General features: G+C 43.2%; 1 protein-coding gene across 3 annotated transcripts; it reads left to right on the forward strand.

Annotated features, from left to right (window-relative positions):
- Window positions 1–46,297: 46,297 nt before the first annotated feature.
- Window positions 46,298–102,576, forward strand: LOC129696739 (suppressor of cytokine signaling 6). 3 transcript variants are annotated; one of them, XM_055634876.1, is made up of 2 exons: window positions 46,298–46,438; window positions 99,098–102,576. In XM_055634876.1, exon 2 carries the CDS (start codon window positions 99,218–99,220, stop codon window positions 100,826–100,828), a length of 1,611 nt encoding a protein of 536 aa, XP_055490851.1. In that variant the 5' UTR covers window positions 46,298–46,438; window positions 99,098–99,217; the 3' UTR covers window positions 100,829–102,576. The 3 variants fall into 3 exon arrangements, with proteins under 3 accessions (XP_055490851.1, XP_055490849.1, XP_055490848.1); XM_055634874.1 differs by having other exon boundaries at window positions 46,304–46,446; XM_055634873.1 differs by lacking the exon at window positions 46,298–46,438 and adding an exon at window positions 46,803–46,932.
- The last annotated feature ends 37,579 nt before the right edge of the window (window positions 102,577–140,155 follow it).

Consider the following 140,155-nt stretch of genomic DNA (forward strand, 5'->3'; position numbering starts at 1 on the left):
TGACAGCACACCTGGCAAAAGTCAGTAAAGTTTCAAACCTTTAAACCTCCGTCCCACAGTACGAGTTCATTCCAAGAGTTCGCCCGAGTTTGCCCTGATTCGAACTCGGAGATTTACGGTAATGGCCACTCGTCGGTACTTGGAGCTCTCGTGGACATTTTTCATCACGTTGCCAAATCTTCACGAGTCTTCCCGTGCTTACCTGCCATTAGCGAGTCTTCCCGAGTACCTGCCGTTAGCGCTAAGAGACATCCCCGAGCTCCGACGTACCCGCTATGTTTATTCTATGTGCTTACCACGAGTTTGATTTTTTTAAACTCGGGAGAGATCTTGGAATGAACTCGCACAGTGGGACAGGGCTATTAGCAGGAAATTAAGAGAAGATACATTTTTTTTCAAAATCACAAAGCACAGCTTGAAGCTTCCAGTATCATTTGGACCACTCGAGAGAACATACATTAGTACCATTATCTATTTTTTCACCCCATTGCACATAGTTTAACTGTAGAAATTGATAATTTAAAAAAAAAACAGGAAATCTATTGTAATTCTCAGACATTTTGTTTTTCTCCATGAAAAGCATTAATGATTTTTAGTTAGTTAAAAAATCTGCATCATCTATTATCCCACTTGACTAGTTAGTAAATCTGGTTAGTGTTCTTTCAACAAAAAATTAACAGAGTTGATGAAATGCTTGAGTTTGGAAATTAGCATGACTTAATTTTAAATTGTAGGATATTTATTAAAATACGCAGCATAGATGTGTGATGTGTCAGTCAATATGCCTGGTTATGCTCCAATTTAAATATTCTCTGCTAATACAAATATTGGAAGTGTCCACTTACATTTCTATAAGGTTCAGGATGCCAGCGTTCAACAGAAAATATATGGCACCTTAATATTAAAAGATACTCGTATGCCCCTGTCCCACTTAGGAAACCTGAACGGAATCCTCTGGACACTTTGAGCCCCACCCAAGGTTTCCGTGCGGTTCCCGGAGGTTGCAAGTGGTTGCCAGAGATTGCAGGTAGTGAAAGCAGGTAGGGAGACTGACAAAAACCTCCGGGAACCTCTGGGAACCGCACGAAAATCTTGGGTGGGGCACAAAGTCTCCAGAGGTTTCCGTTCAGGTTTCCTAAGTGGGACAGGGGCATAAGGCATTGCAGTTGGATAATTAGTCAAAAATTAACTTGAAGCTGATATTCGGATAAGTGACTTAAAACTATGCTAAAGTTATGTTTTAGGCAGTCTTCTAAGGAAGAGAAAAGCAATACTTGGTTTATACTCTCTGGAATTTAGGAGATTGAGAGGGGATCTTATAGAAACTTACAAAATTCTTAAGGGGTTGGACAGGCTAGATAGAAGAGGGAGTTAGAAGTGGCCCTTGTGGCCAAGGGGATCGGAGGGTATGGAGATAAGGCAGGTATGGGATACTGAGGGATGATCAGCCATGATCATATTGAATGGCGGTGCAGGCTCGAGGGGCCGAATGGCCTACTCCTGAACCTAATTTCTATGTTTCTATGTTTCTAATACAGAGATTTGGAATGCAAATTCAGAAACTATTGGTCAGCTGGCTAAAGACAGGCGGTATCAATATTCTGGAGGATACCAGAAAAGAGCAGACTTTATTTACTGAATAGCTGTTGGTGATTTGAGAGATGGGGAGAAGTGTGCACTGCAGGTTCGAGTGGAGGAACGTTTGAAGCTTTGAATGGATCTGGAAAAGAATGGACTTTTAGAAGAACTGAGTCTGGATGTGGCATGTGTCAGGGGGTGAGCAAGACTCAGTACAGGGTTGCAGATTTACAGCAGAATTCTAGGTGAGGTCAACATCATGGAGGATGGGAGATGGGATGCTGACATGGGAAGTATGGAACAGTCCATTACATGTAGTTTTAAGTAGATTGAGTGGTAAATGACATCAACAAGGGTCACTAGAGGGCGAACGAGGTGGAAACGATATAGGAGACAGTGCCTATCAATCAAATCAAAGTCTGCAGATTGATCAGGATGATAAATTAATGTACATTGTCACACGGCGGGTGTCAATTGTCACGTTGGTTATGGTCACCTTAACCTACTGAGGAAACCTAGCTGAAGAGTTCAGACATGGAGACTGGGAACTAAATACACAAAATCTACATGGAGAAGCATTCAGTAAAAGTCTAATGCAACTGTACATTTAGATGGATGGCACGCAAAGCAAGTAGGGGAGAAGGATTTATGAAGTCAGCAGAACAAGGATGTTGTACTCCGAGATACTTCAAAAAACTGAGCAGATTAGATAGCAGAAAGCAGGGTGATATGTTTTACTTGGTCAGTACCAGCTTGATCTGACAAATGGTCAGACAGCTGTATTATTAGATGTTGATGTTACATTTGACAAATGTCTGTGGACATGGTAAAACCTGGCTCACAGCAGGCCCACAGTTCATTGTCTACTATGACTTATGCACTTATGAAATAATTGCTCATGGAATTATTTGAAATGTATTAATACCATAAATCTGATGTCATATGATCTACCGTATTGACTTAATGGTTTTCCCTCCCGAGCTGTGTGTTCCTGCAGATAACTAGTGATATGTAACATGAGCCTCAGTAAAGTATATGTTTCTGTGGGTCCACACCCAAAGACACTGGTATTATAGCAGAATCATAATACCCACAAGACTATGCTTGTTCTTGGAATGTCTGACATGAGGTTTAAAATCTCTCCATGCACGAAGTATAGACTCTGCAGGAGCAATGGAGTGAACGGTTACTAAGCGCAGTATAGGAATGCAGAATTGAGGTTAAAACCAGATCACCATATTTTGTGAAGCAGTTAAGGGCCTGTCCCACTGATGCTTTTCAGTGACTGTCACTCGCCTGAAAAACCTCCAGCTGGATCGACTGTCAACGATGAAACCGTGACCTGGATCGACCGTCTGCTCACACACATACTCACACAAACACGTCGCAAAGGCGAGGGCCAGGGAAAGCGGGGAAGCGCTGTCTGAAATTCACACAGATTAGTATGCAAAATTAGGAGGGGGAGAGAATAGACAATAGGTGCAGGAGTAGGCCATTCGGCCCTTTGAGCCAGCACCGCCATTCAATATGATCATGGCTGATCATGAATGAATGAATGAATGAATGAAAACTTTATTGTCATTCAGATATACACATAGACACAGTGCACCTTGAACGAAATTTTGTTGCATTTTACTCTCCAAAATCAGTTAAAAGTTAAAAGTTCCAGGTGCGTCCATAAAAATGCGTCATGCGCATGGTTCTGTAAAATAAATATATATATTAAAAAGTTTTTGAAAGTGACGATATTTAAAAAGTTCTAGCCTCGGTTTTTTTGATTGTTCAGTAATCTTATGGCCTGGGGGATGAAGCTGTTGCAGAACCTGGTTGTCCCGCTCTTCATGCTGCGGTACCTCCTCCCAGAGTTAAGCAGTATGAACAGTCCATCATCCCTAATCAGTACCCCATTCCTGCCTTCTCCCCATATCCCCCGACTCCGCTATTCTTAAGAGCCCTATCTACCTCTCTCTTGAAAGTATCCAGAGAACCTGCCTCCACCCCCCTCTGAGGCAGAGAATTCCACAGACTCGCCACTGTCTGTGAGAAAAAGTGTTTCCTCGTCTCTGTTCTAAATGGCTTACCCCTTATTCTTAAACTGTGGCCCCTGATTCTGGACTCTCCCGACATCAGGAACATGTTTCCTGCCTCTAACGTGTCCAAGCCCTTAACAATCTTATATGTTTCAATGAGATATCCTCTCATCCTTCTGAACTCCAGAGTGTACAAGCCTAGCTGCTCCATTCTCTCAGCATATGATAGTCCCGCCATCCCGGGAATTAACCTTGTAAACCTACGCTGCACTCCCTCAATAGCAAGAATGTCCTTCCTCAAATTAGGGGGCCAAAACTGCACACAATACTCCAGGTGTGGTCTCACTAGGGCTCTGTACAACTGCAGAAGGACCTCTTTGCTCCTAGATTCGATTCCTCTTTTTATAAAGGCCAACATGCCATTTGCTTTCTTCACTGCCTGCTGTACCTGCATGCTTACTTTCATAGGCTGATGTACAAGGACCCCCAAATCCCGTTGAACTTTCCCTTTTCCCAACTTGACGCCATTTAGATAGTAATCTGCCTTCCTGTTTTTGATAACCTCACATTTATCCGCATTAAACTTAATCTGCCATGCATCTGCCCACTCCCCCAACCTGTCCAAGTCACCCTGCATTCACATAGTATCCTCCTCACAGTTCACACTGCCACCCAGCTTTGTGTCATCCGCAAATTTGCTAATGTTACTTTGAATCCCTTCATCCAAATCATTGATGTATATTGTAAATAGCTGTGGTCCCAGCACCGCGCCTTGTGGTACCCCACTAATCACTGCCTGCCATTCTGAAAGGGACCCGTTAATCCCTACTTTATGTTTCCTGTCTGCCAACCACTTCTCTATCCATGTCAGCACTCTACCCCCAATACCATGTGCCCTAATTTTGCCCACTAATCTCCTATGTGGGACCTTATCAAATGCTTTCTGAAAGTCCAGGTACACTACATCCACTGGCTCTCCCTTGTCCATTTTCCTATTTACATCTTCAAAAAAAATCCAGAAGATTAGTCAAGCATGATTTCCCCTTCGTAAATCCATGCTGACTCGGAAGGGGGGAGAAGGGAAGAGAAAGAGGGGAGACACTTTCAAGAAGCCAGACAATGTTTAATAAAGTTTAGCCATAACCCAGAAGTGCTGACAGTAACACAAATACTACAACCTTAAATGAAAACATTACATAAAATCTATTCTCAATTTAGCATTCCATCTAATTTGTAATACGAAAGTAGTATAGGTTGGATGAATAATGAATCAGCTTTTGCCCATTCCAATATAATACAATACCATTTATTTGTCATTTGAACCTCACATGAAGTTCAAACGAAATTTGGTTTCTGCAGTCATACAAGAAAAGATCCAAGACCCACACCAACACAATTTACACAAACATCCATCACAGTGAATCTCCTCCTCACTGTGATGGAAGGCAAAGTCTTGTCTCTCCCCTGCTCTCCATTCCTCTCCCGAACTCCCATTATGTTTATGGCTAACATTAATTAATGTCGCTACTCTTAATGAATCTTATTCAACTAACATGGCAATAATAAGGAACTGTAGAGAAACTAAAAAGGTGCCTATAAAGGTTGTCATTTAATGTATTTGATTGGAATCCCGATGAGTGCTTAAAGGAAATCATTGATTTTGGTGAAGCAAAGCTCTTTGATTGTTCATTGATGTCTGTAACTGCAGGGAGTCTTATTCAACCTTGTGATAAAAGCATTAGAGAAATCTTTGCAAACTTGGAACAACTTACCACCTTTGTACATCCAATTTCGTTTTTTTGCTTCCACCTGTCAGCATCTCTGGATAAAAAGAATAAGTGATTTTTGGGTCCTGAAACATCACCCATTCCTTCTATCCAGAAATTATGCCTGTCCGGCTGAGTTACTGCAGCATTTAGAAACATAGAAACATAGAAATTAGGTGCAGGAGTAGGCCATTCGGCCCTTCGAGCCTGCACCGCCATTCAATACGATCATGGCTGATCATCCAACTCAGTATCCCGTACCTGCCTTCTCTCCATACCCCCTGATCCCATTAGCCAGAAGGGCCACATCTAACTCCGTCTTAAATATAGCCAATGAACTGGCCTCAACTACCCTCTGTGGCAGAGAGTTCCAGAGATTCACCACTCACTGTGTGAAAAAAGTTCTTCTCATCTCGGTTTTAAAGGATTTCCCCCTTATCCTTAAGCTGTGACCCCTTGTCCTGGACTTCCCCAACATCGGGAACAATCTTCCTGCATCTAGCCTGTCCAACCCCTTAAGAATTTTGTAAGTTTCTATAAGATCCCCTCTCAATCTCCTAAATTCTAGAGAGTATAAATCAAGTCTATCCAGTCTTTCTTCATAAGACAGTCCTGACATCCCAGGAATCAGTCTGGTGAACCTTCTCTGCACTCCCTCTATGGCAATAATATCCTTCCTCAGATTTGGAGACCAAAACTGTACGCAATACTCCAGGTGTGGTCTCACCAAGACCCTGTACAACTCCAGTAGAACTTCCCTGCTCCTATACTCAAATCCTTTTGCAATGAAAGCTAACATACCATTCGCTTTCTTTACTGCCTGCTGCACCTGCATGCCTACCTTCAATGACTGGTGTACCATGACACCCAGGTCTCGCTGCATCTCCCCCTTTCCCATTCTGCCACCATTTAGATAATAGTCTGCTTTCCCGTTTTTGCCACCAAAATGGATAACCTCACATTTATCCACATTATACTGCATCTGCCAAACATTTGCCCACTCACCCCAGCCTATCCAAGTCACCTTGCAGTCTCCTAGCATCATCCTCACAGCTAACACTGCCCCCCAGCTTAGTGTCATCCGCAAACTTGGAGATATTGCCTTCAATTCCCTCATCCAGATCATTAATATATATTGTAAATAGCTGGGGTCCCAGCACTGAGCCTTGTGGTACCCCACTAGTCACTGCCTGCCATTGTGAAAAGGATCCGTTTACTCCTACTCTTTGCTTCCTGTTTGCCAGCCAGTTCTCTATCCACATCAATACTGAACCCCCAATGCCATGTGCTTTAAGTTTGTATACTAATCTCTTATGTGGGACCTTGTCAAAAGCCTTCTGGAAGTCCAGATACACCACATCCACTGGTTCTCCCCTATCCACGCTACTAGTTACATCCTCGAAAAATTCTATAAGATTCGTCAGACATGATTTACCTTTCGTAAATCCATGCTGACTTTGTCCAATTTTATGTCTATCTTTGGTTTAAACCAGCATCTGCAGTCCCTTCCCACAACAATAAGAGTTAACAGTGTTGTGTGCTTTGGAGCTACATAGAGACCAGATTGTTTCGGAATGGCTGATTGCTTTTCATGATGGACATAAGTGAGTTTTGATGAATTCACCGCACACTGAGGATTGATCTTTCATCCTTACTATTCTGCACAAATTGGTTCCACACTGCAAAGGGAATTTACCACTGAATATTTAATGCCTGTAATCAATCTATATGTGAAGATGTAACGGATAATTATAAAGAGTCAAGAAGAAGTGCTTGCACAAAATTGCTGAAAATAACAAGCAAAATTATTTCTGGTATAATTTCTTATGAAATGTATTAACATTATTATCTTGCACAAAAAATTAGTATACACGGATTGTGTCTACTTTATTATAACATTAACAAGTGTGGTGCATAGTTATCTTTATAATATGCTATTGGAAGCATTTACAGAACAGTTCCAAGTTATTATTGACAAGGAGTGACTTTTGTGGTTGTTTTCTGATTATGTAGAGAAGGACCTGGGCTTCATTATTATTTCTCTGCTTCCTTCCTCAATTAAAGCAATCCTAAAACAACAAATGGTTGAGGAACAATACAATATCTACAAAAGTCACAAGGAGAAATATTATTTCAAGAAAATGGTTCTCAGAGGTGGCTATTACCATGTTGCACTAATCACGAGAGGAGTTGAAGTCAGTGACCTGCACCAATCCTCTCCTCTCAAATTTCATAAATAATTAAATTATCTTTTGTATCCCCGCAGTGCGTGCAGTTGTAGAAAGGCTCAGTGCAATAATTGAGTTGGCCGTGCCCATTTTTTGTATGTGTAACAATGCCCTTTAAATCTTGAGACAGGATCAATACAATGCACACACGGTACACACAATACAACACATTGTGCCCGGAAGTGCAGCTGTGATTTAATGACACCTTTGTAAACCTTGGAGCTCTGGAAACTGGTAGTGTTCAACCATATTCATCATGAGGAAGGACCTCCAGAAAGGTTATTTACAAAATCTTTAACCGCCTTGCTGGATTACTTATCCTGGCTTTTCATTCATCAGCTATAAGGATAGGAGCTGTGCAGAAGGATAATGAGGATGAATAGCAGGTGTGGAGATAGTCTAGATAGTCCTTTCCACATAGGCTACTGCCAAGGAAGTCTGGATGTGGCACTGTAAACCTGCCTTCAATCCCTGACCACCATATTTTCTTCTATTTGCCATTGACTGGACACTGTCAAATAGGAAAACTAAAACCCGCCACAAATGTAATATTCTTGCGGTATGTCATAGTGATACAGTGTGGAAATAGGCGTTTCAGCCCAACTTGCCCACACCAGCCAACATGCCCCATGTACACTAGTCCCACCTGCCAGCGTTTGGTCCATATCCCTCCAAACCTGTCCTATCCATATACCTGTTCAACTACTTCTTAAATGTTGGGACGCATTGGTGAACATTGAAAAATGATCACCAATGCGTCCACTATTTCTAGAGCCACATCCCTGCAGACCCTGGGATGCAGACCATCAGGCCCCAGGGATTTATCATCCTTCAGTCCCATTAGCCATTTCAATGTCCTTTTCAAGATGACATTTCAAGTCGGGACCCTTCTTCAGACGAGTTATAATTGCATTTCTAACACCCGTAGTGGCAGTGTGATGGTCAATGGCAAAGAGAACGAAACGCTGTGGTTAGGGATTGGATACTGAAGACACGGTGTCACATTCAGTCCTTCTTTATATTCAACTTGACCAAAGCATTGCCTGTTAATTTCCCTCCGCATATGCTGCCTGATCTGCTGAATGCCTCCAGCACTTTGTTTTTTCCTCATGATTCCAGCATCTTCAGTCTCTTGTGCCTGCTTGCAGATGCTGAAATTTGGAACAAAAACAAACATGCAAAAAGAACTTAGCCCGCCAAGCAACATCTGTGGAAAAAATAAATCAGTTTGTAATTGTTGATCCTTCCTCAGAACTGGGAGGAGAATAGATTATGGTTTTTAAAGCAGAGTTGGGCAAAAGGCCAAATGGAATTAGGTTATAACAGAGCAGGTGATAAGGAATATCACAAATTATTTTATAGAAATGGGGTGTCAAAAGGAGAAACATGGCAACAGTAAATTAAGAGAGAACAGTTTATTCAATGTTGTAAAATTCAGTTTTCATTCCAGAAGATCGTAAACTCTCTTAGTTGCAGATAAGATATTGTTCATTTAAGTTATATTCAGCCAAATAATGGCAGCGAAGGGGGCCACAGACAGATGGGTCAGAAGAGGAGTGAGATTGAGAACTGTGAAGTGCATGCAATTGGAAACTCTGGATTATCTGGGTGGCGGAGTGGCGGCGTGGCTCTGGCTGCAGCGGCTTACTGGCGGTCCCGTTGTCTTTGTGTTTTTTATGTTGTTTATTTGTTTGGTTAGTTTAGTTTTTTGGTTTTAGCTTGTGTTTTGGGGGGGTGGGGGGGGTTTGAAACGGGGTTTGCAGTCTCTCCCTGCGGGGGAATACGACCTTTTTGTCGTATTCCCCTTCTCTGCCTCCGTCTGCGCTGAGGCCTAAATGGAGCTGACGACCTCGAGGCTCCGGAGGCAGAGCACCGTCAGGACTCGCTCTGAGCTCGCTCCCGTGAGGGTGGTCCGACTCAGGGCTGGAAGAGGCTGGGACGCTCCCGTGAGGAAGGCCAGCCCGAGGGTGGAACGAGGCTCCCGTCGGAGCGGCTGAGCTCGGGAAGGTGCGGCGCTGGCAGCCCGAGGGAGGTTCGGCGCCCATGTCGGGGCGGCCCGGTCCGGGGGAGGTTCGGTGCCCAAGTCGGGGCGGCCCGGTCCGGGGGGAGAAGCGACGCCCAAGTCGGGGCGGCCCGGTCCGGGGGAGGTTTGGCGCCCAAGTCGGGGGCGGCCCAGCCCGAGGCTGAAGACGGCACAGTACTCACGTGAGGGTGGCTGGGACGGTGTTCTGGCAGTGGTGGCCCGAGTCCGGGGTTCGGCCGCGGGCCAGCAGCTGTTTCTGCAGGACTGGTGGGCGGCAGCTTCAACCACCCCGGGCCGCGGTGTTTGAGCCGCGGGACTGTTCTTAACATCGCCCCTGCGCAGAGGGAGAAGAGGAGGGAAGAGACTGCGACCTAAGACTTTTGCCTCCATCACAGTGAGGAGATGCTGGGTGGACTCAGTGGTGGATGTTAATGTGTGTTTATTGTTGTTTTATTGTATTGTATTATATGTATGACTGCTGCAATTTCGTTCAGACTAAGTCTGAATGACAATAAAAGGCTATCTATCTATCTCTGTGGACTGAATGCAGGTAGTCTGCAAAATGATCACCGATTTGGGGTTTGCTGCTCTGTTGTAGAGAAGGACACGTTATGAACACTGAATGCAGTAGAATAGCTTGAAGGGAGGGCAAGCGAATGCTGCTTCACCAGGTTTGGCTCTCTGGATGGTAGCAAGGGAAGAGATGGATGGGTAGATATTGCACCTCCTCTGGTTGCATGGAAGGGTACTTTTGTTCAGGGGCGGTGGGGGATCACAAAGTGAGCCAATCATTATGAAATGGGGAGAGAATAGGGGAAGCTGTGACTGGTGGTGGGATCTTGTTGGAGCTGGTGGGAATTGTGTTGCATAATATGTTGATTGTAAATGCTGGTGATGGTGTGGAAGATGAGTGCTAGGAACACTACCTTCGTCCTGTCACAAAGGAGAGGGGAGTGAGAGTGAGTGCAGGACATATTGTTGAGAGCTCCATTCATTACGGTTATAGGGAAAATTGCATTTCAGGAAAAAGGACATTTCATAGGCACCTCATGATTAGAACAAATAAAACAGAGAGAGTGTGTGGTGCAGTTTTGGTGATAAGACTACCATGGTTGATACTGTGCAAGTTGTATCTGAGATGGTGAAGTGGTGAAGAGTGGAGACATGAGGACCTGCAGCTGCTGGAATATTGAGCAACTTGCGTAACTCAGTGGGTCAGGCAGAATCGGTGCAGGGGATGGATAGGTGACGTTCCGGGTCTGGACTATTCTTCAGGCTAAACCAAGAGTCGGACTCAAAGTAGTGAAGAATGTTGGGTACAAACTCAACTGATTCAGATTTGGGGGAATGGGGAAGGGATGGCAAATGGAACAATATGTGCTGTTCATGGTACAGTTGCTGGTATCACTGAGATTGACTGAGGGAGGTCGCTGAATTCCTTAAGGCATTTAATGTGTGGCCTAGACCTCCAGGTGACCTGTACTCAGTACAGCTGAACCTCCTGTGGATATAGAACTAATCTTATATACATTTAACATGGTCATAAGTGCAGGTTCTAAATATTTAGAGACCATTCTCTCCAGTTTTGTACAGGGTTTTGATGATTATTCATGTCCCACCAGCAGCTACTCAGCCACATTCTAAAGGTGCAGGTTCAATCTGAGTAGCACCTGCACCTTTAATTGATTTCTGTTTCACACAATATTGCCCCCCAACCATCTACAAATGAAATAACCAGTCAAGAGGGTGTGATTACTTAGAATGGATGCTGGAATAATTTAAATGAGCGAGCAGCAAAATGCAGTTATAGCAGTTCAGAGGTGGGGGTTCATGACTCCACACCCACACTCATGTTCAAGACTTACTGGATGTCGTTTAGTGTTCCCTAGACAATCTCTGTAAAATACAAGCAGTCATCCCATTTGCAATCTAATGTGCTTTTTTTTATTTTGCCTTCCTTCAATCTTCTGCCACTTTCCCTTCAAAACATTGCCTTTCAAGTAGCACATTTATTTTGGTTCACTCAACATTAATGGCAATAAAGTAAGAAATACGTTTTATCTGAATTGCAAAACGTATGATAAAAGAGGCTGCTTCTAAAGGAATGGACAAGATTCACACCCAAAAGTCTCATCATTGCTCATTAACGAGCACATTTGTTGATTTTTGAAGCATTAACGGTAAATCTTCCTCTGAGGCCCTTCCTGTTCAGTTTGAAAGTAAATGGAGATGGAGATTTTCCAAAAGTCTTTGCCCCCCCACCCCCCCCCCCCCCCCCTTTTAAATTGGATAATGTCCTCTTGCATTTGGAGAATGTTTTTTAAATTTTATTTTTATTAGAAGTACGGTAAATTACAATACTACACAACACATATTTCTTAATACATTTTTTGTACCGCTTCATTTTTTTTGAGCTTTAAAAAAAGGGTAGAAGTAAGGAAAGTAAAGAAAGTGCGCGAGAGTCGTGAAGTGCAAGAGTGTTGGGAAAAGAAAGCCGCTTAGAAAAGAAGTTAGAGAAGGAAGTAAAGTGAGGAAATAGATCCTAGAAAAGAAAGAAAAAGAAAATAGGAACAATCGCTCTATTATAACATTAAACTCCGCAGAAAGGGGACTACCAACCAAGTCTGTTTTTGTTGTTTTACCTCCCGTTACCAGATCCTGATACCACTTATTTATTTATTTGGAGAATGTTGAAGCAAGTCTGCTCCCAATTTCTAGGTGGCTAATGTTGTGCAATGTTATTGCCTGAACATAATCAAAACAACCTAGTTCCCCTTTCAATTTTCACTGATTTCAAGTAAATTATCTTTTTTTCAGACACTAATTGCAATAATTACAAATATTAAGCTATTGATTAACAATAATTTCCAAGCAACTAACGTATAGACTAAAAGTTTACTTCAAGAATAAGCAGGGCACAAGGTATTTTTCACCAGGTTTACTCCCCATACAAACATCCTTTGTGTCCAGCATTATATTTCATATCCCCAGAGGAGATCCCACATGTCTGGATGATGAATAACATTGTATGCTGAAACTCCTTCAGTTTTTTTTTATTATAGAATTCTCATGGAACTGTCACAATTTGGAGTCATGGTTCAATTCACTCTGTAATAGAAAATACTCCATAACTATAACAGGGGAGATTTTCTCAGCTCCCTGCTTCCTATAGCAATCACACAATGGGTGCAGCACAGAAGAAAAAATGCTGCTAATCCTTAATTTCAAAGGCAGCCCCAAATAATAATGCCCACAAATTCCCTTAGTGATTTTTTGTTAGTAGCACCATCTGAAGAGCTCGCAGCATACACCTAAATTAATTCCAAAAGGTTTTGGGCTCAGATTTATTTCCAATGCCGGAAACTACAGTTTCACCTTCAGTTCCAAAGTTGGGTTTTTTGGTACCTGTGACACTGCAGTGGCAGGCTACTGAACTGCACAGGGCCCTTACATACCAACAAATGCTTTTCAAGTCAAGTCAAGTCAAGTTTTATTCGTCACTTGCACATAAAGTGCAGTGAAATTAATTTACCAGCAGCGGTACAATAAAAAAAGAACACACAATACTCAATAAAAAACTGTAACACAAACATCCACCACAGCATTCATCACTGTGATGGAAGGCACAAAGTTTAGTCAGTCCTCCTCCATTTTCCCCCGTGGTCGGGACCTCAACCCTCCGCAGTCGCCGCTGCGGGCGGCCAGATGTGCAGACAAGGTAAGTCCAAGTAAGTCCTGAATCGGTGCCTCCCCACCGGAGACCGCGACTTCAAGATGGTGTAGGCCGCAAGCCGTCGGTCGAAGATCTAAAGTCCCCGCCGCACCGCAGCCAGAAGCACCGCAGACTGTAGGGCCGACAGTCGGAGCTCCTCTCCAGGGATCCCCGGCGAGGGACCCCACTCCATATGGTAAGTCCCCGCTGCGCCCGCGGTAGATGTAGGCCGCGGGCCGGCGGTTGGAGCTCTTCTCCTCCCGGATCCACAAAGAGGGATTATGCAGGGGTCTTGGTGAGACCACGCCTGGAGTATTGCGTACAGTTTTGGTCTCCTAATCTGAGGAAAGACATTCTTGCCATAGAGGGAGTACAGAGAAGGTTCACCAGACTGATTCCTGGTATGTCAAGACTTTCATATGAAGAAAGACTGGATAGACTCGGCTTGTACTATTGTACTATTTTTAAATTATACCAATGAACCTGCCTCCACCAGTGGAAGTGGTGGAGGCAGGTTCATTGGTATCATTTAAAAATAAATTGGATAGGCATATGGATGAGAAGGGAATGGAGGGTTATGGTATGTGTGCAGGCAGGTGGGACTAAGGGGAAAAAAAGTTGTTCGGCACGGACTTGTAGGGCCGAGATGGCCTGTTTCCGTGCTGTAATTGTTATATGTTTATATGGTTACTCGCTAGAATTTAGAAGATTGAGGGGGGGGATCTTATAGAAACTTACAAAATTCTTAAGGGGTTGGACAGGCTAGATGCAGGAAGATTGTTCCCGATGTTGGGGAAGTCCAGAACAATAGGTCACAGTTTAAGGATAAGGGGGAAGTCTTTTAGGACCGAGATGAGAAAAACATTTTTTTTTCACACACAGAGAGTGGTGAATCTCTGGAATTCTCTGCCACAGAAGGTAATTGAGTCCAGTTCATTGGCTATATTTAAGAGGGAGTTAGATGTGGACCTTGTGGCTAGAGGGATCAGGGGGTATGGAGAGAAGACAGGTACAGGATACGGAGTTGGATGATCAGCCATGATCATATTGAATGGCGGTGTAGGCTCGAAGGGCCGAATGGCCTACTCCTGCACCTAATTTCTATGTTTCTATGATCCCATGCCCCAGGCGCCGTGCCAGCTGGAGCTCCGCAGACTGTGGCCTCAGGCTGCCGCGGGCCAGCGAAGGGAGCGCTCCCCTCCGGCGACCAACGTTTCCAATGTATCTTTCTGCATTTAAAAACTATGAGAATAACTGTGAGAATAAGAAACAGTTGGGGAAAGAATGTGTAAATTATGTTGAAAGATCAAGTTACTTGGTATTTACCTGGATGTGTCTAGGCATAAATTGAAGAATATTTAAAACGCTGACAAAGAAGAAATTATGCAGCAGCAGACAGAACTGTAAGACAATGTGAAGATTTCCTCCTTCAGAAATATTCCTCTTTTAAATCACACTTCTTTCTTTTTCTTATCCTCTCTTGGTTTCATTCTCTTTATTTTGCATTCTCTACCTGATTTATATCTAGGTTTTCTTGGTACCTGGTTTACATTCTACATGTGTGTCGAATGGAACTGCAGATGCTAGTCTATACCGAAGATAGACACAAAGTGCTGGAGAAAATATGACCAGGTCAGGCAGCATCTCTGGAGATGCTGAAGAAGGGTCACAAGCTGAAATGCCACCTATCTTTGTTTTACTCCAAAGATGCTGCCTGGCCCACTGAGTTGCTGCCTGGTCCAGCACTTTGTCAATCGTAGGTTCTGTACAGTTGTAATGAGGCTTCATCTTTCCAACTGAGCAACATATCGTAGAAACGTGTTGCAGGTTTCTTTCCAAATTTCCTTTTAAGTTTAGAGATAGCGCTTGGAAACGGGCCCTTCGGCCCACTGAGTCCATCCCAACCATTGATCACCCATTCACACCAGTTCTATGTTATCCCACTTTCTCATCCACTCCCTATACACTAGGGCCAATTTTGCAGAGGCCAATTGGCCCACAGACCCGCACGTCTTTGGAATGTGAAGCCCACTCAATCATGGGAAGATTGTGCAAACTCCACACAGATAGCGCCCAGGGTCAGGATTGAACCAGGGTCTCTGGCACCGAGGCAATAGCTTTACGAGGTGTGCACTCTGCAAGTCCCCACTCTCAAATATCTGGGATAAAAGTGAAGGTTTTGCAATCATTTTGACTTTCTTTCTTCACACGAGTGTGGGGGCAGCACAGTGGTACAGCTGGTGGAACTGCTGCATCCCACATCCCAAAGACATGCAGATTTGTAGCTTAATTGTAGGCAGCATTGTGGCGCAGTGGTAGAATTGCTGCCTTACAGCCACAGAGATCCGGGTTTGATCCTGATTACGGGTGCTGTCTGTATGGAGTTTGTACATTCTCCCTGTGACCTGCTTGGGTTTTCTCCGGGTGCTCCGGTTTCCTCCCAAGGTCCAAAGACAGACAAGTTTGTAGGCTAATTGGCTTGGTAAAATTGTAAATTGTCCTTAGTGTGTGTAGGATAGTGTGGGGATCGCTGGTCGGTGCAGACTCGGTGGGATATAGGGCTTGTTTCCTCGCTATATCTATAAACTAAACTAGTTGGGTTCTGTAAATTGCCCCAAGTCCATAGGAAGTTCAAGTTCAAGTGAGTTTATTGTCATGTGTCCCTGTATAAGACAATGAAATTCTTGCTTTGCTTAAGCACACAGAAAATAGTAGGCATTTACTACAAAACAGATAAATGTGTCCATATACCATGATATAAATATATACACACATGAATAAATAAACTGGTAAAGTGCAAATAACAGAAAGTGGTTATTAATAATCAGAGTTTTGGCCGAGCCAGGTTTAATAGCCTGCTGGCTGTGGGGAAGTAGCTATTCCTGAACCTGGTTGTTGCAGTCTTCAGGCTCCTGTACCTTCTACCTGAAGGTAGCGGGGAGGGGGATGAGTGTGTGGCCAGGATGGTGTGGGTCTTTGATGATACTGCCAGCCTTTTTGAGGCAGCGACTGCGATAAATCCCCTCGATGGAAGGAAGGTCAGAGCCGATGATGGACTGGGCAGTGTTAACTACTTTTTGTAGTCTTTCCCTCTCCAGGGCGCTCAAATTGCCGAACCAAGCCACGATGCAACCGGTCAGCATGCTCTCGACTGTGCACCTGTAGAAGTTAGAGAGAGTCTTCCTTGACAATCCGACTCTCCGTAATCTTCTCAGGAAGTAGAGGCGCTGATGAGCTTTTTTGATAATTGCGTTAGTGTTCTCGGAAGTGGATGAAAAAGTGGGATAACATAGAACTAGTTTGAATGGCTAATCGATGGTCATCATGGATTCAGTGGGAGAATGTATCTTTCAGGCATGTTACCATACTGTATCTCTCAACAACTTTATTCAGAGAATAGTTAATCTATGGAACTTATTGCCACAGTGGGCTGTGGAGGCCAAGTCGGTGGATATTTTTAAAGCAGACATGAGCCTGTCCCACTTACGCGACTTTTTAGGCGAGTGCAGGAGACACTGCGTCCACCACATGGTCGCCACATGTTCGCTGGTGGTCTCTGGTGAGTCTCCTTCATGGTTGCGAGGAGTTCATGCATTCTGGGAACTATTGGCGGCCTCAGCATGGTTGCCGCAAATTTTTCAAAATGTTGAAAGTTTTTCTGCGACCAAAAATTGGTCACCATGGAGAAAATCGATAACCCTGTAGTCGTAGGTGCAGTTGTAGTGGGGTCGCCATGTAGTTATAGGTAGTCAATGTAATTGTAGGTAGTTTTAGTTAATCGTCTTTGCTGACTGGGCATTTTCATTGGCTCATTGGGGAAAAAAATCGTAAGCACGAGTTTTCAGAAGCAAGGATAACCGACCGGTAATGTTAAATGTCCGCTGAACTTCACAGCTGTATATCTCTAGCTTATTAAAAAGTTGTCTGGCTTCTTAAAAGGTGTTCCAATCCTTCTCCCCCTCTTTTAAAGGACTTACCGTACACTGAACTAGCCGTCCTAATTACAGCGCCCACCTTCCTGTACATCACGGTGTGTTTCTGTATCACCTTGGCTTTGCACCGTGTGAATTTCAGACAGCGCTACCCCCGCTTGCCCTGGCCCCCGCCTTTGGTGTGTGTGTGTGTGTGTGTGGGTGTGTGTGTGTGTGGGTGAGGTGGTGGGTGTGTGTATGTGTGTGGGGTGGGGGGCGGGTGTATGTGTGTGTGTGTGTGTGTGTGTGTGTGACACTCTGAGTCACCGTTCCAGTTGCCGGTTTTTCAGGCGAATGCCGGCAACTTGACAATCGCCGGCAATCGCCGTCCGCTGAAAAATCGCCTAAGTGGGAGAGGCCCAATAGACAAATTCTTGTTTAGAACGGGTCAAGGGTTATGGGGAGAAGGCAGAGTGGCGGAGTGGACTCGATGGGCCGAATGACCTAATTTTACTCGTATAACTTGTGAACTGCAAAGTCCATCTGCGTAAATCATTAAAAGCCAGTGTATGGTCACAAAAAACAACCATAATATCCAAACAAATGTAGGCATTTAACTTCTGAAGAAGTGTTCCAAAATATTATCTGGGAGTCTGAGGAAAGGTCCCAACCCGAAACGTTGTCTGTCCATTCCCGCCACAGATGCTGCCGAACCCATCGAGTTCCTCCACTGCGGTTCTTTTCTCAAGATTCCAGCATCTGCAGTTTCTTGTGTCTCCTTTGTCCCTTATCTTCAGGGGTTGGAATACAAACAGGAGGAAGATGAATTATAGCTTTGGTTGAATTCCATCTGGAGTATTGTGTTAGTTTCACACAAATAATTTGTTGTCCTTGAGTTTGTGCAGGGATTATCTGCAGAATGATAAGGGGCTTTAGGGGCTATATTATGAAGGCAGATTGCATTGACTGAATTTTACTGAATACAGAAGTATGCTCAATAAACTTTATCTGTGACAAAATTCTCTGTGACTTTAAGAATAAGGAGTAAGCCATTTAGAAGGATGAGAGGCTCAAAAAATAAAATTTCATTAAACGCTGATGATATCCTTTTATATATTACTAATACACAAACGAGTATACCCACCTTATTAACACTAATTGAGGAATTCGGCTCTTTGTCAGGATATAGAATAAATTGGAATAAAAGCGAAATTATGTCTTTAAAACCACAGGATTCGAGACACTTACTAAAATTCCCCTTCAAAATTGCAACAGAAAAATTCAAGTATCTGGGTATTCAAATTCGATTTATAGGTCCTTAATTTGTTTCCTCCATCCGTTTTAAATAATGGAAGTTTCCAAGCATTGGAAGATTCTTCAATCCAAGTGGACAATTCCTGCATGGAACTTTGGAAGATTTAATGGGCGGCATGGTGGCACAGCACCAGAGCTGCTGCCTTACAGTGCCAGAGACCCGGGTTCGATCCCGACTACGGGTGCTGTCTGTACTGAGTTTGTACGTTCTCCCCGTGACCGCATGGGTTTTCTCTGAGATCTTCAATTTCCTCTCACACTCCAAAGATGTACAGGTACTGTAGGTTAATTGGTTTGGTATTAATGTAAATTGTTCCTGGTGTGTGTAGGTTGGTGTTAATGTGTGGGATTGCTGGTCGGCGCGGACTCGGTGGGTTGAAGGGCTTATTTTCATGCTGTATCTCTAAACTAAACTATCATGACTAGCACAACAGTTCCAAAACTGGTTCTCCAAACTTCTCCAGAGATGCTGCTTGATCTGCTGAGTTACTCCAGCACTTGGTGTCCACAGGTGTAAACCAGCATCTGAAATTCCTTGTTTCTACTCTAATTCCTTACGTAGTATCCGTGTGGGGAAAAAATTGATCATGGATATCCCATAAATCTTACTTGATTTTATTAATTTTTCTTTTACCTTTGGTTTTGGTTTACTTGCATTATATCTAATTATTTCACCATGATTTGTGTTTAGTTCACCTTCTACCTCCAATGCTTTATCCTCAGGCTCTGATCTGAAGTTAATATAAAAAGGTTGTTCCCCAAGCTTGTAATTTCCTGCTTTCCAATTATGATATCTAGGTCTATTATTGAAGACATTAACCAGCAATTTTAACTTTATCCACTTCTAAACACTCTTGACAGACATTGCAAGCTTTTTCTTATACCATTTTTATGTCTCTTGGACAAAGGACAAAGGACATTTATTGTCACGTACACCAATTGGTGTAGTGAAATTTGTCTTGCCATGCAGCACACTGATAAAGATAAGACACAACATTAAAGAATTGAACAATAAACATAAAAACATCCCCCCACAATGGTTCCCATTATGAGAGAAAGCACAAAGTCCAGTCCACATCCCCGTGTTAATCCATAGTCGGGCCTCTTGAGGCCTCCACAGTCGCCGCTGCGACGGCCCGATGTTCCAGGCCGTTCTCGCCGGGTGATGGTGCTCCGGCATCGGGAGAACCTTCTCAGCGGCTTGGGATACCTGGAGCGGCCGCTTCCTAACTGGAGACCGTGGCTTCCGAAGCTGAAAGGCCAAGATTTACTATCTTGTAAATCACTCTCATTAGAACATAGAATTGTACAGCACAGGAACAGGCCCTTCGGTCCATAATGTCCTTACCGAACATGATGCCAAATTAAATTAATCTCATCTGTCTACACATCATCCATATCCTTCCATTCCCTGTATATCCATTGCCTATTCAAAAAACCTCTTAAATGCCACTCTCAAGCCCGCCTCCACCACCACCACTGGCAGCACGTTCTTTGCATTTTATAAGCACTTTCTTTTGGTTTTATTCAACCTCTTGTTGATCTAGGTTGGCTGAAAACCTATGTCTACATCTTTAGGGGAATGCACAGTTTTTTGCCTCTCTGACTGTGATTTATTTCGGAATCATCTTTCTAAAGTCAGTTTTGCCTAAATATAGAAACTACCAGTGTGGGCAAATCTTAGAGTCAGCAGAAAAGTATTTCAGTATCTGCCAGATATTCCCTGTAGATGTTGGAAATGACTTCTAAAAAATTTATAGAAAGCACTAGATATAGAATCGCAGCAATAACCAGGAGAAATAAGCCAGCTAACCTGAAGTAACACGTGATCTTTGTAACTATCTCTGGCAGGAGGTCCTACTCTTGTTTAATCTACTAATCAGCTGTTATTAGCTATAAGAGATCAACAATTAATAAATCCAAAGGAGGTATGTAATCCTGAAATAAATCCTAAAATTAAGCACAGAACAGCAGCAATTCAGGTCTAGTTTTTAGATTGTGTAAAAAAAGTTTGCATACGCACATCACTAGGTTGCACCCTGTTCCCAATCATTCCTCAGATATACCCCTTTCTCATGTTCACAATGGATTTATTTCTATAACAAATGGCAAGGGCAATATATATTAATACGGGAATCAGTTAGGTTGCACCACATTCATCCTGACCAATTTTAACAAGACTTTTCACTTAATTTAGGAAAAATGGAAGCAGCTGACTCTTTAACGTCGACAATCTCCTGTTCATTCACCCATGCATTACAGAAAGCAGTATGCTGAACAATTATCCCTTTCTAAAAGCACAATGCTGTCAATGAACAATGCCACCCCCATGCCTTTCCCACAAATATTTGGAAAGCAAATATGCCATGACAACTAGGTCTTGAATTTTAACAACAACAAACTATTGATATCCAGGAATTACAATTACTACTTGAGAAAGCACTTTGCAGATAAGAGGCAATTGTAAAGCAGGGAAATATTCTGGGGAAAAGATTAAAATGACATAATCCTTGTATTTGCCGAAAGGTTTCTCCTCTTTTCTTTGCTGGAAAAATTGTGTAATAAAATTCTTCAGAGATGTTTACCTCCAAACTTTCTGCTAATCTCAGTCCTCATCTGTTTTCATTATCAGGTCACAGTATTTCATTGCCATTATTCCTTCCTGTTAACACAAAACTAGATGGCAAATGATTTGCAAATGTCTGTTTATATTTCTGCCCACAAAATTTTCACTGACAAACCGTAGAAAATTAACACATTGAAATAAATGGGGGTGATTTCTTTGCTTGGAAATAATCGTATTGCTCATCTAACATTATCCACACATTTCAGTATTGTGTATTAATGATACAGATGCCTCTCCGTACTAACTGGCAAACATCAAACAATAAAAACTCAGTTGGTTGAATACATCCTGTGAAAATTGCATATAACAACGCATGCAAATACATTCAAGAGCAGAATTCTAATTCCCAATTCAAAATTCTAATAAAATGCCAAATCAAGCATGAAGTTGGCTCTCTTATCACAGTGGATTTTGCCCTGTCTGACAGCCTTGGTGCAAATGATAGATTATTGATAATTGGCAACTTATTTCATTTTGAACAATCTCCCACATGTAAATGGTGCTCATAACGATGTGACATCATTCTGTCCCAAAACGACTTACTTTGATAACATAGCAGCCCTTCCATAAAATATTAATGTACCAATGTAGCTTATTTGCGCAGGTTCAGGAATGGATTTGAACTTAAATGCATTCATAAGCTTAGAGAACTGTGTCAAAATGCCTCATTAATATTGCCTATTGACGCGTAGAGTCATACAGTTTCATATAGAGTCATACAGGGTCTTCGGCCCAAATTGCCCCATTGACCAATATGTCCCATCTACACTGGTCCTCAAGTTGACTTTGCGATAATTCAGATTTAGATTCAATTTTATTGTCATTCCATTCTTTTCAGCGCAACAAAATGGTTTAGCCTGCAGTCTTGGAAACATAGAAAATAGGTGCAGGAGTAGGCCATTCGGCCCTTCGAGCTTGCACCACCATTCGATATGATCATGGCTGATCATCCAACTCAGTATCCTGTACCTGCCTTCTCTCCATACCCCCGATCCCTTTAGCCACAAGGGCCACATCTAACTCCCTCTTAAATATAGCCAATTAACTGGCCTCAACTACCTTCTGTGGCAGAGAATTCCACAGATTCACCACTCTCTGTGTAAAAAATGATTTTCTCATCTCGGCCCTAAAAGACTTCCCTCTTATCCTTAAACTGTGACCCCTTGTTCTGGACTTCCCCAACATCGGGAATAATCTTCCTGCATCTAGCCTGTCCAACCCCTTAAGGATTTTGTAAGTTTCTATAAGATCCCCCCTCAATCTTCTAAATTCACATAGAATAAATAACAAAACACACACTCAACACAGTTTAACATCCACCACAGTGCGTCCACCAGGACCCAATATTAACGACAATAAAAAAAATAGTCATTAAGTTTAATTTACTATCATCATTTAATATGTTTTATTTCTACTGACACTTCCTGGTTTCTCCCCATTAATATCTTACCCCCTTAATCATTGCTTTCTCTTCTGGAAGAACCTCCACATCCAATTTGATGCAATTGGATCAATAGCTCTCATACAGGTATTCAAGATAGAATACCACTTGGAATGAGTGAATATGTATTGATGGTACAGATGCCTCTTCCTATTCTCTGGCAAATAACAAACAATAATAAACACACATTCAGTCATTCAGTTGGTTGAAGCCATCCTGTGAAACTGTTGATTCAACGGACATACAGCAGTAACTTGAAGATGAAATTAATTGTAAATAAGAGGTGAGATATAAGCGATGATGAAGGGATGATCATGAATTTAATAGATTAATTAGGGAATAAGATGGTAGTTACAGCGCAAAATACGAAGACTCAGTGATCGAGAATGCTCAATTCAAGAAAAGCAGAATGATATTAGTTTATGTAAGAAAGAACTTCAGATGCTGGTTGAAATTGAAGGTTGATACAAAATGCTGAAGTAACTTGAATATCAGTGCCTTGGACCATCTGGTGTAGTCTGAGATGTAGCCGAAACAGCTGGCCAAAGGAATTAAATTTACTAAGCCCTCTTTTTTTTAATTTTTTTTTTAATAAAGTCAATGAAAGTCATAATTTACCAAAGATTGGATCTGCTAGGTGATCTATAGGCAATGAAGGTATTGAATTATTTTTGTGTGACACAGTAGTGCAGCTGGTGGACCCGTTGCCTCACAGCAGCAGAAACACATGTTCATTCCTGATGTCTGTCTGTATTTAATGTCTGTATTGAGGTTGCACATTCTCCCTATGACCACATGGGTTTCTTGCTGTTGCTCCAGGTTCCTCCCACATCCTAATGCCCCTGTCCCACTTAGGAAACTTGAACGGAAACCTCTGGAGACTTTGCGCCCCACCCAAGGTTTCCGTGTGGTTCCCGGAGGTTTTTGTCAGTCTCCCTAATGGTCAAAAGTGGTTTCCGCTTCTTCTAGGTTCTGGTGATTATTTCAAAAATTTCAAAACCGACCGTGACTAAAAATAGGTTGCCGTTTTAAAAATCGGTAATTTTTTAGTTGAAGCCGGTTGCGATGCTAGTTGAAGGTGGTTGCCGGAGGTTGCAGGTAGTGGAAGGTAAGACCTCCCACTACCTCCGGCAACCTCCGGCAACCAACTTCAACAAGCATCGCAACCAGCTTCGGTCTAAAAAATCACCGATTTTTAAAATGGCAACCTATGTTCCTAAGTGGGACAGGGGTATAAAGACGTGCACGTTTGTAGTTTAATTGATCTCTGTAAATTGACACCCTAGTGTGAAAGGAGTGATTGAGAAAGTGGGATAACATAAAAATAGTCTTCTTCCTGGTGTCCAGCCGTCTTCTATATCACGTCTTTCCGGTCGGTCAGTGACGGTTGACGGTCGGTGGTTGCAGAATTGGCTACTTCAGTCAGTCACTGTGGTACAGTTTTTGTCGTCAGCATTGCCCAGGATGCACCACGTGGGGGCTTCTGCTTGCACCCCATAAAAATAATGTGAACGGGTGATTGATGGTCAGCATGGACCTGGTGGGCTGTATTTTTTTTTCATGCTGTATCTCTAAACTAAACCAAACATTAATACATATATCAAAGTTGAATTTCTGTCCATATGAAGACTTAGTAAATTACATTTTGCCCCGTGTTTTCACTTCAGTGCTAAATTACACTAATTAAGGCTGATAAATGTGCGTGACTTTAACTGGTAAAAAATCCTCGTGACTGATATCTACAAAAGAGCAAATAAATAATACCCAAATGTACACTGTACTTGCTGGAAACTTTTGCATAACGTCTAATAGGCATTATATAGATTATTTTATATACCAAATAAGCTATTTTATGCAACGTACAGAGATTTCAATGGTTTGTGCTCGGTGAACATGGTTTTCCCTCCTGCTCTTGTGGATGGATAGAAACATAGAAATTAGGTGCAGGAGTAGGCCATTCGGCCCTTCGAGCCTGCAACGCCATTCAATATGATCATGGCTGATCATCCAACTCAGTATCCTGTACCTGCCTTCTCTCCATACCCTCTGATCCCCTTAGCCACAAGGGCCACATCTAACTCCCTCTTAAATATAGCCAATGAACTGGCCTCAACTACCCTCTGTGGCAGAGAGTTCCAGAGATTCACCACTCTGTGTGAAAAAAGTTCTTCTCATCTCGGTTTTAAAGGATTTCCCCCTTATCCTTAAGCTGTGACCCCTTGTCCTGGACTTCCCCAACATCGGGATCCATGAGTCTTGTTGCCTCGCTGTCCTGGAGTTTGTGCTCCTGCTCCCCAATCCCCAGAGCCGGCCTTAGGAGGTGCGGGGCCCAATTGGGAAAATTTTTCAAAGACATATATAAATAAATAATTATGATTGAGTCACGTGTCGTGAGTAACATGACAATTCGGGGGAGAGTTCCTTTCACAGCGTGTGGGGAGTCTAGCCAGGGGTAAAGTTGCGAGGAGGGAAGGAGCGTTGAGAAGGAGAGGGTCGGGGTTTATGCCAGTAACACTCACTCACTGCTGCCGCGGCGCTCCGGGCACCACCGCATTGTGGCCGGGGAGAGAAGCAGCTCGCGTGTCTACGAGCGGCCTCCATCACCGGACAGCGGAACCGACTGCCATCTCAGCACCTTCTGCCGGCCCGCTCACCTCTGGCAGCGACTCTGCAGAAAAGACCCTCCTTTAGACTGAACTGAACTCTCGTCGGTGAGAGTATTTGTGATTGTCTGAAGAAGGGTCTCGACCAGAACCACAACCCTCTCCCCAGAGCCCCTGCCCGTCCCGCTGAGCCACCACAGACAGGGAGTTAAAGGTAGACACAGGCGGATCCACCTTCAACTTCAGACAAAAAACTGAGTGCTGGAGAAACTCAGCGGGCAAGGCAGCATCCGCGGAGGGAACACATCACTTATCAGGAGCGCCACGGGCCAGGACTCTCCCCCCAAACAGAAAGGAACCGCAGATGCAGCCATCACCGCAAAACGTCTAAGAATTAACTGTAGATGCTGGAAAATCGAAGGTAGACAAAACTGCTGGAGGAACTGAGCGGGTGTGAGGCAGCGTCTATGGAGCGAAGAAAATAGCCAATGTTTCGGGCTGGGTCTGAAGAAGGGTTTCGACCTGAAACGTTGCATATTTCCTTTGGTCCATGGGGGGGGGGGGGATGCAGGAAGTCAGATAGACTGCGCAATGACAGGGGGGGGGGGGGGATCCCAGCGTGAGAGTGAGTCACCACCTGCGTACAGCGTTCCCACATCCCTCTTCTCTCCCCTCCTCCCTCTCACCCCTTCCTTCCCTCATCCTCCCCCACCTCTCTAAAGAAGGAGGCAAGGGGAGGGGGAGGGAGGTAGTGAGAGGTAGATCTAAAGGGTAACTGGTTTTGGTCTCCAATCACCTCACAAAAGGCAGCCAACAGTGGTGGTGAAATTGAAGCATCTGTTGACAGTGGCCTGATAGCTATTAAGAATCAATAAATATTTTTTAAAGTGTTTTTCTCCATTTATACGGAATTAATCATTAATACGGAATCCCATTGCTCTTAAATCCCACTTTTCCGAGTCATTCACGAACTCTCCCGAGTTTTCCCCTCGATTCAAACTCGGAGAATTACGGTAATAGCCGTTCGTAGGTACTCGGGGCTATTTTTGTAACTCGTGGACATTTTTTAACATGTTAAAAAAACGTCCCGACTTAACTGATGCCCCGAGTTCCTACGGCTGGCATTAAGAGCCGCTACGACACATCTACGGACTCTATCGGGCTACTACGAACTGGCTATCGACCTTACCCGACGTTCCCCGAGTTCGAATCAAGGGGAAAAAACGGGAGAGTTCGTGAGTAACTCGGGAAAGTGGGACAGGGCCTTTAGGTTTCTATGTGCACCGACGAGTGCTCAAGGTAAGGGAACATTGGAAAAATAGGGAGTTTGTAAATTTGGTCAAAAATTCAAAAAATGCATATGTTAAGTTTAGGAAGATGCAATCAGACAGGACCATTGAGGAATATAAAACAAGCAGCAATTGGACATGTACATTAAAAGCAAAAGGTTAACACGGGAGAAGATAGTACCAATCTAGGAAAAAGGACGGAACATGCTTGGAATCAGTTATTATGTAAGGTACTAAAATAATACATTGCATCCATATTTACCAAGGATAAGGGCATGTGGGGGATAGTGAGAACATTGTGGGGCACTAAGAGATCAAGAAGCTGGTGGGTTGGGGTTCTTGAAGAGCACGAAGCTGGAAAAACCTCCAAGGGGTCCAGAACTATCCCAAATTATTTAAAGAGAGGCTTTGACGAGTATCTTTGTATCTTCTGTAGCCACAGATGAGATACGGTAGGTCTGGAGAGTAGTCACTGCTGTTCTTTTATTTAAGGAAATGTAGAGATAACTCAGGAAATTGTAGGCCAGTGAGCCTCATGTCAGTGGGAGGGAAGCTATTAAACCCCATTCTTAGGAATCGGATTTACTTGCATTGAGAAGAGAATGAGATAATTAGGGACAGTCAGCGTGACTTTGACCGTAGCAGGTGATGTCTTATGGGAAAGTGACAAGGGTGATTAATAGGGGTATGGCAGTTTTAATTTTAGTAAGGTATTTGATTATGTCTTCTGATAGGATCATCCAAAAGATTAAGATTCTTGGTTTATTCTTAGAATAAAATGGTTTATTCTTAGAATAAAATGGTTTATTCTTAGAATAAAGGGGAGGTCATTTAAGACTGAGGTGAGAATAAACTTTTTCACCCAGAGAGTTGTAAATTTATGGAATTCCCTGCCACAAAGGGCAGTGGAGGCCAAGTCACTGGGTGGATTTAAGAGAGAGTTAGATAGAGCTCTAGGGGCTAGGGGAGTCAAGGGATATGGGGAGAAGGCAGGCACGGGTTATTGATAGGGGATGATCAGCCATGATCACAATGAATGGCGGTGCTGGCTCGAAGGGGCGAATGGCCTCCTCCTGCACCTATTTTCTATGTTTCAATGTAAGATGAATGAGATCCACATTTATTAGGTTTTTTGGATTTACCCATTGGAGACCGAGTGTTGTGGTGGAAGGGTGGTATTCTGTCTGAAGGTCTGTGGCCAGTGGAGGTCCACAGTGATCTGTGTTGAACCTCAATTGTTTGTGATATATTTAAATGCCTTGGACATAAATGGAGATGGGTTGTTAGTAAATTGGCAGATGGTGCCACAATCGCTGAAAGTGTGAACAGTGAGAAAGGCTGTTAAAAGATACAGTGGAATATAGATCAACTACAGATACGAGTGGAGAAATGGCAGATAGAGTTTAATCTATGTAGGTATGTAATGTTGCACTCTGGGAGGTTGAATGTCTGGGGAAATTACATAGCTCATGGCAAGAACCTGGGCATTGATTTACAGAATGGTTTCAGGGTCCAAGTTCATATTATTAAACACGACAACAAATAAGCTCTGAACCACAACAGATTATTATTATTATTGCACTATATTTGTTTATTGATTGAGTATGTGTGCATGTGTATATATACACACTGAACTTTTTACTCCCATTATGTACAATGTTTACCTATTCTGTTGTGCTTCAGCAAGCAATAATTCCATTGTCCTATCTGGGAAATATAACAATAAAACACTCTTGTCTCTTGAAGTGGCAACATAACTAGATAGGGTGGTAAAAAGGCATATCATTGGTCTTCATCGGTCGTGGCATTGTATAAGAATCAAGTGGTCAAGTGCAGCTTTTGGAGTATCGTTTGCAAGTCCAGTTCTCTCTATTGCAGGAAGGATGTGGCGGCTCTGGACAGTGTGTGCATACAATGTTTACCATAATGGTGTCTATATCAGAGGGTATTAGTTATAAGGCGAAGTTGGACAGCCTTGATTGTTTTCTCTGGAAGTTAAGGGCAGACCTGAGAAAATGTTATTAAATTATGAAAGTCATGATGGGACAGATAATCAGAACCTTTCTCTCAAGTTGGAAATATCAAAGACTCGAGGGCATAGCTTTAAGGTCAGAGGGGAAAGGTTTAAAGGAGGTGTGCAGGGCAGGGTTTTTACACAGAGGGTAATAGATGCCTGGAACTAGTAGTGGGTGATGGTGGAAGCAAATATCATAGTAGCATTTAAGAGGCTTTTAGATAGGCACATAGTTATGCAGGGAATGGAAGAATATGGATCACACACAGACAGAAGAGATTAGTTTAATTTGGCTTGATGTTCAGTACATACATTATGGCCCAAACTACCTGTTTATGTGCTGTACTGTACTATATATTCTATATAGGATAATAAAAAAAGCAACAACTCAACTGCAGACTGAGCAAGAAGTAAATTACATACAAATCATCTTGGAACCATAGAAAGATAAAAAAATATATCTTGTTTTAAGATGTGCAGAATTAGGAGAATACTTTAATCCTAAATTTGGGTCAGGGAGCAAATGACAATTAATAAGTAGATTGTTTCATGAAGGAATATATCTTTGATTTGAAATTTCGATCATGCCTTAAAGTTGTGGAAAGTTTATGTCATGTTTATGTTAAACTCTATCGTGTATTATGTTTTTTTATTATTCGTCTGGCTGTACGGTAACTCAAATCGCACTGTACTAGTTGGCGCATGTGACAATAAATGTAACTTGAACTTGCGTGGTCCAGTGGAAGGATGAATTTAGTCAAAGTTGTTGATTGAAAGGGCAGAAAGCGTTAGAGAATTGCATCCACCATCAGCAACTACAAGGCAGCTCACACTACTGTTAATGTGCTGTTGCAAAGTCTAGGGCTGAGAAGCCAAGCTCAGAATGCACTGGTGAAACAATTTCAGTTTGGTGCTATCGTCGCAATGTCCATCATTCGCCAAATTATTGGTGTGAAAGATCCGATTGTTTCAGTTGCCAAAAGAAAGGCCACGTTTTGACGATCAGCAAATCCAAGACTGAGATAAGCAACAGAATCAAAATCAGTAGCAATGTGAAACAGTAAAAACAAAAGGATTTTCATAGTTTGGCAACTCGTTAACATAATGAGCAACTGGGACTTTGCAATAGCTGTACTGAAAGCAGCAACAGGGTACATTGCACAAACTTGCAAACTTCAACAGCTTTTGAGTAAAAGTGTTGATTAACAATTAGTGCCTTGACGGGTAACTTGAAACTGCCACAAACTATCTGGTAATGTGTCCCAACATTTTAGCAAGTTCTGTTTTATACTATCAATGGAAAACAACATCAAACTGATGAGGTTTTAAAGAAATTAGGGCAAATGGGGTGCAATAAGCAATGAATAAAGTCACCCATTATTGTAGAAAACTGCAATAATCGGTGCAATTTTGATAGAAAAAGACCAGCAGAGCCAACTCAAGCCCCAAGATAGGAAGCATTCTATTAGCTGATCTCTGTTTGCAGAGATGTGCAGTCTTGAAAAAAGTAAAGGGCCTGTCACACCTGGGCGCCATTATCGCGTCATTTACGTAACATAATCTATGGGTCATGATGCAAGATGCGCGAGTCGTGACGCGCATGTGATGCGCGCATGGTGACATAGGCAGTGACACGCGGTCGCACGCGGCGCCCCAGGATTTTGAGATTCACACAATCTTCGCGCACCACCTGTGTGACGTGGAAATGACGCCCAAGTGGGACAGGCCCTTAAATGCGCTTCCTAAAGAATGAACTTTGCGGCAAAAGACACGTCCTAAAAGCATGGTGAGACTTACTGACTAGGAGAGCAGCCATTAACTGGACATTTAATTTTACATAAGTTATATACATTATTATTACATGGCTACAGTAATACAAACATGACAAAGAATCCAAAGGGAAAGGTGAAATTATGATGTTTCTTTCTCGACAGGTGATTAATTTTAACTGGAGGAGATTGGAATTCACCCAGGACTGTAGGCTGAACATATATACTGAGAACATAAAGGCAAGAAACAGATGAAATGCAATGTCCTGTCATAGAGTCATTGAGTGATACTGTGTGGAAACAGGCATTTTAGCCCAACTTGCCCACACCGGCCAACATGTCCCAGCTACACTAGTCTGCCTGCATTTGGCCCATATCCCTCCAAACCTGTCTGATCCATGCACCTGTCCAACTGTTTCTTAAACATTGGGATACTTCCTGCCTCAACTACCTCCTCTGGTAACTTGTTCCATACACTCATCACCCTTTGGGTGAAAAAGTTACCCCTCAGATTTCTATTAAATCTTTTCCCCTTCACCTTAAACCTATGTCCTCTGGCCCTCGTTCACCTACTCTGGACAAGAGACTCTGAAGATCCTGTCTTCACATATCTCCATAAGAACAGAGGTGAGTTGAGATACAGAAGGATGCCCAGGATATTGCAAGAGTTATTGAGCCTGGGTAGGAACTTTTTGTTGGAAATGCTTTGCTACAACTAAAGGCGCATAATAACATTCAAAGAAAAACAATAGCTTTTAATAATTAATAATAGAAGGTGCTAGAAACTCTCAGCAGGTCAGGCAGGTAGTAGAAAGTGAAACCGTCAATGCTTCATGTTCCTTTTAGTTTATTTTCTCTCCTTATCTGATCAATGTATTTCTTTCTCTGTACCTTGTAAGATATGGAATAAATCCACCCGAATGCAAAGAACCAGACCCAGCTAAAGCCCCAGGATAACGACATGATTGTGGCAAGGCATGTATGGTATCACAGGGTAGCAAGTGAAGTTGGGCAGCATCTCCAGCTCACTCATCACTGGAACATCTGGGTAACAAGGAAAATTACATCATAATCCCATTCAATGACTGTAGCTGTGCTTTTAACATTATAACTAGACTAAGTGGGACCCGTTGGGACCCAGCATCACACGGGAGGGCTGGTCACCAATGTAATATTCCACCTCTCCACCATTTCCAATACAGATCGCCAGTCCGGGGGGGGCCTGTCAATTGCGCTAGTATGGGTGTTGCGGGCCAAAGGTACTGGTTTCCAGAGGGCTAGTATAGACATTGGGGGCCGTATGGATGCTTGGGCAGGCATCCAACTGTTGCAACGATTTTAAAAGCCAAGCCAAGGCAAACAATTGGGCTGCAGCCACCCGACAACCAAAATTCATTTTGTGAACACAAACTTTTTAAAAAGGGCTGCAGCCACTTTACAGCCACATCGAGGGGACTCACCGTGGAGTAGACGTTATTCGCAGTTCAGAGAGCCGTGACCCTCTCGCTTCCTGGGTCTGGCAGAGACTGAGTGAGGCACGACACTTCCTGGTTTTATAGTCCCTCCCCCTGCCGCCAGCGGGGGCAGCAGAGAGAATGGGGAATTTTGTAAAAACATTAATATATCTCTCATTTTTCATCGATGGAAAAATCCTCCGCACTCATATGGCAGAGGGGGGCTCTGAACGAGGTAGCCAAAAATGACGGCCGTAGGTGGCGGCATTCTCTCGGAAATCGCAGCACAGTCGGCCAAAAGCGGTCAAGATCAGAGATTTAGTAATATAGATTTCAACCAAACTCGTGCAAACTGCTGGAACTAGGAGTCAGCACCCCCCTCTGCAAATGGATCTTTGACTCCCTGACCCATGGACTACACCCTATACACTCATGACTGTGCTGCCATATTCTTTTTTTATTTTCTTATTAAATCGTTGAAAATATTGGCGACGCAGTGGTGCTGGTTTCCGACGGGCACAGTGACAGACGCACAACACATCTGTCTTCCATGCAGCTGACTCCACAGTCAAAAAGGCACAACAGAGGATGTACTCCCTACGGCAGCTGAGGAAGCACAATCTGCCACAGGCAATAATGGTCCAATTCTATACGGCCATCATAGAGTCGGTCCTCACCTTCTCCATCATGGTCTGCTTTTGGCTCAGCCATCAAGCACGACACCTGGAGGCTGCAGCGAATCGTCCGATCAGCAGAGAAGGTTATTGGCTGCAACCTTCCCTCCATTGATGAACTGCACACTGCAAGGGCCAGGAAGCGAGCGGGCAAGATCATCTCTGACCCCTCTCACCAGGGCCACAAACTCTTTGAATCACTTCCCTCTGGAAGGTGACTCCGGATTGTCAAAGCTGCCACAGCCAGACACAGTTTTTATCCACGAGTAGTTGCTCTACTCAACAGCCAAAAATCTGTAGCGTCCCTTTGATCTAGAATTTTGTTGGTTCACTTGCTTGATCAATGGTGTTTTATCATTAATGTTTTATTATTATTAATATTTAGTGTTTTCTGAGTCATAGAAACATAGACAATAGGTGCAGGAGGAGGCCATTCGGTCCTTCGAGCAAGCACCGCCATTCATTGTGATCATTGCTGATCGTCTCCTATCAATAACCCGTGCCTGCCTTCTCCCCATATCCCTCAACTCCACTAGCCCCTAGAGCTTTATCTAACTCTCTCTTAAATCCCAATCAATCGCAACTGTCACTGTATATGGTAAATGGTAGGGAATTGAAGAATACAGTTGGACAGAGGGATCTGGGAATAACCGTGCATAGTTCCTTGAAGGTGGAATCTCATATAGATAGGGTGGTAAAGAAAGCTTTTGGTATGTTAGCCTTTATAAATCAGAACATTGAGTATAGAAGCTGGGATGTAATGTTAAAATTGTACAAGGCATTGGTGAGACCAAATCTGGAGTATGGTGTACAATTTTGGTCGCCCAATTATAGGAAGGATGTCAACAAAATAGAGAGAGTACAGAGGAGATTTACTAGAATGTTGCCTGGGTTTCAACAACTAAGTTACAGAGAAAGGTTGAATAAGTTAGGTCTTTATTCTCTGCAGCGCAGAAGGTTAAGGGGGGACTTGATAGAGGTCTTTAAAACGACGAGAGGGATAGACAGAGTTGATGTGGATCAGCTTTTCCCTTTGAGAATAGGGAAGATTCAAACAAGAGGACATGACTTCAGAATTAAGGGACAGAAGTTTAGGGGTAACATGAGGGGGAACTTCTTTACTCAGAGAGTGGTAGCGGTGTGGAATGAGCTTCCAGTGGAAGTGGTGGAGGCAGGTTCGTTGGTATAATTTAAAAATAAATTGGATAGGCATATGGATGAGAAGGGAATGGAGGGTTATGGTATGAGTGCAGGCAGGTGGGACTAAGGGAAAAAATTTGTTCGGCACGGATTTGTAGGGCCGAGATGGCCTGTTTCCGTGCTGTAATTGTTATATGGTTATATGGTTATAAGATCCTGATCAAGGAAAGGTGAAGCCCACAATGGTCCATTGTTGACTGTGGGGAAGGTAACAATGAGTGATACGAACAGAGAAACTCAGCAGGACTCAGTGAAACTGGTAGGGTGACTAGGGTGGGGGAGGGATGAAGAGAGGGGAGATGCAAGGGCTATTTGAAGTTAGAGAAATCCTAAGTACTTCCTTTTTAGTCTATGTAATGTTCATTTCATGCACTTTAATTTGGTCTAACAATTTTAGCTCCTACCTTTAGTCACTGGCAAAGACAAATATTTGAAACTTAAAACCTCTTGGATAAGTCAATAGACAATAGACAATAGGTGCAGGAGTAGGCCATTTGGCCCTTCGAGCCAGCACCACCATTCAATGTGATCATGGCTGATCATCCCCAATCAGTACACCGTTCCTGCCTTCTCCCCATATCCCCTGACTCCGCTATTTTTAAGAGCCCTATCCAGCTCTCTCTGGAAAGCATCCAGAGAACCTGCCTCCATCGCCCTCTGAGGCAGAGAATTCCACAGACTCACCACTCTCTGTAAGAAAACGCGTTTCCTCTAATTGGCTTACTCCTTATTCTTAAACTGTGGCCCCTTGTTCTGGACTCCCCCAACATCGGGAACATGTTTCCTGCCTCTAGCGTGTCCAAGCCCTTAACAATCATATATGTTTCAATAAGATGCCCTCTCATCCTTCTAAACTCCAGTGTGTACAAGCCTAGCTGCTCCATTCTCTCAGCATACGACAGTTCCGCCATCCCGGGAATTAACCTTGTAAACCTACGCTGCACTCCCTCAATAGCAAGTATGTCCTTCCCTCAAATTAGGGGACCAAACCTGCACACAATACTCCAGGTGTGGTCTCACTAGGGCTCTGTACAACTGCAGAAGGACCTCTTTGCTCCTATATTCGATTCCTCTTGTTATAAAGGCCAACATGCCATTCGCTTTCTTCACTGCCTGCTGTACGTGCATGCTTACTTACATAGACTGATGTCAAGGACCCTCAGATCCCGTTGTACTTCCCCTTTTCCCAACTTGACGCCATTTAGATAGTGATCTGCCTTCCTGTTTTTGCTACCAAAATGGATAACCTCACATTTATCCGCATTAAACTTCATCTGCCATGCATCTGCCCACTCCCCCAACCTGTCCAAGTCACCCTGCAATGGATAACCTCACAGTTCACACAGCCACCCAGCTTTGTGTGATCTGCAGATTTGCTAATGTTACTTTGAATCCCTTCATCTAAATCATTGATGTATATTGTAAATAGCTGCGGTCACAGAACCGAGCTCCAAGTTTACTTAATAATTGATACAATCAGATAACGTGCCTTGACAAATGCTAGCCCACTATATTGAATCACCAATAGTGGCAGCGTGTGCTTTTCCAGAGCATTCTCGCAATATAAAATTCTGGACAAGTCTAGTTTATTGTTCCCAGAGCTCATAATACAACCCAATAATAGAGTCAGTTTAATATCTGGTGTTCAACCAGAAGATGTTAGCAAACTGTAAACAAACAAAGCTGTTTGATTTAACAAGATAATTGTACCATAGTCATAAGATATAAGAATGGGATTGGGAGGGATTAATTGCATGACAGCAATAGTAATGGTAAAAGTTAAAAGTTTTGAGTAGCTGATCCCTCAAAGCCACATATGAGATTATATTTATGAAACATAAGAATCGTAGGGTAAGGTTTTGCATAATGCATGTACCTATTAAAGTAAGCTACGAGGAAATTTGAAAAACTAAGGCACCTCCAATGGATGGACACAAAATGCTGGAGCAACTCAGTGGGTCAGACATCATCGCTGAAAAAAATGGACAGGTGATGTTTTGGGTTGGGACCCTTCTTCAGCCACCTCCACTGGAACTTGTTTGAAAAAAGTACATGAGAAAATAAGGTAAATAAAGTTAGTAGGATATCGCAAGAAGCTGAAAATGGTTTATATCTTATGGTGTTGGGAAGGAATGGAGAAATAAATCAAAAGAGAAGGCAGTGCACTGAAACTATTGCCTAGATAGAAATATTACAGCAAGCTGAGATGGGTTGTGATGATACCAAGAAATGATAGAAAGTTATAAGATGATAAACCTATTATACCATCTGAAGGGTTGGTATTATAGAGAATGATAATATAACAGGTACTCAAAGGGAAGGAATATTGTCTGAAAATGAGACAGCAAAAGCAATTTGGCTCAAAATTATTAATGATTCAGTGAAATAATACAATCATTAGACCCAGTTAACTGCCAGCACAAGATGAACAGATCAAACAGTAAGCTGTCCAGGCATGTATGGGACTACAACAGAACATAATTTGATAGTCATGTAGGATTTCAATCTGCCACAGGCAATGTGCAGAGATCTGGTAGGGAAAGAAAGGATTGCAAATATTTTTTTGAAAGAAGTGAATAATATAACACATAAATGAGAAAGTCAAGCCACATGTTAGGTTTAATATATAATGGCCAACTCAGAATCACCAGTGAGTAAATAGTGGCCTTGAGAAGAAACAGGCTGAAGTTATGAAGGTGACATTACAAATTAAAATGACTGGGGAGAAACTTGATTATGGAATTAGTCTCACTAAAACACCAGGGCCAAAAACCTATTGGCAGCCTCCCACCCTCAATTCAAGGATGTGCAGTGAATGATTGCAATCCAGCCAGAAAAAGTGTCAAATGTTACTAGTGGGGTGATCAAAGAACTGTGGATTTTCAGTATTGTTGCATTATTTGGAAAATGAAAGAAAAGATATGCACTACAAAGGCCAAACTACAAAGTCAAAAAGCAATGATTTTGAAAAAATAAATCATAAGCTAAATAGCGAGGGAGAGGGGATGACAAATTGGAAGTATAAGGATGGAGTTAAACGGGTAGAGAGTACAGGAAAAGTAACGAAAGACCTGAATTAATGGGACGGAAAGTACAAGAAGGGATAAGAGAGTAAAGTTATGTGAAATAGGAACCGGTGTGAGATGGGGAGTGAATACCGAACTAAAAGTGTTATATATGAATGCGCAAAAGATAAGAAATAAAGTGGATGAGCTTGAGGCTCAGTTAGAAATTGGTAAGTACAATATTGTGGGAATTACAGAGACATGGCTGCAAGAGGATCAGAGCTGGGGACTGAATATTCAGGGATATACGTCTATCGAAAAGACGGACAGGTGGACAGAGTGGGTGAGGTGGCTCTGTTGGTAAGGAATGAAATTCAGTTCCTTGCGAGGGGTGACATAAAATCAGAAGATGTAGAGTCATTGTGGATAGAACTGAGAAATTGTAAGGGTAAAAAGACCCTACGGGGAGTTATCTACAGGCCCACAATCAGTAGCCTGGAGATAGGGTGCAAGTTGTATCGGGTGTAAAAATTAGCATGTAACAAAGGTGATGCTACGGTAGTTAAGGGAGATTTCAACATGCGGGTAGACTGAGAAAACCAAGTTAGAGCCCAAGAAAGGGAGTTTGTGGAGTGCCTCCGAGATGGATTCTTAGAGCAGCTTGTATTGGAGTCAACCAGGGAGTAGGCAATTCTGGATTTAGTGTTGTGTAATGAACCAGATTTGACAAGGGAACTCAAGGTAAAGGAACCATTAGGAGGTTGTGTCCATATAATAAGTTTTAATCTGCAATTTGAGAGGGAGAAGGTAAAATCAGAAGTGTCAGTATTGCAGTTCAACAAAGGGGACTATGGAGGCATGAAGGAGGAACTGGCCAAAATTGACTGGAAAGGGACCCTAGCGAGGATGATGGTGGAACAGCATTGGCAGGTATTTCTGAGGATATTCCAGAAGATGCTGGTCATAGAAACATAGAAAATAGGTGCAGGAGGAGGCCATTCGGCCCTTCAAGCTAGCACCGCCATTCATTGTGATCACGGCTGATCGTCCGCAATCAATAACCCATGCCTGCCTTCTCCCCTTATCCCTCGATTCCACTAGCCCCTAGAGCTCTATCTAACTCTCTCTTAAATCCATCCAGTGATTTGGCCTCCACTGCACTCTGTGGCCCCTGGTTCTGGACTCGCCCAACATTGGGAACATTTTTCCTGCATCTAGCTTGTCCAGTCCTTTTATAATTTTATGTCGCTACTAGACTAAGTGGGACCCGTTGGGTCCCAGCATCACACAGGAGGGCTGGTCATCCAACGCAATATTCCACTTCTCCACCAATATTATTTTCATTGATGGGAAGAATTATCTGCACCTGCACAGCAGAGGGGGACTGAGTAAGATGGCCAAAAATCACAGCCGTAAGTGGTAGCTTTTATCTAAAATCAATATACAGTGCAAACAGGAAGTAAGTGCATTTACAGTAGTGCCTTTCAACTTCAAACCAAAGCACCCAAGCCACCATTTGCAGTAAGTAGTGCATTTCAACTTCATGCCACCATTTGCAGTAAGTGGTGTCTTTCAACTTCAAACCAAAGCACCCAAGCCACAATTTGCAGTAAGTAGTGCCTTTCAACTTCAAGCCAATGCACCCACGCCCCCATTTGCAGTAAGTAATGCCTTTTAACTTCAAACCACACCCAAGTCACACCCAAGCCACCATTAGCAGTAAGTAGTGCCTTTTCTACTTCAAGCCAAAGCTCCCAAGCTACAATTTGCAGTAAGTAGTACCTGTCAACCTCATGCCACCATTTGCAGTAAGTAGTGCCTTTCAACTTTATGCCACCATTTGCAGTAAGCGGTGCCTTTCAACTCCAAGCCACACCCAAGCCATCATTTGCAGTAAGTTGTGTCTTTCAACTTCTTGCCATAACACGCAAGCCACCATTTGCAGTAAGTAATGCCTTTCAACTGCAAGCCAAAGCACTCAAGTCACCATTTGCAGTAAGTAGTGCCTTTCAACTTCAAGCCAAAGCTCCCAAGCCACCATTTGCAGTATGTAGTGCCTTTCAACGTCAGAACCAATAGGCATTGTTTTGCAAGCTTTAGAACCAATAGACATATTTTGCAAGCTTTAGAACCAATAGAGACACTTTTTTTTGCAAGCTTTAGAACCAATAGACGTTTTTTTGCAAGCTTTAGAACCAATAGACACTTTTTTGCAAGCTTTAGAACCAATAGACGTTTTTTGCAAGCTTTAGAACCAATAGACGTTTTTGCAAGCTTTAGAACCAATAGACGTTTTTTGCAAGCTTTAGAACCAATAGACACATTTTTTTAGCAAGCTTTAGAACCAATAGACATTTTTTGCAAGCTTTAGAACCAATAGACATTTTTTTGCAAGCTTTAGAACCAATAGAGCATTTTTTTGCAAGCTTTAGAACCAATAGACACATTTTTTGCAAGCTTTAGAACCAATAGACGTTTTTTTGCAAGCTTTAGAACCAATAGACATTTTTTTGCAAGCTTTAGAACCAATAGACATTTTTTTTAGCAAGCTTTAGAACCAATAGACGTTTTTTGCAAGCTTTAGAACCAATAGACATTTTTTTGCAAGCTTTAGAACCAATAGACACACTTTTTGCAAGCTTTAGAACCAATAGAGACACTTTTTGCAAGCTTTAGAACCAATAGACATTTTTTGCAAGCTTTAGAACCAATAGACATTTTTTTGCAAGCTTTAGAACCAATAGACATTTTTTTGCAAGCTTTAGAACCAATAGAGACACTTTTTGCAAGCTTTAGAACCAATAGACATTTTTTGCAAGCTTTAGAACCAATAGACATTTTTTGCAAGCTTTAGAACCAATAGACATTTTTTTGCAAGCTTTAGAACCAATAGACATTTTTTTTGCAAGCTTTAGAACCAATAGACATTTTTTGCAAGCTTTAGAACCAATAGACACACTTTTTGCAAGCTTTAGAACCAATAGACATTTTTTGCAAGCTTTAGAACCAATAGACATTTTTTTGCAAGCTTTGGAACCAATAGACATTTTTTTGCAAGCTTTAGAACCAATAGACATTTTTTTGCAAGCTTTAGAACCAATAGACATTTTTTTGCAAGCTTTAGAACCAATAGACATTTTTTTGCAAGCTTTAGAACCAATAGACATTTTTTGCAAGCTTTAGAACCAATAGACATTTTTTGCAAGCTTTAGAACCAATAGACATATTTTTGCAAGCTTTAGAACCAATAGACATTTTTTTGCAAGCTTTAGAACCAATAGACATTTTTTGCAAGCTTTAGAACCAAAATAGACATTGTTTTGCAAGCTTTAGAACCAATAGACATTTTTTTGCAAGCTTTAGAACCAATAGACATTTTTTTGCAAGCTTTAGAACCAATATACATTTTTTGCAAGCTTTAGAACCAATAGACATTTTTTGCAAGCTTTAGAACCAATAGACACTTTTTGCAAGCTTTAGAACCAATAGAGACACATTTTGCAAGCTTTAGAACCAATAAACATTTTTTCAAGCTTTAGAACCAATAGACATTCTTTTATAGAAAACATAGAAACATATAAAATAGGTACAGGAGTAGGCCATTCGGCCCTTCGAGCCTGCACCGCCATTCAATTTGATCATGGCTGATCATCCAACTCAGTATCCTGTTCCTGCCTTTCCCCCACACCGCCCGATCCCTTTAGCCACAAGGGCCATATCTAACTCCCTCTTAAATATAGCCAATGAACTGGCCTCAACTACCTTCTGCAGCAGAAAATTCCAGTGATTCGCCACTCTCTGTGTGAAAAAAGTTTTCCTCATCTCGGTCCTAAAAGATTTCCCCTTTATCCTTGAACTGTGACCCCTTGTTCTGGACTTCCCCAACACCGGGAACAATCTTCCTGCATCTAGCCTGTCCAACCCCTTAAGAATGTTGTACGTTTCTATAAGATCCCCCCTCAACCTTCTAAATTCTAGTGAGTACAAACTGAGTCTATCCAGTCTTTCTTCATATGAAAGTCCTGACATCCCAGGAATCAGTCTGGTGAACCTTCTCTGTACTCTCTCTATGGCAAGAATGTCTTTCCTCAGATTAGGAGACCAAAACTGTATGCAATACTCCAGGTGTGGTCTCACCAAGACCCTGTACAACTGCAGTAGAACCTCCCTGCTCCTATACACAAATCCTTTTGCTATGAATGCTCCTATACTCAACTCCTTTTGCAAGCTTTAGAACCAATAGAGACACTTTTTGCAAGCTTTAGAACCAATAGACATTTTTTTGCAAGCTTTAGAACCAATAGACGCATTCTGCAAGCATTTTAGAACCACTAAGGGCACTTACATTTGAGTAGACATGTGTTCAGTGTTATTCACAGCTCAGAGAAACGTGACCCTCTGCCTTCCTCCAGCTTGCAGACACTGATTGAGGCACACCACTTCCTGGTTTTATAGTCCCTACCCCTGCCGCCAGCGGGGGCAGCAAAGAGAATGGGGAATTTTGTAAAAACATTAATATCTCTGTCCTTTTTAATCAACGGGAAAAATCCTCGGCACACATCCCGGGAATTAACCTTGCAAACCTACGCTGCACTCCCTCAATAGCAAGAATGTCCTTCCTCAAATTAGGGGGCCAAAAGTGCACACAATACTCCAGTGTGGTCTCACTAGGGCTCTGTACAACTGCAGAAGGATCTCTTTGCTCCTATACTCGACTCCTCTTGTTATAAAGGCCAACATGCCATTTGCTTTCTTCACTGCCTGCTGTACCTGCGTGCTTACTTTCATAGACTGGTGAACAAGGACCCCCAGATCCCAATGTACTTCCCCTTTTCCCAACTTGACGCCATTTAGATAGTAATCTGCCTTCCTGTTTTTGCTACCAAAGTGGATAACCTCACATTTATCCCCATTAAACTTCATCTGCCATGCATCTGCCCACTCCCCCAACCCACGTTTGTCATGGGAGTCAAATGCAGAACTTCATATTTTGGGATATTTCAACAATACCATCGATATAGGTTTGGAAACCCCATTGATTTGATATAATTTACTTTTCTTAAGTTTAATGTTTTTATCAATTTTAAATTATAAGCATCTTTAACTGTTTTTCTATTGACATTATTACTAAGCAAACAAATGTGCCAGTTTTACTAAATGTCTTTGAATATCAGGGAGATTTAAAAACTGTTAAATTACAGTTCTATAGCTTTAACAAGAGGGAAAGCTTTGTTTCTTTTTGTTTTCAGTCAAAGCCTGTCAGAGGTGTCAACAAACTGCACTGCACTAAAATAAATGTCTTTCATTATCCAACACTTTTTGTCTCCTTATCATCGCTAGCTTATGTCACTTACTTCATCCATCCGCCAATCAAGCTCTCCTCACCTGTAAGCCATCTATCACTTTTCAGGATTTCCAACCAGACCCAACCCGATCCACCCAAAGACATCCAACCTGAAATGCCACCTATCAATTTCCTTCACAGATGCTGCCTGTTCTGCTGAGTTACTTCAGCAATTTGTGCTTTACTCCTTGCATCTCCAAATGACTCTAACTGATTCATTCCCAAAATGGAGTTTCCATACACATTTCTTGCAGGAATCGGTATTACATTATGTGTAATATTGGTTACAAACAATAAATGTGTTATTCTTGTTTCCATGTGTCTGAGTTAATACATTGAACAATAGGTTCCTTGGAAATTAAGAACGCAACGAGGACACGTATCTCTTGTTGAAAAAAATGATTCCAGAAGTATCTGTTAACAATGCACCAATACCTGCTTAAGAAAGAACTGCAGATGCTGTTTTAAATCGAAGACACAAAATGCTGGAGTAACTCAGCGGGATAGGCAGCATCTCTGGAGAGAAGGAATGGGTGACGTTTCGGGTCGAGACTGAAGAAGTCTGAAGAAGGGTCTTGACCCGAAATGTCACCCATCCCTTCACTCCAGAGATGCTGCCTATCCCACTGAGTTACTCCAGCATTTTGTGTCTACCAGTACTTGCTGCTTTAAAAAGCCTTCACTTTTCATAAGAGTAAACAAAAGCAGACCGAGTTAGGGCCGGGGGTACTTTTGTTTTAATATAATGAAAGCAACGTGAGATATCAAGTTTTAAACTAGAATTCTTTATTCGATGAAAAGTAGCCACTCCAGCTGCCCTTCATTCTAGCTGACAGAGAATGAGTGAGAGCAAAAAAATCAGAAAAGGGATAGAAAAAAAAACCTAGTAAGAATTAGTCAGTGGGTTAGAGAAAATATATATGTAAAACTGAGTATAGGGCCTGTCCCACTTTCACGACCTAATTCACGACCTCTGCCGAGTTTGCCCTTGACTCATACTCGCAGCATGGTCGTCACGAGGTCGTAGGTAGGTTATAGGAAATCGTAGGTAGGTCATAGCAGGTCGTGATGCTAGTCGTAAGCACTCGTGGCATCAAGTAGGTTGTTTCAATATGATGAAAAATGTCCATGAGTAAGAAAGGTCGTGAATTAGGTCGTGAAAGTGGGACAGGCCCTTTAGCAAGAGAGGTAGCTCAAATATATTTTGGGTATATCGTGTTAATAATATGCCCGTTATCATGCAATATTGCTATAGAAGCAAGCAAGGATTCCGTTCTTTAATAGGTCTTGAATTCCAGTGGCTGACCTAATTTCCCAAGAGATACAACAGCACTAAATTCTTATTAATAAAAAGGATCCAGCTATGTAGATATCGGGACTGTACTCTATGGGGTTCCAGAATCTATGTGTTTTCACAGAGCAGGAAATGGTTAGCGGCTACATAAGTGTCATTTCTCATATGGAGATCTTGGTCACAAAGTTCCTATAATAATCAGGATTGGATCAAGATAAAGAGATTGTGAGGCTCTTTGAAATTAACTTTTCCATATATCTCTGCAACAATCATATTCATACTGGGTTCCCATTCACAGGAGCTGTTTCATGTGGATTGTGCTGCAGTAAACAAACAGCATTTTATAGCTGAATTTGAAATGGCTGAAAGTCCTTCCCACACAACTGACTACTGCTGAGTAGGCTGTCGATCTCCCATCTCTTTTAATCTTACTGTTTACTAAAAGAGCTGTCAAACAAGTTAGCAGCACATGAAATAAAACTCTTCCTCAAATAAAGTAGGGTCTACCATATTTTGTCCTTAGCATATCAAGGTACAAATATCACTACAGCTGTACGAACTTTCAAGAATGCTTAGATGATTCTCAGTCCGTTCTTTCTTCCCAAAGATTTTCTTAAGTTCTTACGTGCACAAGGAAAAGCATATCCGCCGAGTTGTTTTTAAAACATGAACTTCTCACTTTCTTGGCCTTGATTGAACCTGATTTGTGTTCTTCTATTTCCAAAATCAACTATATGCTTATGACAAGGTGACTTAACCTGTCCTTACGTTCTGCTCTGAGGTGAGGGTGGTTACAGACACCTGGCTGGAGGGCCTGTTTTCCCTGTTGTATGACTTGGACTCCGACTCAAAGCACATGTGGATTTCTGGAGTCATCAAGCATAGTATATTTGACTGCACAGTACATTGGAAACTAGACAATGACAAATTATTTATGTGGACCACCTTTTACCTTCACAAACTCCAACAGAGCTGGGAATTGATCTTCCAGATCAAGGCAGAGACCCGGAAGATCTGTTTCACGTGGTAATGATGTCCTGGACTCATCGACAACAACAACTCCCTCACACAGATACTCCATAGGGCAATGGTAAGCACAAAAGAGACTGGAGTTTTAAATTGGATGGATATGATTATGTTTTGTTCTTGAGCAGAATAACCCTACAAATCTTTTTTCTGGGGTTAAAATTCAGTATAGTGGTAACTGTCACTTTAAATGTTAATGAGCAAACATAAGATAAATCCTCTTGTTTCGGATAGTTAAATTTAAGGGGAAAGAGTGTTGTCTCCTTGCAGTTATGCTGTACGTGAATATAGTGCTGGCTGACAACCAGTTAGCCAGCAGGGGAAGCCAGGAGGAGAAAAATATTGTCACATGCAGATGCACAATACGTGCCTTCCTCTGTATGATTATAAAGTTATTATAAGAACAGAGCAATAAGAGTGAGAAAGAAAGAGAGGGAGAGAAATAAATTTAGGGCCGATAGGTGAGATAGTGAGCAGTAAATATTTAGATAGGGTGGGTGAAGACACAAAAACAGGAAAAATAAAGAAACAGAGTTGGTAAAAAGATAGATTGAGAAAATCAGAAATGGAGAAAGAGAAATAATCAGCCGCGAAGAGAGAGAAATAAACAATAGCAGGGAGGGAGACATTAGGGAGAGTCAGTAACAAAGAGAAACAGGTAACATGTTGAAATTGGTAACAGAGAGGACAGAGGAAATCAGTAACAGAGAGACAAACAGGGGGAATGGTAATAGTGAGGACAGGGAGTGCTACCAAGAAGAGGGGCACAGGGATTGGTAAAAGGGAGAGAGACAGAGGGGTTTGCAAGGTGGGGGACAGAGGAATTTGTAATTGAGAGAGCAACATGGGTTTGTAACAGGACAAATAATAGATGGCATCAGTAATGGAATGGATGGAGAGAACCGGTAACAGGGAGGGACAAAGAATCAGCAACTGGGAGAGGGAAGGAGGGAAGGAGGGAATCGGTAACAGTGTGACAAATAAAAGGAATTAGTACAAGAAAGAGGGATAGAAGGAATTGTAACTGGGAGAGGGACAACAATCAGAACAGGGTCAAGGATAGAGGAGTTTGCAAGAGGGAGAGAGGCAGAGGGGTTAACCTGAGAGAGAGGGGTAGAGAGTCATATGAGGGATGGAGGGAATCTATTAAAGGGAGAGGGACAGAAGGAATTGGTTTAAAAAAAAAAGAGGGTCAGAGGGAGTCACAAGAGGCAGATGGACAGTGGGGTTGGTAAGTAGGAAAAACACAGTGTTTGTAACGCGGAGATGTACAGCCATTCATAAGAGGGAGAGGGGCAGAGGAGGTCATAAGAGGCCAGGAAATGGACAGAATTTGTAACTGGGAGCAGAATTGAGGGAAGGATAGGAACTGATGGAATCTGTAACTGGGAGCGGGATAGAGGGAAAGTAACAGGAAGAAGGACAGAGGGAATAGGTAACGGAGAGGTGTGGAGGGAATCTGCAACAGGGAGAGATACCGACAGAATTGATAACAGGGAGAGGGACGAAGGGGAGTTGGTAACAGGGGAAAGGAATGGAGGGAGGGAATTGGTAATGGGGAAGGAACGGGGGAATTACTAATGGGGATTGGAGGGAATTCGTAACGGAGAGAAAAGAACAAGTAATAAGGGTAGAGAAAGTGATAAATACGAACAGAGGGAGCGAGGCAGAGTTGCAGGGAAGGAATAAATAAATCAGCAACAACCAGGTGGTGAGGGGGATTAGCATTTATGGGAGAGTAAAACAGAATTACGAACATGGAGAGGGGACAAAATAAAGGGAGAAAGAATCAGTAAAAACAGGGAAGAGGATAGAGAGAACATCAGCCAGAGGGATATCAAGAGGGAATCAGTAACTGGCGTTGAGAAAGTGATAGTCGGAGAGAGGAGAGGGGGGGGGAGAGAAGAGAGAGAGAGAGAGAGGAAGAGAGAGAGGAAGAGAGAGAGGAGAGGGAGAGAGAGAGGGAGGGAGGGAGAGTGGGAGTGTCAGTAACAGGGGGTGGGGAAGAGAGTGAGTCGATCAGTAACAGCCGTAGAGAGAGAGCGTGGGGAGAAAGCTAATCATATTGTGTTGGAAAAAGGCAGTGAATCACGAACAGGGAGCGAAAATCAGTTGGAGAGCGAGCAGAAGAAAATCAGTAAGGAGGTTAGAGAAAGTGATGGTCATGTTCGAGGGGGTGGGGGAGTCAGTAAGTAAGTAACAGGGGTGTGGGGGAAGAGTGTGAGTGGATCAGTTACAGCCGTGGAGAGAGCGAGGGAGAGAATCACTTTCTGGGAGAGTAGTAAGGCGAAGAATTAGTTACAAGGAGAGGGAGCGACAGACAAGGGAGGTTGTGAACATAATCTTTGGGTGTGAATGCCCGTCCGGCGGCTCTGACTGAGCGCCCCGGCGGCTGGGCTGGGTTGAACTGGGCCGGGCTGTGTTGAGCTGGGTTTAGCTGGGCTGGGTTGGGTTGAGCTGGGCCGGGTTTAGCTGAGTTGGGCTGTGTTGAGCCGGGTTAAGCTGGGCTGGGTTTAGCTGGGCTGTGCTGGGCCGAGCCGGGCCGGGTGTGCCCAGTGTCCCGGGCCTGTCTCCGCGGCCCCCCGGACCGAACAGATGGCGCAGCCGAGCTGGGGTTGCGGATACTGCGAGGTAAGAGGGGAGGCGGAGGCGGACGTGGGTGTGGGTGGGGGAGGGAGGGGGAGAGCAGGAGAGGCCGAGGCCTCCACTGGGCCTGCGCTCAAAGCCGCCTGGCGCTGAGTTAGTTGCTGGTTTGTCCGGCGGCCTTGGGCTGAGCGGGTCCGGCTCGGGCTCAGGCTCACGGGGCCTGGCCGGGGTTTGTAAAGGCAGCGAGAGAGGGAGGGGGGGCAGGGGGGGGGGGGGGGGGGGGGGGGGGGGTAGTGGGGGCAGGGGGGGGGGAATGAGGGGGGGAATCTGGGGGAGGGAGTGGGAAAGTGGGAGCAAGTGGAGGGAGGGAGAGCAAGGGGGGAGGGGGAGGAAGGGAATGGGTGAGGGGAAGGGGAGAGAGAGGGAGACTGGCTTTAGGAGGACTGGCCTGGGGCTGAGCCTGGGGAAGCCAGCATTGGATGAGGATAACCTGTGGCCAGATATTAGATCTGTTCCCCCCTCTCCCCTCCCCCTGGCCACGGTATCGGTTCACCACTTGGCCAGCAGTTCTGCGGGTGAGTAGGACCAGTCTGGCTCCTGCTTATTATTTAGATTCAGATTCAGATTCAATTTTAATTGTCATTGCAGTGTACAGTACAGAGACAACGAAATGCATTTACTGGGATTTTGTGAAACGACTGCACTTTCAACTTAATTCCCATCACTGGGGAAAAGGCCACTCACTCCTGTGCTGTGTGTGGAGTGTGGAATCCCTTAAAATATATCCATCGTGTTGCTGTTGTGGGCCTGTGTATTTTATTCAACAATCTACCCTTGCTTTGGGCACAATTTTAATATTTGACCTCTTCATTGTGAGAGTTTGTATGTTTGCTATTATTGGTGTTTTTTTTTATTTTTCTGTGAAGTTTATTCTGGATCCAAATGACAAACATTTACATGTGTGTGTGTGTCTGTGAGGCCTCCAAAGGAATGTTTGACCTGAGGGGGAAAATACTGTGCACTGAATAACATTTCTTGTCATAGTCTTTGTCAAAGGAACTTGCCGAGTCTTGAGGAAAATAAACTTTGATCTCATGGACTGTGATAGCAGGCTGAGTCTCAGTATGTCTTTGTAGTTGACTGCCTGTTCTTAAACTAAGTTTTGAAGTACTTTGCAGAGTACTGTTCACAGAAAATTAAATACTTTTCATATTAATTTCAAAACCTCTTTATCATCTTCCCTCCACCCTGTTTCCAGCCCTGGTTAAATGACTCAGATCATAAAATTGTGCTTCTGCCAAACTGAGTCAGATAAAGCTGCAGGAATACAGTCAGACCTCTTGTTGTTGCTGGCCTGGGCAAAGAGCAAAAGATTTGGTTTTATTATGTTTAATGTTCCTTTGCACGTTTGTGTATCTTGCTTAAAAAAATGTTGCAGCAATTTTCTGTGTCATATTTATTTAGAATTGGAACGGAGCATGTTGGCTTTGATTTGTTCTGTACGTTTAATATCTCTTAATTTCCCTCTCCCCTGAATCTCAGGATGAAGAAGGGTCTTGACCCAAAATGCCACCTATTCCTTTTTACCAGCCTGTCCCGCTAAGTTATTCCTCATTTTGTATGTATCTTTGGTGTAAACCAGCACCTGCAGTTCCTTCTTACAGATTTTGGACCATTTCTGGTTACAAGTTGGTAACCCAGTTGTCGGTTGAGTCTTGCATAAGGTTGGAGCAAAAGAAAATCTTGAATTGACTGGCTGGTACTTGGGTTGTCGGCCTAATTACGGCAGAAAACAATTTGCTTGTCTGATTCAAAAACAAAGTGCTGGAGTAACTCAGAGGATCAGGCAGCATCTATGAAAAGAACGGAGAAGTGGCATTTCATGCCATGATCTTTCTTCAGTCAGAAGAAAAATCCCTAGCTGAAATGTTGCCTATTCATTCCCTCTACAGATGTCACCTGACCTACTGAGTTCCTCTAGGACTTTGTTTTGTTCAAGATTTCAGCTACTTATGTTTTGGTTGGTTGGTTGGCAGTCACGTTTTCTTAGCTTAAGATTAGATGTCCAGTAACTTAAAATTCTTCCAGGTAAAGCAATTGGAAAGATCATGTGGAGTCCAGAATGCACCAAATTTCTTTCAATCTATGTATTTTTGCTAGTGGATAACTAAGTGTGTGATCAAACTGTATTCCTAATGACCTGAACAGATTCAGTCTTAAGTTGAAAGTGCATGGTATTCGACCAGTGCAGGCGGAATATAATGCTGGAAACACTTGGCAGGTCAGGCAGAATCTGCAGAAGGAAAACCCGAGTTAACAATTCATGTCGAAGGCCTTTCGCCAGAACCATTTCAGATCTCCGACGTCTGTAGTTTTATTGTTTTATTTTCACTGTAGGAGGAATTCTGATTATGTTTTCTTTTGATGGATAATAGTAGAAGACTCTCATAATGTCAGAAAATATATTGTACAGATGTTAAAATGAAAACTTCAAAATCTTTTTCTCTCTCTGAACATCAATGACGTTGTTTTGTTAAAAGGAGCCTGTTATAATGATATAAATGTCACACGGTAGTTTACGGATGGTTTGAAAATCTGGCATAAAACAGCAGAGGTAAATGAATGCAATTTCTCTCATATATTGGGCACAGTATTAATTGGCGTTTGTTGGATTTTCAGCAAGAAATCTAATGTTGGAAATTGGCATTTTGTTGATCTTTCCATGATTCCAAGTGCCGCAGAAGGATGGAATGAAGGAAGATTGTTGTTTACTTGAGTGCATGATCGACTCCAATCATTGTGCATCGTGTGTTCTGTCAGTCAGCATCTCTCACATACTTTCCTCGCATTGACAAAAGAAAGTATTGGCGTGTGACCAAATATTTATCTAATCTCCTGCTTGCGCCAAGTTTCATGTCTTGGTGGTAGTGCTTTAACCTTTGGAATGGAGTATGGTAAGGTTGCGCTTGCAACTCTCCATAAACTTTGTCCGAAGTTTAACAGTATAGGGCCCATCCCACTTTCCCGAGTTATTCACAAATTCTCGTAACGAGTCCGTAGGAGGCCATTGGGGTCCGTGGATATACCGTAGGGGCTCGTTATGCCAGCTGTAGTTACTCGGGGCATCAGTTAAGTCGGGACGTTTTTTCAGCATGATGAAAAATGTCCACGAGTAAAAAAAAATAGCCCCGAGTACCTACGGCTGGCATAATGAGCCGCTACGATATATCCACGGACTCCTACAGCCTCATACAGACTTGTTACGAACATTCTGCCAAGTTGAAAACTCGGGAACATTTTGTGAATAACTCGGGAGAATTTAACTGTCCCTTAACTGTGCCACAATGTGTATGTTGACTTTACCTTGACATTGAATAAATTGTTTTTGGAGGTTATAATGGAGTGGGATATACATCAGCTAGGATTATGGCTCAAAATGATTCTGCTGGGAGTTGAGGTTGTAATATATAACTGCTGAGCTCCATTGTAGAGGATTGTTGATACTATAATTTATACACTGGCATTGTGGCAAACAGTATCGTCCCTGAAGGTTCTGGATGAACTGTCGCAATGGGACGAGTTTCTGTTGAATTTGGGGCAAAATTGCCTTTTTCTTGAAGGGAATGTTGTATCTATAGATTTTTTTGTTAACAAACTGTTGGAAGTGCTTTGGATGTCTTTGCCTATGCTGTGTGTATTGAAGTCTCCAAGAAACGGCAGGTTTAATGTATTTTGTCTTCCAGTGGAGGTAATGGGAGAAAATCATCACCAGTCCATCTCTGAAGTACATAATTACATTTCAGTCCTCGATGGTACGTTTTACAGTGCCCTCCATAATGTTTGGAACAAAGACCCGCCATTTATTGATTTATTTGCCGATGTACTCCACAATTTGAGATTTGTAATGGAATAAAAAATAATAGCTTATGCTTGTTTTAAGGGCTAGTCCCCTTCAGTTTTCTCTTCAACATATAAAAGGCATGCTCAATTGGGTTCAGATCGGGTAATTGACTTGACCACTCAAGAATTTACCATTTTTTAGCTTTGAAAAACTCCTTTGTTGCTTTAGCAGTATGTTTGCAGCCATGATCTTATTGAATGGCGGTGCCGGCTCGAAGGGCCGAATAGCCTACTCCTGCACCTATTTTCTTTGTTTCTATGTTTGGGATCATTGTCTTACTGTAGAATGAACAGCCGACCAATTAGTTTTGAGGCATTTGGTTGAACGTGAGCAGATAGGATGTCTACACACTTAAGAATTCATTATGCTACTACCATTAGCAGTTGTATCATCAATGAAGATAAGCGAGCCAGTTCCTTCAGCAGCTATACATGCCCAGGCCATAACACCCCCACCACTGTGTTTCACAGATGAGGTGGTATGCTTTGGATCTTGGGCAGTTCCTTCTCTTCTCCATACTTTGTTCTTGCCATCACTCTGATATGTTAATCTTTGTCTCATCTGTCCACAAGCCCAACTTTGGTTGCTCTTTTAAGTACTTCTTGGCAAACTGTAACCTGGCCATCCCATTTTTGCGGCTATCCCGTGGTTTGCATCTTGCAGTGTAGTCTCTATTTCTGTTCATGAAGTCTTCTGCAGACCGTGGTCATTGATAAATCCACACCTCAAGTTCAAGTGAGTTTATTGTCATGTGTCCCTGTATAGAACAATGAAATCCTTGCTTTGCTTCAGCACACAGAACATAGTAGGCATTTACTACAAAACAGATAAGTGTGTCCATATACCATGATATAAATATATACACATGAATAAATAAACTGATAAAGTGCAACTAACAGAAAATGGGTTATTAATAATCAGAGTTTTGTCTGAGCCAGGTTTAATAGCCTGATGGCTGTGGGGAAGTAGCTATTCCTGAACCTGATTGTTGCAGTCTTCAGGCTCCTGTACCTTCTACCTGAAGGCAGCAGGGAGATGAGTGTGTGGCCAGGATGGTGTGGGTCTTTGATGATACTACCAGCCTTTTTGAGGCAGCGACTGCGATAGATCCCCTCGATGGAAGGAAGGTCAGAGCCGATGATGGACTGGGCAGTGTTTACTACTTTTTGTAGTCTTTTCCGCTCCAGGGCGCTCAAATTGCCGAACCAAGCCACGATGCAACCGGTCAGCATGCTCTCGACTGTGCACCTGTAGAAGTTAAAGAGAGTCTTCCTTGACAAACCCACTCTCCGTAATCTTCTCGGGAAGTAGAGGCGCTGATGAACCTTGTTGATAATTGCATTAGTGTTCTCGGACCAGGAAAGATCTTCAGAGATGTGCACGCCCAGGAATTTGAAGCTCTTGACCCTTTCAACCATCGACCCATTGATATAAATGGGGCTGTGGGTCCCCCTCCTACTCCTTCCAAAGTCTACAATCAGTTCCTTGGTTTTGCTGGTGTTGAGGGCCAGGTTATTGCATTGGCTCCATATGGACAGTTGCTCGATCTCTCTTCTGTACTCTGACTCATCCCCATCAGTGATACGGCCCACAACAGTGGTGTCGTCAGCGAACTTGATGATGGAGTTCGCACTGTGATTGGCTACGCAGTCATGGGTATAGAGCGAGTACAGCAGGGGGCTAAGAAAGAGAGAATTCTTCTGTCATCAGCTGTCGAGGTCTTCCTTGGCCTGCCAGTCCCTTTGCGATTAGTAAGCTCACCAGTGCTCTTTCGTCTTAATGATGTTCCAAACAGTTGATTTTGGTAAGCATAAGGTTTGGCTGATGTCTCTCTAACAGTTTTATTCTTGTTTCCAGTCTAATTATGGCTTCTTTGACTCATTGGCACAGCTTTGGTCCTCGTGTTGATAAAGAGCAATAAAAGTTTCCAAATGTGATGAAGGAAAAACTAGGTGCTGAGAACTCTCTTATACCTGCATTAAGGAGGCAATTCAACCCATCTGAGCAATCAGTCGGAAGAAGGGTTTCGGCCCGAAACGTTGCCTATTTCCTTTGCTCCATAGATGCTGCCGCACCTGCTGAGTTTCTCCAGTACTTTTGTCCACCTGAGCAATTACAAATAGCTGTGAAGCCATATGTCCCAAACATTATCTTGCTCTGAAATGGGGGACTATGTATGAACACAGCTGTAATTTCTACATGGTGAGCAAAATGTATAAAAATGGCCTTTATTAAAATCTGACAATGTGCATTTTAACCACATGATTTTTTTTTTCTCTATTATAAATCTCAAATTGTGGAGTACAGACGTAAATAAATAAATGATGGGTCTTTGTCCCAAACATTAAGGAGGGCACTGTGTTCCTCCACGCCGATCCAGAATTGATCCAGTGGAGCCTGTTTCGTTTCCAAGAGAGCTTATGTGCCCCATATAACTCAAGAATACTTGGTCAGGTTTTGCTTTTGGGATAATTACACAAGAAACTCTGCCATCTGACTGAAAAGTTTCTTCCAGATATTCAGCATCTAGTTTTTAATAAATAGTGAGCAGTTTTTTAAAAAAAAGTGAAAAACAAAAAACAAAGAAGCAGTGAAAAATAAACCTCGACCAAAGAGATAGCAGTTCGAAGCTAAGACACTTAATGAGAAGAGACTCTTGAAGTTGACTGCTCTCTTCAGTTGCATATTTGCTGCCACACCCAAACAGACAATAATAGATGCTTTTGAGGTGAACGCATTTGGAAGATGCGCTTTTAAAAAAAAGAGTACAGTGTATGTTTATATAGTTGGCCAAATAGTGCTACTTGTTATTGAGGAAGTGCCACACTTAAAAAGTGCTGTCTCTCATGAGTCAAATGTGTTTATTTGTTATTTACATCGGATATGAATCGGAGCAGTGAGATTTTATCTTGCTGCGATGTTATCGGCAATTAGATGCAACACAACAATATACAATGACATCAGTTATAATAAGTAAACTAGACCATGATAGTGAAAAAACAGGAAGTGATGCAACTATTGTAATGTTTAAGAAGGAACTGCAGATGCTGGAAAATCGTAAGTGGACAGAAATGCTGGAGAAACTCAACGGGCGAGGCAGCATCTATGGAGCGAAGGAAATAGGTAACGTTTCGGGTTGAGACCCTTCTTCAGACCGATGTGGGGGTAGGGGGTGCCTCGCCCGCTGAGTTTCTCCAGCATTTTTGTCTACCAACTATTGTAATGGATGGTTTGTAGTGGTTTTGTACTTCTAGTCCAGTCAAAGTACAGGTGCACAACCTTTTATCCGAAATTCCAAATAACGAAAAGCTCCGAATAGCGGACTTTTTTTCGGTCCTTGAAGAAAAGTCCTTGAAGACGTTCACCGAGGGCGGCCCGCGGAGGTGACAGCGGAACCTCCGGTTGGTCCTCGAAGAAAGGGGAACTAAATCCCCATTCATAAAACAGAAGGTGAGGGTATATTGCGCGGGAGGGTTAATAATTGACAATCTGCTGCTGCCTGCCCGCTGAGTTAAAAAGTTCCAATGGTAGACTCACGATACACAGTGTATCATGACTCTTGCGTGTGAACTTTTTAACTCAGCGGGCAGGCAGCAGCAGATTGTCGCTCCCTTCAGTTTCACCCCACCTACACCCCTCTGCTTCCCGGCCATGTGTGTGACCCCTTCCCTCTCCAGCTCCCCGCCCATTGCACCGGCGCGGGGGCTTTGCACTGTCTTCATGTCGGCGATGCCAGCTGGTCAGTACCAGTCACTGGAGACGTCAGGACCAACTGGACACCGACCCCCAGGCCCACTGCAAGCACGGAGATCCCAGAGACCCACAGCCAGCAGCAGCCCAGCTCCGTTCCAACTCCAGAGGAACACGCCGCTTGTCGCTGTAGCGGCCCATCAGGGAGCGGGTTCCTGTTGGTCCTGACGTCTCCGGCCACCCCCCTGTACAGGAGCTGAGACTGGGAACTGTACCGCCCTTGCCCCCTCCCTCTGCAACTGCAAACAACCCCACTCTCCTGCTCACCTGCAAGGGCGGTACAGTGTAGTCTCAGCTCCTGTACAGGGGGGTGGCCGGAGACGTCAGGACCACCAGAAGCCGCTCCCCGATGGGCCGCTACGGCGACAAGTAGCAGTTCGCCCACAGCCCGAGCTGCGCCCCCTCATCGGGACACCGACCCCCAGGCCCACTGCAAGCACGGAGATCCCAGATCAGCAACTCCAGCCCCGCTCCAACTCCAACTCCAGAGGAGGGGCAGAAGCTGATGGTGTGCAAGGTGCGTCTTGTTCTTGGGGTGGCGTAGCTCGGGCTGTGGGCGAACTGCCACTTGTCGCAGTAGCGGCCCATCGGGGAGCGGATTCCTCTGGAGGGGAGAGAGGGGTATTGTGCTGTTTGATCGCCCCCTGCTATCCCAGGGACAGGGAGACAGCGGCTTTTGAGAATGGTGGGCAATCACTTCCAAAGTTCTGCCCACACAGTCCGTACACCTCTCCTACACTTGTCTCCCGCACTAAGATCATCTCGCAGAGAATGATCCCAGCCTAACCCTCCCTATTCTCTCCTATTCTGCAAGAAAAAAACTACATTGAAGACTCAAACTCGCAATCGAGTAACTGCCGGGATCGAGGCGCAAACTCGTGACCTTGCGGATATGAGCCAAGCACTCTACCACTGAGCCAGCCATTAAAATCTACGCTAAAAATCTTCCATTCCGAATTACAAAAAGTGTCTGGTCCCAAGGCTTTCGGATAAAAGGCTGTGCACCTGTAGTACCTTTACCCACCACTAATTGCAAAATAATTTATTTTACTGCGATGAATTACAGTATGGTCCACTAAACACCATACTAAAGGTCATACTAAAAAATCCTAGCATGGGAAAGTGGTCTAATTTGCATAATATTTATATTAGCTTTCGCCATCAGTGAAAATTTGTAATATCACTATAACTTTGGATCTAAGTTCCTGATTGAAACAAATGAAGTATCCAAAACCATGTTTTTATGATCTGTGAAAATGATGAACATATTCACAGGTTAATATTATGAGTTTAACTTGCATGGTTTAACTTTTTCAATCGTGGAAAATAAAAAAAAAATCTGATATCTTTGCATCCATGCATTTGATACAGAAAAATGGCATCTAAACATAAAATCGTAAGAAAGCAAGCATGAAAACTTGGATAAAGCAGCAAGAAATAATACCTGAATATTTAAGGCGGTGTCACCCAATCAAGATGAGAATAGCCATATTTTACATTTGTTTTCACAACTATAACTTGGCTAGTGTTCTTCGTGAAATTGCAGGCAACATCACTCAGCAGCACCACTGTCATCTATCTCCACCCAAAATGAATTTCCACAACTTAGACCTTTACACACTCCACACATCCATGTGCAGTCAATGGGAATACTCTTGCAGGTGCATCTTGTGGTGCTGCACCCGGTTACACCTGAATATCTTGGTCAACTTCTCTGGTGCAGTGAGGAGATATGTCTGTACTGGCATTAATTGACCATCGGTGATCTGCCATCCCCATTCTTCTGGTTTCAATTGTCCAATTGTCTCATTCCAAGTCTGAATCTGAAAATATGCTCGCAGACGATGATAGCAGCAGATGTTGGCGGCAATGTCTGAGGCTCCACGAATGTGTTGCTTTTTGCCAACTTCTCACAGAAACACTTATACCGCAGAGCATCTATACATTACCCTTCTTGCCAATAAAGATGTAGACCAGAGCTTTCTCTCTTGCATCGATGATATCTTTCTTTGCAGCACCCTCTTTTGTAAACAGGTCGGCAACTTGCTGGAAATCAACATTGTTCTGGACTGGCCTCGGGGCTTCTGCTTTGCCTACACCAAAAACTCTTGACGTATCACATCCAAGCAATGCATGTAAGAATAGTCTGGAACAGATTTTCTTTCCCTTGATCCTCATTGTCTTCTTTATGTTCCATGCCCTGTGGTTTTTGGTGTTGCCTTTAGTTTCAGGTTTCATGAATAGCTCCTTCTCGATTGCATCTCCATGGTAGCACAAGAGGATTAGCAGATCTGTATCATGATCACCAATAAGAATGGTGTCAACAACCTTTGCTGACTCTACTTCTGTCTTGACAATCAGGATGGCTGCATCTCCTTTGGCATGAATCGTTATGCAGCCCCCCCCTCGAGGAAGGAACCCAGCAGATGAAGAAACCTTTGTTTGTTTACTTTGTTGACGTGAAATTCATTTTTCTTTAGCTTCAGCGAAGTCTCTCCTGTGAATATCACATTTGGTCCCTTGGAGCTGCCAGTGCGTCTGCAGTGTGTAGCATCCTTGATGGCAGGCCCATCTTCATAACCATTGAAGACAATGGTTGCCTTTCCATACCGATTTGTCACATATGCAACATATATATGATAAATGCTCTCGAAGGTTTGACCTCTTGACCCTGGTAGACGTTGCATGAGCGCACCACCATCAAGCACGTAATGTAGATCATCACCAGTAGCGTCTGTCTGATTGTGTTTCACCATCTCCCAAAGGGCAACACCAAGTGCCGCTTTGTTTAGCTCTCTTGGTAGCCCAACATTGTCAAATAACGTGATGTGACAAAGATTTACAAATTACAAAGATGTAATTATAGCCAGAAATGTGTGGTTATAAAGTGCCCTGGGATAATTAGAGTCTGAAAATCCTATTTTTTACATTTCAACAAGGGCCTCAATGATCTTGGTATATTGGTGAATGCTGTCAACATTTTCTGACACGTAAATTTTAAAAATTGAGAAAGAAATGGAAGAAAGCTGCACAAGGACATAAGTTAGTTTTCAAATTGATATCAAGAGAGGAAAAATAGATTTGAGGGAAGATGAAAAGGACACAATGGAATTATTTTTTTTAATTCCCAGGAAGAATTTATCATAGTAGTAATGAATTTATGGTATCTTTCGGGACCAGTTGAATTGATTGACACGAGAGTGATAGTTTTGCAGCATAAAAATTGACCAATCCACCACACCCACAGCAACCTTTTTGCCCATCCACTCTCCCACATTGAAACCATATCCTGCTTATTAAGTGTTTGTCTAAATGCTTCGTAAATGTAGTAATTGTATGTGATTTCACCACCTCCTTTAGCAGCACTATCAAGATGCCAACTACTCTCAGTATATTAAAAAAAAAGTGATTATCTGCTTCTACCACCCAATTTATCACTGTTCTTGATTCAGATCATTGTAAGTACTCAACTTCCTTTATTTTTCATTATTATTCTTCCTTTATATTCATTGGCTTCACTTCCTTTACCGGCAGCTCTCAACCCGTCACAATTCCTTCCAACCAGATATGTGTAATATCGAATCTTGGACCTCTTAATCATCACTTTCCGCATTTAGTGGTTCTAGGACACTATAAAATCCCACGTATGAGTTAGTGTATGAAAGATACAGTACCTTTTGCAGTTCTTGTTACATCCCTCGGTCTGGCACCTGCTTTTTATGGGGATATTTAAAATTAGCCGATGGGGAACTTGCATCAATCAATTTTGCTTGGCTAACACGGTACATCTACTTGAATATTAATAGTCGGTTGCCTGGTCAAAGGGTAACTTAACGTGGCATTCGAGGGCGCCTCTTTAGAATTACAAATGAGGGGTGAATGTTGCAAACTTTCTCTGGAAAGCAAATGGCAGTGAAATATGTAATAACCAGTAATTCTTGACTTTTGCAACCCATATCTCATCTTTTAATTATCTGAACTTGCCGAGCAAGTTGCCTTTAAGAAATAGTTGTGCAGTTAATTCAGTTATTCAGTTTGGCCACAAACCGTAAATGGTGGATCAAATGAACTGTCCTGTGAGAATATAAATGTTGTTCAGGGCAAACATTGACCTGATTGTTGATGGTCAAGTACAATTTCCTTTCCATGAAATGAATAATCATAACAAAATTCACTTTGATTGTGGAGATTTGCTGTCGTGCTTGTACAATCACAATTGCTATTGTGTCACTGAATAGGCATACTTGGCCATGCTCCCATAGGGAGGTGACAAATAAGGAATGGCAAGGATATCAGAGGGGCCAGGCATTCATTGCTTGAATGCGTAACCAGCCAGCTCAGAATGACATTGATGATAAACTCGGTTGGAAAAAGTAGAACAACCAGTGGGAAATAAAGGGAAGCATTTATAGAGCTACCACGAATAAAAATGCAGCTAAGCTTTTGCCGCTCAACTATTTTATAATTAGCCTGGTCCCTGATTATATGTAAGTCAGGGTGCCATCCTCCATTATAGTCATTATACAGTGCCCTCTATAATGTTTGGGACAAAGACCCATCATTTATTTATTTGCCACTACTCTACAATTTGAGATTTGAAATACAAAAATCATATGTGGTTAAAGTACGCATTGTCAGATTGTAATAACGGTCATTTTAATACATTTTGGTTTCACCATGTAGAAATGACAGCAGTGTTTATATATAGTCACCCCCCCATTTCAAGGCACCATAATGTTTGGAACCTAGCAATGTCATGTAATTGAAAGTAGTCATGTTTAGTATTTTGTTGCATATCCGTTGCATGCAACGACTGCTTGAAGTCTGTGATTCATGGACATCACCAGTTGCTGGGTGTCTTCTCTGGTGATGCTCTGCCAGGCCAGTATTACAGCCATCTTTTGCTTATGCTTGTCTTGGGGGCTAGTCCCCTTCAGTTTTCTCTTCAGCATTTAAAAGGCATGCTCATTTGGGTTCAGATCAGGTGATTAACTTGGCTACTCAAGAATTGACCAATTTTTTTGGCTTTGAATAACTCCTTTGTTGTTTTAGCAGTATGTTTTGGATCATTGAGGCATTTGTTTGAACTTTAGCAGATAGGATGTGTCTATACACTTCAGAATTAATCATATTAATCTTCTTCAGTGTTCAATCACCATTTAATCTGCAATATTCAAGAGAATGGAACCTTAACATCGAAACATAGAAAATAGGTGCAGGAGTAGGCCATTCGGCCCTTCGAGCCTGCACCGCCATTCAATATGATCATGGCTGATCATCCAACTCGGTATCCTGTACCTGCCTTCTTTCCATATCCCCTGATCCATCTAGCCACAAGGGCCACATCTAATTCCCTCTTAAATATAGCCAATGAACTGGCCTCAACTACTTTCTGTGGCAGAGAATTCCACAGATTCACTACTCCCGGTCCTAAAAGATTTCCCCTTTAACCTTAAACTGTGACACCTTGTTCTGGACTTCCCCAACATCGGGAACAATCTTCCTGCATCTAGCCTGTCCAACCCCTTAAGAATTTTGTAAGTTTCTATAAGATCCCCCCTCAATCTCCTAAATTCTATCAAGTACAAGACGAGTCTATCCAGTCTTTCTTCATATGAAAGTCCTGCCATCCCAGGAATCAGTCTGGTGAACCTTCTATGGCAAGAACGTCTTTCCTCAGATTAGGAGACCAAAATTAGGAGACTAATCTATATAACCTGCTTTAACATTTTAACAATTTTACCTTAAACTATCAGACGTGGTAGCACTCTTGCTTTTTAGATGATTTATAATAATCTAGACAATAATCTGATGGTGTGTTGCACCATTGCAGGTGCAGCCTTTCCTAAAATTCAGAATAGTGGATCTGTATGCTCATTTTGGTACATCTATAAGATTTCATGACACCGTTATCAAGCAGGAGAGATATCCCTGAAATCCTGGCCATGATTCATTGCGCAATTAATAATACTAAAACAGCAGGCCATTTTTTGTTGCTGTTGGTGAAAGTTTGTTTTGTGCAAATTAGCTGCTTCATTTCCTAAATTATAGCAATAATACCATCTAAAGATATTGGCTGAAAAGTAAATGTATTATGCTATATAAATGAAAATCTATTTTAAACATTATTTGGTGAATCGGATTTAGCTACAATCAATTCTTCTGATATATACTGTTGCTATTAGCAGCAGTGGTGTTGTCTGCAAACATCCTACATTTTATTATCTAGTGACTCAGTTGGAATTATGAGTACTCTGCTTAGCTAAGGACTATGCCTAATCTTTCCAAAGAGTTATGTAAACATGTCTTCATTTTGATTCTCAGTAAGTGATAAAGGAGTGGCTCACCCTGATGTATGGGAAATCTTAGTTTGATTTATGATGTGAATGTGGGCAATAAATGTGCTTGTAGACATGAACTCGTATACGAATGGGACAAGAATTGCTAATGAGTATGAGTCTGCTGTGTTGACTCAATATATTGAGATATGACATCACTGAAAAAAACATTTGGGGAAAACTCTTAACGTGCAAAATGTTTCAAATTCTTTGTACATTACGTGGCAGTGTATTAAATTTCAAATAAGTGGGTAAGTTATGAATATAATAGAGGTACGACCATATGTATTATTTTAGTGGTTGATTATGGTATTTAGCTAAATGTGCTGCTAATGGTATTTCTTTGTGGTTGAGTGCTTGTGTCTGTTGGTTTTGCTCAAATAAAAACTATTTCAGACCAGTGCTCAACTACTGGAGAAATAAGATAGACACAAAATGCTGGAGTAACTCGGGGTCAGTCAGCATCTCTCAATAAAATGGATAAGCAATGTTTCTGGTCAGGACCCTTTTTCAGTTTGTTGTTCAAAAGATTTATCAAGAAATACGGGATTAATGATTTCTATTTCACCTTGCTGCTAGTTAAATGATTATTTTCTATATATTCCGAGTTAAATTTGTTTGTTTTTCCAGATAAAATGTGAGCCAAGTAACTCCAACATTTCCAATAGCAAGGCTGTGACCCTGGAAGTATGATGTGGGTGAATACATGCAATTTGTAACTTGGTCCAAAAGTTCCTGGAAGGTTCTCCTGCTGTGACACTGACAGAGAATTAGTGAAATAATGCAGAACTCACCATTCGCCTGAGTTTGTTGAGGTTTCCAGCTAAAGGATCAAACTTTATGGACTTGTGGTATTTAAATGTCACTAATTGTAATGTACGGTTTTGGTAAACACTCCTCAATGCTAATAACAATTTTGTCGTAATTTTTTTTAATTGCATTTGGCCACAGATGCTTGGCTAAAAAATCTAATATTTCTTTAAATTTAGTTAGGGGATGGGAGTGGCGGCGCCTAACGGCAGCGGCTCGACTACAGTCGTCTGTCTTTTTTTTAATTTTTTGTCTTGTTAAATGTATGTCTTTGAGTCAGTTATTATTATTTTTTTTAGCTGGGTATATGTGGGGGGGGGGGGGGGGGGGGGGGGGGGGGGGGGGGGGGGGGGGGGGGGGGGGGGGGGGGGGTGTGGGGGAAACCGTTAATCTCTTCCCTGTGCGGGGACCCGACTATTCCCTGTCGGGTCTCGGATGTCGTTGGGCCTAACATCGTGGAGCCGGCGGCGACCTCCGGCCGGGACTAACCTGGGGGCTCCAGTTGCAGAGCCTGCGGAACTGACATCGCGGAGCTGGCCAACCGGAGCGGGAAGAGCTGTGGTGGCGCGCGGCTGCGACCCGACTTTTGGAGTTCAGAGGCACCGGCCGCAGACCCGGTGGACGGGAACATCGGGAGCTCGCAGGTCTCTGGTGGGAGACCGCTTTTCCGAGCTCCGCAACGGCGACTTCTCCCGCTGGAATCGCGGGTTTAAGGACATGGAGTCGGGGCCTAACATCACCCGGCGTGGCTTAAACGGCCTCAGGACTTACCATCGCCCGCCGGGGGCTTTAACATCGGAGCCCCAGTTCGCCTCGACACTGCAGTTGGACTGCTGGACGACGGGAGAAGGAACAAAGGGAAGAGATAAAGACTTTGCCTCCCATCACAGTGAGGAGATGTTGGAGACTCACTGTGATGGATGTTTATGTAAACTGTGTTAAGTGTGGGTCTTGGATTGTTTTGTAATGTAAAAAAAACTGTAGAAATTGAATTTTGTTCAAACCCAGGTTTGAATGACAATAAATAGCATTCTATTCTATTCTAAATTTAATTTCAGAATATTTGTCTTTCAAAGTTATTTCTGTTTTCATTTTATCTCTGAGGGAGAAGTTTGAAGCATTCTTGAGTCCAGACCAGCAGCTGGGAATTAGAACACCTTAAACTGCCTGCTGTTTTACAATCAAAGCATCAACTCAACAGTTAGGGTTGTATTATGATTACTTTGACGGTGGTGCAGATGAAATATGTTTTCATAGTCCAATGAGTAACTCTCATTGCTCTTTCTTTGGGGATGTTTAGTTTTTTACTTTGGAGATACAGTGCGAAATCAGGCCCCGAAGGGCCTACACCGACCAGCGATCCCCGCACGTTCACACTATCTTGCAAACACTAGGGACAGTTTTACATTTACACCAAGCCAATTGACCTACAAACCTATTCGTCTTTGGAGTGTGAGTGAAAACCAATGATCTTGGAGAAAACCCACACAGGTCATGGGGAGAACGTACAAACTCCATAAAGACAACATACTTAGTTCGGATCGAACCTGGGTCTCTGACATTAATAGACAATAGACGCACGAGGAGGCCATTCGGCCCTTCGAGCCAGCATTGCCATTCAATGTGATCATGGCTGATCATCCCCAATCAGTACCCCGTTCCTGCCTTCTACCCACATCCCCTGACTCCGCTGTTTTTAAGAGCCCTATCTAGCTCTCTCTTGAAAGTATCCAGAGAACCGGCCTCCACCGCACTCTGAGGTAGAGAATTCCACAGACTCACAACTCTCTGTGAGGAAAAAGTGTTTCCTTGTCTCCGTTCTAAATGGCTTGCCCCTTGTTCTTAAACTATGGCCCCTGTTTCTGGACTCCCCCAACATCGGGAACATGTTTCCTGCCTCTAACGTGTCCAAACCCTTAATGTCCTTGGTATGTACCATAGTGAGAATTAAATCACTTAAGGGCCTGTCCCACTAACGCAAATTTTCAGCGACTGTCTTCGACCTTCAAGCTCGAGGGCAGTCGCCTGAAAAACCTCGAGCTGGATCAACCGCCATTGATAAAATCGCGAACACGCACGCACGCACGCATTCCCCAGCTTGCTATTATAAAATTACTGTCTTGAGGTTCTATAATGATTCATCACCATTCATGTAATTAGATATTTAGCAATTTGACCATACCATTCTGTTCAGATTAAAATGACTCCAATTAAAATATCAGCATACAGAAAGCTTTAAAAGCTTCTTAAATGCCACTCTGGTAGCTGTTTCACAATCTCTGCTTGACAGCGCTTTGGGGCACCCACCACCCTCTGTATAATAAAATGTTCCCCAGGACATCACCTTTAAACCTTCCCTCTCTGAACATAAACCTATGCCATCTAGTCTTTGAGATTTCCATCCTGGGAGAAAGGTTCTGAGTGTCTACCTTCTCTATGCCCTCATAATTTTTTTTAAATACTTGAATTGGTCTCCACTCAACCACCTGATGCTCCAGAGAAATCAATCTAAGTTTGTCCAAACTCTTCTTGAAACTAATCCAGGCAGTATTCTGGTAAACCTCTTCTGCATCTTCTCAAATGCGTCTGCATCATTCCTACAGTGGGGCAACCAGAATGGCACGCATTAGTCCAAAAACATTGTAACTAAAGTTTTATAAAGCTGCAACATAACTTCCTGATTTTTAAGCTCAATGCCCTGATTGATGAAGGCAAGCATACCACACTTTTTTTTACCACTCGATCTACTCTTGTTACCTCTTCCTTGTGATAATCCCAACTGACTGACAAAACTCCACCAGTGAATGTAGATGCAAGGAACTGCAGATGCTGGTTTACTAAAAAACTCACAAAGTGCTGCAGTAACTCAGCGGGTCAGGCTGCATCTCTGGAAAACAGTCTGAAGTTTTAGAGATACAACATGGAAACGGGTATTTCCACCAAGTCCACCCATTCACACTAGTTCTGTTATCCCACTTTCGGATCCATTTACAGAGGCCAATTAATTTATAATCCCGCACGTATTTGGGATGTGGGAGGAAACTGGAGCAGTCGGAGTCAGCAACCAAGGTTGGGATTTAATCCAGGTCTCTGGCGCTGTGAGGCAGCAACTTTACGAGCTGTACCACTGTGTTACTGAAGAAGCCTCCCAACATCTAACGTCACCCATCCTTGTTCTCCACAGATGCTGCCTAACCTATTGAGTTACTCCAGTATTTGGTGTCTTTTCTCCACCAGTGGATACTTGGTATGACTTTGGGCAGTTTCCCAGTAGTAATGGTGGCACGTTGACCTGGTCAGTTAGCTGACCTGATCAAACTTGTCTCAGGAATACGAAGTCCATTCATTTGAATGATGACGAATAAGGATACATTTAAAGAAAACTACATTTAAAAATATATATTTTCCTAGTCTTTTTATTTGTTTGAATATGAAAGTAAACGTGCAGATACAACCTGCCATCAGCTCAGTGAAGAAAGCGAATGGCAGGTTGGCCCCTCCCTCTCTACCCCTCCCTCTCTACTCCTACTCTACCCCCCATTCCTCTCTACCCCCCCCCCCTTCCTCTATTCCCCCCCCCCCCTTCCTCTATCTTCCCCCACACCACCCCCCCCCCCCCCCCCCCCCCCACCCCTTCCTCTATCTATTCCCCCCCCCCCCCCCCTTCTCTCTGGGGATTGAAGAGGAGGGAGTGCAGGGAGTTGAGGAGAAATGAGCCATGCCTGCGCAGTTGGGGGCTATGCTTGAGTGGTGCAATATTGCGTTGGGGAAATGGCTTGCGTTTGGGGAACGGGTGAGTGGTGGAATCTTGTGTTGGGGGGGCAGACTCTACGGGTCTGCACTTGGTCTGGTTAATATTAAATCTGTTCCCAGCTGCTGTAGTAAGTGATACCCAGAATCTGAGAGCAAGAATGGGCCCAACATATTCACTGTCAAAATCCTTCATAATTTTGTCCATGAAATCTGCCCTTAACCTTCTCTAGTGAGAATAATTCCAAATTTCCATTTTTTGAGGCAGAAGGAGCATAGTATTTTACATCTGCTTGCTCCCATCGGGATCCTTTTATCCCAATTTGTAGAAGTCTGATTCCTCCAATGCCCTCATCTGCCATTTCAGAACTAGAATGCAAGGAAGTTATCCTCTATCCCAAGAGAATGCTCAAGAAGGAGAACCCAAAATGAGAACCAACTCTATTTAAAGTCTTTAATCGTCATACGTAGTGACTGGTAACAATGTAGTTGAGGCCAGTTCATTGGCTATATTTAAGAGGGAGTTAGATGTGGCCCTTGTGGCTAGAGGGATCAGGGGGTATGGAGAGAAGGCAGGTACAGGATACTGAGTTGGATGATCAGCAGGCTCGAAGGGCCGAATGGCCTACACCTGCACCTATTTTCTATGTTTCTAATAGAATTCTTACTTGCAGCAGCTGAAAAGGCTTGTAAATCTAGACATAAATAAAATAATCATAAAAGTTCAATAAATTAATGATTGTAAAACCACTGCCAAAAACAAAATAGGTGGTGCATCTAGAGAAATGATCCATGGAAGTTTGTCTCTGCTGAGTTTAGTGTTTTGTAGTGTTCAAGAGCCTGATGGTTCCTGGAAGAAGCTATTCTTGAATCTGATGGTCATGGTTTTCGGGCTCCCGTAACTTTTTTCCTGACGGCAGGTACCCTTCTGCAGACAAAAATGCGAGACGTAATCTCTGTTTAATGTTGCCTTGTCAATGTTTGTGAGGTGGTTGACTTGTTAATGTAATGAGAATATATTTGTTCTTGAGTGTGACTCTCAGCAATGCAATGCACATTTTAAACAAATTAAGGCTGGTATTTATATGGCACCTTCTATGACCTCTGATTATCCTACTGCACTTTACTGCCAATGAAGAACATTTAAAATGTTAGTGTAATTTAGGATATGCAATGTTTCTCTGCTTATATCTTAATTTAATGGGAGGTGGTGGAGGCAAATATGATTGTGGCCTTACAGAGGCCACTATCACTAGTGGCCTTGCATAATTATTATTGAAACATATGATTATTAAGGGTTTGGACACGCTCGAGGCAGGAAACATGTTCCCGATGTTGGGTGAGTCCATGAACCCAATTCTCCATGCAGCTCTGTATGTACCTCGCTCTCCACAAATCCCATACAAACTAATCTTCCAGAGCAGGAACTTTCTCAAAGGGCTTGCTGAAGTCCATATAGATCCCATGCTCTTATCAACCTTTGATTACTTCAAAAGACTTAATCAATTTTGTGAGGCGCGTACAAAACCATGCTGACTAACCCAAAACAACCCCTGAGTATCCAAATGCATATATATCTTGCCCCTCAGAATTATATCCAGTAACCTTTCTACAACAGATGTTAAGCTTATTGGTTCAAACGGGTCAAAGGCATTCTTGGAACTGATTCCCTGTTAGTTGAAAAAAAACACGTGGCGTAATCATCAAATTTGCAATCAGCTGTTGCTTTGTTTCTGAATGTGAGAAAAAACTGCCACACGGATCTAACTAAATCTGTGGTACGAACTTCAGACACCAGTTCGACAGCTGTGATATCATCAGGCTCGCTGATCAGCTGGTCAGTCTCAGAGTCTGAATAAAACAAAGCGGTTTTTCATTCGCTTTCTGAACATTCTACAACATACTGAATGAAAGTTGAAAAATACATTTTATTTGCGTAAAAGTTGAAAACCTATTACAAATAATTTTTTAAAGCATTTTATTTTGGAATGCTTGTGTTATGAACTTACAATACATTACTTTTTGTTTCTAGGCATAAGTAGTTTACAGTAATTATGAATCACTTAAACCCCCAGCAACTAAACTAAAGATTTGCTGGATATTTTATCATGGAACAATTTTGTTAATATCATAAATTGGCATCTGTGCTGGTGACCTTTTTTAATTGCAGTGGAGAATGGAAACTGATGAGTAGAAGTTTGCTGAATTGTAGGCAAAAATCAATGGTCTGACATTAAATGTTGCATATGTGAAAATATGGACATGGTGGTCATTATCATAAAGTAATGCCAACCAACAGCGGTTGTTTCAGCCTCATTTCGGCCAAATAGAGACTCAAGGAACAGCAGACGCTAGAATCCAACGTAAAGCACAAAGTGCTGGAGTAACATAACTGGGTCTGGACCCTTCTTCAGGCTCAATGCTGCACTTCAGGGCCCTTCTTCAGATTGAATCACAACACAAAACATTGCCTATCCATTCCCTTCAAAGATGCTGCCTGCTGAGTTACGTGAGCACTTTGTGTTTTAATTATTTTGGCCAATAATTGCATTAAACTTTCAGAAAACAAAGTGCAAGCGTCAATCTTGGATGTGACAATGTTGATGATTTTTGGATAATTGTTCTAAAAGCCTCCATAATTTGGGATTCTTTTGTCATAACCTCTTATGGATTTGTGTAAATTTACTAGTAAAAATTGAAATGTTAATATTTCAAGCTTCTGCAAGCTCAGAAAATTGCAATGATGAATTTAATCAGTTTTTAAGTAATAATTAAACAAAGTTTAGAGATGCGGGTCTTGGAGAGATTGATTGCAGCTCAATAGTCAATAGTCAATAGTCTATTTATTTGTCATTTGGACCCCTGGAGGTCCAAATGAAATGCCGTTTCTGCAGCCATACATTACACACAAATAGACCCCAGACACAACATAATTACATTTTACATAAACATCCATCACATAGCTATGATGGAAGGCCAAAAAAACTTATCTCTCCACTGCACTCTCCCCCCCCGATGTCAAAGTCAAAGCCCCTGGCTGGCGATGGCGATTGTCCCGCGACCATTAAAGCCACGCCGGGTCAGTGGTGTTAGGCCCCGCTCCACGAGCTCTTCGACCCCGCAACTCGGGCGGGAGAAGTCGCCGTTGCAGGAGCCCCGAAAAGCGGTCTCCCCCCAGGGAGCCATGGGCTCGGCGCCGTCGTCCACAGACCTGTCGTTGGAGCCTCCGCATCAGCAGCAGCAGCAGCAGCAGCAGCAGCGGCAGCGCTCCTCCACCGCTCCACCCGCTCCGGTCTCGGCCAGCTCTGCGACGGCAACGGTGAGTCGGCACCAGAGTCCCCGGCTTCTTCCTGTTGGAGGCCGCTCCTCTTTGCGGCCCCAACGACACCTGAGACCCGACGAGAAAAGGTCGGATCTCCAGTGCAGGGAGAGATTCAAAGGTTTCCCCCCCCCCCCGCCCCCCCACACACACACCCCAACATAAAATAACAAAAACTACATAAAAACACAGACAAAAATAATAAAAAAAACGCGGACAGGCTGCAGTGGCCGCTGCTGACCAGAGCCGCGCCGCCTACCGCATGCTAGGTCATTTTCCTATGGAAGTTTTCTTTTAAGATTTGTACTTAAAGGAGTTTCAAGAACCCCCGTCTCAGCTGGTGTTTCAGGAACGTGTATTAGATTATTTTTTTTCTGTTATTATTTTCTTTCTGACTACCGTAAGTGTGCTGCAAGTGTGTTTGAAAACGCAAGAATTATTTTGATCAGGCCTACAACTGACTTCATTCAAAAAGATAGGGTGGGTGTTAAAATGTCTGCTCTCAGACACCGTATCATAATTAACACAGAATTTAAGTGTTAAATTGTAAAGGAAGTTTGACTGTTTCTCCAATCTCCAGCCCTCATTTTTATTTCTCAAATGTCATCTTGTGGTCAGGAGGCTGAGTATTTTACACAAATATAATAGATCCCTTTGTGTAAAATTTTAATTGAGAATATTTATTTAAAAAAAAATCATGGTCAGAAAATATTGTTAGGATGTAAATTACACGTAAATATATATATATATAAATAGATTCTGGACTACCTGGATTTGTGCCTGGAAGGTCATGTTTGACTAATCTTCTTGAATTTTTTGAAGAGGTTACTAGGGAAATTGACGAGGGTAAAGCAGTGGATGTTGTCTATATGGACTTTAGTAAGGCCTTTGACAAGGTTCCTCATGGAAGGTTGGTTAAGAAGGTTCAACTGTTGGGTATAAATGCAGGAATAGCAAGATGGATTCAACAGTGGCTGAATGGGAGAAGCCAGAGGGTAATGGTGGATGGCTGTTTATCGGGTTGGAGGCAGGTGACTAGTGGGGTGCCTCAGGGATCGGTGTTGGGTCCTTTGTTGTTTGTCATGTACATCAATGATCTGGATGAAGGTGTGGTAAATTGGATTAGTAAGTATGCAGATGATACCAAGATAGGGGGTGTTGTGGATAATGAAGAGGATTTCCAAAGTCTACAGAGTGATTTAGGCCATTTGGAAAAATGGGCTGAAAGATGGCAGATGGAGTTTACTGCTGATAAATGTGAGGTGCTACACCTTGGCAGGACAAATCAAAATAGGACGTACATGGTAAATGGTAGGGAATTGAAGAATACAGTTGAACAGAGGGATCTGGGTATAACCGTGCATAGTTCCTTGAAGGTGGAATCTCATATAGATAGGGTGGTAAAGAAAGCTTTTGGTATGCTAGCCTTTATAAATCAGAGCATTGAGTATAGAAGCTGGGATGTAATGTTAAAATTGTACAAGGCATTGGTGAGGCCAAATCTGGAGTATGGTGTACAATTTTGGTCGCCAAATTATAGGAAGGATGTCAACAAAATAGAGAGAGTACAGAGGAGATTTACTAGAATGTTGCCTGGGTTTCAGCAACTAGGTTACAGAGAAAGGTTGAACAAGTTAGGGCTTTATTCTTTGGAGCGCAGAAGGTTAAGGGGGGACTTGATAGAGGTCTTTAAAATGATGAGAGGGATAGACAGAGTTGATGTGGACAAGCTTTTCCCTTTGAGAATAGGGAAGATTCAAACAAGAGGACATGCCTTCAGAATGAAGGGACAGAAGTTTAGGGGTAATATGAGGGGGAACTTCTTTACGCAGAGAGTGGTGGCGGTGTGGAATGAGCTCCCAGTGGAAGTGGTGGAGGCAGGTTCATTGGTATCATTTAAAAATAAATTGGATAGGCATATGGATGAGAAGGGAATGGAGGGTTATGGTATGAGTGCAGGCAGGTGGGACTAAGGGGAAAAATATTTGTTCGGCATGGACTTGTAGGGCCGAGATGGCCTGTTTCCGTGCTGTAATTGTTATATGGTTACCTCATAACCACAGTGTGAGCTATTTCTTTTGCGGAACTGAAACCAGTGTCGCAGATTGCAATTGTTTGCTTTCTGATGTATGTGGTGGAAGTTTAACCCAAGTGGAAAAGTAGATTTTCAAGAACAATTGTGAAGTTAACATTACTTAACTGCTTATCTGTTTCTTTGGAAGTGATGCAGCTGCACACTTGATGGGTCTACTCTTTTAAAAGGAAGTTTGGCTTGTAAAATGTTCAAGATTGGAGCAGACTGTTTATGAAGAAAAGGCCTCAAATAACTTGCCAGCCATTTAGGCAAAATAATTGATGCAAGTCAGAGGTTGTCTGACACTTTTATTTAATTATCGTCAAGAGTTTCACAAAAATGTTATATTAAGAAGTAAATCAGTCAAGTATTTTTCATGACTTCCTTCATTAATCTTTTGTGTATGTGTTCCCACATATATGGTAGCAGATTTTGTTGGGGTTTTACTTGTATTACAAAATGCTTGTAAGTTTTTTTTTTTTCTGAATCAGCAGTTAAATCGTTTGAACGTTTTGTTTGAAAGTGTTGACAGTAACATGGCTGACAGATTGTACGTTGGGAAGTGAAGACTAGAAACTGAAATATTGCAAATGCTATATTTCAGTATTTGTATGACAGGATTTAGCTTTGAGTCTGTCATGGCAGCCAATTTATCTTGCAAGTTTCAATCTGAGATAGATTTGCTATGTTTCTGTTTATAGTACTCGCTTGCATTACTTAAAGGAAGGCTAAACGGAAGTTTTATAGAGCCCAGTGGGATGATCTTGTCCTGAAGTAATAGTGGTTGTAAAAACCTATTATATTATCGTGAATGCTTTCAAGTAATTACTTTGTTGTTATAGAACTAAATAAAATATTAAGCCCATATTAAGGGTAATCGGTCATCAATTAGGTCATTTGTTCACATATCAGAACAATATTTTCTTCCTGCTTTCTAATGAATTTGATTTTGCTAATCAGCAAAAAGTTAATATTTTTGATGCTTCGAGTGGTAAGGAATAGTCATTTAACAATTAAGTAGATGGAAATTTATTTTCTTCGGTGTCAATTCTCTGGAATTATGTGCCCTGGAGGTTAGTTGAGGCTAAATCATTGGAGGTGTTTAAAGAGTAAGTGGGTAACATTTTGAAAGGAATTGAGGGCTATGGGTAACTGGCACAGAAGAGATCTCGAGTAGATTAGCCATCATCAAGTTTACATTTATTGTCACTGTACCAATTGGTACAGTGAGATTTGGGTTGCCATACAGCCATACAAATAAAAAGAACACAACACACGATAGAATTTAACACGAACATCCCCACACAGCGGAATCAGCGTTTCCCACTAAGAGGAAAGGCAATAAAAGTTCAGTCCTGTTCCTTCCTCTTGTTCACCCACGGTCGGGGCCTATTGAGGCCTTCGCAGTGGCCGCAATGGCGGCCCGACGTTTCAGGCCCTCTCGCCGGGAAGATGGAGCTCCGGCGCCGGAAGAACACTCTCAGCGGCTTGGCGTTCCGAATCAGCCGCTTCCTACCGGAGACTGCAGCTCCCGAAGGTCACAGGCCGAGCTGGGCTGAGCTGCAACACGGAAATCCCAGGCACGGCGATGTTAAAGTCAGCGCCGCCCGCGGCTGGAAGCTCCACAGACCGCAACTCCACGATGTTAGAGTCGGCAGTCCCAGCACTCCGGAGATTTCAACACACCGATCCTCAGTAAGGCATTGCCTGCTCCGCGATGGTACTTCAGTACTGCGCCGCCGCGGAAGCCGAACCTCTGGCAGGAAAGGCCGCGCCAATTCCCACGTATGCCGCGAGGAGGGGGCGAAGATGCTGCTCCGAGAATAGTCGCATCTTTGGCCAGCTAGGGACTGTGGATAAGAGTTTCCCCCCCCCCCCCCCCCCCCCCCCCCCCCACCACCAAAAAAATCGTCCCCCCCCCCCCCCCACTAAAAAAACTAAAAGACCTCCAAAACAAAACTTTTAAATGGACTAAAAATTAAAGAAAGGCTGAAACTCCAAACAGCTGTAGGCGGGGCAGCCATACTCAACGGCGCCACCCACCACCCTCACATTGAAAGGCGGGGCATCCTTGAGGTACCAGGTCTTATTTTATTGTGTTCCACTAGAGTCGATTTATCCAACTGAAAGTTGAACTAAAATCTTGCTTTGTTTCTGAAATAGTTTTTGGCCTTTTCAATTTTTGAATTTGTTTTGGGGTTGGAAGATTTTGTTAATGTAGCATGTCTGTGTTTTATGTGTTGTGTCTCAGTTTATCACCAGACTAAAATTCAATGCATTTTGAATAGCTAACTTTGCTGCTGGGAAGATAGTGTAAGCAACTATAGAATTACATTCTTGTCAATGTTGAGTATCTGTGCGTGTCATAGAAACATAGAAATTAGGTGCAGGAGTAGGCCATTCGGCCCTTCGAGCCTGCACCGCCATTCAATATGATCATGGCTGATCATCCAACTCAGTATCCCGTACCTGCCTTCTCTCCATACCCCCTGATCCCCTTAGCCACAAGGGCCACATCTAACTCCCTCTTAAATATAGCCAATGAACTGGCCTCAACTACCCTCTGTGGCAGAGAGTTCCAGTTATGGTTGTAGTTGAACTGATCATTATTCACCTGTTGGGAGGGTGACCGATAGAGATGCTTCCCACCACATCCCAGCGACTTATTTGATCAGTATGGTGCTGATTAGTTCTATGTAAATACAATAAGGTGAGTATATGAGCAGATTATTCCTTCTCTCCAGAGAAGCTGCCAGTCCCAAAGATCGTAGAGGGACAAGATAGACCACTCCTTCGAAATTCAATGGGCTGACGTGTAGTACGCAACGGAACGTCACGGCCGCCATTTGTTACAGCGACACTCGACTTCCGGTATTCCACCCGCTGTGATTCAAAGCAAGATTATAGAGCTCCGCTATAATCTTTGATCCAAAGCAAAGATCCTCAAGTATCTTGTAGCGGGAACAGACCCCTCCTTTGTGTAGTTTCCCTTGCATTGTATTGCTTTAACACACACTGCAAAAAAATAAATTTAACGTATATATATTTAATATATTTATATGAATGTGTGTCTGTGTGTGAGAGGCAAGTTAGAGATAATAGTTTATTCTCATGTATCAGAAGCTACTTTGATTTAAATAATCGCTATTAATTTATTTGTCTTGTAAGATGATATACATAAACCATAAAGGCAATTATATATATAATTATATAGTAATAATATATATATGCATATATATATTTACACACACATATATATACACATACATATATACACACACATATATACACATACATATACACATACATATCCACACATACAAATACACACATACATATGGATACATTTATATGCATACATACACACATATAAACATATATATACATACATATATACACACATATACATATACATGCATATATATACACATACATATATATTTATACATATGATTAACATGTAGAGGAACCAACGAGAGAGCAGGCTATTTTAGACTGGGTATTGAGTAATGAGGAAGGGTTAGTTAGCAATCTTGTTGTACTGCCCCCTTGGGCAAGAGTGACCATAATATGGTTGAGTTCTTCATTAGGCAGGCAGTGACTAGTGGGGTACCGCAAGGCTCAGTGCTGGGACCCCACCTATTTACAATATATATTAATGATCTGGATGAGGGAATTGAAGGCAATATCTCCAAGTTTGCGGATGACACTAAGCTGGGGGACAGTGTTAGCTGTGAGGAGGATGCTAGGAGACTGCAAGGTGACTTGGATAGGCTGGGTGAGTGGGCAAATGTTTGGCAGATGCAGTATAATGTGGATAAATGTGAGGTTATCCATTTTGGTGGCAAAAAAAGGAAAGCAGACTATTATCTAAATGGCGGCCGACTAGGAAAAGGGGAGATGCAGCGAGACCTGGGTGTCATGGTACACCAGTCATTGAAAGTAGGCATGCAGGTGCAGCAGGCAGTGAAGAAAGCGAATGGTATGTTAGCTTTCATAGCGAAAGGATTTGAGTATAGGAGCAGGGAGTTTCTACTGCAGTTGTACAGGGTCTTGGTGAGACCACACCTGGAGTATTGCGTACAGTTTTGGTCTCCAAATCTGAGGAAGGACATTATTGCCATAGAGGGAGTGCAGAGAAGGTTCACCAGACTGATTCCTGGGATGTCAGGACTGTCTTATGAAGAAAGACTGGATACACTTGGTTTATACTCTCTAGAATTTAGGAGATTGAGAGGGGATCTTATAGAAACTTACAAAATTCTTAAGGGTTTGGACAGACTAGATGCAGGAAGATTGCTCCCGATGTTGGGGAAGTCCAGGACAAGGGGTCACAGCTTAAGGATAAGGGGGAAATCCTTTAAAACCGAGATGAGAAGAACCTTTTTCACACAGAGAGTGGTGAATCTCTGGAACTCTCTGCCGCAGAGGGTAGTCGAGGCCAGTTCATTGGCTATATTTAAGAGGGAGTTAGATGTGGCCCTTGTGGCTAAGGGGATCAGAGGGTATGGAGAGAAGGCAGGTACGGGATACTGAGTTGGATGGTCAGCCATGATCATATTGAATGGCGGTGCAGGCTCGAAGGGACGAATGGCCTACTCCTGCACCTAATTTCTATGTTTCTATTATTTTCCAACGATCAATAGATTTACGATCAGTTCCTGTGGATTGGAGGATAGCTAATGCTATCCCACTTTTCAAGAAAGGAGCGAGAGAGAAAATGGGGAATTACAGACCAGTTAGCCTGACTTTGGTGGTGTGAAAGATGCTGGAGTCAATTATTAAAGATGTAATAATGGGGCATTTGGATAGCAGTAAAAGCATTAGTCCAAGTCAACATGGATTTATGATTTTACAATGCATTTAAGCCTCTCCCATTTTTATGAGATGAATTCCTGGAATATGCAGGAAGTTTATTGTAACCTAGTGCTACTTGCCTGAACAATGGATGATATATCACTTAAATGCAATTGTTTTCAGTTGTGTGGAGAGACCTGTATATTGAAAATGTGTTTTGCCTCTAATATGTCAATTTACCTTAAATGTAGAAGAGCTTATTAAAATCTTCTTACAAAGACAATTAAGTATTTTCTATCTATCCTCTTTTGGACCCAAGGCATAGCAGAGCTGCCAACTCTCACGAAGAGGTAAGGGAGGGAGAGATGGAAGGGTGGGAGAGAGGGAAGGGAAGGAGATCGCGAAGAGAGGGGGAGAGAGAGAGAGAGAGAGAGAGAGAGAGAGAGAGAGAGAGAGAGGGGAGCGAGAGATCGAGAGGGAGGGGCGGGGGAGAGAGAGAATTGAAAGAGAGGGAGAAGGGGGGAGAGAGGGAGAAGGGGGAGGGGGGAGAAGGGGAAAAGGGGGGGGGGGACAGGGAGAAGGGGGACAGGGACAAGGGGGAGAGGGAGAAGGGGGAGAGGGAGAAGAGGAAGCGGGAGAAGGGGGAGAGGGAGAAGAGGAAGCGGGAGAAGGGGGAGAGGGAGAAGGGGAGAGGGAGAGGGGGGAGGGGAGAAGAGGGAGCGGGGGAAGGGGGAGAGGGAGAGAGGGAGAAGGGGGAGAGGGAGAAGGGGGAGAGGGAGAGTGGAACGATAGCACATTATAACGCGCAGCCGTCCCATTACGACCAAAGATTATAGAGCAGAGCTCCACTAGTATCTTTGATTGCGGCCGCCGCCACCGAAACCCCCGACCCACCATTGCACCCAAAGATGATAGAGCAGAGTTATATAATATTTGATTGCACCCTTCTTCACGGCGGGCTTGTGATGTCTTGTATGTATGTGAGTGTTGTTTGCTATGTCCCTATGTTCGAGGAATATAATGGGTAACAGCCGCCCCTTCTCGGACTCGAAAAATCGCCTTGTCACTGGACCTGATGTGGCCGCGGGCGCTATTGTGCAGACTAATCCCTTACAAAACAAAACCAAAAAAACGTACAGAAGTGTTAAAATTGTCTTTATTATTGTGGTGAGTAAAGAACTATTAAAAATAAGTCTAAGAACTTTCTAATGTACCGACTAATGTTTCCCAATGGCCGTTGATGGGAGAACAGAAAATATCATTTTCACGACAGAATATCGACTGAAAATAATAAAAATATTTTCTCACCTTTCTTTTTTATTGGGGAACCTAAAGAATGACAGGTTGGGTCGTTTAGATTTACGATTAGAATACTTGATAGCGGAGCAGTGAGATGAAGATTTAGCTGAGGACGCCATTACAGCCCAATAAATGCTTAACAATATGGCGTCGACGGTCACACACGTCATACTACGCGTTTTTCGAGGAGTGGTCTATCTTGTCCCTCTACGATCTTTGGCCAGTCCTGCTGAGTTACTCCAGCATTTTGTGTCTACCTTTGATTTAAACCAGTATCTGCAGTTCTTTCCTACACATATTATCAGATCTGTTAGGAGTTATTAGTCTGCAAAAAAATACATCATTTTTCTGGAACTGCTGGTATCCTCAAATTATTATGCACCACTGCCAGACAAATTGGCTCGTAGTGTATCTAGAGAGGGTCTAATTGACAATAATATTGTGTAGGAAGGAACTGCAGATGCTGGTCTAGTAACTATTAAAACTGATCTTGGTGCATTTCGTTGTCTCTGTACTGTACACTGACAATGACAATTAAAATTGAATCTGCATCTGAATCTTGGATGTGGGTGTGTCTGTGTGGTTGTGGGTGTGTGTGTGTGTTCACCTGTGATTTACATCTCCTTGAAAACCCGATGCGCTAACGGTGAAATGTTTACACATTCCGGTAGAGATTTACCTCATGATCACAAAAATTGCCTCATCTGAAAAATTTGATTCATTGCTTCCCGAGTTTTTTTTACTAAAATTGTTCACCAATCTGAGATCTTTTTAAATCTAACGTGCTGAAGCGAGCTGCAGAGAGGGAGGTCTCCCCTTTAGAGACAGCGGTTGATTGGCCATTTTTTCCCCTCATTTCATAATCCTACTGTTCCGATTTTTCAAACTTTTTTAGCTTAAAAATAGGAACAAATATGATATAATCAGACTAGTTGGCAGGTATGTGTATGGTAAGATTTACCTGGATAGCATGCAAAAAAATATCATCACTGTATCTCGCTATAAGTGACAATAATTAGCCAATACCGATACAAAATAAATATTACACTATCTAAATAGTGAAGAGGTACGCTAACAATAACAACTTTTTTCAGTAGCATTGCTTTCATAAAGCCTTATCCTGAGAATAGAAGTACAGCACAGGAACAAGTCTTGGCGCACATTGTTTGTACGGAACATAATAAAGATAAACAAATCTCATCTGCCTATGTATCAGGAACGTGTCGTGAGTAATTACTCAGGGTAGGCAGTCAGTCGACCTTTAAAAATCTGCGCATGTGCAGAAAATCGGGAAAACCGCGCATGCGCAGAAATTCGGGAAAAACCACGCATGTGCAAATCGGTCCTGTTGGCAGTCAGTCCACTTTTTAAAAAATCTTAAAACCGCGCATGCGCAGATTGGTCTCCTTTCCTGTGGCCATGCACCGCAACTTGCGCGCAGTCCACAGTGCAACGGCAGAATTTCAGCTGCCTTCATTGCCCGTTGTATGTGATGGCTTGAAGCATCGTCCACGGCATGCGAGTTGGACATAGTTACATGTATTACACGTACTGCGGATGAAAGGCACGGGAGAATTATGCCTACCCAAGATCGATTTTTGAAAATAATAACCATTTAATGATAAATACTGAATTTAGTCATTTAATTGGAAATCTTTACTATGTATATTTAATAATTACCTTTTTATAATTTTAGACACGTAGGCACTGCCTACCTTGCCTACCCTGATGGGAGGAGACGGGACCCAACGGGTCCCACTTAGTCTAGTATGTGTTTTAAAACAACCTGCCCCGCACAACTCCTTTAAACTTTGCCCTTCTCACCTTAGAGCTATGCCCTCTCGCCTTCAACATTTCCATCGTGGTAAAAACAGTTCTGACTGTCTACCCTATCTTTGCCTCTCATCTTTTTATATAGATTTTTCCTGTTTGTTTTGTTTGTTCGTAGCTTTCTATTTATTATTTAAACTCGCTATTATATCTCAATTATGTTATCTGAAAATAGATGGTCAATTTGAGGTCTTGCTTTTCGAGCTGCAGATCCTGCTGTGTATTTTTCCAAATAACCTTTTAATGCCTGAAAACGTGTGATTAGTGGAAAAGTGTTGTTCGAGAGGATTAAATACTATCATGTGAGTGGAACCATATTGGATGTTGGCCAGAAGATTCAATTGCAGACCTCCATGTGATTCATAATGCTGGAGGTTTCTCGTTGTCACCAAGCTGCCAAGTACACTGTACCGAATGTCATCAATATTAATTCATGCAATCTTTCCATGTCTGTGTAATAGTGGTTTTATTGTTGGCTGGAAGTTGGTTGATTGCTGTTGTGTTGATCACTGGATGCAGTTTGTACCAGTGTTCAAAATCTCTTACAGGAACAAGACTTGACTACAACCAAAAACCCTTGCCAAGTACACATAAAAGTATACCCATGTAAGGTTTCTGAAAGTAAAACCTTCATTCCGTGCCTTCAGTTTTAAATTGTTTAGTGTTGTATATGGTAATGCTTTCACAACTTTAAACCATATTTGGAAGCATGATTTAGTGAGAATGCAGGACTGATTACTGCAGATTCCAATTGTTTTTTGTCCATCCATTCGAGCAACACCAATTAACCGTTCACAATTGGATTGAGTTAGTTGAGGATAATATTTTATGAATCTCCTTTCATAAACAGATAGAATAGAATGCTATTTATTGTCATTCAAACCTGGGTTTGAATGAAATATAATTTCTACAGTTTTTTACATTACAAAACAATCCAAGACCCACACTTAACACAGTTTACATAAACATCCATCACAGTGAGTCTCCAACATCTCCTCACTGTGATGGAAGGCAAAGTCTTTATGTCTTCCCTTTGTTCCTTCTCCCGTGGTCCAGCAGTCCAACTGCAGTGTCGAGGCGAACTGGGGCTCTGATGTTAAAGCCCCCGGCGGGCGATGGTAAGACCTGAGGCCGTTTAAGCCACGCCGGGCGATGTTAGGCCCCGGCTCCATGTCCTTCAAACCCGCGATTCCAGCGGGAGAAGTCGCCGTTGCGGAGCACGGAAAAGCGGTCTCCCACCAGGGACCTGCGAGCTCCCGATGTTCCCGTCCACCGGGTCTGCGGCCGGTGCCTCCGAACTCCAAAAGTCGGGTCGCAGCCGCGCGCCACCACAGCTCTTCCCCGCTCCGAAGTTGGCCAGGGTCCGATGTCAGTTCCACAGGGAAGAGATTTAAACGGTTTCCCCCGGAGGGTCGCTGCTGGCTCCACGCCCCCCCCAACGACATCCGAGACCCCAGGGAATAGTCCCCCCACCCCCCCCCCCCCCCCCCCCCCCCACCCCTCCACATATACACAGCTAAAAAAAACATAATAAAAACTAACTCAAGACATACATTTAACAAGACAAAAATTAAAAAAAGACAGACGACTGTAGTTGAGCCGCTGCCGTTAGGCGCCGCCACTCCCTCCTTGATATACTGGAAAATCCATTGTTGATGTTTTAGTTTCCTCGGGTGCAAGGAACACGCAATTATTTTAGCTTTCAGTCATGTCGACCTGAGAATATTGATGCTTGTGTCATCCTTAATTAATTATAGATAGACATCCTTAGTTTCTGAACTTTCAGAAATTCTAAGAAAAATCTGCTGGGAATTTGGTGTGGAAAAAGTTAGACGAGCAGAACCTATTTTGGGAACTGGATGGAGAGCATCAGGGAAATATTAATAAACTATCATTAGGTTGATAGTAGCAACTGAAAATAAATGGGATAGTCAGAGTCAGGCTCTTCATGGAAGAGACTGGATAAAGTTAAAAATACTGGCCCATGTGGGTTATAATCAACGTCCATCAGATAACACTGAGGAGGTCTTCATGGAAGAGGTAGTTCCTTCACGTATTAGACACATTATCGTGAGGGAAGGGTGGGGAGAAAAAGTAAGGCAGGCACTCAAATGTTGGAAGTACCTGTATGAAGTTATAAAACGTGGATAAAATTGGGCAAGGCCAAATGTAAAGTTACAAAAAAATGGGCACATCTCGAAAGTGCTGAGGCGAAGTGAAAAAGGAATTGAAAGCAAAAGAAGATATACAGCTCCAGTGACAATAAAGCATTCATAGGCACACAAATGGTGAAAGGAAGGGTGGAGCCCTTAGCAACCACAAATGAAACAGTGTTGCAGAAGAAGGGTACATGGCTGAGATATTACATTTATATTTCGGCAAAAGTAGATGAAAAGTCACAATACAGAAAAAAATTCTATAAACCAAATTGAGTGCCCCAATAAACCAAATTGCTCAATAATTGAGAAGTTACTGGATCAATATGAAATGCGGTTTGGGCCTCTCTGTGAATTAAGGAAAAAGAAAATGCCCTGGTCTCATTATTCTTGGGCAACTCGCAGCAGCAGCAGCAGCAGCAGCAGTGCAAATTGAGGCACCACATCTGGATAATTTGAACAGTAGTGTTGGACTAAGTATAAGCGAGTAGTAGGGATAGGGGCTCTATAATCATGATAGAGACTGGTGTTGCTTTGGTTGCAGCTGAGAGTCCGTAAAAACAATAGAATGTGGACCATCATCCTCGACTTTGAGGGATAGCCACGACAACGACAATTTGAGGACCATGATAAGGATAAATTTGGATCTTGGGAAAGGCACTGAATTAGGGAGGTGAAATTGGAGGCAAAAGGTAGGCATGCAGGTGCAGCAGGCAGTAAAGAAAGCGAATGGTATGTTGGCTTTCATAGCAAGAGGATTTGAGTATAGGAGCAGGGAGGTTCTACTGCAGTTGTACAGGGTCTTGGTGAGACCACACCTGGAGTATTGCGTGCAGTTTTGGTCTCCAAATCTGAGGAAGGACATTATTGCCATAGAGGGAGTGCAGAGAAGGTTCACCAGACTGATTCCTGGGATGTCAGGGCTGTCTTATGAAGAAAGACTGGATAGACTTGGTTTATACTCTCTAGAATTTAGGAGATTGAGAGGGGATCTTATAGAAACTTACAAAATTCTTAAGGGGTTGGAGAGGCTAGATGCAGGAAGATTGTTCCCGATGTTGGGGAAGTCCAGGACAAGGGGTCACAGCTTAAGGATAAGGGGCTGGAAATCCTTTAAAACCGAGATGAGAAGAACTTTTTTCACACAGAGAGTGGTGAATCTCTGGAACTCTCTGCCACAGAGGGTAGTTGAGGCCAGTTCATTGGCTATATTTAAGAGGGAGTTAGATGTGGCCCTTGTGGCCAAGAGGATCAGAGGGTATGGAGAAAAGGCAGGTACGGGATACTGAGTTGGATGATCAGCCATGATCATATTAAATGGCGGTGAAGGGCCGAATGGCCTACTCCTGCACCTAATTTCTATGTTTCTATGTTTCAAAACATCATTAGGCAAGAACTAGGGAGAGTGAATAGATAGTGATTATTATTGGGTAAATCCACATCTGCACGTTGCAGTCAGTTAAGAAACAGCTGATCAGAGTCTGTGCTCCAGTGAGAAGGAGGGAACAGGGATGCCAAGGTAAGAGAACCTTGGATGACAAAGGAGATTACAAATTTGGTCAAAGGAAAAGGGAACCTATATAAGGTTTAGGAAGATGAAATCAGATGGGTCCTTGAGAAATATAAACAAACTGGGAAATAATTCAAGCAGGGATTGAGGAGGATGAAAACGGGCCACTACATTTAATTGGCAAGTCAGATTAAAGAGAATCCCATGCCTTTTTATTCAAACTTTAAAAAGAGTGTGAGCAGGGACAGTCAGTCAAGGATGAAAGAGGATTTTAGTTTTGCTCTGTGTCAGAATATGTAGGCGAGGTCCTAAAGAAGTGCATTGTTTAAGAAGGGTGGTGGGGATAATCTGGGAAATTATAGGTTTGCTCGCCTCGTGAGTGGTAGGGAAGCCAGTGGAAAGGATTCGGAGGGAACCTAGTTTTCATGTTTGAAAGGGAATGAGACATAATTGGCTTAGTGCAGGGACTGCGCAGTGCAACTTGATGGCGTTTTTTGAGGTGGTGACAAACGTGATTAATGCATGTTGTCTACATTCACTTTAGTGAGGCATCTGACAATATTCCTCGTGATAGGCTGACTTTAAAAAACAAAGTTGCATGGGATCCACAGTGGCGTGGTAGCTTGGATTCAGTACGGACCTGCCCATAGAAGACAGAGTAGCAGGGAAGAGCTGCTGACTCAATAGTTCTGACTGGAAATCTGTGACCACTGATTTTCTGTGGGGTTGGTTGGCAACTTTACAGATAACACAAACATTGATAAGAGCTACAGACAGTGATGAAGGCTGTCGAGGGGTATAGAGATATATCACAGTTGTAGATATGGGTGGAGAAATGGCAGATGGAGTCTAATCTGGGCATGTGTGAGGTGTTGCACTTTGAGTGATTAAATGTAAGGAATCGTGTACAGTCAGTGGTAGGACCTTTAACTACATATATGTATAGAGGGATATTTTGGTCCTTCTGTTTCCACACTGTATCATCCTATGACTCTGACTCCATAGATCCCTGAAAGTAGCAACACAAGTAGATAGACTGATAAAGAAGGCATGTGGTATGCTAGCCTTCACTGATCAGGGCATTGAGTATAAGAGTCAGGAAGCCATGTTGTTATTTTCTAAAACTTTGCTTGGGTCTTGGTTTAGGTCAGAGGGAAAAGGGTTAAAGGAGTTTTTTTTTACATTGGGAATGGTAGTTGCTTGAAAACACGCTGCCAAGGGTTGTGGTGGAAGCAAATATGATAATGGAATTCAAGTGGCTTTCAGATAGGCTCACAAATAAATCGTTAATGGAGGTATATGAATCATGCACAGGCAGAAGGGATTAGAAGGGTCTCAACCCGAAACATCATCCATTCCTTCTCTCCAGAGATGCTGTCTGTCCTGCTCAGTTACTCCAGCCTTTTGTGTCTATCTTAGTTTAATTTGGCATTGTGTTCGGAACAGACATCGTAGGCCGTGGGGCCTGTTCCTGTGCTGTACTGTTCTCGTCCATATGTTCATTTCTCAATCTTTCAAGAATAAAGGGAGTTTCCAGAGGATTAGAAGTTGAAGCTTTTTATGGTTTTTTTTTTACTGTTGCTTAAGAGATTAAAGTTCAGAAGAACATGGTTTAATAAGTAACAGCAAACAGATTTGTGAATGGCAAATTAAGCAAACTCAATTTAAACAAACTCGATTCCTTCAAATCAATAAGGTTTCAATCATTATAATTAACAAAAGATGGTTGATAAAGTTGTTAGGAAATTGAAACCAATGAGAGTAAAAGGACATTGGCAGTTTGATTATAAAAGTTGGTTCGAGACAAAAACTGTATGATTGTGTTTTACAGCTGTTTCAAACTGAGGGAGGTATTCGGTGCTGATCTTCCCATGGGGTGCAGGCAGGCTATTCCTATCGTCTCTGTTTTTACAGCAGTTTTAACATGTACCTTTGTTTAAATTATCTATTTTCACTTGTACAAACTTCTGAATCAGAGGCTAGGAGTACAAGAGGAAGCTTTTATAAATCATTGGTGAATGTGACCTAGACATTTGGGTATGCTTCTGCATACTTCACAGTCTGAATGGGTACCAAGGCCGAAGAGAATGCAGAGGGAAAATGTAATAGAATGCAGTCAAGGGCAAGGGAAAAATTGAGTTATGTGGAGTGATTAGACAGCTTTGGAATATTACAGCTGAGAAGTTTAAGTTGGGGGTTTAATGGAGGCATTTGTAATTATGTAGTATTTTGATTGAATGGAGAGGGGAAAAATATTTTATGCTGGATAGTTAACCAAGGATTACAGATCATAGAAACATAGAAACATAGAAATTAGGTGCAGGAGTAGGCCATTCGGCCCTTCGAGCCTGCACCGCCATTCAATATGGCTGATCGTCCAACTCGGTATCCCGTACCTGCCTTCTCTCCATACCCCCTGATCCCCTTAGCCACAAGGGCCACATCCAACTCCCTCTTAAATATAGCCAATGAACTGGCCTCAACTACCCTCTGTGGCAGAGAGTTCCAGAGATTCACCACTCTCTGTGTGAAAAAAGTATCCAAGGTAAATGACAGGAATATAATTCATAATCGTGGATTAGTTCTCCATTCTGAACGTCTAACTGAGTTCACAAATTAGCTCACTCTTCGCAAGCGGTGCTGGCTCGAAGGGCCAAATGGCCTCCTTCTGCACCTATTTTCTATGTTTCTGCCTGTGATAGTTTTGTCTCAATAAAATGAATGGTCTGCTGAATATCTGGGGAGAATAGATTTCTCTTGATTGGTGATCATCCAAGTAAAAAGCTTGAGCTCAGGAATTTGTGAAAAATGCCCCCCCCCCCCCCCATGGGTTATTGACCCCCCCCCCCCCCCCCCACGGGTTATTTACTCACCCTCACCCCCCCCCCCCCCCACGGCTATTCAAACTCCCTCACCCCCCCCCCCCCGCCTCAAAAAGGCAGCCAACATCATCAAAGACCCACACCATCCTGGCCACGCATTCATTTCACCATTGCCATCGGGAAGAAGGTACAGGAACCTGAAAACTGTTAACGTCCAGTTTGAGGAACAGCTTCTTCCCTACAGCCAAGCAAGCAAGAATTTCAGATGTCAATAAAACACCCTTGACTTGACCTGTGCCCCCCACCCGCTGCCCCCTCACCTGCCCCCACACCCCTCTCCATACATTCCATGATTTTCCTTGTGGGGGTGATGGGCGTGATTGGCAGTGGGGGAGCACCTGTCTCCAGGGTGAGCGTTGAAGCTACACCCCACCCCCCTATATTGGGGGACGGGGCCCAATGGGTCCCACTTGGTCTAGTATATCTATCATATCATATGCTTTTAACTATAAAACTCTGATCTTGAATGTAGGAGAGTGTGTGTGTGTGTGTATTTATTTGTTTGTGTGTGATCATATCTACTCGAAGAAACGACGTGCTAACGGGATTTTTTTTTTACATATGCTGGTAGAGATTTATCCCGTTAAATCAAAAATTGCCTTATCTGAAAAATTTGTGCATTATTTCTCGAGTTATTTATGAAAATGTTCACAAATCTCAAATAACTTAGGAAATAAACAAGATTATGTCACAATGGATCTGACTGCCTGCCTCTGCTCGCGCTGTGAGGGATGTGACCTCTTTTATGTCTTCTGTACTTCTTGGAGAGGTGGATAGGTGGAGAGGAGGGCAGTGGTGGAGAGGAGGGAGGGTGGGGGAGTGAGATAGGGGGGAGGTGAGAATGCAGGGTGACCAAGTCACCCTGCATTCTCATGGCATCCTCCTCACAGTTCACAGGTCCCAGCCCTGAGCCTTGCGGTACCCCACTATTCACTGCCTGCCATTTTGAAAGGGACCCATTAATCCCTACTCTTTTTTTCTTGTCTGCCAACCAATTTTTTATCCATGTCATCACTCTACCCCCAATACCATGTGCCCTAATTTTTCCTACTAATCTCCTATATGGGACCTTATCAAATTCTTTGTCCAGGTACACTATATCCACTGGCTCTCCCTTGCCATTTTCCTAATTACATCCTCAAAAAAATCATGAAGATTAGTCAAGCATGATTTCCCCTTCGTAAATCCATGCTGACTTGGACGATCCTGTTACCACTATTCAAATCCAAGAAAACCACAAAGAAACCAAGTTGGGTCTTTCTTTCCTTTCCTTGAGAAATTCAATACATCCTGTCAGGTAATCAAATGTAGTTACTTTTACTACATTACAATTTTAACTCCTGATTCAACTTGTACCCTATATCTAGTTTACTGTTTGGGGTCCTGTAGATAAGTTCCATTCGAGTCTTTTTACCTTTACAATTCCTTAGTTCTATCCATACTGACTGGACATCTCCTGTTTCAATGTCACCCCTTGCAAGGGTCTGAATTTCATTCCTCACCAACAGAGCTACCGCACTCCCTCTGCCTACATGTCTGTCTTTTTGATAGGAGGTATACCCTTGAATATTCAGTTCCCAGCCCTGGCCCTCTTGCAGCCATGTCTCTGTAATTCCCACAACATCATACTTGCCAATTTCTAACTGAGCCTCAAGCTCGTCCACTTTATTTCTTATACTTAGCGCATTCATATACAACACTTTGACCTCCGTATTTACCTCCCCTCTCGCACCGCTTGCAATTGGTCCTGACCTTACTCTCTTATCCCTTCTTGAACTTTCCTTCCCATTAATTTGAGAGTCTTTTGTAACTTTGCCTGTGAAGATTGATATTGACTCAATCGCTGTTCAAGTTAATGACAGTATTTTTTGCATGCAGTGGAGAGGTTTCTTTAACGAGTTGTCAGAAAGATGAAGATAAAGTCACCTCCAGGAATAACCTTGGTGTGGCAGTCTAAATTTGGTGCTCAAATCTTTGAATGTCGCTTGAACTGACAGCCTTATGACTCTAGAGAATGCGAACTGTAGTCCAAAATGCTTCGGCAGTTATGGTTCATTTCAATAATTTAAAAGTTGAGCGTTCCGCTTCGTAATAAAATGGACAACGTCATCCAAGAATATATATTTTTAAACATATAATTTTATGTTAAAAATTCTTCTTTATGGTTCAACTTAGCTCTTAATTATTCTAGAATGTACATTATATTATAATTTTATACATTTTGTGAGTTAAAATTTGTGTATTTATGGACAGATGTCGTTTCGGATTGGGATCTTTTTTTCAGACTAATCAGTCAAGACCTTCCATCAGTTGGAATTTGTCTGAAGAATGCTCCCAACATGACTCTACCTTTTCCCTGTCCATTCTCTCCACAGATGCATCTGATCTGCTGTGTTCCTGCAGCATTTTGTGTTTTGCTCAAAATTCCAGCATTTAGTTTATTTGTCTCCGTTTGTATTCTTATGCTGGGTGCCGAAACACCTTTTCTTTAAACCCACGTGTAAATGCAAAGTGTATGCAGAAAATAGGAATAGAAAATGTTTTTTTTTAATTTAAGTTCTGACCTGGTCTCGAGAAGATGGGTTGGAAGAAGTCCTTGTTCAGTAAAACATGGTGGTGACAGTGAAGATCCACTGAATACGCATTAATTAGAACTGTTTCTATTCATTCGTATACAAATGAATTTTCTTCATGATGTTTTTTAGTCATGAGGTCTGACCTAGTTCTGAAGATTCTCTTGGCACACATGAAATAACAAATTTCTATCTCATCAGTTGGCGTGAAACAGTCCAACCAACCAATATTTTTGCATGCCTTTTATTAAAAATGTGTATGTTGATTCTGAAAATAGGGTTCTTTTTTTAAAAATGGACATGCATGAAAAGATGATCTTGCAATCGCCCCACAACCACACAATCCATGTAACCACTGAACATTCACCTTCTTCACTGTTTACTTATGTACATTGCATTTTCAGCGCAATGATCCAAGGCTTTTGCATCAGGCTGAAGTACAATAAATATTTGGAATCGGGAGTTAACAAGTTATGTTAAATTAAAAAGTTGGAAGGAAAGTTATGCTAAATTTGGTCGCCCAATTATAGGAAGGATGTCAACAAAATAGAGAGAGTACAGAGGAGATTTACTAGAATGTTGCCTGGGTTTCAACAACTAAGTTACAGAGATAGGTTGAATAAGTTAGGTCTTTATTCTCTGGAGCGCAGAAGGTTAAGGGGGGATTTGATAGAGGTCTTTAAAATGATGAGAGGGATAGACAGAGTTGATGTTGACAAGCTTTTCCCTTTGAGAATAGGGAAGATTCAAACAAGAGGACATGACTTCAGAATTAAAGGACAGAAGTTTAGGGGTAATATGAGGGGGGACTTCTTTACTCAGAGAGTGGTAGCGGTGTGGAATGAGCTTCCAGTGGAAGTGGTGGAGGCAGGTTCATTGGTATCATTTAAAAATAAATTGGATAAGCATATGGATGAGAAGGGAATGGAGGGTTATGGTATGAGTGCAGGCAGGTGGGACTATGGGAAAAAAAAGTTGTTCGGCAAGGACTTTTAGGGCCGAGATGGCCTGTTTCCGTGCTGTAATTGTTATATGGTTAAATTGTATTGCAATCTGGCTTGATCACACATGTAGTAACTTTCATTGCTGCGTTTTTTATAAAGTAAAGGTTTCAAAAAGTACAAAAAATGTGATTGCAGTGGATGACATCAGATATTTGAGATCATATCCATCATGAAAGCTTAATTAGTTTTGGATTCATTTATCTTACTGAGATGTCAGAGCTGTGACCCAGTAAAGTCTTTAAAATGATGAAATGTATATTTGATGGCGCTGACTAGAAAAATGTTCACTATTCTGGGAAAGAATAAAGTTAGATCGATGTAAAATGACCACCAGATAATCGCATAACAAAATCCCCTGAGAGTACTAAAAATGGATCATACTACCAGCTGAGGCAGAAAGCATATATTAAATCGGGTAAATTGGAAAACCAAATAAATGCCAGCATAGGTGAGATGGGCTAAGTTACTTTGTGCATGCTTTATATGCTTTCATATTATCTTTTTCTTTGATTACCTGACAGGATGTATTGAATTTCTCAAGGAAGGGAAAGAAAGACCCAACTTGGTTTCTTTGTGGTTTTCTTGGATCTGGTTAAGGGCAGTGGATGTCCCCTTTACCCTACCCCTCAGATTCAGATTCAGATTCAGATTCAATTTTAATTGTCATTGTCAGTGTACAGTACAGAGACAATGAAATGCATTAACAACGATTTCTTCCCTCTTCTTCTTCACCCGCAATGATCGCTGTCTGCCATCTGCCTCTCCCTTCTGGTGCCTAAATTTTTACCCATGTTTGACACATTACATTTATTTGCTGGTTGGGGCCTGACCCACTTTCACGAGTTATTCACAAATTCTCCTGAGTTTTCCCCTTGATTCAAGCTCACAGAATGTTCGTAACGAGTCCGTAGGAGGTTGTAGGAGTTTGTAGATATATTGGTAGCGGCTCGTTATGTCAGGCGAAGGTACTCGTGTCATCGGGTAAGTGGGGACGTTATTCCCAGCCCGATTAAAAAATGTCCACGAGTAAAAAAAATGGTCGGGATCAAAGAAATCGCAACTTTTTACTCGTAAGGAGGGCATCGAAATAGTCGTGGGAATTCGTAGACATACTCGTAGGAGTTCGTGAACAGTCGTAGGAGTTCGTAGATTACCACGATCTTGATTTATTTTAGGTCCTTTAAACCCGGCAGAGGTTTTGAATTAAGTCGTGAAAGTAGGACAGGCCCTTTAGGATTTGGGTATTGCATTATGAGAAATGGTTGAGGAGATGTAATAGACTGCTGGTTTTAGGCCATCCTTGTAAAATACATGTTAAAATTAGGGCAATGATATCAGCTCTAAGTCCCTCTGCTTGAGTGACATGTTTGCTTTATTGGACTTCATAATACATCATAATACTCTCAAGAACACGGTTATGATGGAAATAAAAACATAAGAAGCTGTAGAAGCTGAGGGCAGATGGCTTTGGTGGGGAGACAAAACGAGGTCAATTGCTAGTTTAAAAAAAAGGATCCCTCATTACAACACACACAACGTAACCTTGCCTGCACTTCAGAATGCAAGCCCCCTCCTTTTGGCGATGCGGATTCCACCAATATTTGCCTGGGTACCTTAGAAGCAAAAGGTTTCTATCTAAGCAAGATACTGAGCAGGAACAAGGAGACTGACTCCGTCAGGGATGTGAAATGTTGCGAGGCGGCAGGTGGATTCCAATGCTTGGGGGGGGGGGGGGGGTCTACAATGGACTGTCGGTGGTGGGGATGTTGGAGGAGGCAGTTTATGATAGGGAATTCAGATTTGGGGGCGAGTCATGGGGCATTGAAGAGAGTAGGGGCACTGTGTTTTATGTCAGGTGGGCATTGTCAAGAGATAAAACGGGGTTCATTTATTTTCAGGGTTCAGAACCAGGGGCCACAGTTTAAGAACAAGGAGTAAGCCATTTAGAACCGAGACGAGGAAACACATTTTCTCACAGAGAGTGGTGAGTCTGTGGAATTCTCTGCCTCAAGAGGGCGGTGGAGGCAGGTTCTCTGGATGTTTGCAAGAGAGAGATATTAATGGGGCTCTCAAAAATAGTTGAGTCGGGGCATATGGGGAGAAGGCAGGAATGGGGTACTGATTGGGGATGATCAGTCATGATCACGATGAATAGCGGTGCTGCCTTGAAGGGCCGAATGGCCTATACTCCTGCACCTATTGTCTATTAATTTTAAGATGTTTTTCCTATCACGTGATTGATATTGAAGCCCTCGATGACATTTCTCATCATTGTCCTTATTTGGGGCTGGGAGGTGGGTATCCGTCCCCATGAGTGCAACTGAGATTTCTTCAAGGTTTTCCCTGTCAATCACCTCCAGTAACAAACCTTATACACCAATTCCCTGTGCACCAATGATTTTTTTTTTTTAATTGCTTATTTATGGGATCTGGGCATTGCAGGCATGGACAAGTATTTGCTGTCCATTCTTAATTGCCTTTGAGAAGGTGGTAATGAGCTGCCACCTTTAATCACTTAAGTCTACCTGGTGGCAGTGCTTCCACAGTGCTGATGGGCAGGAAGTTTGAGAATTTAGACTTGACAACAATGAAGGAACGACTATTTCCAAGCTAGGATGGCATGTGACTTGCAGAGGAGCCTCCTGGTCATGAGGTTCTCTTGCTCCTGCTGCTGTTCTTTCTGGTATTAATATTCACTGGTGCGGGAGTTGCTTTTGGTGTGACATAAGTGAACAAATGCTGTGCTTTTTGTGGACGATACACCACTGTTATTGTATTCCACTGGTGGAACGAATAAACGTTTGAGGGAGTGCCTCTTGTAGAAGTCCCAGAAGCTATTGAAGGTGTACAATTATCTATCTATCTTCTATACCATTACTATTACTATAGTATAACTAAAACTCTCACCTTGACCACTGTGTTGTAATTATATTTGCGCAAAAACGATCCCCCATGGCGCTACGATTTTCCGCCACCTTACCATTCGGTGGTGCTGCCTTGCAGCTGTGGCTCGCCTGCAGTCCGTTTGTCTTTTCTGTTTTTTGTTTTCTTTTGTCCTGTTTATTTCGGTTTATTTAGTTGTGTATGTGTGGGGGATGAGTGGTATGTTGTTTTACTCTTCCTTTGGGGGAGGGGGGGGATGCGACCTTTCCCGCCGTATCCCCCCCGTCTCCGTGTCCGTCTGCGCTGAGGCTTATCGCGGAGCTGGCGGCCTCCAACTGCGACCGACCTCGAGGCGGCGGAGGCAGAACCAGGACATACCAACGCGAGGCTGGCCAACTTCGGGGCTGTGGTTGCGGTGTGACACAACTTCTGACCCGTCTTTGGAGGCTCGGCCGCGGACCAGTGGACGACATAATCGAGAGCTTGCAGGTCACAGGTTGGTGACCTGTATTTCCGGAGCTCCCGCAACTACAGCTGCATCCGCTGGACTGGAGGGCGGCAGCTTCGGCAGTATCGACCGCCCCGGGCCGCGGAGTTTGAACCGGCCCGTTTGCGGAGCACGGATTCTGCCACGGGACTTACTTACCATCACCCAGCGGGGTCACAATATCGGAGGCTTGGATTGCCTCAGCGCAGAGGGAGAGCAAGGAGGGAAGAGCCAATGACTTTGGGACTTCAAAGTGTTGAGTGTTTGTTATTTATTCTATGTTATGACTGCAGGCTAAACCATTTTGTTGCACTGAAAAGTGCAATGACAATAAATTAAATCCAATCCAACCCTCTGCTGCAAGTCAAATAACTTGTTCCGATCGGGGAAAATTTAGAAAAGTTATTGGTCTGTTATTCGCCAGGACGGGGGTGCCCCTTCCGGCACCAGCTATCAATCACCGGCCGAGAGAATAAAGCTGAAGGAGCGTAGTGGGCAAAGTGCGAGCGGGGTCTGTGTTCTGTGAGCGGGGGCTGTGCTCTGTTCTTCAGAGCTGCTAAGTAGTATGGATTTTCTGTATTTTGTACGGAAATGCGATAAGAATACGGATGTATGGATTTGCTTTCTAAAATACCGATTTTTAAAGTTTCATCTTGCTGCTTAAAAAATGCAAGGGTATAAAAAGTCATACTGTAACTCTAAAAGTTGTAGCCGATTAAATCTATTAGTATTTTAAATATTATACTGCAGATGTGTGGCAGATGCAGTATAATATAGATAAATGTGAGGTTATCCACTTTGGTGGCAAAAACAAGGGGGCAGATTATTATCTCAATGGGGTTAGGTAAGGGGGAGGTACAGCGAGACCTGGATGTCTTTGTACACTGGTCACTGAAAGTTGGCGTGCAGGTACAGCAGGCAGTGAAGAAAGCTAATGCAATGTTGGCCTTTTATACTGAGGATTTCAGCATAGGAGTAGAGATTCTTCTGTAGTTGTATAGGGCTCTGGTAAGACCACATCTGGAGTATTGTGCACAGTTTTGGTCTCCTAATTTGAGGAAGGATATCCTTGTGATTGAGGCAGTGCAGCGTAGGTTCGCAAGATTGGTCCCTGGGATGGCGGGACTGTCATATGAGGAAAGATTGAAAAGACTAGGCTTGTATTCACTGGAGTTTAGAAGGATGAGGGGGAATCTTATAGAAACTTAAAGGACTGGACAAGCTAGATGCAGGAAAAATGTTCCCAATGTTGGGCGACTCCAGAACCAGGGGGCCACAGTCTTAGAATAAAGGGGAGGTCATTTAAGACTGAGGTGAGAAAAAACTTTTTCACCCAGAGAGTTGTGAATTTGTGGAATTCCCTGCCACAGAGGGCAGTGGAGGCCAAATCACTGGATGGATTTAAGAGAGAGTTAGATAGAACTCTAGGGGCTTGTGGAATCAAGGGATATGAGGAGAAGGCAGGCACAGGTTATTGATTGGGGATGATCAGCCATGATCACAATGAATGGCGTTGATGGCTCGATGGGTCGAATTGCCTCCTCCTGCACCGATTTTCTATGTTTCTAAGATCTGGATAATTATTTTTGTAAACTTTGATCTGCCTGTCCCGCTACAGGTTTAAACTGCGCTGTCAGTTTAGCGCGTGGGAATTTAAACGAACATCACTTTGGGTCCCACTTTGACGACCTAATTCAAAACCTCAGTTGAGTTTGCCCTTGACTCGTACTCATAGCATGGTCGTCACAAGGTCGTAGGTGGGTCGTAGCAGGCCGTGATGCTAGTCGTAGGTACTCGTGTCATCAAGTAGGTCGGGCCGTTTTTCTAGCCTGATGAAAAATGTCCACAAGTAAAAAAGGTTGTGGATTAGGTCATGAAAGTGGGACAGGCCCTTAATGCCCAGTCACATAATCTCCAGTGTGTGCGGATTAAATGCTGGAACGTCATGCCCTGTCACTTTGAGGAGAAATAAATGAAGGGTATGACTCACAAGAAGCCTTTTCCCATGATCTGGCTACTGACTGCTTCCCAGAGGCAGATCTAGAATGACTGCCTGTGGTTCACAGGTGTATTAGATGTTGCAGTGGGAGGTGACGGTGCTCTTGAAGTTGAAACTCCGCAATAAGTGAACAACCATCAGGCTGAAGAAGGGTCTCGACCTGAAATGTCACCTATTCCTTTTCTCCAGCGATGCTGTCTGACCCATTGAGTTACTCCAGCTTTTCATGTCTATCCTTGGTATAAACCAGCATCTGCAGCTCCGTACACATCAGGCTATTAAACACTAAGAACTCCAATCTATGAACTGCCTGGGCTGCACAAGGGGTTTTGGGCTTTGTTTTTGCACTATATTGGAATTTTAAATTATTGAACTTTTCTTTGTTGCATTATCGAGGAATGTTACTAAATTTTGAGATTTTAAAAATCAAGCCTGTAATTTATCCCATCAGCAAAAATCATTAAAAAAGCATTTAATATTTACCTAATTCATTTTCATATCTTCAGTATTAAAAAAGTTATGGTCACTTTCATACTAGTAAATTAGCATCTCGTTCCCTATTGTTTTTCTATTGACAACTAAAAAGCTGTGATCGAGGAGGACAAGGGCCATTTTACACAGACATACATACAGATCAGTCATGGCTACTAACATGGCCGATCTGTATGTACTGTGAATGTTTTTAGTCAGATATTTAGCATGAATATTGTGATCATGGAAAGACAATTACACAATATGGATAAATGATCGTGTTGCAGATATCGGGGCCTAATTACCTTGTTTCGCATCATCAGATTTTGCAATTCATGAAACACCCAAAGTATGTACACCACTCACTTTGTTGTCGTCCCTTGAGAGGCTTGGCCTCTGCATCTGGTTGTAGGAATGAAATGTTGTTGGTGGGCTGAGGGTGGGGATTGTTGTCATAGGTACAAAAACAATTGTGTATGTGTGTGAGAGATCTTTTTGAATGAAAGGAACACTTGTCTTTGTCTAAGAACCTGGTGCAAAATTTTGAAATGTCGTCCATCGTGGCTTTAAGGTGCAGCTATTCTTACTGCTGGAGGACTGTAATTTCCATCTATTACATTCTTGACGGGTTTCCTTACCCATGGTGGACAGGATCACCCTTGTAGCCTCTACCTCATTCTCTCTCCCTTCCTGTTTGCTCTTCCTTGTTCATTGCAACTGTAGTGTGTTTTACTGGTGTCCGGTAGACAAGAGGATCGTGCTTTTAAAGAGCCAAGTTGGTTCTCTCATTTGGTGTGGAACAAACTGTTCACTGGTGAATTTAATGGTGCCTCAGCTAGTCAGGAACTGCACAGATCCCATTTTATCATATATTTTTCACCACTTTTACAATTTTATGTGGTGAAATCAATTGTGCTGTAGTGTGAAATTAAATTCACAATTAGTGTATTGTAAAAGGGTGAAATTATTTCTCTAGTCAACAGAGTTTTGATGAATGACTGACTTGAAGTGTTACTCTGTTAGTTGTTTAGGCTTGCTGTGTCTTTTCAAACTAAAATTCATCACACTTTCAATTTTGCACAATCCTAGCCTGATCAGTTCTAGTCGCTATACCCTAGTCGCAGCTTCCTCACATTAACTTTCAGGTTCACGATCCACCCTAACCACAACCCAGCGTTTCCTCTTTGAAGGAAATTACCCGAAATTCGGGAAATATGGTTGTCTTCGGGTAATTTTATGGAAATGAAATAATTTCGGGAAATTTCCCAACCTTCCCCAACTGCCCATGTGCGACTGCCCCCCCAACTGCGCACGCACGGGGAGATGCCAAAAGGTCCAATCAGGCCCGCCGGATGATTTGCGGAAGAAAAGTATGTACCTGGATATTTATGACCAATTGTGACATCAGCAGCGTCACAATTAAAAATGGCGCCAGTGACACGGAAGGGACGCCATCTCCCCACGCATGCGCAGTGGGCCCTGGTAATCGCGCGTGCGCAATTGGGGGCAGCAGTCACACATGCGCAGTTGAAGGTTTACTGAGCTGGAAAATACCATCAAATTCCAGATAATTTTGAATCCTATTTCAGGAAAAAAAAATTTTGAAATGTGGAAGCAGTGCCCCAACCCTATCTCAGTGTGCAAGTCAAATCTGTCCAGTTATGCCTCTGTCCCACTTAGGAAACCTGAACGGAAACCTCTGGAGACTTTGCGCCCCACCCAAGGTTTCTATGTGGTTCCCGGAGGTTGCAGGTGGTTGCCGGAGGTTGTAGGTAGTGGAAGCAGGTAGGGAGACTGACAAAAACCTCCGGGAACCGCACGGAAACCTTGGGTGGGGCGCAAAGTCTCCAGAGGTTTCCGTTCAGGTTTCCTAAGTGGGACAGGTTACTCCTCAATAGTACCCTTAATATAGGGAGGTTTCACGGCAATCGGGTCACGACCCATGACCCGTACTGTTGCTACGCAACTCCAAATGGATTACACGCCATGAACTGCAGGTGGGCACTTACCATTGTTTCCAGCGTAGCGGGCCCGTTAAAACCCGCTGAAATAATCTAGGTAATTTTTGCACTGTAAATAATTATGGAAATCGGGATAAGCGTGTTTGACATTTAGCCTACTTCAGAATTCCAAAAGTGAGGAGAAATGACGGCAGATAGAAGCGAGAGCTGAAGGGACAACAGACAGAGTGCTTGGCGTTTGCTCACTGCATTTCATCAACTAAGGCATTATTTGTGTTTTTTCTTGATTCCTTCGGCATCGAAAAAATTTCAGAAGTGATAAATCTGGCTGTAATTTTTTTAAATCGCCCATAGTTCCCGTGGGTTTTTACATACAAAATGAAAACGCATCTGAAAAAAAATTTACAGACAGATTTATCACTTCTGAGATTTTTTAGATACCAAAGGAATCAAGAAAAAACACAAATAATGCCTTACTTGATGAAATGCAGTGAGCAAACGCGATAATTCCCAATATTTTCAATTCCGATATCTGCACGGCAAATGTTTACCAAGCACTTTAGCTGCTGTTGTCCCTTCAGTTCTCGCTTCTCTATACCTTCATTTTGCTTCACGTTTGGAATTCTAAAGTTGGGTACATGTCTCTCACACTTACCCCTGACTCCCACAGTTTTTTTTCAGCGCAAAAATTCAACATTTTGACGGTTTTTAAACAGGTAGGAAAGTACGCATTTTTAGCATTAATAACATATACCGGAAGTGACGGATGTCCTCCAGATGGATTTAGCGGCTCCGTGCGTCAAGCCCTACGACCTAGTGACCTTTCGTGCAACCCCCCCTATATTGCACTTTATAGTGTTCTCACAATGAACTCAGATGCAAATTGAATGAGTTATGTGTTTCTAATCTAGGTAACTTTGGCAACCTTTTGTTTGACAAGAGTCGATCCACATATATCCACATGGTAATCATTCGGCACACCATGTCCATGGATGAGTGAGCACTCATCTTTATTAATCCTATTTTCCAGCATTTGCTTGGTAACCTTGCATATCAAGAGCTGGCCAAGGCACTTCTTTAATGCTGTGCATTGATGTTGATTTGGAATCATCAATATACCAGAGCCAGATCCACTTATCCTGCTCTCACTGTGCTAGGATAAAGAGATCTGATTTCTGTGAGGTTGTGCATTCTCTGCTGCTATTAGATTTTTTTCTGTACGCTAAGTACTTTTTGTTGCATCTGCAGGGAAAGTATTGTGTTTCAGCCACCACAAAAATGACTATAGTCTACGTCAATTAACATTTTGTAGTAATTGGAAACTTAATTTGGACGTAACGTGCCCTAATTGCACCTTGTCATTTATCGAGCTGCTCCACTTTTGGAAAATGTCCGACCTTCAACGGAATCCTTGCACGGTTCATGAATGCAACAAAAATGCATCTTTGTGAGCGCATCCATGGCAGCCTGTCTCCCAGCACGTAGCAGTTCCAGTCACAGCTCTGCTGCCCATTCATTTCGCCAAAACAAATAATAGGGGGAGGTGGGGAGAAGGAGGCAGGCAAGTAAATGTCAGATTCACTCTAAGCAGTATGTGGCTGGTTGATGAAACCCAAAGGTTTTTTTTTAGAATGTCTGTAAATATACAACTTGTTAGCTGCAAAGGTTCAATAGTTTGTTGGCTTTATTACTTGCAGAACCATTTGTAAATCATTGTTGAGACAAGTTTGGTAAGGGTTCCAGACAGTTAACTTAATTTCAGTCACAGTTGACATAATGACTACTTTTAATCCACAAACAGCATTTGGTTTGTGTTTGCAAATGTTACTTTTTGACTGCACTGAACACATTGCATTTATTTCAGAACAGACATCTTTTATTGCTGCAGGCAAGTTGAGGTTTCTCATGCTAGCAGCCCATTCATTCTCTTCCTCTCGGCTGATTTGTCTCGTGGCATTTCTGTTGTTTGAGCAACCGAGGACTCGGGCCTGCACAGTTCTACCCTTATTTCAGTTAAGAAACATTCTCCCACCCGGTGTTTTGCAGCTGTGTTTGTTGAGGTTTGCTCTTGCATGTTACATTGTGAGTGATTCATAATGGATCATAATAGATTTTTGGGAGCACTTATATCAAAACTCTATATTAATTTTAACAATTGTCCAAAGCAAAGTCAAAGCAGACACAACCATGTCAGTAATTTAAATTGTTAGGCACAATGCTTTTTCACAAGGGAAAGTTGAAGTTGTTGCTGCAGGGTTTTGTAAATTATAGCCAATCTACATCAATCAGAAGAGATTTGGGTAAAGGTTGTGCCTTGTTAATAGCAATAAGCTTGAGATTTTAACATGATCTAAACCTGCTCATAATGTCAATTTAAAAACAAAATTAATTATGAAATGTTTGTGTACCTTTGCAGGAGATGGGAACTACGGCGTTTACCAGTGATGTAGATGAAGACCAGTACGCTGGCTAGATTGATCCAAAGAGCATCATTGGAGCCATTGCAGTGCAAAAGGATTTGCACGCTCTTGCCAAGATGAAGAAAATAAGCCTTAAAACAATCAAAAAATCCTTCAACTTGAACAAAGGCAAAGAAGAAAATGAATTTGTGGTAATGCAGCAGCCATCGCTTGTTAATGATTTTGGGAAGGACGACTCTCTGTTTAGCTGTTATGGGAAGGATTTGGCTGGTAACGATCTAAACAAAACCGAGGAGGACGATAAAGGGCCAAAAAATAAAGCAAAGGGCGAAGGTTTGATGGGCACACTGAAAAGGAGGCTTTCTGCAAAGCAGAAACAGAAGTCGAAAGGGAGTTCACCATCTGTCAGCTTTGTGGAGGATGATCGATTTTCCTCTTCAACCCCAGCGAGCATTAATGATTTGAGAGCACAAAGACCCTTAAGGTCCACGTCACTTCGTGGCCACCATTACAGCCCTACCCCTTGGCCTTTGCGATCAACGAGTTCTGAAGAGACTTGCATTAAGATGGAGGGCAAGGTCAAAGCATTGGTCCACAATAATAGCCCAAACCAAGCGATAAGTGGAGTTCGTAAGGAGTTCCATGACATGCAAACAGATCACGTGTTTCACGAACAGAACAACACAATGAAAGAAATTGACTCCCAAAATGGCAACTCCCATCTGGATATTGATGAATCGTGCCATCTTCCTGTTGTAATTGGATTAATGCCTCAGAACTATATTCAGTACACAATGCCTTTAGATGAGGGAATGTATCCTATGGAAGGGTCATGTAGCTATTGTTTTGACAATCCATTGCCAATGGAAGTTGCTTCAGTGCCATCCCATGTATGCAGTAGCACACTACAGACAGATGATGGCCATATGGTTTCCGATTTAGTGGTTTCATCTGATATATTCTTGGACCCGCCTGTTAATGGTCTTTTGATTGGTACAACAGGCGTTATCTTGCAGAATTCAAGATCTAATCACGTTGATATTCCTCCACTGTCTCCACTCCTACCTCCAGGTTCCAATCAAATGCAGTTAACGTTTCCTGGGTTTGTCGGCACAGCAGCTCATGTAGCAGAAAGAGTTCGCCTTCATTTAAACTTTGATCCAAATTCTGCTCCCGGAGTGGGAAGAGTTTATGACTCTGTGCAAAGTAATGGCCCAATGGTGGTCACAAGTCTCACTGAAGAGCTGAAAAAGCTTGCAAGACAAGGATGGTACTGGGGCCCCATAACACGGTGGGAGGCAGAAGAGAAGCTTACCAATGTGCCTGATGGATCTTTTCTTGTGCGTGACAGTTCTGATGACCGATATCTTTTAAGCCTGAGTTTTCGTTCACAAGGCAAAACTCTTCACACTAGAATAGAACACTCGAATGGCAGGTTTAGTTTCTATGAACAGCCGGATGTGGAAGGACACACATCCATTGTAGAGCTGATTGAGCATTCAATTAAAGACTCTGAAAATGGAGCATTTTGCTATTCTAGGTCTCGCCTACCTGGCTCTGCAACCTATCCTGTAAGACTAACAAACCCAGTTTCTCGGTTCATGCAAGTTCGTTCACTACAGTATCTGTGCCGTTTTGTTATTCGCCAATACACTCGAATAGACTTGATTCAAAAATTGCCTCTGCCAAACAAAATGAAGGATTATTTGCAGGAGAAGCACTACTGAAAAGTTTTGAAGTCTTGCAGATTGCACTTTTGGAACTGGAATGCATTGGAATATTTAAAAAATATATAATTTATCGAAAATTAGCCGAAAAAGTTTCCTTGTTTATTTGGAGGTGTTCCTTTACTTTGTAATCACAGGCCTCTGTTCTTTAATCAATTCCACCAGTACCCCGTCTGCAGTCTGTTCTCCATGCACTCAGCCTATTTGTAAAGTAAAGAATTCACACAATATTTCATGTTGAGGTCTAACAATAGATTCTTAACCTATGAAAAAATTCTGAGGCTTGTTCATGCCCATTCTTTGTCCATTTTACACTATTAACTACAGGTTTCTATCCTTACCATCTGGATCTACAGCAGAGTCAGTGGAATAAACTCCCAGAAGCTGCCAGATAAACCAATGCTATGGTCAGTTCTAAGCATTTTGGCTTACACGCACTATTTTTAATTGAATTCCCAATTATTGGTAATGATATTGAAGATGTTGAAGGTTTGGCCAATAATTGTTTATACATTGAAATTAAATTAATACCACGGCATATTCTCGATATATTTCATTTAAAAAAAATCTGGTTCTGCCATAAAATCAGTGCTTCTATTCAGAGTTAACAGTGCTCAAAGTGACCTCCCAGGACAAATATACCTTGGGCAATTTATGTGCTTTTAAAATCAAGCAATGATTTGTTTTTCTTTAAAAACAAAAATGCTTAATGGAGACAACAACAACACAATGTGTTTAACGCAGCAAATAGATAGAGGGCTCATAGATCTGTGTACAATTTGCTGTTTATTTGTGTTGGCATATTTAGCCAAACAGCAGCTGACAGGCAGCCTGAAAGTTCACACCTTGTGCCACTCTCCCTGCACATACAATATACTCTGTTTCTCTTTCTTACAAACTTTCTCTGCAGACCTGCGCACAAGTCCAAAAATATTTTAAAACAATTCTTTTGATTGGACTTTTTGTTCTTCCTTAAAAATCTGTTGTTCTAAAGATACAATTTTATAAACTTTGTCCTTTTTACATTTGTTAACATTTTGTGTTTGATTTGAAAGGTTGTCATCAAATGCCTTTTTATCGTAGAGCACAATATAGAATTATCTTTGCACGCCCTGTTTTGCACATAAGATTCTTGTGCCAGTTTGTGCTTGTTATTCCAGGACCAATTTTGTAAAGGGCCATCATGCCAGTATTTTGATTTGTAGTCGAAATTCCAGTGGGACACCATATTGAAATCAGTAAATATTGATGTATTATTCCTGGTTTTAAAGGAAACCTTCAGCTTTATGTGCATCCTTCCGATTTTGTGCATTTTTTTTTTTGTTTAAAGTTGCAGGGCACCATTATTCATTTCTATGCAGTAATACAGAATAATTGTTGAATTCCTTTGTTTTCAGTTATATGAGTTGTTATTTTGAAATCATGCTTGAGGACATTGCAATTGTTCAATGTCTCTGTGCCCTTGTTACTGTCAGGCAAAGATTGATTAATCATGCCATGAGATAAATTGAATGTTTTTTTGTGTTTTTTAATGGGTTGGTATATTATTCCTGTAGTTCATCTGTATTTCAATAGACCGACTGACTGAAATTTGTTAATAATTTCTTTCCTTTATTTTCCTCCAATTGTTCAAGTACTTTGTGCACTTTTAGGTTGTGTTCAGTTTTGCATTTACCTGTATTGCCATATAGAAAACCTGTGTAGTGCACAGGCAAAATCGTCCCTATAAAATGATTTGTAATATGCCAGTTCTTAGTGTGCATTGTCATTCATCACTCAATGTAGCATATTGTTCCCATTTGTTTTTTCACTCAATGCTGTGAGTCACGCGAATGATAAACCATTTGTATATTCGGGGTTCACCAAATCTGAAACCACAAAGTTAAAGCCAATCAGTTGAAAATTATTATTTTATTTGCTTTCATTGGCTTATGGAATTGATTGTACGAAATCTTCAATGCTCAATACGTTCAGCTTCAAATGATGAATTTGGCAATTTTTTTTCCCTGCGGCTTCCCTATTCAGCCTTAAGGTGTAGTGTAGTGGCAAGTGTGCTAGAGTGCTCATTTGATGAGTTTGATTAGAAATCAGAAAAAACATGGTGCTGTTCCCCCACCCTCATGTGAGGCAAAAGCTATGATTCTGACTGAACCATAAATTCATCAGTTGTCCAATTTTCCAAAAATGTTGATGCTCTGGTGACTAATCGTGTACTCAGAACCACCCTATTAGATAGACAGATTGAAACATAGAAAATAGGTGCAGGAGTAGGCCATTCGGCCCTTCGAGCCTACACCGCCATTCAATATGATCATGGCTGATCATCCAACTCAGTATCCCGTACCTGCCTTCTCTCCATACCCCCTGATCCCTTTAGCCACAAGGGCCACATCTACCTCCCTCTTAAATATAGCCAATGAACTGGCCTCAACTACCTTCTGTGGCAGAGAATTCCAGAGATTCAAAATGTTTTTCTCAAGAATCCCCTTAAAACTGGGTTGGACTTCCCCCAACATTGTTATTCATAAGAATCCGAAGGGATTGTTATTCAAATGAGAAATTTTCTTTGCCAGACTGCCTCTCAATCTCTGGCATTGAATCATCAATTGGTGAATATTAGTGATCTGAGGAAAAACAGGAAGAGATGTCATCATCCCTGAAAGATGAGACTTGTTCTACACAAAGTGGGCTTATTGCAGATTTAGGAGAAATGTCATGGTAAAATAGTAGGATATAATCCTATTTTAATATTCTTCCCTCTCTGTGCATGTGAAAATCCCTTTTTCTTTGCATCGATACGATAGAACTTTATTTATCCCTGGAGGGAATGATGAAAAGGATTTTCACTTAGGCACAGAGAGGGAAGAATATTAAAATAGGATTACATCCTATTTTGCCATGACAATTCTCCTAAATCTGCAAAAAGCCACTGAAATAAATGAATAACTGATTAATATTTTATAAAGTGACCCAAGGATATAATTTTCCATCCACCTGTTTTTGGATAGCAAGAAAAAGTATCCACAGTAGATCATTTTTTCCACTCACAGCCCAATGTGTTTCAAATATTTCACAATCTTCTCTCTATTTAGCTTGGTGACATGGAAAAGGAAAAAAAAATATTCTGTTACCTGTAGTATCAGAGCAAAACAAAAGCGTACTGACACAGTAGCTGTAGGCAAGTCGGAAACCCCTCGTATGGCACAATCATATCCTCTGCACTCAGCTGTTGCAGTTCAGGGAGCAAAGATACTGATTTAAAACATTTACATAAGTTCCTGCACTGAAGATTCCTTCCAAATCATCTGCAAGTCAGTTTGTTATATACGATGACACCAAAAAGCTTCCAAAATCAGAAATATCTGATCTTCATATGTGTTCAAGAATGGATTTTAGATTGCTAATTATACTTTGGCAATGAATGTGTTATGTAATAGGGAGCCAGTGATTTAAAAAAAAAAAAAAAAAAAAAAAAAAAAAAAATGCTGATCCTCTATATATAGAAAAAAAGTTTGAACAATGCTTTCCCCCCCCCCCCTCCTTTTTAATACCTTTTAGCAAAATTAGAGTTCTAAGAATTTGGTTTAATTAGACAGCTATGGTCATTATCAAAAGGCGAAATCAGAAGATGGAAATCTGAAATCAAAACAGAAAATGTTGGAAACATTTAGCAAGTCGGATTGTGGAATGAAAACACAATCGGATCAAAGATCCCTCGTCAGGTTTTGATGAATTTGATTTTGATTTCTCTTTCCACAGATGTGTGTTTCCAATATTTCATGTTTTTATTCAGCTTGTTATTCTGGTGTTTTCCGGTCCAAAGAAGCTTTGCAAATTCCTTGGCACATGCTGCCTCTGTTAACTTCAACTACAACCATTTCTTCCACCTTCACCTGACTCCAGCTCTACCATTGATGACTTGTCATCTCTCATCTGTGCTCTCTGGAGCTCCCTCATCGCAGCACACTCCCTCTGTACCTTTTTTTCTTTGCTGCTTGCCTCCCATGGACCAATAATTGAGGTGAATAATTAAGACATGTTCATGTTTTCTGTAATCATAGCCCATTGATGTTTACAACTTGTAGCAGGAACAGAGCAGTTTGAGAGGACAGTTCATCACAAGTTTTTTTTTTACTGCTCAGCTGGCTGTGTTGACTCTGTAACTGCAAATGCTGCCAATACATTTACCATATATTTCTGGCAAATTCATTTCAATAAACAATTTGAACTGAACTGTTTCATTATAAAGAATACATTTATTTACATTTCCCTTCTTGGATTCATAGTTGGGCCAATTTCTTACAAAATGAGATTCAATTATTTCATATTTACGATAAGGATGATGTGATTATTTTGTTCCTTTGTTGTGTGGGGGTCAGAAGAGCTTTTGACTTCAACTTGTGTTGCACGTTTGTACATCGTTCAAAATTCAGTGCAATACATGGTAAACCTGATGACCTCTGCAAGGCACAAGATTTAAATTGGTGCAGTAATCAGAAGATGAGAAGAGACCAAGGTGTGGCACAATAAATAATAATAATTTCACTGCAACAAGAACCAGATGTGGAGATGGTCGAGTATGATTATGTTTCAGCTTGAAGTGATGCTTTTCATCACTCTTATTAACGGAATTCATTATCCAGATTTAAATAACGACAAAAAAAGTATATATGTTGATTGTGACAGGCTGCTTAGTTGGCAAGTGATCTAAACCCATCTGTAAGCAGTTGGAGGGAGGAAGTAGCTAAGTTCCCTGTACAAGTTTGACATAAAACATAGGATTTTCAGTTATTGGATTATATTAGTTCTTGGATAAACTCTTTGTGTAGTTTAAGTTAGATTTGAGATACTTGAAAATAGACCCATTGAGTTCCATGCCGACCATTGATCACCTGTTCACATTAGTTATGTGTTATACCACTTTCTCATTCACTCCACAAACAGTAGGGCCCGCTGCCCGGTAGTATTTGTGTTGCTTTTGAATGTTAGTTTTAAAAATGCCTCGGTCTTGATTTTTTAAAACAAAAGTACTGGAACTACTCATCAGGTTGGGTAGCATCGGTGGAGGCAGTAACTGCTAACTTTCAATTTATGAAAGTATTTAGAATTGTTTAAAATGAGTCCTCAAGCAAGTTAATATGTGACTGGATTTAACGCATGGCTATAATGACTTAATCACACTGCCAAGTGTATGTAACTATGCACTAATCCAACCAATCAACCCCTCCCTGCCGGTCCCCTCACTTCCCTCCAATTAACCCTGACATGGTTACTGCCTCCACAGATGCTACCCAACCTGGCACTATTTGTCCTGGGTTATCCTCATCCATTATCTCCCCTGTTTTTCTTTTTGATTTGTTTTTCCTTCATTTTCTTTATCTTTGCCCTCTTTATCTCTTGCCCTCTTACTTCCACCCCCCCCCCCCCCCCCCCCCCCCCCCCCCACCCCCCCCCCCCTCACTGCCACCCAGACTGAGTGAGGTAAATTGCACAATTCAGATTCAATATAATAGACAATAGGTGCAGGAGTAGGCCATTTGGCCCTTTGAGCCAGCACTGCCATTCAATGTGATCATGGCTGATCATCCCCAATCAGTACCCCGTTCCTGCCTTCTCCCCATATCCCCTGACTGCTATTTTTAAGAGCCCTATCTAGCTCTCTCTTGAAAGCAACCAGAGAACCTGCCTCCACTGCCCTCTGAGGCAGAGAATTCCACAGACTCACCACTCTCTGTGAGAAAAAGTGTTTCCTCATCTCTGTTCTAAATTACTTACTCCTTATTCTTAAATTGTAGCCCCTGGTTCTGGACTCCCCCAACATCGGGAACATGTTTCCAGCCTCTAGCATGTCCAAACCCTTAACAATCTTATATGTTCCAATGAGATATCCTCTCATCCTTCTAAACTCCAGAGTGTAAAAGCCCAGCTGCTCCATTCTCTCAGCATATGACAGTCCTGCCATCCCAGGAATTAACCTTGTAAACCTACGCTGCACTCTCTCAATAGCAAGAATGGCCTACCTCAAATTAGGGGACCAAAACTACACACAATACTCCAGGTGTGGTCTCACTAGGGCTCTGTACAACTGCAGAAGGACCTCTTTGCTCCTATATACAATTTCTCATGTTATATAAGCCAACATGCCATTTGTTTTCTTCACTGCCTGCTCTACCTGCATGCTTAGGACTGATGAACAAGGACCCCCAGATCCTGTTGTACTTTCCCTTTTCCCAACTTGACGCCATTTAGATAGTATTCTGCTCTCCTGTTTTTGCTCCCAAAGTGGATAACCTCACATTTATCCGCATTAAACTTCATCTGCCATGCATCTGCCCACTCCCCCAACCTGCCCAGGTCACCCTGCATTCTCATAGCATCCTCCTCACCGTTCACACTGCCACCCAGCTTTAATTCTTCTGCAAATTTGCTAATGTCACTTTGAATCCCTTCATCCAAATCATTGATGTATATTGTAAATAGCTGCGGTCTCAGCACCGAGCCGTGCGGTACCCCATTAGTCACTGCTTGCCACTCTGAAAGGGACCCGTTAATCCCTACTCTTTGTTTCCTGTCTGCCAACCACTTCTTTATCCTTTAACACTGCCATCCCCGCCAGCTTGATCACCAAACTCAGCGGACTTGGCATCTCCACCTCCCTCTGCAATTGGACACTGGATTTCCTCACCAACAGACCTCAGTCTGTTAGGGTCAACAACCTCACCTCCTCCACTATAACACTGACTTTTTCAATCTGTCACTAGTCAGGGTGTTGGCTCCACTTGCCTCAAGACCCACGTGCCACAGGGCTGTGTGCTCAGCCCTCTCCTCTACTCCCTCTTCACCCATGACTGCATCCCTAAGTATGGCTCCAACGCCATCATTAAATTTGCCGACGACACCACGGTGGTAGGGCTGATCAGCGACAACGATGAGTCAGCCTACAGGGAGAAGATCCAGCACCTGGCAGCCTGTTGTGCCAACAATAACCTTGTCCTCAACTCCAAGATGACGAAGGAAATTATTGTTGACTTCAGGCAGAACAGAGGGGGCAGACATACCCCCATCCATATAAACGGGACTGAGGTGGAGCGCGTCTCCAACTACAAATTCCTCGGGGTACACATCTCGGAGGGTCTGTCCTGGTCACTCAATACCACCAAGCTGATCAAAAAGGCACATCAGCGCCTTTACTTCCTGAGGAGGCTCAAGAAAGCTCACCTGTCACCCCCCCCCCCCCCCCAGGTCCTGACCAACTTTTACCTCTGTACCATCGAAAGCATCCTGACCATCTGCTTCACGGTATGGTACAGCAGTTGCACCGCAGTGGATAGGAAGGCACTACAACGGGTGGTGAAAACCGCTCAGCACATCATCGGTGCCCCGCTCCCTGCCATGGATGCCCTTCACCGAAAACGGTGTCTGTGATGGGCCGGGAAAATCATCAAGGACCCCTCTCACCCTAACCATGGACTGTTTGCCCTCCTCCCATTAGGGAGGCGGTACAGGAGCCTCAGGTCTCGATCTAGCAGGATGAGGAACAGCTTTTTCAACAACACACTTACATTGCTGAACTCGGAGTCCCGTCGCTAGATATCTTTGGTTTCTCCATCCACATTGTTAACCAGGACTCTTCTTACTCTAATGTACGCTTGTTCTGTATTTTCTTTAATTCCTATCTTGCACTATGACTATGACCAGACGCTAAACTGCATTTCGTTGTACCTATACTTGTATCTGTGCAATGACAATAAAGTTGAATTGAATTGAATAAGGGGTGGGAATTAATAAGCTTTGGCTTCTTCCTGCTCCTTTTCGGACACATACAATTTCATTTATTTATAGATATTGTTTATGACACTTTATAAATATTCTTGTTTTGTTTTATTGTATGCTGTTTCACACTTGCTTTTTATTCTTTTATTCTGTTCGAAATAAATAATAACATAAATAAATAAATAAGTAAATCTTCCCCACCACCGATGTCAGGCTAACTGGTCTATAATTCCCTGTTTTCTCTCTCCCACCTTTCTTAAAAAGTGGGATAACATTAGCTACTCTCCAATCCACATGAACTGATCCTGAGTCTATAGAACATTGGAAAATTATCACCAATGCATCCACGATTTCTAGAGCCACTTCCTTAAGTACCCTGGTATGCAGACCATCAGGCCCTGGAGATTTATCAGCCTTCAGTCCCATCAGTCTATCCAACACCATTTCCTGCCATCCCAGGAATTAACCTTGTGAACCTACACTACTCCCTCAATAGCAATAATGTCCTTCCTCAAAATTGCACACAATGCTACAGGTGCGGTCTCACCAGGCCTTGTACAACTGTAGTAGGACCTCCTTACTCCAAATCTCAAATACTCTCGCAATGAAGGCCAACATGCCATTAGCTTTATTCACTGCCTGCGACTGCCTGCATGCTTACTTTCAGTGAGTGATGTACAAGGGCACCCAGGTCTCGTTGCACCTCCCATTTTCCTAATCTGACACCATTCAGTTAATAATCTGCCTTCCTGTTCTTGCCACCAAAGTGGATAACCTCACATTTATCCACATTATACTGCATCTGCGCACTCACCCAACCTATCCACCCTGCAGCCTCATAGCATCCACGTCGTAGCTCACACTGCCACCCAGCTTTGCATCATCTGCAAACTTGGAGATGTCACATTTAATTCCCTCGTCTAAATCGTTAATATATATTGGAAATAACTGGGGTTCCAGTACCAAGCACTAGTCACTGCCTGCCATTCTGAAAATGACCCATAAATCCTACTCTTTGCTTCATATGGAGGAATGGAAAATGGAGGAGGACTGGCCAAATTGTGTGCCTTCCACCACAGTGATGAATGCTGTGGTGGATGTTTATGTTAAAATTTTAATGTGTTTTTGTGTGTGCTCTTTATCATTGTATCGCTGCTGACATATCATTTCACTTGCACTTTTTGTGCAATGTGACAAATAAACCGTTGTATTGTATTGTATTGTATATCTGCCAACCAGTTCTTTATCCATGTCAATACCCTACCCCCAATACCATGTACTCTAATTTTGCATACTAATCTCTTGTGTGGGACCTTGTCAAAGACTTTTCCTTCTTCAGACTGAGACCTTTCGTCAGACTGAGTCAGGGGAATGAAGGGAGAAGAGATATAGACGGTACTAAGGACAAATGAATGGAAGATATGCCTATATCTCCCGTTTCCCTTTCCCTTGACTGTCAGTCTGAAGAATGGTCTCATTTAACTATTCTGCCATTTCCTTGTTTCCATTATCAATTCACCTATCTCTAATTGTAAGGGACAAATACATTTGTCTTCACTAATCCTTTCCTTTTTATATATCAAAATAAGCTTTTACGGTCAGTTTTTATATTCCCCACAAGCTTTCTTTCGTGTCTCTCTCTCTCTCTCTCTCTCTCTCTCTCTCTCTCTCTCTCTCTCTCTCTCTCTCTCTCTCTCTCCCTCTCTCCCTCCCTCTCTCTCCCTCTCTCCCTCTCTCTCTCTCTCCTCTCTCTCTCTCCCTCTCTCTCCCTCTCTCTCCCTCGTCTCTCTCTCTCTCTCTCTCTCTCTCTCTCCCTCTCCCCTCTCTCTCTTCTCTCTCTCCCCCCTCCCCCTCCCCCTCCCCCTCCCCCCCCCCCTCCCCTCCCCCCTCCCCTCTCCCTCTCCCTCTCCCTCTCCCTTTGTCCTCTGTTGAGTTGTAAATTTCTCCCAGTCCTCCGATTTACTGGTTCCTCTGGCCAATTTATATGCCTCTTCCTTGGCTTTAAGATTATCCTTGATTTCCCTCGTTAGCCACGGTTGCGTTTATGTAATGATAATATGCTGGTCTAAGCAGATGCAAACACCATCTCTTGGCCTGATGTTATCTTCATCATCAAAATCACTTCAAGACACAACCCCAACCTAGGGAGAGGAAGATTGGAGGGCATATTTTCACTGCACTAGATACACTAGGCCAATAACCAGATAGATAGATAGATACATAGAAAATTGGTGCAGGAGTAGGCCATTCGGCCCTTCGAGCCTGCACCGCCATTCAATATGATCATGGCTGATCATCCAACTCAGTATCCCATACCTGCCTTCTCTCCATACACCCTGATCCCTTTAACCACAAGGGCCACATCTAACTCCCTCTTAAATATAGCCAATGAACTGGCCTCAACTACTCTCTGTGGCAGAGAGTTCCAGAGATTCACCACTCTCTGTGTGAAAAAAAAGTACTCCTCATCTTGGTCCTAAAAGATTTCCCCCTTATCCTTAAACTGTGACCCCTTGTTCTGGATAATAGTCTCACCAAGACCCTGCACAACTGCTAAAGAGGAGGGAGGGCATACAGGACTAAAGGGGGAAACCAGAAAGACAGGACTGTTAAAGGAGGCACACACAGAACTCCAAGGCTGGGAAAGGGACCGTGGAAGTACAAGGCTGCTGACTTGTGCCATGATGTGGCCTTTGCATCATTTGCTAACTCTGGCTCCACAGTTGAGAGATGCATGAATCCAGCTGGGATCCAGAGGCCTCCTCCTCATCAGAGAGCCCCAAAGCCCAGGTTGCTGACTGCAATGCACAGAGCAGTGGCCTGGCTCGCAGCACCAGCAGGAGCACCAGTCCCACCAGCAGGAGCACCAGTCCCACCAGCAGGAGCACCATCCCCCAACATGGCGGCAGGGCCACTGGAGAACAACTCCCAACATCTATCTATCACACGCGTAATCTAGTTGATGGTCGACCAATACCCGGGTGAAAAGATGGCTAGGGTGGTTACACAACGGGCTGGGGCGGTAACGTCCATGATCTTCTAACACCGACAGCGGATGGCGGCGGATTATGCCGGGCCCGGTCTCTCCTCCCGCTTACCTCGCTTAGATCTTTGGGGCATCTTCTATCCACCAATAGCTGCACTGAAACTGCCAGGCATTATTCTCCCATCTCTATGCTGAATAAATTTAATGCATTCTGGTGCAATTAATGGCGCCTATTGAAATTTGTGTCCTGACTTTATTTCCATTATGGGTGGGGTGGGCAATTATTGGTGCCTAGACTGCTGAGCAGAGATGACAAGTCTGTGACAAAAAGAGAGATCGTAAGTGTGTTTTTTCATGAACTGTTTCTATCTTGTAATTAAAAGGTCCATTAGATTAAGTCATCAGAACAAGATATAAAACAGCAACGTTATGCAGGTGAAGTGAATAGATATTCTTTAACAATGCTTGCAAACCTCAAACCTTTTACTCCATTCTTAAGATATGTTATTTTGGCTTCCAATATCTGGCTGGTTTCCCAGAACTGAATTGCTGAGTGATCCTAATAAGGGGCCATGTGCACTAACATAGTCCACATAAATAATTTAACATTTCTTCAGATCCAATCTGGCTTGTTACATATTTTTTAATGTATACTATTTGACAGAAGACATTAGTGTGAATAACTAATAATTCCTCATTTATTCTCGTGCCAAATCTTATTTACTTCAAATCCTCAGTGGAATGACCAAGTACCACTTCAACTTGCTTTCTCCAGTGGAACTGTGTCTGGGGATCATCTTCACAAAATGAGGTAGGAACCGATTCAGATGGGTAGGTTTCTGTGGAGGGAAGTACAAAAGCACCCCAGTATAAGCATGTGAAAGCACTACAGGGTGACCGTGGGTCCCTGGAGGGAGACCGCTTTTCAGGGCTCTCGCAACGGCGACTTCTCCCGCCCGAGTTGCGGGGTCGAAGAGCTCCTGGAGCGGGGCCTGACATCACCGCCCCGCGCGGCTTGTAATGGCCGCGGGACTCTGCGAGCGCACGCCGGGGGCTCTAACACCAAGACCCGGTGTGCGACCTCGCACCACCCGGCGTGGCTTTAATGGCCGCGGGACAATCGCCATCGCCAGCCGGGGGCTTTGACTTTGACTCTGACATCGGGGGGGGGGGAGTGCAGTGGAGAGATAAGTTTATTTGGCCTTCCATCACAGCGATGTGATGGATGTTTATGTAAATTATGTTGTGTCTTGGGTCTATTTGTTTGTAATGTATGGCTGCAGAAACGGCATTTCGTTTGGACCTCAAGGGGTCCAAATGACAATTAAATGTATCTTGATCTTGTATCTTGTATCTCTTGTTACAGAAATATTACTAACAGGAATAGATTGACACAATGCAGTATACTTATGGGCTTGTCCCACTTAGTCTGCGGCAGTCCGCTGAAAGATCACCTATCAAATTGCTTGCAGTCGCCTGAAAAACCGGCAGAGTGGAACACACACACACATACACACACACCCCCCCCCCCCCCCCCTCCAAAAAAAAAATTTGGCCGGTTATCCTTGGTTCTGAAAACCGCTGCTTAACTTTTTTCTCCCCAATGAGCCAATGAAATTCACCGGTCAGCACCGGCTACAACCTACAAGAACCTCCGAGAACCTTCGACCTCCTGGCTAGGACCTCCTGACGACCACCTACGACTCGAGAATTCTCGCTACTCTCCATGGCGGCTTCATTCTAGTCGTTGCTAATTTTTCAACATGTTGAAAAATTCACGCCGACCATAATGAGGCCGCGACTAGTTCCCAGAATGCGGGAACGCCTCACAACCATGATGGAGACTCCCCGGCAACCACCCGCGAACATGTGGCGACCGTGTGTCGTCTGCATGGTCTCCTGCAGTCGCCTAAAAAGTGGCCTAAGTGGCTCAGGTCCATTAAAGGTTTAGCAGCTGGTAAATCTCTTGAAAAAGAATTTGCAAGTGCAGAGCAGAAAAATGGGTCCACTAATGTTAAATGTCCACACGAGTGTGCCACTTTACTTCTTCCCTTCTGTGCATCCCTGATCGATCTTCCAGGCGATTGTTGAGCCCAAAGATCCTATAGCAGATAGGATACTTGGTTGAGCCCTTCATTTGATGGTGAGACCAAATCTGGAGTATGGTGTACAATTTTGGTCGCCCAATTATAGGAAGGATGTCAACAAAATAGAGAGAGTACAGAGGAGATTTACTAGAATGTTGCCTGGGTTTCAACAACTAAGTTACAGAGATAGGTTGAATAAGTTAGGTCTTTTTTCTCTGGAGCGCAGAAGGTTAAGGGGGGACCTGATGGAGGTCTTTAAAATGATGAGAGGGATAGACAGAGTTGATGTGGACAAGCTTTTCCCTTTGAGAATAGGGAAGATTCAAACAAGAGGACATGATTTCGGAATTAAGGGACAGAAGTTTAGGGGAATATGAGGGGGAACTTCTTTACTCAGAGAGTGGTAGCGGTATGGAATGAGCTTCCAGTGGAAGTGGTGGAGGCAGGTTCATTGGTATCATTTAAAAATAAATTGGATAGGCATATGGATGAGAAGGGAATGGAGGGTTATGGTATGAGTGCAGGCAGGTGGGACTAAGGGGAAAAAAAAATTTGTTCGGCACGGACTTGTAGGGCCGAGATGGCCTGTTTCCGTGCTGTAATTGTTATATGGTTATATGGTTATTTATCTTGTCAAGTATTGATTGTCCTGGAGATTTCTACTTGTCCCTGGATTAATTTATATAAGGTTTTTCCTATTGGCCTCTTATTTTTGTGCAGTGTTAGAGATGCACAAAGGTTGCATCATGTCTGAATTAGCATGCTGGATTGGTCAATCGGGTTTTCTTTATTTTAAGAACATGAGTCATATGGTCACTCGAGTCAGAAGAAAGGAACAAGGAGGAGGAGCCCGAAGGCTGGGGGATGGGAGGAGACAGCAGGGGGACTGAGGAAGGGGAGGAGACAGCAAGGATTAACAAAATTGGGAGAATTCAATGTTCATGCCCCCAGGATGCAGACTCCCCAAACGGAATATGAGGTGCTGTTCCTCCAATTTCCGGTGTTGCTCGCTCTGGCCATGGAGGAGACCCAGGACAGAGAGGTCGGAGACGGAGTGGGAGGGGGAGTTGAAGTGCTGAGCCACCGGGAGGTCAGGTTGGTTATTGCGGACCGAGCGGAGGTGTTCGGCGAAACGATCGCCCAACCTCCGCTTGGTCTCACCGCTATAGATCTGCTGACATCTAGAGCAGCGGACGCAATAGATGAGGTTGGAAGAGATGCAGGTAAACCTCTGCCGCACCTGGAACGATTGCTTGGGTCCTTGAATGGAGTCGAGGGGGGAGGTAAAGGGACAAGTGTTGCATCTCTTGCGGCTGCAAGGGAAAGTACCCGGGGAGGGGGTGGTACCGAGAGGGAAGGGAAGAATTGACAAGGGAGTTATGGAGGGAGCGGTCTTTGCGGAAGGCAGATATGGGGGGAGATGGGAAGATGTGGCGAGTGGTGGGGTCACGTTGGAGGTGGCGAAACTGACGGAGGATTACTTTTGTATGTGATGGCTGGTGGGGTGAAAGGTGAGGACTAAGGGGACTCTGCCCTAGTTGCGAGTGGGGGGATGGGGAGTGGGAGCAGTGTTGTGGGGTATCGAAGAGACCCTGGTGCGAGCCTCATTTATGGTGGAGGAGGGGAACCCCCGTTCCCTGAATAATGAGGACATTTCAGATGACCTGGTGTGGAACGCCTCATCCGTGGAGCAGATGCGGCGTAGACGGAGGAATTGGGAGTAGGGAATGGAGTCCTTACAGGAGCAGGGTGGGAGGAAGTGTAGTCCAGATAGCCATGGGAGTCAGTAGGTTTATAGTGTATGTCGGTCAGAAGTCTATCATCTGCAATGGAGATAGTGAGGTCAAGGAATGGTAGCCCTCCGGTTCTTCCTCGACCAGAGAAGCAACCTATACCCACGACTGACACTCTCCTCCGCCTAGCGGAGCTGGTCCTTACCCTCAATAACATCACGTTTGACTCCTCCCATTTCCTCCAAATACAAGGCGTAGCTATGGGCACACGCATGGGCCCCAGCTAGCCTGCCTCTTTGTCGGTTACGTCGAGCAATCCTTGTTCAATACGTACCAGGGCCCCATCCCCGACTGGTTCTGCAGAGAGTAGTGCGTTCGGCCGAACACACTATGGGAACTTCACTCGCCCCCCTGCAGGAACTATACATCAGGAGGTGCAACTCCAGAGCCAATAAAATCATGGGAGACCCCTTCCACCCCTGCAACGGACTATTCCAGATGCTATGGTCAGGCAAACGCCTCCGTTGCCATGCGGTGAGAACGGAGAGGTTGCGAAGAAGCTTCTTCCCAGAGGCCATTAGGACTGTAAACTCCTATCTCACCAGGGACTAACCTTTTACTGTACCACTCTACTGCTTTTGTTTTAAATTGCTGTTTTTTTCCCTTTTTCCTTCCGCCCACAATATTTAATATGAAAAAGAACATGTGATTCTGTTCCATTCTGTTTGTGGTTTGTTTGGATGTTTGGATGTTTGTTTGTCTTTTTGCACAAAGTCCGCGAGCATTGCCACTTTTCATTTCACTGCACATCTCGTATGTGTAGGGGACGAATAAACTTGACTTGTCTAGACTTGACTTAACCTTCCTGTTCGTCGCTGTGTCTGTATCACCTTGACATTGAACCATGTGAATTTCAGACGGCGCTCCCCCGCTTTCCCTGGCCCCCATCTTTGCGATGTGTGTGTTTCACTCTTCCAGTTTCACCTTCCGGTTTTTCAGCAAATGCCGCGAGGTTGACACTCGTCGGCAGTATGCTTAAAAATAGCGTAAGTGAGACGGGCACTTTAGCCCTCATCCCGTGTAGGAGTTTTCTACCTTTTTGAGGTAATCTCTTATTTTTCTAATTTTCCAGTGAAAGTGATCTAGTGACTAGTCATATAACCATATAACCATATAACAATTACAGCACGGAAACAGGCCATCTCGGCCCTACAAGTCCGTGCCGAACAAATTTTTTTTCCCCTTAGTCCCACCTGCCTGCACTCATACCATAACCCTCCATTCCCTTCTCATCCATATGCCTATCCAATTTATTTTTAAATGATACCAATGAACCTGCCTCCACCACTTCCACTGGAAGCTCATTCCACATCGCTACCACTCTCTGAGTAAAGAAGTTCCCCCTCATATTACCCCTAAACTTCTGTCCCTTAATTCTGAAGTCATGTCCTCTTGTTTGAATCTTCCCTATTCTCAAAGGGAAAAGCTTGTCCACATCAACTCTGTCTATCCCTCTCATCATTTTAAAGACCTCTATCAAGTCGAATTGTTATATGGTTATGTCCCCCCTTAACCTTCTGCGCTCCAGAGAATAAAGACCTAATTAGTCTTAATCTCTGTCAATCTGTCAAATTACACCTGGTTAGGTGTGGCCTCAATCTGGCAATGGAGGAGGCCCAAGACAAAAAGGTCGGCATGGGAACGGGAAGGGAGATTAAAATGGATAACAGCCGGGAAAACGTAGGGCTTGGTGGACTGAGTGTAAGTGTTCGGCAAAATGATTGGCGAGTCTACGCTTGGTCTCACCACTGATATACTGGAAGTGACATTGGGAACCAAAGAGATGTAAAACTTGTCCTTGTGCTTCCTCGCTCACCTCCATCCTAGGACCCCAGCAGTTATTCCAGGTGAGACAGGTTCATGTCCACCTCGTCTAACCTCATCTACTGCATCCTGAGTTGCCAATTTGATCTTCAAAGTAACACGAAACATCGCATATCCATGTTCTCCTAAGATGCTACATGCCCTGCTGAGGTGCTCCAGCTTCTGCAGTTCCTTGTCTACATTCCACAACCCAGTAGTCAATCCGGTTGTTGGAGAGAATTGTGTATGTGACCCGAATCGGGCAGCGCACAAAGACCATGTTGTAGAGCTGTGGTTTCTCGAACAAGTCATGTTATTCAAGGCCTTAAGGGCCTGTCCCACACGCCGGCATCATTGACTGATGTATCAGGTCACCGAAAAAGTCGCGGCGTGGTGACATATGGACGCACGGTGTTTCCTCAAGTGCAACACGTTTTGTTTGTTGCAGCTGGATTTTGAAATTTTCAAACTCTTTTGGCGACCCTGATATGACGCGGGCAGTCGCCGAAAAAATCGCCGAGTGCCAGGCCCTTTAACAATATATACTGGGATAAGCTTGGGGAGAATCCAAAATGTTTCCAAGATTCACAGCACCCACTGCCTCTAGTATTGTGTTTCAATGGTTCCAGGCAGATTTTTTACAGTTTTTAAATAATACATGTTATCATAGTTTCTTTGTGGTCCTTAATCTTTGTTTTCTCTGTCACCTTCAACTTTCTGTATCATATTAACTAATTAAAAACCCACTGTCTGACAAATGGGTGACAGAGCATCTTATCTCACCATTAGTTTTATTGTCCTTGGCCTGGTTCTCAACATTTTATGTTTATCTCTACTCGAACTGGCTGCACCTTGTGGTCTAAACACCTCCTAAACCTATCTATTGCCTCACCTTGCAAGACTTTCAAGAGTCGTACTGCGTGCAAACATGCCCTTCAGCCCAACTAGCACACACCAGCCAATATGCCCCATCTACATCTACATCTACATCTGAAGAAGGGTTTCGGCCCGAAACGTTGCCTATTTCCTTCGCTCCATAGATGCTGCTGCACCCGCTGAGTTTCTCCAGCTTTTTTGTGTGCCCCATCTACACTCGTCTCACTGGTCCACTCATGACCCATAACCCTCTAAACCAATCCCATCCATGTACTTGTCCAAATGTCTCTTGAATGTACCTGTCTCAATTATCTCCATTGGCAGCTCGTTCCATACACCCTTGGGTTCCTATTAAATCTTTCCCCCCCCCTCACCCCACCTTAAACTTACATCCTCTTATTCTTAATTCCTTTGCTCTGGGCAAAAGAGACTGCATTTACCTTCACTATGTCGGCCTCTTTTCCATTCGTGCTTTCCCAGTATGTACACTCTTGGGTTAATTACAGTACAAAATTGCCCAATATATTTAACATTTCCAGAATTCCCTACATCATTGGTAAATCTGCATTTAATTGACCTCAAGACTAATGTTTTCTTCTTCCGGTACTCAAATCTGAACTGTACACAGTATCCCAATGAAATTATCATCAAAACCCCGCATAGATGTGGCTATGTTTTGTACTTTAGGCCAGCAAACTATTTGCTCTGCTAATTACTTCCACATTGCCTTTCTGTATCTCATGGTCTGGAACAAGAAATCCTTCCATGTACCAACTAGTTTCTCACTGTTGCATCTTGTTCTTCTCTACTTCCCACCAGAATGCATAACCTCATGTTTTCAAATATTCTATTCCATCTACAACCTTCTTGTCCGATCCATTAACCATCTGTCTCATTGCGTGGACTCTTCATAGTTGACTTTTCTAACCATTTCCATATCATCTGCACATTTGCATTCATCATATTCTGACATTTTGTTGATAACGAAGTAATGATATCTGTAGCACTTGCTACTATGAGTTTGTCCAAAATGTGGAAATTGACATTTAATATTTCACGTTGTTTGCTGTCCTTAACCCAATCTCTATTCATATTCTTATGTTGCCAACAACTCCACAAAATATCTTACATTATCATTTCTATAATTAATTTGTGTTCTGAATTAATAAAGGATTTTTGACAGGGTCTGCTAGGTGAATTATTTAACATGACGATACTAGTTTATCAATAAGATGTGTTTTTCTTTTGTGCAGCAATTCCTTATTTTTCCCGCACTTGTGTAAAAGTTACCAAATTCATAAGTCAAATCCCAACGTGACTCAGTGGTGGAGTAGTGATTGTATTGCTGCATGCTGCTTGGATTTGACTCCATAGAGCTTTAAAAGTATTATGTATAAATATAGGAAAATGAAAGACAAGCAAAGGACTGCAGATCCATCTAAACTGCCCCTTATAATTGCTTAATACATTATTCATTCCCAGGAAGCCATCTGAGAAAAGTGAAAGCACAGATGTTTGAAATGAACAGGTCAGATTTATTCTGAAGGCAACTTCCTCAGAAAAAGGTGATCCCTACCCTACTCAAAAGATGCTCCAATTCTTGTAAAAGAATACAGTGAATTAACGTACACCATGCAGCAAGCTGGTAACTTGCTTCAATGGTCCAGCGAAATAATATCACCGTTTATGGCAATAGTGATTACATTAATGAGGGTTAAGCATAAAGATTTAGTTTGGAGATACAGCGCGGAAACTGGCCATTAGACCTACCGAGTCCGCACCGACCATCGTTCCCCACACACTAACACTGTCCTTACACACACGAGTGTGGGAGGAAACTGAAGATCTCTGAGAAAACCCACCCCGGTCACGGGGAGAACGTACAAACTCCAGACAGACAGCACTCGTAGTCAGATTCAAACCCTGGTCTCAAGAGCTGGAAGGCAGCAACTCTACCGCTGCGCCACTAGGCTCCCCCAGGGTTGACAAGGGCAAGGCTGCATACATTGCTATTTGGACTTATGCAGGGGCTTTGATAAGATTCCACGTGGTAGGCTGCTCCGGCATCATGTAGGATGCAAGAAGAACTAGCTAACTGGATGCAGAATTGGCTTCATGGAAGGAAGCAGAGGGTGATGATTGTGGAAGGCTGTTTTTTTTCAGACTGGAGATGTGTGGCTAATGGTGTGCCTGGGGCATTGGTGTTGGACCCGTAACTACTTGTGGTTTACATCAATGATTTGAATGAGAATGTACACAGCAGAGAGCCAGAAAGGGATACAGCATGGAAACAGACCTTTCGGCCCAACTTGCGCATGCATACCCACCAAGATGCCCAAACCACGCTGGTCTCACTTTCCCAAGTTTGACCAATATCCCTCTAAACCTTTCCTATCCATCTACCTGACCAAATGTCTTTTAAATGTTATTATATTGTTATTGGTCGCCTAATTATAGGAAGGATGTCAACAAAATAGAGAGAGTACAGAGGAGATTTACTAGAATGTTGCCTGGGTTTCAGCAACTAAGTTACAGAGAAAGGTTGAACAAGTTAGGGCTTTATTCTTTGGAGCGCAGAAGGTTAAAGGGGGGACGATAGAGGTTTTAAAAATGATGAGAGGGATCGAAAGAGTTGAAGTGGAAAAGCTTTTCCCACTGAGAGTAGGGAAGATTCAAACAAGGGGACATGACATGAGAATTAAGGGACTGAAGTTTAGGGGTAACATGAGGGGGAACTTCTTTACTCAGAGAGTGGTGGCTGTGTGGAATGAGCTTCCAGTGAAGGTGGTGGAGGCAGGTTCGTTTTTATCATTTAAAAATAAATTGGATAGTTATATGGACGAGAAGGGAATGGAAGGTTATGGTCTGAGCGCAGGTATATGGGACTAGGGGAGATTATGTGTTCGGCACGGACTAGAAGGGTCGAGATGGCCTGTTTCCGTGCTGTAATTGTTATATGGTTATATGGTTATCGAATCTGAATCAACCAGCTGGTAACTCGTTCCATAAACCGACAATTTTTCAAGTGAGGAAGAGATTTACACTCTCTTTCTCCGAACAGGTCTACTACCATTAGGTGCTCTCAATGTGAGAGATGTTTTCAATGTGACAACTTAGATAAACAGGAGGTACACCAAATTGCTGGAGAAACTCAGCGGGTGCAGCAGCATCTATGGAGCGAAGAAAATAGGCGACGTTTCGGGCCGAAACCCTTCTTCAGCTAAACAGGATACTGTTTTGTGGGCACCCATGTTCTTTGACCATCTTGAGTTTCCAGTCGAATGTCACTTCAACTCCCCTTCCCACTCCCACACTGACTTGCCTGTCATCGGTCTTCTCTACTGTTACAATGAGACCAAACAGACACTAGAGGAACATCTCATGTTCTGCTTGTGCAACCTACAACTCAATGGTACGAACATTGAATTTCCAGTTAAGGTAACCCACCCTCCCCCCGTTTCTTTCCCGCTCCAACAGTCCACCCTCCCCCCGTTTCTTTCCCGCTCCAACAGTCCACCCATGGCCTCCCTCCCTTTGTTCACCTTTTCAATCCTTGCCTCACCCCCCCCCAACCCTTGCTACCAAGGTGTGTTAACCTTCACTACCTGATTTTCATCTGCTCATCATCTACATACCTATTCCACCTACATTTCTGCTCCCATGGTTCACCTTTCTTATCCCCTCCCCTACTTGGTTGTATCTGCCTCCCTTTCCTGGTTCTACCTATCACATTCCAATCTCTGCCTCAACATTCCCCCATCCGTCCCCGCTACATGGCTCTAAATACCCCTCACCCTCACTCCCATTCTCCTGGTTCCATCGGTAGACAAAAGTGCTGGAGAAACTCAGCGGGTGCGGCAGCATCTTTGGAGCGACGGAAATAGGCAACGTTTCGTGCCAAACACTTCTTCAGACCCTTCTTGGAATTAATGTAATCACTGTTGCCATAAACCCTTCTTCAGAAATAGTTTCGGCCCGAAACGTTGCCTATTTCCTTCGCTCCATAGATGCTGCCACACCCGCTGAGTTTCTCCAGCAATTTTGTCCTCCTTTGATTCTACAGCATCCGCAGTTCCTCTTGAACACTCCTGGTTCCACCTGTCATCTACCAGCATTGTTTCACCCTTCCCTTTCACCTCTTTACACTCCCGAATTTTCCTCTTCACCCACTCCTGCTGCAAGGCTTTAATTTTAAATATGGACCATTCCTTTCTCAACACTGCGTTCCTCCATATTCTGGTATCAATAGTCTCTTGTTACACTTCTTGGAAAAGTCAGTGTCAGCTTCAGTCAATGACTGGAAGGTTAGGTTAATTATTGTCACGTATACCTTGGTTCAGTGAAAAGCTTTGTTTTGCTTGCGATTCAATCAAATCGGATAATACCTTGTATAAATGCAACCAAGCCAAATCCATGGATGTGGAATAGAGAGAAGGAAAGATGCAGAATAGAAAGATAGCAAATTGGTGCAGGAGTTCAGGTACAGGTGCCCTTCAAGCCAGCGCACCCATTCAATATGATCATGGCTGATCATCCAAAATCAGTACCCCATTCCTGCTTCCTCACCATATACCTCTATTCCATTAGCCCAAAGAGCTATAACTAACTCTCTCTCGAAAACATCCAGTGAATTGGCCTCCACTGATTTCTGTGGCAGAATTCCACAGATTCACAACTCTCTGGGTGAATGCTAGATTTACAGGTTGAGAAGATATTTAAAAGAGTAGGGGGTTGGTGATAGATTCTGCTCTGGGACCAACAAACAAAGAGTCACCATGCTTTGGCACCATCATTCTTTCCCATTTACCAAGTTGGGATTGAATTGGTGATTTAGGAATGTACTTTGTGACATAGACTGAAAGCAGCAGCTTTGGACTTACCCATATTTAAATTGAGGAAATGTGTGGTCTTGTAGCAATGAATGTTATACATGAATATGAAAACTCAAAAGTGGCGAAGAGGTCAATAGTTGTAAGAAGATCATAATATGGTGGAGTTGGGTATTGTCAGGTTTGCTTGTGAAAGGATGCATTTACAAGAGATGTCAAATGGAGAGAACTGGCGGACTGTGGTGGTAAATATTTGAATGGGAAATTCACTGGAGCTTCCAGATGATCAGGAATAGAGAGTAGACACACAATGCTGGAGTAACTCAGGGGGACAGGCACATCTCTGGTGAGAAGGAATGGGTGGTATTTGGGACCCTTTTTGAGTGATTTTAATAGTGGAGAGAAAGCTGGAAAAGAAGTGAGGGTGGGGCAAAGTGAGGGGGATATCATTAGCAGATGAGGGGATGAAGATGAAGAGGAGACTAAAGGGTATCAGATAAAGAGAGAAGCGGAGTGAAATAAAGAGCCAGAGAGAGGAATACAGGTGGAAGGGGATGTGAGGAAAGAGGGCCAGGACAGTGGGAGAAGTGGATGTGGGACACAGGAAAGAGGTGAAGGGGGAATGTTACTTAAATGTTTAGAATCCCATGTTCATACTGTTGGGTTTTCACATGTCCTCCCTCTGGCAATGGAGGAAGCCCTGCACAAAGGTGGAAATGGGAATGGGAAAGGGAGTTAAATGATTAGCAACCGAGAAATCTAGAAAGTCTTGGTGGACCAAGCACAAGCGTTCAGTGAAATGTTCGCCTTATCTATGGTTGGTTGTGCCAATATAAAGGAGGCCACATCGGGGGCACGGAGTGCAGTCAAAGTAGGTAGAGAGGTAGACATGACCCTCCATCTCACATAGAAGGGGTGCTGGGGTCCCTCGATGGATGTGAGCAGGGTGGTGTAGAGACTGGTCTTACATCTCCTGTGGTTTCAGGGGATAATACAGTACCTGGGAAGGGGGCAGTTTGGGCTTTAAGGAATGAGTGAACCACAGATTTGCAAAGGGAGCCGTCTCTGCGGAAAGCCGTAAGGGGTGAGGATGGGTAGATGCAATTGGTGGTGGGATCATGTAGAATTAGTGAACATGGTTAAAAAGGATACAAACAAAATAAATAGGTGGAATAGGATGATTTGGTGAAGTATCTAGAAAACTGCAGGTAAGTGTAGGAGGATGAGGATTGGTTCAGCACATTCATGGCCACAAACTATAACATGTTTCACTTGGAAAAGGGATATTTTAATTGTAAAGGCAAAGACCTCATTGAAGAGCACAAATGCAGGGTCACTGAAGCAGCTAATATGGGTTTTGGAAGCAACAATACATTCAATACTTTTGAAGAGATTGGAGTTTGTCCTTGGCATTAGAAAAGCATATTAGATAACCTGAGCATGAAATACACAATCTCAATGTAATGTCTTTCAATCTATAATCCAAATGGAGCCAGCTCAATAACCTGGCTCTCAACACCAGCAAAACCAAGGAACTGATTGTGGACTTCGGAAGGGGTAGGATGGGGACCCACAGTCCCGTTTATATCAACGGGTCAATGGTTGAAAGGGTCAAGAGCTTCAAATTCCTGGGCGTGCATATTTCCGAAGATCTCTCCTGGTCCGAGAACACTGATGCAATTATTAAGAAAGCACATCAACACCTCTACTTCCTGAAAAGATTACGGAGAATGTGTATGTCAAGGAGGACTCTCTCGAACTTCTACAGGTGCACAGTAGAGAGCATGCTGACCGGTTGCATCGTGGCTTGGTTCGGCAACCTGAGCGTCCAGGAGCGGAAAAGGCTGCAAAAAGTTGTAAACACTGCCCAGTCCATCATCGGCTCTGACCTCCCTACCCTTGAGGGGACCTATCGCAGTCGCTGCCTCAAAAAGGTTGCCAACATCATCAAGGACCCACAACATCCTGGCCACTCACTCATCTCTCCGCTGCCATCAGGTAGAAGGTACAGGAGCCTGAAATCTGCAACATCCAGGTTCAGAAACAGCTACTTCCCCACAGCCATCAGACTATTAAACACAACTTCAAACAAAATATGAATTATAACAGCCTATTGTACTTTATCTGTTTATTTATGTGTGTGTATATATATTCTATGTATATGGACACAATTATCTGAACTGTATTTATGCCGACAATATTCTGTTGTGCTGCAGCAAGCAAGAATTTCATTGTCCTATCTGGAACACATGACAATAAACTCTCTTGACTTGTCTTGACTTGAGCTTCCAATTCGAGGGGCTGGTATTCCTTAAAGTTATTTCATTGAAATAGTGGCCCACATAAACATAAAGTTTTAACTAATCACCTTGTTCACGTGTGAAGATACTCCACAGATGCACTTTAACAACATTTATACTTTGGTCTTTGTAAACTTTTAGTCTGAAAACAGATAGAGAATTAAGCCCGTGTCCCACTTTCCCGAGTTACTCACGAATTCTCCCGAGTCTTCCCCTTGATTCAAACTCGGAGATGCCAGCAGTAGGTACTCGGGGCTATTTTATTTAACGTGGACATTTTTCAACATGCTGAAAAAACGTCCCAACTTACCTGATGCCCCGTGTACCTACGGCTGGCATTACGAGCCGCTACGAAATATCTACAGACTATTACGTAAGGCTGCTGGCCCTGACGGCATCCCCGGGCGCGTGCTCAGGGCCTGTGCTGCGCAGCTGACAGACGTCTGGACTGACATCTTCAACCTGTCACTTGCCCAAGCAGTTGTCCCCACTTGCCTTAAAACCACCTCCATCATGCCAGTGCCAAAACACTCCACTGCGGCAAGCCTCAGCGACTTCCGCCCAGTTGCACTTACCCCCATCATCACCAAGTGATTCGAGAGGCTGGTCCTGGCACACCTCAAAAGCTGCCTACCCCCCCACACTGGATCCCTATCAGTTTGCCTACCGCAAGAACAGGAGTACGGAGGATGCCATCTCAACGGCACTTCACTCCGCCCTCTCCCACCTCAACAACAGAGACACTTACGTAAGAATGCTGTTCATCGATTACAGCTCAGCATTCAACACCATTATACCATCAAAACTGATCACCAAACTCGGTAACCTGGGCATCGACCCCTCCCTCTGCAACTGGATACTGGACTTTCTAACCAACAGACCCCAGTCTGTGAGGTTAGACAAGCACACCTCTTCAACCCTCACCGGCGTTCCACAGGGTTGTGTTCTGAGCCCCCTCTACTACTCCCTCTTCACCTATGACCGCACACCTGTACATGGTACTAACACCATCATCAAGTATGCAGATGATACAACGGTGATTGGCCTCATCAGCAACAACGATGAGCTGGCCTACAGGGAGGAGGTCCAGCACTTAGCAGCATGGTGCGCTGACAACAACCTGGCCCTTAACTCCAAGAAGACCAAGGAGCTCATTGTAGACTTCAGGATGTCCAGAGGCGGCACGCACACCCCCATCCACATTAACGGGACGGAGGTGGAACGTGTTTCTAGCTTCAGGTTCCTGGGAGTCAACATCTCCGATGACCTCTCTTGGACCCACAATACCTCTACTCTGATCAAGGAGGCTCATCAGCGTCTCTTCTTCCTGAGGAGACTGAAGAAGGTCCATCTGTCTCCTCAGATCCTGGTGAACTTCTACCGCTGCACCATCGAGAGCATCCTTACCAACTGCATCACAGTATGGTATGGCAACTGCTCTGTCTCCGACCGGAAGGCATTGCAGAGGGTGGTGAAAATTGCCCAACGCATCACCAGTTCCTCGCTCCCCTCCAATGAGTCTGTCCAAAGCAAGCGCTGTCTGCGGAGGGCGCTCAGCATCGCCAAGGACTGCTCTCACCCCAACCATGGACTGTTTACCCTCCTACCATCCGGGAGGCGCTACAGGTCTCTCCGTTGCCGAACCAGCAGGTCCAGGAACAGCTTCATCCCGGCGGCTGTCACTCTACTCAACAACGTACCTCGGTGACTGCCAATCACCACCCCCCCCCCCTGGCCACTTATTATTATTTATTCAAATCATTTGCTATGTCGCTCTTCCAGGGAGATGCTAAATGCATTTCGTTGTCTCTGTACTGTACACTGACAATGACAATTAAAATTTAATCTGAATCTGATTCTGAATCTGACTATTACGGACTCGCTACGGACATTCCCCGAGTTTGAATAGAGGGGAAAACTCGGGAGAATTTGTAATTAACTCGGGAAAGTTGGACAGGGGCTTTAAAGTGTCATCATATTAGTTTAGGTTTCAATTCTGTTGCTACAATGGAAATGCACCATTGACCAATTAACCTTAAATACGTTACATTTGATTGTATTTGAATGGCTTTTATAGGAGCGCTGAGTACAAACTTGAGTTTGATTCTTCAAGTTCAAGTTTACATTTATTTGTCACATGTACCAACAGGTACAGTGAGACGTGAGTTGCCATACAGCCATACAAATAAAAGCACATCACACGATAGAGTTTAACACAAACATCCCCACACAATGGAACCAACGTTTCCCACTGTGAGGGAAGGCAATAACGTTCAGTCATCCTCGTCTTTGTTCACTCGTGGTTGGGGCCTTTGAACCCTCCGCAGTCACTGCTACGGTGGCCCGATGTTCAGGCCCTCTTGCCGGATGATGGAGCTCCGGGGTCGGAAGAGCACTCTCAGCGGCTTGGTTCTCAAGCTTAAACTGTGTGTCACTAATCCCAAATCTATTGTATCAAACCAGAATTATTCAATCTAAGTTTCATTTAGAGACACAGCATGGAAACAGACCTTTCAGCCCATTGAGTCTACTAGGACTATCGACCACTCTTTCACAGTAGTTCTATGATAGCCCACTTTCTCATCCATCCTACATTGAAACATATAAGATTGTTAAGGGCTTGGACGCCAGGGGCAGGAAACATGTTCCCGATGTTGGGGGAGTCCAGAACCAGGGGTGTCAGTTTAAGAATAAGGAGTAAGCCAATTAGAACGGAGACGAGGAAACACTTTTTTTCCCACAGAGAGTGGCGAGTCTGTGGAATTCTCTGCCTCAGAGGGCGGTGGAGGCAGGTTCTCTGGATGCTTTCAAGAGAGAGCTAGAAAGGGCTCTTAAAAATAGCATAGTCAGGGGATATGGGGAGAAGGCAGGAACGGGGTACTGGTTGGGGATGATCAGCCAAGGTCACATTGAATGGCAGTGCTGGCTCGAAGGGCCGAATGGCCTGCTCCTGCACCTATTGTCTATTGTCTATTGTCTACATATTGGGACAATTTGCAGAGGCCAATTAACCAATAGACCTGCACAACTTTGGGAGGTGGATGGAAACTGGAGCACGTCGAATAAACCCTGATGGTCACGGGAAGAATGTACACACTCGACATGTGGTGTGGACAGTACTTGAGGATCCTGGGTCACTGGTGCTCATCCAGCTGCATATTGTGTCCTGTTTAATCATTTATTTATCCCCGTTGCAAAGATATTTAACACAGTTTGTCAAAGCGATTCAGATTGAATTGGATTTGCCTCTTTCCGCGCATGCTAGCTGACGGGTTGAGTGTTTCCAGCACTGGCATAAAATATATTTTGTAACCGTTTCAAAGAAGAGCAGGGAAGCTATCCTCAGTGTTGTATGTAACATTTGTCCAATTAGCATTATTTATAAACAGATTAACTTGTCATGGTCACATTGCTGATTGGAGAAGCTTGCTGTTTGCAAATTAGCTGCAGTGTTACTAACTTCAAAAAATAATGAATTGGCTGCAAACCATTTTTGGCATATCCTGAGGCTGTGAAAGCTACTCTGTAAGAGCAATTCCTTCTTCCTATTTCATTAACTGAATACAACTTTGTGATGAATGCCTGAGGTCTGAATATGCTTGTATCCATGTATGAATGTATTGTATTGTATTGTATTGTATTGTATTGTATTCAAATTTATTGACATTGTCTCAATTTGAGACAACAAAATGAATTTCCCTTACAGGCAGTATCAAAAAAAAATCACAATCAAATAAATAAATAAATAATAAATAAATAATGAAACATATTAAAAATAAAATTGAAATTGAATTAAAAAAAAAACAAACACAAACACAGGAAGTCCACGACACAACATAACATAAATGCCACAAGGTGAGGATGGCACCATAGTCCAGCCAGCCTCCCCTCCGTGTTGATGAATGAGGTGCTGACCATAACACACGTTACATGTAAGGAAACAACTGGAAGGTGTAGTTATCAACCTTGCTTCTGAATAAATTCTAATAGTTGCTGAACAAATGGTGGATTCAGATACTTTTCCTGCAGTTTTCAATGAAAACAGAAGAAGCTTGCATGTATGTTGTATCATTTACACCTCCACCCGTGTTGTAAACCAATGAAAAGGAGTTTTCTGTTTCTAAAGAAGAACAGAATGAATATAGAATAGGAGGACATTTGGGGAAAGTACAACTTTCATTTCAAAATCTGGATTAAGAAAGTAATGGGGGCTTATTCTATCTTGGAAACATTTGTGCAATTGCCATCATGGTTTTAGTGAAAACTGAATAGCTCTGACCCATTTATCAAAGAGCGGTTGGTGTTGTCTTCTGTTCACTCAGAAAGATGCGGGTGCAGTCAGAAATCAGGATATACCATCAAAAAGGCCAAAAGGGACTTCTGCTCCAAATTGGAGGATGAGACAGATGTTCGGCAGCTGTGGCAGGGCCTGAATGCAATCACCTCCAACAAGGCGAAGAAACCAGGAGGCAGCTCGAATGTCGGCGAAACATCACTCCCTGACGAGCTCAATGCGTTTTACGCACGCTTTGATAGGGAGAATACTGATGTGCCTTCCCGATCCCCCATTCGCTGTGATGGCATTTCAGTCTCAGTCACAGAGGCCGACGTCAGGAAATCCTTCAGAGGGGTGAACCCCCGAAAAGCACCTGGACCTGATGGTATACCCGGTCATGTTCTAAAAACCTGTGCGGACCAACTGGCTGGAGTTTTTACGGACATTTTCAACCTCTCACTTCTGAGGTCTGAGGTCCCTACCTGCTTTAAAAGGGCATCAATTATACCAGTGCCCAAGAAGAGCAAGGTGACGTGCCTCAATGACTATCGACCAGTGGCACTAACGCCGGTGGTGATGAAGTGCTTTGAGAGGTTGATCATGGAGCAAATCAACTCCTACCTCGACAAAAACCTGGACCCACTGCAGTTCGCTTACCGCCACACAGATCAATGGTGGATGCGATCTCGCTGGCCCTCCACTCCGCTCTGGACCATTTGGACAACAAAAACTCATATGTCAGGCTGTTATTCATTGATTGCAGCTCGGCATTTAACACAATCATCCCCTCCAAGCTGGTTACCAAACTCGCAGAACTGGGTCTCTGCGCATCCCTCTGCAATTGGATCCTCGACTTCCTCATTCACAGACCACAGTCTGTTCGTATTGGTGGAAATGTGTCAGCCTCGATAACAATCAGCACGGGAGCACCTCAAGGCTGCGTGCTCAGCCCCCTGCTGTACTCACTCTATACCCATGACTGCGTAGCCGGTCATAGTGCAAACTCCATCATCAAGTTCGCTGATGACACCACTATTGTGGGGCGTATCACTGATGTGGATGAGTCAGAGTACAGAAGAGAGATCGAGCAACTGTCAATATGGTGCCAGCACAATAACCTGGCCCTCAACACCAGCAAAACCAAGGAACTGATTGTGGACTTTGGAAGGTAGTAGGAGGGTGACCCACAGCCCCATTTATATCAACAGGTCGATGGTTGAAAGGATCAAGAGTTGTCAGCAGCGGTACAATAATAAAGAACACACAACCACAATAAAAATGTAACACAAACATCCACCACAGCATTCATCACTGTGGTGGAAGGCACAGAACTTGGCCAGTCCTCCTCCATTTTCCCCCGTGGTCGGGACCTCCACCCTCCGCAGCCGTTGCTGCGGGCGTCCAGATGGTAAGGGACAAAGTCAAAGTCAAGGTAAGTCCAGGATCGGCTCTTCCCCACTGGAGACCGCGGCTTCAGGATGGTGTAGGCCGCAGGCCGGCGGACAAAGATTTAAGGTTCCCGCCGCGCCGCAGCCAGAAGCACCGCAGACCACAGGGCCGGTGGTCGAAGCTCCCCTCCAGGGGTGATGGTAAGTCCACGCCGGGCCCACGGTAGAAGTTGGCCGCGGGCCGGCAGTGATGGCTTCTTCTTCCCCCGGGTCCCCCACGAGGGATCCCGGGCTGTAGGACGCCGCGCCAGCTGGGGCTGTGCAGACCACGGCTTCAGGCTGCCGGCTGCCGCGGGCCAGCGAAACGGAGCGCTCCCCTCCAGCGAGCCCCAGCGAGGGCTCACCCGCTCCATTCCGAGAGTCCACGCTGCGCCCGCCGCTGAAGCCCCGGGCGCGTCTCCGGGAAAGGCCGTGCCGATCCTCGCTGTTATGCCACGGGGGAGGCGACCTGGAAAAAGTCGCCTCTCCGTGGAGTAGGCGGCCAAAATGGTTTCCCTCTTACCCCCCCCCACACCACCCCCCACACAAAGCACACCGAGAAACATCAAAAACATACTTTAAAACATACTAAAAAAATAAAAAAAGGTGAAAAGGCTGCAGCTCCCCCTACTTTATCACAGTCGCTGCCTCAAAAAGGCTGGCTGTATCATCAAAGACCCACACCATCCTGGCCACACACTCATCTCCCTGCTACCTTCAGGTAGAAGGTACAGGAGCCTGAAGACTGTAACAACCAGGTTCAGGAATTGAACTGTAATGAATTGTATTGAATCCTTTATTTGTCATTCAGACCTTTCGGTCTGAACGAAATGTTATTGCCTGCAGCCATACATGTAGTAATAAACAACAAAACACACTATAAACACAAATTAACATCCACCACAGTGAGTTCACAAAGCACCTCCTTACTGTGATGGAGGCAAAAGTCTTATGGTTGCTGTCTCTTCCCTCCTCTTCTCCCGCTGCGCTGAGACGATACCCCACTGGGCGATGGTAAGTCAGTCCCGCGGTTCAAGCTCCGCGGCCCGGGGGTGGTCGAAGCTGCCGCCCTCCAGTCCAGCGGACGCAGCTGTTGCCACGGGAGCTCCGGAAAACAGGCATAAACCTGTGACCCGCGAGCTCCCGACGATGTCATCCACTGGCCCGCGACCGAGCCCCGATTCAGGTCGCCGCCACCAGAACGCCGCCTCAGTCATCGGAGCACCGTCTCCACCCCGCACCGGGCCGCCCACATGGGAGCGTCTCAGCCCCACACCGGGCTGCCCACACGGGAGCGTCTCAGCCCCGCGCCGTCCGCCCTCACCGGAGTGCCGAGTCGTGCCGCTGCCCGAACGCCGCCACAGCTCGAAGACGGCCAGCCTCGCGTTGGTAAGTCCTGGCTGGCTCTACCTCCGGAGCCTCGAGGTCGGTCGCAGGTTGGAGGCCGCCAGTTCTGCCATTAGGCCTCAGCTCAGACGGGGGAAGAGAAGGGGGATATGACAAGAAAGTCGCATTCCCCCGAAGGGAGAGACAGAAAGCCCTGTTTCACCCCCTCCCAACACATAACACAACCTAATAATCAAAAGTTTAACTGAACAAGACAAAAAAAAACAACACAAAAAAAGTAAAAACAGACAGACAGACTGCAGCCGTTTCACAGCGCCGCCACTTCCGGAATGGTTACTTCCCCGCAGCCATCAGGCTATTAAACCTGGCTCGGACAAAACTCTGATTATTAATAACCATTTTCTGTTATTTGCTCTTCATCAGTTTATTTATTCATGTGTGTATATGTTTATATCATGGTATATGGACACACTTATCTGTTTTGTAGTAAATGCCTACTGTGTTCTGTGTGCTGAAGCAAAGCAAGAATTTAATTGTCCTATACAGGGACACATGACAATAAACTCACGAACTTGAACTTGGCTTAGGCCGCATCTGTTGAGGGAATGGACTGATGATATTTTGAGTCAGGCCTGAAGAAAAGTCCTGAGCCAAAATGTATAAGAAGGAACTGCAGATGCTGGAAAATCAAAGGTAGACAAAATTGCTGGAGAAACGTAGTGGGTGTGGCAGCGTCTATGGAGCGAAGGAAATAGGCAACGTTTCGGGCCGAAACCCTTGTCGCTTATCTATCCCTTCCCAAGTGCTGCCTGACCCTCCAGCATGTTGTGTCTTGCTGAAGGATTGGGTAGAGAAGTGGTTGCGAGGTTGCAGAATCGATGGGGTAGTATGGTTTTCCCGGAAATTGTAGTTAAATGCATTTCTTCTGTCCTGGGGTAAAGATCTCAGCAGAGTTTGTCCAGCTAGAAAACTGACACAGCCCAATCCAATACAGTATTTTGTTTGTTATTATATCCAGTTTAATAACTCTATGTGTTTCTTATTATAAGTACACTGGGTAAAGTCAGTGTAGATGGTTTATGCATGCAACCTATAATGTAGCTACCTCATCACCATTAACACGCCCCATCATATCAGTATAACTATGATATCCTCCCCTTTCTTCCTCCCATTTTGTCCTGGTACGCCTGAAGGCTGGATGCAGCCAGTGCTGGGACGTGTGTGCCATGTGCTATAATAAAGGCTCTAGTAAAGGCTACAGTGCGTCAGACTAAGCTCCTTTACATGGTGTCAGAAGTGGGATAGTAGCTCTGTAGCTCTAGTAGCTCCTCCGCCTGTTGTGCCCCCTCCAATAACGTACCCTCTGCCCGAAACATGCCACGGTCAGTTCGCGTCCCTCGCCTTCCTCCCTCTGCCCTTCCCGGTTTCCGCTCTCCGATTCGTTCGCCCCCTGCCCGTCTCTCTCTCTCTCCGACTGCCGTTCGTTCCTCCCCTTCTATCTCACCTGGTTCACCGGTGTCTCCCGGTTCCTCCTTGCGGCTGGGATCCCCGCCGGCCTTCTCCCTCCCACCTGTTCCTGTTCCCGTTCCGCCTTCTCTTCTTTCGGGTGGGGAGGGTGAGGGTGCTGTGCGCACTCGCTCGGGTCGGATTGTCAAACCTCCGGATCGCTACGGACACTTCGTTTAGTTTCGCAGGTCCTGTATAATTAACCTGCTACTTTTACAACTTTGTTTAAATTGTATGGGAAAGGATGTAGATGGTTTATGCACGCAACCTATAATGTAGCTACCTCATCACCATTAACACGCCCCATCATATCAGTATAACTATGATATCCTCCCCTTTCTTCCTCCCATTTTGTCCTGGTACGCCTGAAGGCTGGATGCAGCCAGTGCTGGGACATGTGTGCCATGTGCTATAATAAAGGCTCTAGTAAAGGCTACAGTGCGTCAGACTAAGCTCCTTTACAGTCAGGAACATGTACAGTGGCTGTAAACAGGGCAATAACTAAGCAGCAGGATGTCTCCGTTTTACTGATCTGCCAGGAGAGTGTTTAATCATTGATACAGGAGCGAAACTGTCAGGGTTTACTGCTCCTTGGGCACTACCTTGCAACACAGGATCTGATCAGATGAAATCTCCCAGCAACCAACCATCTGCAAAAGCCACATGAAAGAAACAAGCTAAATCAGAGGAAGAGAGGAAGTTGGCTGGGCAGGTAAGAGCAAGCACATTGTGTTATTTTAAGTACCCCTTGGAATTGGTTTCATCCAGAAACAAGGAATTCATATGTGGGGATCTTTCCATAAGGTTTCCCTGTTCCTAATCATTTTAGTTGCTGTAGATTGTGAATGGAAGATTGGCATGCCCAAGCCTTAATTAGCCGTAATTATGCCTCGTTCAATCAGTTTGCTCAATCATACACAATAAGGATCCTCACTTTCTCAATGGAGGTTATCGTGGCTTCTTCATTTTATTTTACAACTAGGACACCAAAGTTGAAGCTGGAGCATTGTAATTCCCCTTGATGGTTACAAACAAAATTAATTTATCTTTCATACTGATACTTGCTACAAAATCTTGACCATTTACATTTGATGGTATTAATGAAATGGGAAAATTGCACAATGTGATCTACTACAATGGGGCTTTTGTTTTATAATCTTCCTAAAGCTATAATAGACAATAGACAATAGGTGCAGGAATAGACCATTCGGCCCTTCGAGCCAGCACCGTCATTCAATGTGATCATGGCTGATCATCCACAATCAGTACCCCGTTCCTGCCTTCTCACCATATCCCTTGACTCCGCTATCTTTAAGAGCCCTATGTAGCTCTGTCTTGAAAGTATCCAGAGAACCGGCCTCCACTGCCTTCTAGTAATCTGCCTTCCTGTTTTTGATACCAAAGTTGATAACCTTACATTTATCCACATTAAACTTCATCTGCCATGCATCTGCCCACTCCCCCAACCTGTCCAAATTGCATTTTCAACTGTAAGTTGCTTACATTCATGCCCTTGAGGCAGAACATTTGAGTTGAGTCTCATTCCATGGACCTCTGTACAAAAATATAAATTAACCCTTTAGTTAATACTAAAGGAAGGCTACTAAGTGGGAGATTAGGCTGAGACCCTGCCTTCCCTTCCTGAAGCAAAAAGACACGTTGACCTTATTTTGAAGAAGATTGGAGAAGATATCCTTCGTATCGGCAGTCCTTGTTCCTCACTCAACATTATTGAAAGTAAATCAATAACTGTCTTACAGTTTATGGGAACTTGCACCCCACACATTGCTAGTCAAATTTTCTATATTACAACAGTGATTAAACTTCATAAGGTACTTCCCTGACCATAAAGTGTACTGTATCTTTCAAATAGGCATTGGAAAGCACTATATAAACACGTTTATTCTATCGGCAAATGCACTCTTAGATTTAGGTTAATTATTGTCATGTGTTTTGATGTACAGTGAAAGGTTTTGTTTTGTATGCTATCCAAACAAATCAGATATACTATACATAAATACATTCAAGTCAAACGTGTGTACAATAGATAGAGCAAAGGAGAAGTTACCGGGTTCAGAATATCCTTCTCAGCATTGTCGTGCACCAGTTCCAGTAAAATAGTTCAATGTCCACACTGGGGTAGAGGTGAACTGGACAGTACCCCATCTTATTGAAGGACTGTTCAGAAGCCTGAAATCAAAGGGGAAGGAGCCATTCCTGAGCCTGGTGGTGTGCGCTGTCAGACTTCTGCCAGGCTGGAACAGGGAGAAGAAGTAATGACCTGGGTTGAACAAGTGTTTAAGAAGGAACTGCAGATGCTGGAAAATCGAAGGTACACAAAAATGCTGGAGAAACTCAGCGGGTGCAGCGACATCTATGGAGCAAAGGAAATAGGCAACGTTTTGGTCCAAAAACCCTTCTTCAGACTGATCAAGGGTTTCATAGAAACATAGAAATTAGGTGCAGGAGTAGGCCATTCGGCCCTTCGAGCCTGCACCGCCATTCAATATGATCATGGCTGATCATCCAACTCAGTATCCCATACCTGCCTTCTCTCCATACCCTCTGATCCCCTTAGCCACAAGGGCCACATCCAACTCCCTCTTAAATATAGCCGATGAACTGGCCTCGACTACCCTCTGCGGCAGAGAGTTCCAGAGATTCACCACTCTCTGTGTGAAAAAAGTTCTTCTCATCTCGGTTTTAAAGGATTTCCCCCTTATCCTTAAGCTGTGACCCCTTGTCCTGGACTTCCCCAACATCGGGAGCAATCTTCCTGCATCTAGCCTGTCCAACCCCTTAAGAATTTTCGGCCCAAAACGTTGCCTATTTCCTTCGCTCCATAGATGCTGCTGCACCCGCTGGGTTTCTCCAGCATTTTTGTGTACCTTGAATTGAACAAGTCTTTGATTGTGTTTCCCTGCAATGTTGTAGGTATATTAGTGGAGAGATAGGCACCAAAATGTTGAAACAAACCTGAAGGCTAGTTCCGTCGCTCAACATAAGAGTGAAATGATCATGCTATTCCAGTCTGAAGAATGGTCCTGACCCGAAATGCTACCTATCCATTCTCTTCACAGGTGCTATCTGACCCATTGAGTTCCTCCAGCAATTAGCATTTTGTTCAACATTCCAGAACCTGCAGTTTCTTGCATCTCTCTGCTCCTAATATTGTGTAGCCAATGATGTTCGTCGGAAATGTTGCCATAATTAACTGAATTTTTCTGCACTCTTGCAGGAAAGCTCTTCTGAGGTCATGTGGAAGCTATCTCAAACATCTTTAATAGTCGATGAGGAAAGACGATTCTGATCCAAGGAAGAAAGCTTGTTCAGCTGGTCAATCCCTTTGGGTATGAGCAATAGTACAAAACTCAGTAAGGGAATTACATTGCGTTGCCAAAGGAAATAGAAATGTCATGAGTGGACAATCAAAAATCTCTTTAACTGAGCTCGTAGGAACAGAGAAATCCAGCAGATCCTGTTGATGAGATTCTGGCTGAGCTGAAAATCCTGTAGCAAACTGTACCCTTAGAAAGAGTGGAAAATAAATATTAAATTATCAAAGAAGCTGAGATTTCAACACTGCAGAGTGAAATGAGTCGTAGTTGTTTTGATTGGTTTTAAATCTATGTTTATGTATATCAAATGTTTATGATCATGGGTATAATGCATTCTGATATGTCAGATTTAAAAAAAAACCTACCATTCTAAAATAATTTAGCTTCTTACTTCTGACACTGAAAGGCAAATCAAAGAACCTACTTGTTCACAAAGAAATACAATTAGCTTTCACATTCCTACTCTTCCAATGCACGAAAAATAATATTCAGCATTTCTTCATTCTGGTAACACAAGTACTTGGCTCTGTTCCTCACTTTGCTAGATCCTAGTGAAATAGTAATTAATTTTGAAAGTAGGATTTTTAAATCATTGCTGTTTCAAATAGTAATTAAGCTCGGGGTTTGGTGTTTCCTTCTTAAAGGTTATAATTTAAATTGTTTTTTTAGAAAATAATTTCTGCTTAAAAAAATGTTAAACAAAGAATTTCATTGAAGGCCAGCTGCTAATCTTATGAACGTGTCAGAAAGGACATGTCTGCTCAGGAAGAAGGAGGTTTTGAGAGTCTACTTACTCATTCAGAGCTGCTTCTACCTTCTTAAAACAAAAACGCTCCCTGTGATATCAGAAACCTTACACACACACTGTGAATGGGAATGAATTTATTCTCCAAGCAGTACTCGGGTACTGTGCCTCGGGAGCAGTGTGGTTTTGAAATTGGCCTCAGTCATGATAATTTCAGCTGAGCCATGACTTATGTAGAAGGAAACTATAAAACGATTAAATGTGTAGGAAGGAACTGCAGGAGCTGGTTAATGCCAGAGATAGACACAAACTGCTGGAGTAACTCAACTGGTCAGGCAGCATCTCTGGAGAAAAAGAATAGGTGACCTTCCGAGTTGGAACCCTTCAGTCATCAGTCTGAAGAAGGGTTTCGGCCTGAAACGTTGCCTATTTCCTTCACTTCATAGATGCTGCTGCACCCGCTGAGTTTCTCCAGCACTTTTGTCTACCTTGGAACTCTTCTTCAGACCCAAAATAAAAAGACCCAGCACTGTTTGTGATACACAAACTGTTATGTTGATGTGTGTGTGTGTTTGTGTGCAAGTGTCTACAAAATCATGTTCAGCTTTATTCACCAACTTTTTGTTTTAACCAAGGTTTATAGAATATTAATAGCTACTTAGGATAAGTCCTGGAATCTACACATCACACAATATGCCACTGAGTATCCAAGGCCCATTGAAGATTTTTGGAAAATAGAAATATATAAATGCAAAACTGTGTTTAAAATACATCGCATTTAGAGTTTAATTAGTTAGTGCTTGTAATTACCTTGCAAGCTAAAACAGGCACATATGAACAACTGATAATCAGAAAGTAGATTGCTCTAATCACTAGTTGATTCTTGAACTCTGTGATTAGTTTACGTATAGACTTAATCTGGGTAAATTAACCTGTAATTTGATGAAATTCTGCGTGTAAGCACTGGCTCAGTATTTCTTGCTTCGTGAACGACACTTTCTGCCCCATTGCCTTAACCTTCTTTTCCCCTTAAAACATTGACTACCTTCCAACAAGATGACTGAATCTTTCACTGTTCTTCCAACTTCTCACACTGCTCGTACCACTTTCCCTCCAAGACCCAGAATGGTGTTCCCTTGTTATTGTCTTCCATGCCACCAGCCTTGCCATTCAGATCTTTGGTTTTTCACCATTTCCACTATTTGCATAACAATGTCAATAACAAACACTTCTTTCATAGAAACATAGAAACATAGAAATTAGGTGCAGGAGTAGGCCATTCGGCCCTTCGAATATGATCATGGCTGATCATCCAACTCAGTATCCCGTCCCTGCCTTCTCTCCATACCCCCTGATCCCCTTAGCCACAAGGGCCACATCTAACTCCCTCTTAAATATAGCCAATGAACTGGCATCGACTACCCTCTGCGGCAGAGAGTTCCAGAGATTCACCACTCTCTGTGTGAAAAAAGTTCTTCTCATCTCGGTTTTAAAGGATTTTCCTCTTATCCTTAAGCTGGGACCCCTTGTCCTGGACTTCCCCAACATCGGGAGCAATCTTCCTGCATCTAGCCTGTCCAACCCCTTAAGAATGTTGTAAGTTTCTATAAGATCCCCTCTCCCCTCTCAATCTCCTAAATTCTAGAGAGTATAAACCAAGTCGAAACCATTTCCTTCCTCCCTTCTCTCTCAACTTTATAAAGGGGCTGTTTCTAATGCAGCGCCCAGGTCTACTCTTCCAAAATGCATTCACCTTCCCATTGCAGCTACCCATACATGTGCAAGAGAGGTGATACCTGCATTTTTATTTCTTTACATTCCATCAATTTTTTTTGTAAAAAAAGTAAACTTGTTTCAAGTTTAAGGATAACTAATACATCATTGTACGGAATTGTCGATCCAAAGAAATATATGCATACAAGCAAATATCAAATAAAAATGCTATTGTAATAATCCAAGATGTACTCAAGCCTCTGTGGCAGCCAGCGGTCAGGGAAAATGGCCCAGATGCCCTTCGACAACACCAAGTGCTTCCTCTCCAGAGACTTCTGGATGTAAGCCCAGAAGAGAGGCAGGATTCCTGGCTTCCCATTTACCATGACACATGAATGGCCAGTTTGGCCAGGCCCAGCGGCAAACTGACCAGGAAATCCCTCAACCAATTGACCCCCTATTTGCACCAGATGCCTGCTAAAAGCGATTTGTGCACACTACCTTCAACTTTGTAAAGAGTATTTGCTA

The sequence above is a fragment of the Leucoraja erinacea genome, chromosome 4, assembly GCF_028641065.1.
Source record: "Leucoraja erinacea ecotype New England chromosome 4, Leri_hhj_1, whole genome shotgun sequence".
NCBI classification, from domain to species: domain Eukaryota; kingdom Metazoa; phylum Chordata; class Chondrichthyes; order Rajiformes; family Rajidae; genus Leucoraja; species Leucoraja erinaceus.

Bases quoted from the DNA above. Each gene is read 5' to 3' on its own strand.
- LOC129696739 (XM_055634876.1), top strand. From the start codon at position 99,218: ATGAAGAAAATAAGCCTTAAAACAATCAAAAAATCCTTCAACTTGAAC.